At 34.8% G+C, this 141,728-nt stretch overlaps 17 protein-coding genes, 2 long non-coding RNA genes and 1 pseudogene across 32 annotated transcripts in view; 17 read left to right on the top strand and 3 right to left on the bottom strand.

Moving 5' to 3' along the window:
* LOC18593320 (cytochrome P450 71D10) overlaps positions 1 to 302 on the top strand; it is a 2,069-nt gene extending 1,767 nt beyond the window's left edge. The window contains exon 2 of the mRNA XM_007020490.2: positions 1 to 302. This exon is cut by the window's left edge and continues 570 nt beyond it. Coding sequence (XP_007020552.2) covers positions 1 to 69 — 69 coding nt within the window. The 3' untranslated portion in view covers positions 70 to 302.
* On the top strand, positions 3,141 to 5,105 carry LOC18593321 (cytochrome P450 71D10). Its single transcript, XM_007020491.2, has 2 exons — positions 3,141 to 4,087; positions 4,188 to 5,105. The coding sequence occupies exons 1-2, from the start codon at positions 3,158 to 3,160 to the stop codon at positions 4,812 to 4,814; spliced, it is 1,557 nt and encodes a 518-aa protein (XP_007020553.2). The 5' UTR covers positions 3,141 to 3,157; the 3' UTR covers positions 4,815 to 5,105.
* Positions 7,056 to 9,342, top strand: LOC18593322 (cytochrome P450 71D10). The gene is made up of 2 exons (XM_007020492.2): positions 7,056 to 8,277; positions 8,378 to 9,342. The coding sequence occupies exons 1-2, from the start codon at positions 7,366 to 7,368 to the stop codon at positions 9,089 to 9,091; spliced, it is 1,626 nt and encodes a 541-aa protein (XP_007020554.2). The 5' UTR covers positions 7,056 to 7,365; the 3' UTR covers positions 9,092 to 9,342.
* LOC18507181 (cytochrome P450 71D10) lies at positions 22,854 to 25,139 on the top strand. Its single transcript, XM_018124585.1, has 2 exons — positions 22,854 to 23,771; positions 24,377 to 25,139. Exons 1-2 carry the CDS (start codon positions 22,869 to 22,871, stop codon positions 24,998 to 25,000), a joined length of 1,527 nt encoding a protein of 508 aa, XP_017980074.1. The 5' UTR covers positions 22,854 to 22,868; the 3' UTR covers positions 25,001 to 25,139.
* On the top strand, positions 28,567 to 30,540 carry LOC18593325 (premnaspirodiene oxygenase). The gene is made up of 2 exons (XM_018124128.1): positions 28,567 to 29,531; positions 29,635 to 30,540. The coding sequence occupies exons 1-2, from the start codon at positions 28,581 to 28,583 to the stop codon at positions 30,250 to 30,252; spliced, it is 1,569 nt and encodes a 522-aa protein (XP_017979617.1). The 5' UTR covers positions 28,567 to 28,580; the 3' UTR covers positions 30,253 to 30,540.
* Positions 36,129 to 41,350, bottom strand: LOC18593326 (probable fatty acyl-CoA reductase 4). Of its 3 annotated transcripts, none has more exons than XM_018125260.1 (11): positions 40,002 to 40,111; positions 39,706 to 39,792; positions 39,493 to 39,596; positions 39,084 to 39,286; positions 38,879 to 38,979; positions 38,542 to 38,734; positions 38,263 to 38,424; positions 38,038 to 38,119; positions 37,673 to 37,942; positions 36,614 to 36,741; positions 36,129 to 36,499 (listed from the first exon to the last, which is right to left on the bottom strand). In XM_018125260.1, the coding sequence occupies exons 2-11, from the start codon at positions 39,788 to 39,790 to the stop codon at positions 36,349 to 36,351; spliced, it is 1,479 nt and encodes a 492-aa protein (XP_017980749.1). In that variant the 5' UTR covers positions 39,791 to 39,792; positions 40,002 to 40,111; the 3' UTR covers positions 36,129 to 36,348. The 3 variants fall into 3 exon arrangements, with proteins under 3 accessions (XP_017980749.1, XP_017980750.1, XP_017980751.1); XM_018125262.1 differs by having other exon boundaries at positions 36,408 to 36,499; positions 36,610 to 36,741; XM_018125261.1 differs by lacking the exons at positions 39,706 to 39,792; positions 40,002 to 40,111 and adding an exon at positions 41,299 to 41,350.
* On the bottom strand, positions 55,621 to 63,717 carry LOC18593327 (fatty acyl-CoA reductase 1). Of its 5 annotated transcripts, none has more exons than XM_018124741.1 (12): positions 63,532 to 63,717; positions 63,237 to 63,323; positions 58,852 to 58,938; positions 58,645 to 58,748; positions 58,239 to 58,441; positions 58,034 to 58,134; positions 57,701 to 57,893; positions 57,423 to 57,584; positions 57,165 to 57,246; positions 56,981 to 57,064; positions 56,110 to 56,237; positions 55,621 to 55,995 (listed from the first exon to the last, which is right to left on the bottom strand). In XM_018124741.1, the coding sequence occupies exons 1-12, from the start codon at positions 63,620 to 63,622 to the stop codon at positions 55,845 to 55,847; spliced, it is 1,473 nt and encodes a 490-aa protein (XP_017980230.1). In that variant the 5' UTR covers positions 63,623 to 63,717; the 3' UTR covers positions 55,621 to 55,844. The 5 variants fall into 5 exon arrangements, 4 of the variants coding, with proteins under 4 accessions (XP_017980230.1, XP_017980227.1, XP_017980229.1 ...); XM_018124738.1 differs by having other exon boundaries at positions 56,795 to 57,064; XR_001928796.1 differs by having other exon boundaries at positions 55,904 to 55,995; positions 56,110 to 56,211; positions 56,795 to 57,064.
* LOC18593330 (fatty acyl-CoA reductase 1) lies at positions 55,894 to 75,920 on the bottom strand. Of its 5 annotated transcripts, none has more exons than XM_018124747.1 (10): positions 75,834 to 75,920; positions 75,621 to 75,724; positions 75,202 to 75,404; positions 74,985 to 75,085; positions 74,647 to 74,839; positions 74,368 to 74,529; positions 74,143 to 74,224; positions 73,773 to 74,042; positions 73,131 to 73,254; positions 55,894 to 55,995 (listed from the first exon to the last, which is right to left on the bottom strand). In XM_018124747.1, the coding sequence occupies exons 1-10, from the start codon at positions 75,916 to 75,918 to the stop codon at positions 55,976 to 55,978; spliced, it is 1,344 nt and encodes a 447-aa protein (XP_017980236.1). In that variant the 5' UTR covers positions 75,919 to 75,920; the 3' UTR covers positions 55,894 to 55,975. The 5 variants fall into 5 exon arrangements, with proteins under 5 accessions (XP_017980236.1, XP_017980235.1, XP_017980231.1 ...); XM_018124746.1 differs by lacking the exons at positions 55,894 to 55,995; positions 73,131 to 73,254 and adding exons at positions 67,490 to 67,692; positions 67,807 to 67,901; XM_018124742.1 differs by lacking the exons at positions 55,894 to 55,995; positions 73,131 to 73,254 and adding exons at positions 67,490 to 67,692; positions 67,807 to 67,934.
* On the top strand, positions 67,134 to 72,748 carry LOC18593329. Its single transcript, XR_001928797.1, has 2 exons — positions 67,134 to 67,337; positions 71,890 to 72,748. It is a non-coding gene; the product is annotated as an uncharacterized LOC18593329 (long non-coding RNA).
* LOC18593332 (ABC transporter C family member 3) lies at positions 80,415 to 93,350 on the top strand. Of its 4 annotated transcripts, none has more exons than XM_018125123.1 (10): positions 80,415 to 83,110; positions 83,303 to 83,389; positions 83,483 to 84,127; positions 84,238 to 84,402; positions 84,571 to 84,865; positions 84,970 to 85,184; positions 85,262 to 85,567; positions 92,611 to 92,674; positions 92,790 to 93,029; positions 93,113 to 93,350. In XM_018125123.1, the coding sequence occupies exons 1-10, from the start codon at positions 80,741 to 80,743 to the stop codon at positions 93,229 to 93,231; spliced, it is 4,506 nt and encodes a 1,501-aa protein (XP_017980612.1). In that variant the 5' UTR covers positions 80,415 to 80,740; the 3' UTR covers positions 93,232 to 93,350. The 4 variants fall into 4 exon arrangements, with proteins under 4 accessions (XP_017980612.1, XP_017980611.1, XP_017980613.1 ...); XM_018125122.1 differs by lacking the exons at positions 92,611 to 92,674; positions 92,790 to 93,029; positions 93,113 to 93,350 and adding exons at positions 85,700 to 85,763; positions 85,879 to 86,118; positions 86,202 to 86,439 and having other exon boundaries at positions 80,422 to 83,110; XM_018125121.1 differs by lacking the exons at positions 80,415 to 83,110; positions 83,303 to 83,389; positions 83,483 to 84,127; ... (2 more) ...; positions 84,970 to 85,184; positions 85,262 to 85,567 and adding exons at positions 87,580 to 90,019; positions 90,212 to 90,298; positions 90,392 to 91,036; ... (2 more) ...; positions 91,881 to 92,095; positions 92,173 to 92,478.
* On the top strand, positions 94,317 to 100,467 carry LOC18593333 (ABC transporter C family member 3). Its single transcript, XM_018125182.1, has 10 exons — positions 94,317 to 96,998; positions 97,214 to 97,300; positions 97,395 to 98,039; positions 98,150 to 98,314; positions 98,492 to 98,786; positions 98,882 to 99,096; positions 99,171 to 99,476; positions 99,610 to 99,673; positions 99,806 to 100,045; positions 100,129 to 100,467. Exons 1-10 carry the CDS (start codon positions 94,623 to 94,625, stop codon positions 100,245 to 100,247), a joined length of 4,512 nt encoding a protein of 1,503 aa, XP_017980671.1. The 5' UTR covers positions 94,317 to 94,622; the 3' UTR covers positions 100,248 to 100,467.
* On the top strand, positions 102,184 to 103,019 carry LOC18593334 (annotated as a pseudogene).
* Positions 105,045 to 105,581, top strand: LOC108662689 (receptor like protein 30-like). Its single transcript, XM_018124148.1, has one exon. It carries the CDS (start codon positions 105,045 to 105,047, stop codon positions 105,579 to 105,581), a length of 537 nt encoding a protein of 178 aa, XP_017979637.1.
* LOC18593335 (receptor-like protein 12) lies at positions 111,338 to 114,703 on the top strand. Its single transcript, XM_007020507.2, has 2 exons — positions 111,338 to 114,113; positions 114,568 to 114,703. The coding sequence occupies exon 1, from the start codon at positions 111,338 to 111,340 to the stop codon at positions 114,071 to 114,073; it is 2,736 nt and encodes a 911-aa protein (XP_007020569.2). The 3' UTR covers positions 114,074 to 114,113; positions 114,568 to 114,703.
* LOC18593337 (receptor-like protein 12) lies at positions 117,493 to 120,597 on the top strand. Its single transcript, XM_007020509.2, has one exon. The coding sequence runs from the start codon at positions 117,493 to 117,495 to the stop codon at positions 120,595 to 120,597; it is 3,105 nt and encodes a 1,034-aa protein (XP_007020571.2).
* On the top strand, positions 123,855 to 125,552 carry LOC108662690 (probable leucine-rich repeat receptor-like protein kinase At1g35710). The gene has a single exon (XM_018124149.1). It carries the CDS (start codon positions 123,855 to 123,857, stop codon positions 125,550 to 125,552), a length of 1,698 nt encoding a protein of 565 aa, XP_017979638.1.
* On the top strand, positions 126,190 to 126,852 carry LOC18593338 (receptor-like protein 12). Its single transcript, XM_018124150.1, has one exon. The coding sequence runs from the start codon at positions 126,190 to 126,192 to the stop codon at positions 126,850 to 126,852; it is 663 nt and encodes a 220-aa protein (XP_017979639.1).
* Positions 128,726 to 129,163, top strand: LOC108662691 (tyrosine-sulfated glycopeptide receptor 1-like). Its single transcript, XM_018124151.1, has one exon. It carries the CDS (start codon positions 128,726 to 128,728, stop codon positions 129,161 to 129,163), a length of 438 nt encoding a protein of 145 aa, XP_017979640.1.
* LOC18587694 lies at positions 132,031 to 134,386 on the top strand. Its single transcript, XR_001928804.1, has 3 exons — positions 132,031 to 132,263; positions 133,385 to 133,438; positions 134,255 to 134,386. It is a non-coding gene; the product is annotated as an uncharacterized LOC18587694 (long non-coding RNA).
* Positions 137,641 to 141,281, top strand: LOC108662929 (receptor like protein 30-like). Its single transcript, XM_018124757.1, has one exon. The coding sequence runs from the start codon at positions 137,808 to 137,810 to the stop codon at positions 141,000 to 141,002; it is 3,195 nt and encodes a 1,064-aa protein (XP_017980246.1). The 5' UTR covers positions 137,641 to 137,807; the 3' UTR covers positions 141,003 to 141,281.

Raw genomic sequence — 141,728 nt, forward strand, 5'->3', positions numbered from 1 at the left:
AATGATTTGTTCTTAATCCCCATTTCTCATCATCATATTCCTTCTGAAGAGACTATGCTATACTATTAAGCTAAGGTTTGGCTGGTTTGCTGATGATTATTGTAATATGATACCATATGTTATAGACTACTTAGAAAACTTTCAAAGTCAAAGATGTAAAAGGCTAGAGCTGCCAAACCTATCCCTTAATAATGGGTATAGATTCTTCCACTCGACTCTAATGTCACATGTCCATAGCTCGACCCATTATCTATTCATTCGTTTACGTAATCACTTGCCTAATCATATGAATATATTTACTATATATACACACACGGTTTAAAATTTTAATAATAATACGTAGTTATTAGGCTCTTTCTTATCCGCCTAATATTTTTTACAGAATCACTTACCTAATTATATGAATATGTTTACTTTTATATTAAATTGAAGAATTTTTCTTGATTTTTTGGAATTTTGTTTGTTTATCATTAAAGACAATATCCTAATTTTAAATTGCAAATAAATTTTGTACTTGAATTTGAAAATCACATTTACTTTTTCTATAATAAATTCACAAACTCCCTTAATTATTGGCAGCCAAAAATTGAAAACAACACTGCTGCAAATTAAGAGCCTTTACTCACTTTTTTTTTTTTGAGAGGCAAGAACAATATTCATTAGAAGAATATGAAGTCATACAAAAACCCTGCACCAATAAAACAACCTGCAAGAGATGGCGTGCAAGCCCAAATGAACAAAGCAACCTATACAAGAAAAGCTAAAAGAAACCAACAGTGCATGGAAGCATCCTATACAAATTGAGATCCAAGCCCAATAGTCGGAAAAACTACCAAAAAACAGACCTCATAGTCATTGAGAAAGTAAAAAAACGATGGCCCCAAAAGAAGTCCAAGAAGAAGAAAGCGATCAGAAACCTTTACTTAATGTTAAGTGTTGTCAATTAAGTATATATGGCTTAGTCAATACTGTACGCTCAATTCATTAAAATTGCAGGTCGAGCCCCACCTTAATCTGTATAGGAAAGGTTAAGTCTATATTTAGCCCTTTAAATATTATTAAAAAAATCACCTAATTTGGCATATGAAATCTATTGTACATATAATATATATTAATATAGATAAATATTTTATAAAATAAATTTTTATTATCTTGCATAATTAACTTAGAATATAGTCATAGGAGGGTTATGTAAAAAGCCTTGGTACCGAGCAAAGAACAAGTATGATTCAATCGACCATAGTAACGATGTAGCTATTCATTTTTAACATAGTAATAAAATAAGTCCTTAAACTATAACGGGTATGAAGAAAATTAAAATTATGAAAAGATTTTCACATCGGTAATGTACTCAAGAAAATGATTTCGGAAAACATTATAATAAAATTAACCCAACATTTTACATTAAATTTGAATTTATACAATTCAATATCTTGAACATTACTCTCCAACTACCATCTATATATGGACCTTGAGAGCATCATTTATGTCTAGACAGCAACAAGTTGGGGATAGTTGGCATTTAATGCTATAAATTCGCATGCTTCCCATCTAATATATCCATCTTTTTTCTCATTTTTCTAAAGATTTTTGAGTCAAACTCTCAAGCAATAATTTACTTCAATTAGATAATGACAAGTTGTTAATATCGTGTGAAACTTATAATTTGCTGGAAATCAAGGCAGACTCATGGATAAAGCCACCCAAGCAAGAGCTTAAGGCCTCCAATTTGGAGAGGCCTTATAATTTTATAATATTTTATTATATTAAAAATATATAAAAATTAAAAAATATAAAAATAAAAAATAATTGATAAAATTACATGTTTTCTCACTTTGTTAATTATGTGTTTAGTAAATCTTAATTTTCTATCACTTTCTAATTTCTAAAATACTATATTATTTTCAATCAACTAATGATCATATGTATTTAATCATCTCTAACAACTATTTTATCTCTATATGGACTTTGGGAACATCATATATCTCTAGACAGCAACAAGTTGAGGATAGTTAGCATTTAGTGCCATAAATTCGCATGCTTCCCATTTAATATATCCATCTTTTTTTCCCATTTTTCTAAAGATTTTTGATGCAGGTCTCAAACTCTCAAGCAATAATTTATTTCAATTAAATAATGACAAGTTGATAATATCGTCTGAAACTTATAATTTGCTGGAAATGGACTCGCCAAGTTTCTTCTGCCAAGCCGCATTAAATATCCATTACTCTATATTGTTTAATTATTCTAAAATATTATATTATTTTCAATCAATTAATGGTCATATGTATTTAATCATTTTCAACAATTATTTTTTTCTCACTTATTTCTCCTATTTTCAATCAACATATTTAATGATTTTTAACAACTACTTTTTCTCCTATATATAAAACAAATTATTTTTTTTCAATGTATAATATCTACTTTTGAATTCTTCTTTTCTCATTTTCGCTTTCTTCCTTCTTCCTTTAACTTCAATTTTCTTTCAAAGAAAATACAAGAAGTCCGTTATATTATTATTTTTATAAAGCCGTAAACTTCATTTGTGGTTTGTAATAAGCATTCAACAATTAAGTACTATTGTTCTAATAATTACAGATTTTTTTACTTTAATTTTTAATTTATATTATATTGTTATATTACTTTTATTTTATGTGATAGGTGATTTATTTGAGTTAAAACTTTTGATTGTTGATTTTGTATTAGTCATTTAAAAAGTATAAAAATTTTGCATCTCAAAAAACTAGAAGAATAAAAATTTAATATTTTTTTTAATTTCAATAAAAGAAGATCTCATTGAATATTTCGTTTTAAACTTTTGAACTTATTGAACTGCCTTTATAAAAATGGATTCGTCAAGTTTCTTCTGCCAATTGCTGGCAGCCGCATTAAGTATTCATTACTCCATATTGTTTAATTATTCTAATTTTATCCCTAATTCTCTGAAAATCAAGTTGGATTTTTGTACTTATCATTTACTCCTGCTTGTAAAGAGTTCAGTCAGAAACATACCATGGAAACCCCACCCTACCCCCGCCCCCCCCCACCCCCCCAAGATTTAGAGGTTAGAAGTACTATAAAAAGTGCTTTGATTTTACCTCTGAGGAAACAAGTTTAACCCCTTTTTGAGCTTCCAACTAGAAGTGAAAAAAGTATCATGATCACCTTGAGCTTCATGGAGCTTGGATGTCCCTACTTCATCACCTTGTTGCTCACCTTCTTTCTGTTGTTCTTAGTAGTCCAACTTGTTCAAGCTCAAAAACCCAAGAAATCTTTCACAAAGCTTCCTCCAGGGCCATGGAAGCTACCTCTCATTGGTAACTTGCACCAGCTTGTCAGCACTCTACCCCATTACACCCTGAGAGATTTGGCCAAGAAGTATGGACCTTTGATGTGGTTAAAGCTCGGGGAAGTTCCAACACTTGTAGTTTCATCCCCGGAAATGGCGAAGGAGGTTATGAGAACCCATGATGTAACATTTTGCCAAAGGCCTTACCTGCTAGCTGCTAGCATAATGGGATACAATTTCCAAGACATCATCTTTTCACCATATGGAAATTATTGGAGACAGATGAAGAAAATTTGCATGACGGAGCTTTTGAGTACAAACCGTGTCCAATCATTCCAATCAATCAGGGAACAAGAGGTGTCAGCTCTCATGGAAATCATATCTTCGAACGCAAGATCCCCAGTTAATCTCAGTGAGAAAATTTACTCCATGACGTATGGCATAACAGCGAGAGCAGCCTTCGGGAAGAAGAGCGGAGACGAAGAAGAATTCATAAGCATTGCCATAGAGGTTTCGAAGTTAGCAGGTGGTTTCTGCTTAGCTGATATGTATCCTTCTAATGAGATGCTAAAATTGTTCAGTGGAATTAGGCTTAAACTCGAGAAGTTACATAAGGCTTCAGACAGGATACTTGAAAAGATAATCGATCAACACAAAGAGAGAAGAAACGGAATGGCAAATACAAAAACAGGAAATAAGAAAGACGAGGAAGATCTGGTTGATGTCCTTCTTAAGCTCCAACAACAAGGTGACCTTGACTTTGCTTTGTCAAAGGATAACATAAAAGCAGTCATCCAGGTTTGTGTGCTTAAATTTTGATGAATCACGGAGTCATGTAATTTCTAACCGATTCCACTTTATTTACTTGCAAACGACTGAAAATTCTTCCAATTTATAGGATATTTTTGGAGCCGGTAGCGAGGCATCATCAAACACAGTGGAATGGGCAATGTCCGAAATGGTAAGAAACCCGAAGCTAATGAAGGAGGCGCAAGCTGAGGTGAGAAGGGTCTTCCATGGAAAAGGAAAAGTGGATGAAGTAGGGCTTGAGGAATTGAAATTCCTGAAGCTCATTGTCAAAGAGACCTTGAGGTTATACCCTGCTGGACCTCTTTTAATACCAAGGGAATGTAGTGAGGATTGTGTTATTGGTGGATATGAGATACCTGCCAAGACGAAGGTCATCGTGAATGCATGGGCAATAGGAAGAGATCCAAGCTATTGGAAAGAAGCAGAAAAGTTTCAGCCCGAAAGGTTCATCGATAAACGGATTGATTTCAGGGGAACAAATTTTGAATATATCCCATTTGGTGCTGGAAGGAGAATGTGTCCCGGAATTTCCTTTGCACTACCCAATATCGAGCTACCCCTTGCCAAATTGCTTTATCATTTTGATTGGAAACTTCCAAACGAAATGAAGTGTGATGATCTGGACATGACTGAATCATTTGGATTAACTGTTAGAAGGAAGAATGATTTGTTTTTGATCCCTATTCCTTATCGTTCTTCAATCCAAGGAAGCTAAACTAAGTTCCAGACTGCTTTGAAGCATACTTGGTGTTATTACGCTCTCTCCTATGGTCTTGATTTTGGCAGTGAAAATGGTATTTAATCCAGTTATGTTTAGTCCTTCTGTACTGTGTTTTGTTAACTTCGTAGCAGTTTTGTGTCAATTTATTTTACAGTTCTGATTCCTATTATAATGTGTAATGTAATTAGCTTTCGTTAGTTAAATTCCTGTATTGTTGGCGTTAGGTTAATAATAATTTTTATAGTTCTCTTTTCGTACGTTATATGCAATGCCAGTTTTGGTAACATTATCCATGTATCAAAATAGGGTGTATATACAAACCAAACCAATAATTCCCTCAATTGTTGACCAGACCAGTTGATGAATTGTAATTCTCATAATGTTTTTTTTTTTTTGAAAGGCATAATGCTCGTATAGTTATTAAAATCCAATGAGACCACCAGATTGGGGTAAGATTTATTGAACTGATAACCCAATGATATGATCGGTTCATTTTTATGCTGAATTGGTTTATTTTTTGTTTTTGGATTGGATAATTAAATAATTTGATCAAATTCATAATTTTTTTTATTAACTTGATATTGACTTAAATGGTTAAATTAATTTTGACTTGATTTCTTTTTTATTTTGGAAAAGCAATATCATTTGTTCTTGGAGAACATGTGAGTAATCAGAATCCAGGCAGAACATGCTTTAGGTGGCAAGACTTTCTGTTCTGACTTATCTGTCAATGTTGTTTATATTTCTCTGGATGGAATTGATAGACTAGTAAGACGTTTTAGTTAACTGTACTACTGTTTTACAATTTACAATTTTTTTTCCTCAAATTTTTTGTCTCTTAGATTGTTAATTATTTTTATATTGAAAAAAAAATTTCAGCTCTAGTAGATAAGTAAAAGAAATGGAAATAATATATGTATATTTACACACATGTATTTATATGTTAAGAACATATACTATTTGCTACGTTGATCATCAGAATTTAAAACTGGGTTTTGAAAGATATAAGGTATGATCATAAAACTAATGAAAGATAGGTAAAGGTTTAAGATTTTACCTTTATAACAGAAATATAACTATAATTATTCATGGTGATGGAAATTTGCGTTTGGGACATCTTTTCCATGAGGTTGGGGGTTTTGGAGCCAGTTACATCTCATGAGGTGAGCAAGTACACGTACGGTGTCACAATCTAAGAGTTTGGACCAAGCTAGACAGCTCAGTAGACAGCAGCCAGGTTCGGCACATGACATACAGCACCAACCAATTGAATTGAATTGTTGAAAATATTTATGATGGAGATATATACATTTATTATCGAATAAATTGTTTGAATATTTTATAACAGAATATTAAACAACGAGTGGTGTGGGACTGAAAGTACAACCTGATCATGACAGCAATGTGTGGCATGTATATTTCAGTTTGATTTTCTTTGTAGTCTAACTCATGAATCTGGTGGCAATGTTACTATTTACAGTCTTCCATAAGGATCAAGAAATTTGTATTTCTTTATAGGAGAAATTGTCTAAGGAAGGAGAGAATTTGAATTTCTAAACCTCATCAATTTTTTTAGAGAAATTTATATAGTAACTCTTAGTTAGATCAAGTCTTAATTGTTTAAATCGATTGGTAATGAATGAACATTAATTTAATTATAGTACAATTTTGTGATAGTAAATTTAGGTAGGTAGCATGAAAATTGGTTTTCGACCACACGTACAAGATGGTACACATGGAAAATATCCAAGGTGGCTCCTCCCGTGAACATTTTTGGAACATTGTTTTATACTCACAGACGACATGTTAAATATTAATGTGGGTAGGCTCTTGCACTGAATTCACAGACAGGAACTTGATGTTTTCTTTTTTTAAATGTAGAAAATGATCTTGCTTTACTTTTACTGATGCGGGTTGTTTTACTCTGAGTTTTTTTTTGCCTTTTTTGTTCCATGTACATAGAAGGCTAGGAACATCTTCTTTCTTCTTCTCTCTGGAGCATCAGGCCATCAGGTCTCTCTTACCTGAAGCAATGCCTGTCCCCATCCTTGGGGACTCTTTTGGTACCTCCGCAAGTCTCCCTGGTGTAAGGAAACTATGGGAGAAGACAAATTTGTTGAATTATAACAGAGCAAAAAAAACGATAACAAATTCTGCTCTGGTAAGGAGAGGTAAAAGCTGATAAAACAGAGAGGAAAATAAGCTGAAAGTTCTGCATTTCTTTCATTCAACTATATGCAAAATATTTATACAAATTATATAAGCTTAACAGCTGTTAACACAAGAGACAAGTGTTAAGCTGCATCAAAGGATAAGCATGCAAGATGACACATCATAAACACCTGTGCAAAACACTCAACAACCAGTACAACGAAGCAAAGCCATAATAGACAAAATGATAAAGTCAATGCATGCTTCAGCTCTAACATCTGGGACCTCGCTTTTAGCTTCTCCTAGTGAGAATTTATCAGCAATAATATTCTAGCCTTTCAAAAAAAAAAAAACTAGAAGTGAAAAAAGTGTCATCGTGATCACCTTGAGTTTCATGGAGCTTGAATCTTCCTCCTCCAACTTGTTCCTCATCACCTTCTTTCTGTTTTTCACAGTAGTCCAACATCTTAAAGCTCAAAAAGCCAAGAAATCTTTCACCAGGCTTCCTCCAGGGCCATGGAAACTACCTCTCATTGGTAACTTGCACCAGCTTGTCAGCACTCTACCCCATCACACCCTGAGAGATTTGGCCAAGAAGTATGGACCTTTGATGTGGTTAAAGCTCGGGGAAGTTCCAACACTTGTAGTTTCATCCCCGGAAATGGCGAAAGAGGTTATGAGAACCCATGATGTAACATTTTGCCAAAGGCCTTATCTGCTGGCTGCTAGCATAATGGGATACAATTTCCAAGACATCATCTTTTCACCATATGGAAATTATTGGAGACAGATGAAGAAAATTTGCATGACGGAGCTTTTGAGTACAAACCGTGTCCAATCATTCCAATCAATCAGGGAACAAGAGGTGTCAGCTCTCATGGAAATCATATCTTCGAATGCAAGATCCCCAGTTAATCTCAGTGAGAAAATTTACTCCCTGACGTATGGCATAACAGCGAGAGCAGCCTTCGGGAAGAAGAGCGGAGACGAAGAAGAATTCATAAGGATTGCCATAGAGGTTTCGAAGTTAGCAGGTGGTTTCTGCTTAGCTGATATGTATCCTTCTAATGAGATGCTGAAATTGATCAGTGGGATTAGGCTTAAACTCGAGAAGTTACATAAGGCGTCAGACAGGATACTTGAAAAGATAATCGATCAACACAAAGAGAGGAGAAACGGAATGGCAAATACAAAAACAGGAAATAAGAAAGACGAGGAAGATCTGGTTGATATCCTTCTTAAGCTCCAACAACAAGGTGACCTTGACTTTCCTTTGTCAAAGGATAACATAAAAGCAGTCATCCAGGTTTGTGTGCTTGAATTTTGATGAATCACGGAGTCATGTAATTTCTAACCGATTCCACTTAATATACTTGCAAACGACTGAAAATTCTTCCAATTTATAGGATATTTTTGGAGCCGGTAGCGAGGCATCATCAAACACAGTGGAATGGGCAATGTCCGAAATGGTAAGAAACCCGAAGCTAATGAAGGAGGCGCAAGCTGAGGTGAGAAGGGTCTTCCATGGGAAAGGAAAAGTGGATGAAGTAGGGCTTGAGGAATTGAAATTCCTGAAGCTCATTGTCAAAGAGACCTTGAGATTATACCCTGCTGGACCTCTTTTAATACCAAGGGAATGTAGTGAGGATTGTGTTATTGGTGGATATGAGATACCTGCCAAGACGAAGGTCATCGTGAACGCATGGGCAATAGGAAGAGATCCGAGTTATTGGAAGGAAGCAGAAAAGTTTCAGCCCGAAAGGTTCATCGATAAACCGATTGATTTCAGGGGAACAAACTTTGAATATATCCCATTTGGTGCTGGAAGGAGAATGTGTCCTGGAATTTCCTTTGCACTACCCAATATCGAGCTACCCCTTGCCAACCTGCTGTATCATTTTGATTGGAAACTTCCAAACAAAATGAAGTGTGAAGATCTGGACATGACTGAATCATTTGGATTAACTATAAGAAGGAAGAATGATTTGTTTTTGATCCCTATTCCTTATCGTTCTTTGTTGAAGATGAAAGTCAGAATGCGTTCAGCTTCCTATGGCGTGAAAGGATTTAAATGTTTTGGTAAAGTGAAGGCGCATCCTCTTCATGTGTTGAGCTTTTAGTCACCAGATGTGTTTATGACGTGCTGGTCTTTATTACTTTATTTATTTCATGTTTTTCCATTCGGTTGTTATTTTGCTTTGGTTTTGTAAAAGGTCACGTGCCTATAAATGTTTTGTTTTGATGGATGTTAAGGACCACTCAACGGCATACAACTGTGTGGGTCCTCTTCTATTTTCCTAAGCAAGTTGTTATGCAAAACATTATCGTTTTGCTTCCACAGCCTTAATAGATGTGGTCTTCCTCAAATATTTTCTCTAGTTTTTCTTCTTGGTTCCTTTAAAAACCATTTTGCAGCTTCATTTTCCTAAAAAACATTAGAACTCTAACGTGGTATGTGACGTTATCACTGTTTTGGTTCTCATCTAACTGTTGATTGTTTCAGCTGTCTATCACTTCAATGGCATCGTTAAGTTTCAATATTTCTGCCCCTCCCATATTTGCAGGACAAAATTACCCTATTTGGATGATTAAAATGGAAGCTTACTTGAGAGCATATGACCTATGGGAGATTGTTGAATCTGGTGATGATCTCCTTGTGTTGAGGGTTCCTAATCCGACCATAGCTTAACTTAAACAACATAATGAGGATTATGTATACAAAAGCTTTCAACTTAAACCATAATGAAGATTATGTATACAAAAGCTTTCAACTTAAACCATAATCCTCATTATGAGCTTTGTATTCATTATGTTGTTTAGACATAATCCTCATTATGAAAGAGCTTGGTGCCTATAAACAAAGCTCCTTCATGTATTCATTCAGATATTTTAGACTTTATTTTTTCTAGAATCATGAACTGTAAAGCATCTACGGAAATTTGGGATAAGCTGAAAGTAGAATTTCATGGGATTGATAAGACTATATAGATTCAAGCTTTGAATCTTTGGAGAGAGTTTGAAATTTTGAGAATAGGAAATGATGAATTGGTTCAGGACTATTCTGAAAAGGTTCTTAAAATTGTGAATTGATTGAGGCTTTTGGGTGAAAGTGTTTCTGAAAAAAGAATAGTGAACAAGCTATTGGTTAGTTTACTAGAGAAATTTAAGGGTAAAATCTCATCTCTAGAGGATTCTAAAGATCTAGGGGCCATTTCTGTCACTGAGTTGTTAAATGCCCTTCAAGCTCGGGAAGAAAGAAGGGCTTTAAGGTAAAAAACTCATGTTGAGGGAGCTTTTATGTTTAGGAATGCAGACAAAGAACAAATAGTGGTAGTTAAAAGAAATCTGGGAATAAGAGAAAAGAAAAAAGGAAGAAAGATAGTGACAACAAGCAAGGAGATCAAAAAAGAAACTTTTCTCCCTGCTCATATTGTAAGAAGACAAATCACACAGAGGGATATTGTTGATACAGGCCAAATGTTAAGTGCAGGGCCTATATCCAACAAGGGCATGTTGAAAAGGTTTACAAGAATCGTGGTGCCAAGGTGGAAGAAAAAGCTATTGTTGTTGAATAGAAAGATCAAGTTGATGAAGAAGTTCTGTTTATGGCAAAAATGACAAAAAAAGAGAAGAGAAAAGACACCTGGCTGATTGATAGTGCTTGTTCAAACTATCTAACTAGATGCAAGCGGATTTTTATTAATTTGAATGACAAGTATAAAACCAAAATGGAGATCGGCAATGGAGAATTCTTGCAAGTCTTTGGAGTTGGAATAGTGAGAGTTGAAACAAGTAGTGGTTTGACAACTATTTCAAATGTGTTTTATACTCTAGAGGTTAGCCAAAATCTTGTTAGCGTTGGTCAACTTGTGAATGATAGCTATGAATTAATTTTCAAGGACAAAGCGTGCATAGTAAAGGATCCTGCTGGAATTGAATTGTTTATTGTTGGCATCTGAGACAAGTGCTTTCCCTTGGACTAGATGAAAGTAAATCATGCAGTTTATAATTAATGTACCTTGACTGATGCAGAATTGTGGCACAAAAGGTTTGGCCATGTGAACTATTTTTAATTTATGTGAATGGCCTCGAATGAGATGATTGTTGGTTTGCCAAGATCTCAAAGTTAGATTACAGTTTGTGATATATGTCAGTTTGGTAAGCAGAAACGCATACCATTTCCCAAAAACAGAAGATGGTATGTAACACAAAAGCTGTAGCTGCTCCATACTGATCTTGGAAGTCCTTTAAAAACTACATTAGTCAATGGAAGTAGGTACTATATACTCTTTATTGATGACCTTACTAGATTTAGTTGGGTATATTTTTTTAAGCAAAAATGTTTATAAAATTTAAATCACTGGTAGAAAATCAGATGAGTTTAAATATAAAAATGCTAATAAGTGATAATGGGATTGAGTACACAGCAAAGGAGTTTGAAAGTTATCTAAGTAAGTTTGGAATTGTGCATCAACTAACAGTCACATATGGCTCTCAGTCGAATGGTGTGTTAGAAAGAAAAAAAATAGGACCCCAATGGAGATGGCAATGTGTCTACTGTTCGAGAAAGGTTTACCAAAGACTTTGTGGGTAGAAGCAGTCAACACAACCAACTATTTACTTAATTTAGCATCACTAAAAGCCTTGACAAGTAAGACCCCCTATGAAGCATGGCTTAATGTCAAACCAACAGTGGATCACTTGAAAGTGTTTAGTTGTATTTGTTATGCAAAAGTACTAAATACAAGAAGAACAAAGTTGGATGAAAAATTAGTCACTATAATACATTTGGGGTACAGTGAAACTTCAAAAGGATATAGGTTGTTGAATGTTAAAACATTGAAGTTATTTATCTACAAGGATGTTATGTTTGATGAAAACATGAAATGGAACTGGGATACAAGCACCATAGAAAGCTCACAAAATCATAAAGTTATTGCAGACTATTTTCAAAAGTTTGATGATTTTTTTGACGCAGATGAGAATGTTCATGAAATACCTATAAAAGGAACAAGGTCACTCCAAGAGATTTATGCTAGGTGTTATATGATCTTGGCAGAACCTAGTTCATATGCTGAGGTTATTGTTGATTAAAAATGGAAACAAGCCATGGAAGCTAAGATGGCTATGATAAAAAAAGAATCAAACTTGGATTCTAGTTGATAAACTTGATAAGCAGAAGATTATTGGAGTTAAATGGGTGTATAGAACAAAACTTAACTCAGATGGCTTTATCAATAAACACAAAGCCAGGTTAGTTGTGAAAGGTTTTTCTTAGTTATATGGTGTGGACTTTTTTGAAACATTTGCACTAGTAGCCAGACATGACACAATTAGGCTATAGGTGGCACTTGCCTCTAGGGAGGGATGACAGATTTGGCATCTAGACATCAAATTTGCATTCTTGAATGGGACCATCAAAGAAGATATCTATGTGGAACAACCTAAAGGCTTTATTGAACCTAGATATGAAGGCAAGGTTTACAAGTTGATAAAAGCACTCTATGGGCTAAAATAGGCTTTGAGGGCATGGTACATGGTACGAGAGAATGGATAATTACTTGAAGGATCAAGACTTTATTAGAAATGACAGTGAGCATACGTTGTGTGTAAAAGTTCAGATAATCTTATTCTTTCAATAGTTTCACTCTATGTTGATGATCTATTCGTCACTGGTCGTGATGGAAGCTATGTAGATGATTTCAAGATTAAAATGCAACAGGAGTTTGATATGAGTGACCTAGGAAAAATGTCATACTTTCTTGGCTCACAAATTGATTAGAGAACATACTAATATTTATACATCAAAGGAAGTATGTCGTTGATTTACTAAAGAAGTTTTGAATGAAAAGTTGCAAAGCTACAACAACACCACTGGTTGCTGGTAGCAAGTTTAGCAAGGATGATGGAAGTGTAGAGGTTGATGAAACACACTATAAAAAACTTATAGGTTGTTTACTTTACATATTTGCATCTTAGCCAGATATCATATATGCCACTAGTTTATTGTCTAAATATAGGCAAAAGTCCTTAGAAGTACATCTGAATGCAACTAAAAAGATCCTTAGATACTATAAAAGAGGGTTCTTATGATAAGGAGAGGAAGCGTTGAAAACAAGTAAAAGGATGCATCGAAGGCAATGGAGAGTAAGATCGGAACAGTTCTTGAAATACTAAGTATAGTGGTAAGTGGAAGAGAACAAGAAGAGAATAGGTGTTCTAAGTGAGAATAGGCTAGGAAGAGAAGCTCTGAGTGAGAGTAAGGTAGTTTTGAAAGTGAAAAGTCTCCTCTTTGAATTGTGAAGGTCCTATATATAATGCCAAAAGTAACGATTACAAGAAAAGGTTTTAATGCATGTAATGAATGATATTATTAAGGAGAGTTTAATACTAGGTAACCGTTACTAAAAGTTAATGTCGAGTAACGGTTAGTAACCTCTTATGTGACTGTTGAAGTAATTAGATGCAATAAGACTTGTTCTCGAATAGAAGCTAACAAAGAAAAGCTGTATATGAATAGGTATAAGAGAAGAAATTGTATTGAATAGATATAAGAGAAGAAGCTGTATGTGAACAGGTACAAGAGAATAAGGTAAAGAGAGAAACACTTGTACTTAAGGAAAAAGGTTAAGAAAGAAACCTCTTAACTACCTCCACATCTGAGCCACTAAGCCAAACTCTCTAGAACATCTTAAGATGAAAACAACTCATGAACTCTGCCACTTATTCTGGATTACTTTCACTATCATCTAGATGAAGTGGTTATTCTATAAAAAGTAGTTGTTCTATTTATATTAGTTGCTCTACATTGAGTAGTGCTCCACTTATTCTAATTGTTTCATGTGAAGTAGTAATTCACTTATTGTAGTTGTTCTGCTTGAAGTAATGCTTTACTTGTAATGTTTGTTCTCATTATTCTTGTACAATATTATGCTATAAAGTAATTCTTTAGAGAATAAGTATTAACCAAAGTCGACTATCTACAGATACATTAAAGGAATCTTAAGCTATGGTTTAAAGTTTAGTAGACTTGTGAACCAAAAACTTCGAGGATTCTCAAATAGTGACTAGGTAGGAAGTTGAGAGGATCCCAACAGTACCAGTGGCTACTGTTTCTCTTTTGGAAGTCGTGTTGTTTGCTTGAAATTCTAAAAAGTAAGAAATTATTGCTCAATCCTCAGCAGAGGCTAAATATTTTGCTGCAGCCTCTACTACAAATCAAGCACTTTGGCTCAAGAAGACTTTGTTGGATTTGTAGGTCATTCAACAAGAACCAACAGTTCTTTGGGTGGATAACAAATCAACTATTGCAATAACTTCAAATCCAGTCAATCATGGAAGAACAAAACATATTCGAATCAAATTTCATGCTATAAGAGAAACAGTTAAAAATGGAGAAATTTTAGTCATGTAATGTAGCACTGAGAACCTATTAGTAGATATTTTCACAAAAGGCCTTAGCGAAGAGAAGTTTGAAACTCTAAGAGACAAGCTGGGAATTTGCAGTTCTGACTTTCAAGGGATGTGTTGAAAATGAAAGTCAGAATGTATTCAGCTTCATATGGCGCGAAAGGATTTAATTGTTTCGGTAAAATGAAGGCTGGTACTCTTCAAACGTTGAGCTTTTAGTCACTAAATGTGGTTATCACGTGCTGGCCTTTACTACTTTACTAGAGTGTAACCCGCGCGATACGCGTGGCAAGACAGGTAATTTTTTAAGTAAATTGAAATTGATATTGACAAGTCTTGTGTTCAATGGACATGTAAATAGTGCTATTTGATAATAATTATATACAAAGCTTTTTACTCCAATAGTGTATTAAGTGAGCGAATTAAACAAAGAAAATGATAAAAACTAACCAAAAGAAAACAAATCCAACACAAAAATGAAGAACCCAAGGAGAAGAAAGAACCAACAATAGAGAGCGGAAGACAAAACAACAGACGAAGTAAAAAGAAGAGAAAGCAGCACAATTAAGTGAGAGAAGAAAAATTTGAAAGAACAAATAAAAGGAGAAAATACCCAAAAAGCTCGACAAGAACTCAAAAACCCCAAAGCACCCCCAACATCTTATTTTAACCCAAAACTCAACATCTAAAACAATCAAAACAATTCGAATAATACCAACCATGTCCGAAAACTCCAAAACGACCAAAACAAATTGAATAATACCAGTCATGTCCTGGACGGGTGTCAACAAGGGACTTGCCTCGGGACAGTTTAACTATATGCTATAGATTTCTTTCTTTGTTTAGGCCATGTGCTTATAGACGTTTTGATTTGATGCATGTTAAGGACCACCCAACGACATACAGCTGCATCGGTCCCCCTCTTATTTTTCCTAAGCAAGTTGTTATGCAAAACGTTATCGTTTCACTTCCTCCTGTTTGCAGCCTTGTATAGATAGCCCCATTACCGTTAATAGATGTTGTCTTCCTCAAATATTTTCTCTGGTTTTTCTTCTTGATTCCTTTAAAAACCTTAGAACTCTAACATTCTTCAATCCAAGGATGCCAAACTAAGTTCCAGACTGCTTTGAAGCATACTTGGTGTTATTACGCTATCTCCTATGGTCTTCATTATGGCAGTGAAAGGGTTTTTAATCTAGTTATGTTTAGACCTTTTGTTAACTTCGTAGCAGTTTTGTGTCATTTATTTTACAGTTTTGATTCCTATTATAATCTGTAATGGAATTAGCTTTCATTAGTTAAATTTCTGTATTGTTGGCGTTACGTTTAAAGAGTAAATTAACTCTTCACTATATAACATTTATTTGTTAATACATGTATTTATACAAGAGTTGAATTGAGATACAAGAGTTGGTTGAGATCGGCTAAGCATTTCTAAAAGGATTGGCTAACCTATCGGCTAAAGAATTTGAGAAGATATGTACATATCAATTTGAGAAGATAAAAGGAGAGAATTAAGGAGATATGGGAAAAGATAAAGAAGGAGAGGATTAAGGATAAAGGAAATTGCAATTGTTATCTTCATTACTCCCCCTCAAGTTGGAGTGTGAAGAGTTGAAACACCCAACTTGCTAAGTAACTCATGAAAACGGTCACGCCCAAGTGCCTTAGTAAAAATATCTGCTAGCTGAAATTTTGAAGTGATAGGTCGAGGAATCAAAGTTTGAGACTGAATATGCTGGCGAACAAAATGACAATCAATTTCTATGTGTTTCGTACGTTCATGAAAAACTGGATTTGCAGCTATGTGGATGGCAGCTTGATTATCACAAAAAAGTGGTACTGGATTAGAACAAGGCACTTGTAGGTCTCGTAGTAATCGTATTAACCAAATGATTTCGCTAGAAATAGTGGCCATTGCTCTATACTTTGCTTCTGCAAATGAGCGTGAAACAACTGTCTGTTTCTTCGATCGCCATGAGATTGGTGATGACCCAAGAAATATAATGTAGCCAGTAGTAGATCGGCGGGTTGTAGGGCATCCTGCCCAATCTGCGTCACAATATGCCCGAAGAGACAATGAATTATTGGAAGGTAATAAGAGTCCTTGACCTGGAGCATTCTTGAGATATCGAAGCACACGAAAAACTGCATTTAAGTGTGGTTGCCGAGGATTGTGCATAAATTGACTCAATAAGTGCACAACATAACTAATAGCTGGCCTTGTGATAGTGAGATAAAACAGGCGTCCAACAAGTCGTCGATAAAGCTCAGGGTTAGAACAAAAAGGCCCAGTGTCAGATGCAAGCTTGTGTTGTTGGTCTATTGGAAAGGATGAAGGCTTGCTGCCCATTAAACCACATTCGGACAAAATATCCAATACGTACTTGTGTTGGCTTAAAACTATGCCAGAAGGAGAACGAGCAACTTCTATGCCAAGAAAATATTTCAATTTTCCAAGATCTTTGATGCAAAACTTCTTGTCCAAATAACGCTTTAGTTTGACAATATGGTCTGAATCATTCCCTGTGATTATCACATCATCTACATATATCAGAATAGCAATGAAAGCTGGTCCTCGATGAAACAAGAAAAGCAAATGATCTGCATCAGATTGATAAAAACCAATGGCTAACAAGGTTGTAGTGAATTTTTTATACCAATTTCTCGAGGCTTGTTTAAGTCCATATAAAGATTTCTGCAACTTACAAACACGTTGCTCCCCCTTTCGAGTGAATCCTTGTGGAATCTTCATATAAACTTCCTCGTTTAGGTCTCCATGGAGAAATGCATTGTTGACATCCAGTTGATGTAATTCCCAATTCTGTACTGAAGCTACCGCAAGCAAGCTTCTGACAGTCACCAATTTAGCCACCGATGCGAAAGTTTCATGAAAGTCTACCCTTTCTATTTGAGTATAACCTTTAGCAACCAGACGAGCCTTATATCGTTCCACACTTCCATCTGGGTTGTACTTAATTTTGTACACCCATTTAGAATCGATTGCTCGCTTCCCAGGTGGTAACTTACTCAAAACCCATGTTTTATTTTCTTCTAAGGCTGAGATTTCTTTTGCCATAGCATCCCGCCAATGAGCATGTTTTATTGCCTGATGAAAATTAGTTGGCTCATCGGTTGAAAGGATGGCCGCCAAAAAAGCATTGTGATCACGTGAAAATCGAGAATAAGAGATGAATTGTGAAAGAGGATATACCGTTGAGTTGGCCTTGGGTGTGGGAGTGTGCGTTGAAGAGGACGATGTGAGAGAGGGAGGCAAGACAAAATCATAATTTGCTAGTTTTCGAGGAATCTGACGAGCTCTTTTTCCTGTCATCACTGAAGTATCTGCTATAACAGTAGTACCAGTAGTAGTACTTGGTTGCTCTATTTGTTGCCCAAGTGACCCATTTGAATCAATGGTACACTCTTCATTGCTTAATGAATGACGTTGCCCAATCTCGTCCAACGTGCCTATATCATTTAATTCGCCAGATCTAGCCATATCATATGACTCGCATGGCTCAGTTTCAACATGGCTCCCACTGTCTCCGTGTGACTCGATCATTGCACTAATTTATCAGATGGGTTCAGATAGGAACACATGAATGATTCATCAGAAGTGTGAACTTGGATATTAGGATCTGTTGAAGTCCAAGATGCCGGTATGTGTGTTGTTGGAGACCCATCAATTCCATTGCTTCCTTTGGTCAATGCACTAGGGAAAATATTCTCAAAAAATTGCACATCACGTGAAGTATAGATTTTCTTATCTTCAATATCGAATATTCGATACCCTTTTTGTCCATGAGGATAGCCCAAGAAAATACCTGGTTTAGAGCGAGGTGCAAATTTGTCGCGTGACTTGTTGGTGATGAGTCCATAACACAAGCATCCAAAAGTTCTGAGATGTTGGTAGGTTGGTGATATTCCAAGCAAGATTTCGTATGGGGTTTTGTTTTTCAAAACTGAAAGTGGCATTCTGTTGATTAAGTATGAAGCTGTTAAGACACATTCACCCCAAAATTTTATGGGTAGATGTGCTTGGAAGCGTAGCGCTCGTGCAACTTCTAACAAGTGTCTGTGCTTTCTTTCTACTCTTCCATTTTGTTGTGGTGTGTTTGTGCAGCTTGTTTGGCGTTCAATTCCATTCTCATTGTAGTAGGTAAGTAAATCATTGTGTTTGAATTCCATCCCATTGTCGGAACGCACAATTTTCACCTGTGTATTAAATTGAGTTCGTACCCATTGGTAAAAATGCAGTAAGTAATCACGTGTTTCTGACTTATACTTCATCAAATATACCCAGGTGGCCCGACTGTAATCATCAACAATGGTTAGAAAGTAAAAAGCCCCAGATAATGACGGAGTTTTATAATCTCCCCAAATGTCACAATGAATAAGTTCAAAAATTCGACTAGATTCATAAGTACTGGCAAAAAATGGCAAACGATGTTGTCGTGCTCTGCAACAAGCATCACAAAATTTATTTTCCTTAACATTAATAGATAAATCCCCAATAAAAGATAAGCGATTCATTGGCAAATGCCCCAGTCTCTGATGCCACATATTTGCATGCCTCATATTGCTTGCCATTAGTGCCTTGCCCTCTCTTATTGGTTCCAAGTAGTAGAGTCCATCACGCACCCGACCCACTCCAATCGGCCTCCTCGAAGGTAAGTCCTGTATAACACAAAATGTAGGCCAGAACGTGAGCACACAATTCAAATCCTTGGTTAATTTGCTAACAGATAACAAATTAAAATTAAAATTTGGAATGCCAAGGACTTGGTCCAAGACCAATTGTTTATTCAAGTTAACATGGCCTAAAGCTTGTACGGGGACCATTTCTCCATTGGGTATTTGGATTGGAGGAAAATTGGGCTTGTGCTTGACATTAGTGAGAAGGCCCAAATCCTTTGTAATGTGGTCTGTGGCCCCACTGTCTATGACCCATGGATCATTGTGTCTCTCTTTCTTACCCACATTCTGATTGGTGATATTGGCTGCCTGTGATGCCGATTGAAGGTTTGGTGTATTGCCCACACCCAACGCAGCAAGCACTTGAAGAATTTGCTGTTGTTGTGCCTTTATTCCCGAAGTTGGGATTGAGGAATTGCTGTCTCCAATTGTGGCTGCAAGAGCCGAACTGCTGCTACTCTGATCCACGCGTCTTCCTCCTCGGCTTCGACTCCGATCTGATGGCCGACGATTCCAATTTTCTGGGTAACCAATAATTTCAAAACATTGCTCTTTTGTATGCTTGGGCTTTCCGCAATGAGTGCAACGCACTGGTTCTGTTTTCTCCTTAAGACGCCGATTCTGGCTTCTCTTGTTGTTTGCAACAGCATGCCTCGACGTCATTGCTTGATCTCCGATCACCTGTCCTGCCAGAAACGCAGCACCTTCAATAGTTGGGACTCGATTTGCTACTACTTGTCTTTGTTTTTCCTCCTGCGCTGCTATGGAGTATGCTTTCCCCAAACTAGGCAATGGGTCAACGCTAAGTATCTGAGACCTCACGGTGCTGAAGGTGTCATCTAATCCCATGAGAAAATCAAATACTTTCTCTTGTTCTCGCATATCCTCCATTTTCTGTGCTGCTCCACACGTGCAACCACATGTACATACAGGGATAGGATTAGAAGCTTGTAATTCACCCCAAACAGTTTTGAGCTTACCGTAATAAGATGAAATTGATGACTTTTCTTGTTGCAATAGTGCCATCGCACGCCTCAATTCGTATATACGTGGAGCTATTCCTTGTGTGAATCTTTCCTACAGATTTGCCCAAACCTCATGAGTTGTGTCTGCATGAGCTGTGCTACTTTGGATCTCCTTTGCAAGCGCATTTGTTAACCAGGAAAGCGCAATGGCATTGCATTGGAAGCGCAATGGCATTGCATTGGAAGCGCAATGGCATTGCATTGGACCCATAAGTCGTAATCTTGGGAATTGACATCCGGTTTGATTATGGTCCCATCTACGAATCCTGCTTTGTTTTTGGATCATAATGCATTTAGAAAGCTGCGCCTCTAGGTAAAATAATTTTCACCATTCTCGTTAAGAGGATGTGTGACAAAAGTTAAGCCAGGATGATATGATGAATGCAAAAAGTATGGGGACTTAGTATCAATTGCAATGTTGTGTGATGCGTTTGCAGATGATACTAAGGCCACATTAACTTGATTTGCTTCATTCTCTGCCATGACTTAAAAAAAATTATGTACCAGGCTTTGATACCATAAAGAGTAAATTAACTCTTCACTATATAACATTTATTTGTTAATACATGTATTTATACAAGAGTTGAATTGAGATACAAGAGTTGGTTGAGATCGGCTAAGCATTTCTAAAGGGATTGGCTAACCTATCGGCTAAAGAATTTGAGAAGATATGTACATATCAATTTGAGAAGATAAAAGAGAGAATTAAGGAGATATGGGAAAAGATAAAGAAGGAGAGGATTAAGGATAAAGGAAATTGCAATTGTTATCTTCATTAACGTTAATAGTAATTTTTATACTTCTCTTTTCGTAAGTTACAGGCAATGCCAGTTTTGGTAACATCAGTGAGTAGGCAGTTAATGCCAAGAAGCCACAGTCATCATCCATGAGTCAAGAAAGCATGCATACACAAACCGAACCAATCATTCCCTTAATTGTTGACTAGACCAGTTGATGAGTTGTAATGTTCATATAGTTTTTGTTTTTGAAAGGCATAATGCTCATATAGTTATTAAAATCCAATAGGACCACCGGATTGGACCTGGTAGGATTTATTGAACTGATAACCGGATGATAGGATCGGTTCATTTTTATGTCGGATTGGTTCGGGTTTTGTTTTTTGGAATGGATAAATAAATGATTCGATCAAATTCAATCAAATTCGTGAGTTTTTTTTTATTAACTTGATATTGGATTAAATGGTTAAATTAATTTGGACCTGAGTTCTTTTGTTTTGGAAAGCAATGTCATTTGTCATTAAAAGCTAGAAAAAATACAGAAAATTTCGACTTGAATTTGCTGTCTTGAAACATATCCACTGCAGTTCGATATGGCATTATAAAAACCCCAGCATACAAAGGCGGAGAGAGAAGGGCTACTAGGGGCTTTTGTCAGAGATTTCACATCAATAAGAGATAAGGTGGGTTTTTGGTATATAAATATGAGCTTTCCACTATCTATTAGACATGTTTTTTGGATTAGAAATGTGGGTTCGTAATTTATATGCTTGATTAAACTCCATTTTTAGAGTTTAAGGCCACATGAAATTGGGTTTAAGTTCTGACTCATGAAAAATGGTATTAGAGTACTTGAACCTTCACTGATGTGGGTCCCATGGAGATACAAGGGTCGAGGTAGACTCAAACTAGTGTAAGAGTCCCTATCCTCTATGTGCAATGAAGGCGTTGCACAATTAGGTTGGGTAGTATGTGACAGATCTCACATAAGTAAGATATGGGGTAAGTTTTTGATATATGAACAATGGCGCAGATCCCACATCAATAAGAGATGAGGTGGGTCTTGGGTGTATAAATATAGGCGTTCCATCACCTATTAACATGTTTTTTGAGTTGGGAAGTTGAGGTTGTGATTTATGGATTTATTTAGGCTCTATTTTTAAAGTTTAAGGCCACACGAGATTAAGCTTAAATTTTGACCTGTCACACCCTCACCCTTCAAAGTTTCAAAAGTTTATAATTTTTTCCTTATTTTGTTTCAAATATTTATAATTTTACCCTTATTTTTAAAAAGATTTTATAGTTTCACCTGCCAAATGTTGAATTTTTTTTTTTTAACCCCTCAAACTTAAAATTCTAGCTCCGCCACTGCTAGCATAGCACATAGGATAAGCTTACTTCTTCCCAAAGAGAATTTTGACTTGATTTGATTCATATTTCTAAATTATATATTTTTATCAAATATTAAAAAATATCGGATATTTTTTTCAAATCAATCTTATAAACTATACTCGTTTACAACAGTCAATTATGGACAGTGTAACCTCAATAAACAAGTGAACTTGTTGCATGTTTAATTTGTGAAACTACAGTCTTAATTCTTAAGAATAAACATTCATTTGTCTACTATAAAATCACAAACTCTAACATCCAAATTAAAACAATAATTTTGGAATTATGATGCAAATCAAGAGCCTTTACTCAATGTTAAATATGACAAGCAACTGTGGAGCTTAATTTTGAGTCCTTGGTTTGAAGAACGATAAGGAAAATTGATTAGTTACAAATCGTTCTCCTCCTACCTAGTGCCGACATATTGTTCATGATAATTACTTCAGAAGTTTGGTTGGTAGGAAGAGAAATTTTTCCACAAGCTGCCTGTTTCCTTTTCTTCTTTTTATTTACCTTTTGAGATAAAACAAAAGCATGATGGGAAGTAATTATTGGAATTACTCGACAACTTGAAACTTTACCTACAAGAACTTTTCAATAAAAAGAATCAGTTGCTGCTTAGTTCTTGATCAATAATGGACCTGCTATTCCCCTCCTTGTCAATCTTGCTTTCTTCCTTTCTCTTCTTGTCAATAGTTGTTAAAGTTGTGAAGAGACTGATAACCTCAGATGGAAACATCAAGCTGCCACCAGGACCATGGAAATTACCCTTCGTAGGCAACATGCACCAGCTACTAGGCTCACTACCTCATCACATCCTGAAAGACCTGGCCAATCAACATGGACCCCTGATGCAACTACAGCTTGGTGAAATTTCGACCATCGTTGTTTCTTCACCAGAAATTGCCAAAGATGTCTTGAGAGCGCATGGTATTGTCTTTGCTCAGAGGCCTCAACTGCTTTCCATGAGTATCATTACTTACGGTTTTAGGGACATTGCCATGGCACCATATGGCGATCACTGGAGACAAGTAAGAAAAATTTGCACGGTAGAACTTTTGACAGCAAAACAAGTCCAGTCATTTCATTCAATCAGACAGGAGGAGGTCTCAGCTCTTGTTAAATCCGTATCTTCAAATGAAGGATCGCAAATCAATCTTAGCGACAAAATTTTTTCCTTGACATATGGAATCACATCAAGAGCAGCATTCGGTAACAAATGCAAAGACCAGGAAACATTTTCATCAACTATCAGAGAAGTAGTGAAGCTGATTTCCGGATTTAGTATAGCAGATATGTACCCATCATTTCGAGTGCTTCAACTGATTAGTGGAATGAGACAGAAACTTGGGACTCTGCATCAGAAGAGCGATAAGATACTTCAAGGCATCGTTGATGAACACAGAGAGAGAATGGAGAGTGGAAAAATAAGTGAAGGAGAAGCAAAGGAAGACCTAGTTACTGTTCTTTTAAAGATTCAGCAGCTTGATTATCTTGAATTTCCTCTGACTGACAACAACATCAAAGCAGTCATCTGGGTTAGTATGTCAGCTTTTGCTTTTAGATCACAATCTTACACAAATTAATTGCTTAGGGTCTCAAACAGCGTGTAGTTCATACTGAACTTAGAAGTTGGAACTTATTTTATTTTCCTGTCTCAAAGCCAAGTTACATCAGAACTCAGATTTTGCAAGTTTCTATACTGAGATTGTCTATGTTATTATTATTAAAAAAATTAATTGTGTGGCAAAAACAATTAGCCTTTTTGTTCAAAGGTATTAAATATGTTCCCATGGCATCTGCAAGTGAATCAGATTAATGATTTGTACCAGACAATTTCAATTCTAGTTTTGTTCGGTTTCATCCGGATGATTGTTAAGCATGTTTTACTGAAAATTTTTATTTATAATGGGATTTTGAATTGGAATTGTTCAGGGAATACTTTCTAATGCGAGTATATTTTGATTTTGCACAAGGGGAGTGAGCAAGACCCTCCCGATAGGGATATTTATTGTCTTGCTCTGAGAGGGTTATGAAATTTAGTAACCTTCTTTTTAATGAAATTCACAATTTCATGACTTATAAAAAAAAAAAACCTAATCTATCATTAACTTGAACTGATGTTGGGTTCACAATCTGTCAGGATATCTTCAGTGGGGGAAGTGAGACATCGTCAACAATTGTGGACTGGGCAATGTCTGAAATGCTGAAAAATCCAAGGGTGCTAAGAAAGGCACAAGACGAGGTAAGGCAGGCCTTTCATGGAAAAGGGGATGTGGATGAAGCAAGCATACATGAATTAAAATACTTAGCATCAGTAATCAAGGAAACCCTGAGGTTACACCCTTCTTTGCCTCTGTTACTTCCAAGAGAAAGCCGAGAGAATTGTGAAATTATGGGATACCAGGTTCCTGTCGAGACCAAAGTCATAATCAACGCATGGGCAATAGGAAGAGATCCAAAGTATTGGAATGAACCCGAAACATTTTACCCTGAAAGGTTCCTGAATACTTCCACTGATTTTAAAGGAAAAAATTTTGAGTATATCCCATTTGGCGCAGGAAGAAGGATGTGTCCAGGCATAATGTTTGCACTCCCTAACATTGAGCTGCCTCTGGCAAAACTGCTCTACCATTTTGATTGGAAGCTTCCTAGCGGAATGAGGCATGAAAATCTAGACATGACTGAGACCTTTGGTGTGACTGCCAGAAGGAAAGATGATTTAATCCTAATTCCCACCACTCATAGCCATTCATCTGCTGAATGATAATTTTCTCTGGACTGCATATTAGTTATAGAAGTAGAGATGTTTTCATGATCTCAATAAAGCTCGGAGAACATGTGAGGTAGATTCCAGGCAGAACATGTTTTAGGTTGCAATATATTCTGTTGTGACTTATCTGTCAATGTTGTATATATTTCTCTTGATGGAATATCATCACTCTTGGCAAGGACTTGCTGGACCATTATTGCCCCATTGGCTGTTTATTTTGTCCTACTAAAATTGTTTATATCAGAATTCAGATTTTGCAAGTTTCTATAGTGAGATTGTCTATGTTATTATCATTAAAAGTAATTTTGTGGCAAAAACAATTACCTATTTGTTCAAAGGTATCAAATATGTTTCCATTGCATCTGCCCAGTAAATCAGATTAATGATTTGTACCAGGCAATTTCAAATCTAGGTTTGCTCGGTTTGATATATATCCAATGTATCATCAACCTGAACTGATGTTGGGTTCACAATCTATCAGGATATCTTCAGTGGGGGAAGTGAGACATCGTCAACAATTGTGGACTGGGCAATGTCAGAAATGCTGAAAAATCCAAGGGTGCTAAGGAAGGCACAAGATGAGGTAAGACAGGTCTTTCATGGAAAAGGGGATGTGAATGAAGCAAGCATACATGCATTACAATACTTAGCATCAGTAATCAAGGAAACCCTGAGGTTACACCCTTCTTTCCCTCTGTTACTTCCAAGAGAAAGCCGAGAGAATTGTGAAATTATGGGATACCAGGTACCTGTCAAGACCAGTGTCATAATCAACGCATGGGCGATAGGGAGAGATCCAAAGTATTGGAATGAACCTGAAACATTTTACCCTGAAAGGTTCCTGAATGCTTCCACTGATTTTAAAGGAACAGATTTTTAGTATATCCCGTTTGGCGCAGGAAGAAGGACGTGTCCAGGCATCTTGTTTGCACTCCCTAACATAGAGCTGCCTCTGGCAAAATTGCTCTACCATTTTAACTGGAAGCTTCCTAGTGGAATAAGGCATGAAAATCTAGACATGACTGAGACATTTGGTGTGACTTCGAGAAGGAAAGATGATGTAATCTTAATTCCTACCACTCATAGCCATTCATCTGCTGCATGAGAATTTTGTTTGGACTGCATATTAGTTATTGTTTTAGAGATGTTTTTATTGTCTCAATAAAGCTTTGAGAACATGTGAATCAGATTCCAGGCAGACATGTTTTAGGTGGCAAAATTATCTGTTGTGGCTTATCTGAAAATGTTGGCAACCCTCTTGGGATTGTGAAGGTTTTAACGTTTGATAATATCAGTTATATGTTATTTGTTGAAAAATTGTGACAAAATTAGGTTTTTAGGCCTAACATTCCCACTAGGCTAAAAGTCCATACTTTTTTCAAGCCTATCTATAACTATTTTAAAGGAAGCCTTCCTTACTTGACACTTGAAAATGTTGCCTAAAAGAGAAAAACCCCAAATTAAAAGGCTTCCTTCTTTTTATTACTTTTTTTTTTAGTTTTTCAACAATTATTATTAAATATCAATTCATATTTAATAAATATTAATATAGTAATTGAAATGTAATTATCTTTTCTTTACGTTAAACGTTGAATCCAACAATTTACTTAAAAAATATATACATGTCAATTATTGAATCAAATTATATAATATAATTTTTTTTATCAAATTAAAATATACAGCTGTTTGTTATATTTAAAGGAAGTCCCAAAGGGGTTTCTTACTTGACATTTGACAATATTACTCGGAGGAAAACTCCAAAGGCTTCCTTCCTTTCATAAGATTATTACTTTTTTTTATCTTTTTTTTTCAACGTTTGGGATTGTCAAAGTTTCCATATCTTCAAATGAAGGATCGCAAATCAATCAGACAGGAGGATACCTGGTAATCAACGCATAATCAACGCATAGAGCTGCCTCTGGCAAAATTGCTCTACCATTTTGACTGGAAGCTTCCTAGTGGAATGAGGCATGAAATCCTAGACATGACTGAGAGCTTTGGTTCGACTGTCAGAAGGAAAGATGATTTAATCCTAATTCCCACCACTCATAGCCATTCATCTGCTGAATGGTAATTCTCTTTGGACTGCATCTTAGTTATAGAAGTAGAGATGTTATTGTCTCAATAAAGCTTGGAGAACATGTGAACAAGATTGCAGGCAGAACATGTTGTAGGTGGCAAACCTTTCTGTTCTGACATATCTGTGAATATTGCTGTATGTATTTCTTTGGATGGAATTGATAGACAAGTAACATGTTTTAGTTATTTGTGTACATGCACACACATGTATTTGTATATCAAGAACATACACCGTTTGACACTTCGATCACGAGAATTTAAGAGTGATTTTGAAAGATGTAAGGCATGATCAGAAAACTCATGAAAGATGAGTAAATGTCTAAGATTTTGCTTTTATAACAGAAAAAATGAATTGAATTGTTGAAAATATTTATAATGGGAAATTTCCTTTTTATGATTTGAGATAGAAAAAAAAAAGTTACCAATTTGGCTCTTTTTGAACAGAGGTTATATACATTTATTATGGAATAAAATGTTTGAATATCTTATAATAGAATATTAAATAATGTGTGGTGTGAGATTGAAAGTCTGACCTAATATTTCATTGCAATAATGTGTAACACGTATATTTCAATTTGATTTTCTTCATAATTGAATTCATGAATCTCGTGGTAATGCTACTGTTTACGGTCATGCGTAAGGATCAAGAAATTTTTGTTTTTTTATAGGAGAAATTGTCAAAGAAAGGAGAGAATTTGAATTTCCAAACCTCATCAATTTTCTTAGAGAAATTTAATAGTAACTCTTAACTAGACCATGTGTTAATTGTTTAAATCGAGAAATCAATTGGTAATAAATGAATATTAATTTAATTATAATATAATTTCGTGATAGTAAATTTGAAATTAATGAAATAAGAAAGTACACGTAGGTTGCGTGGAAATTGGTTTTCGACCATACGTACAACATGCTGTCCCCTGTTGTGTACTCAGACAAGACATGTTGGGACACTTAATCTTGGTTTTTTTCTTTTATTTTGTCCTTTTTTTTTTTATAATGTAGAAAGAAAATGACACAACAACTTCCAATCTCTTGCACAATTCTATCAATAATAATGAATGCTCTCTACAATTTCTTCCTCGCAATATTCTTCTTCTTAGTACTTTTCAACTTTGAAATCTATCTGGTTAATTAAAAATTGCAAGCAATAGATCTAATTAGAGTTTTGTGGTGCAGAATAAATATAAATACATGTGAGATATATCAGGAAGAGGAGATAAAGGTCGACATCAAATCCTTGGTTTTAATTATGATTGAACATATATCATAACTCTATATCACCCCAACAAAGAGAGCCAATTTAATTTGGATTTGACCCTTAATTTCCATTATTGATTTGCTTGTCAAATTCGAGAGTTAGAAAATCCTACTCGCATGCTTTGATGATTGGTTCTACATCTGTACACATGTTGGTGTGAAACTATTGACTAAGACCAGTAGTTTTTCCATGGAAGATTAACAAAATGACAACCATATATATACTTGCATAATTCTTATGTATTTTTGCTTATCACAAAGCTGTATCTTCACCATTTCAATACAAAAAATGGAGCTTGAGTTTCCTCCATTCTCCATCCTCCTCACCACCCTCCTCTTCCTATCCATGATTGCTAGAGTGGGCAAGGCTTTGAAAGATAAGAAACCATCCCAAAGGCTGCCTCCAGGGCCATGGAAACTACCCTTCATAGGAAACATTCACCAGCTTGGTGGCTCACTACCCCATTGCACGTTAAGAAACTTGGCACTCAAGCATGGCCCCTTAATGCACCTACAGCTTGGAGCAGTCTCCACGGTTGTTTTATCTTCACCTGAATTTGCTGAGGAAGCAATGAGGAAAAACGATGTTACCTTTGCTTCCAGGCCGTATCAGCTTGCTCCCGGAATCATATCTTATGATTGTACAAACATTGTCTTCTCCCCTTATGGCAGTTACTGGAAGCAGCTTCGAAAGATTTGTGTGATGGAACTCTTGAGTTCACAGCGGGTGAAATCATTCAAAAGAGTTAGAGAAGAAATGGTTTCCAGTCTCATCAAGACAATGTCTTCAAGCCAAAGTTCACCAATCAATCTTAGTCAAAAGATTTTCTCGTTGACATATAGCACAACAGCAAAAGTGGCCTTTGGTTCAAAATGCAAAGGACAGGAAACATTCGTATCTGTCATCACTGAAGTTAATAAGCTGGCAACAGGCCTCACCCTTGCAGATTTGTACCCTTCAGTTAAAGCACTTCAGATGATCAGTGGAATCAGGACAAAGCTCGAGAAGCTACACCGAGAAGCTGATGGAATACTTGAAAATGTCATTGCTGAGCATAAAGAGAGGCCTAGAAAAGAAAATGGCAGCGGTGGAGACGAGAAAGACATAGTTGATATGCTTTTAGACCTTCAAGAGCACGGCAACCTTGACTTCCCCCTATCTGCCAACAACATCAAATCAGTCATACTGGTATATAACTATTTCTTGTCATTTTTGTTATTTCAAGCTTCAGCAATTAATGCAATAACTATTCATTTGGCACCATAACTAAAAATTCATTATCCACTTTCAGGACATATTTGCTGCAGGAAGTGAAACATCATCAACAATTGTTGAATGGGCGATGTCAGAACTGCTGAAGAATCCAGGATCAATGGAAAAGGCTAAAGCTGAGGTGAGAGATGTCTTTAAAGGCAAAGGATATGTGGATGAAGAGAGCTTTCATGAACTAAAGTTCCTTAAATCAGTTATTAAGGAAACATTAAGGCTGCACAATCCTGTGCCTTTGATACCAAGGGAATGCCGTGAGAACTGTAAGCTTGGTGGATATGAGATACCTGCGAAGACTAAAGTCCTGATCAATTCATGGGCAATTACAAGGGATCCTAGACACTGGAGTGAACCTGATAAATTTAATCCAGAAAGGTTCCTCAATAGCTCACTTGACTTTAAAGGAACAGATTTCCAAAATATTCCATTTGGTGCAGGAAGGAGGATATGTCCAGGCATATCATTTGCTCATGCTAATATTGAAATGCAACTTGCCCAATTCTTGTACCATTTCGATTGGAAGCTCCCCAATGGAATGAAGCATGAAGAACTGGACATGACAGATGCGCCTGGTTTAACAATAAGGAGGAAACACGACCTGTTCGCGATTCCAATTCCTTATCATCCTTGTCCCTCTTGAATAAAACAAAGTATCAGATGTTCATTTGGCTAATATTGGTTTAAGCCATTGTGATATATAGTGTTAGTACTACTAAGGTCTTTATTCTGTTAAATTATGGCATAGTCTGTAAGGGTTAAAGCTTGGTTGTTGTATGGTAAACCGTAATGAATTAAGGTTGATGTCTTGCAAAAGTAAAGAGCTCTTCTATTGTTTGGAATGCAAGAATATATCTGGAACGACCCAACTTCGATCGCTACCAGCGTCCGAGACCTCCTGGAGATCCTGCCAAGTCTAGAATAAGTCTTTATGAAATTCTCGAGACATTTATTAAATATGCTCTCACGTATGTAAGCGATTAATAATAAAAATAATTGTACTACAAATTTTCCCATTTCAAATAATGACAAATAAGTGTCAACCACAAGGTTTTTAACAATACATATTCATGAATTAACAATAATTCACAACATCTAAAAATCTTATGTAACTCGACCCTAGACAGCGGAGCTACTCGGATAGAATGCTATGAGATGCCTTTACCTATCCATGGTGGACCGTGCGCGTCGATGATTTCACGCTAGGCTGATCTCTATCTGTAAAAAGGGAAAAATGAGGGGTGTGAGTCTCATAGACTCAATGATCATCAGCTCTGTGAGTAGAGCGTAGATGAGAAACAGGCAATAAGATAGAGATTTTGAATAATAAAAATTGCAAGAGTAGATAAAAATATTTAATTCAAACGAAGAAATTATGCCTTATATATATAAGAAAATATCGAGAATCTCTTGTAAGTCGTAATCAACCATAATGTATATCAAATCAAGTAAGTAAACTTTTGTGCAGCAAGAAGGTTAATAACCATTTTCAAACTAAATCAGTAAAATATCATTTTAAACCTCATGTTTGTAAAAGATCTCTACAGTTGAAATTATCTCATGTAATACTCAAATCAAATCAATAAAGTTGGGCAAGCTCCCGCAAAACCAAACAGTAACTAGGTTTATACACAGTTCGTAAATCGCCTCGCACGCGAGGGTAAAATTCATATAACAATAAATCCAGGGGGAGTTGCAGGAAATCGTATAATTTCATTTTCACCATGCATGAAATAAGAGTTTGAAAACCCAAAGAGATTTTTTGTCTCGAGTAGGAAATCAAATAAGATCTGTGGTCCCGCTACCACGTAATAACATCCGGGAGCCTTGCTCCACTGGATCCTACATGCCATGGCAGTCTCAACGATGTTGGTCGACATCGGAGAATCAAGTGGTTGCAACCGTGTAATCATCTGGTGGCCTAGCCACGCATACATATATCACAGGTCGTGGTCCCCGCCACGCCTAACAGCCTGTCGACGACCCAAAGGTTCTCTAGCTAGAGCTCACTCGTGCACGAGGGTCACACTTAACCAAAGTGACAGCCAACCTATTCTCGAATCTCTCGGTTTATTAAACCATTTTAGAAATCACTTTATGTCCTTGAAATCTCGTTTCAAAATTATTTCCAAAGCATTGAACATAGGGTATGATAAAATCTATCATCATTTCCATAAAATAGAATTTATGCATGAATTTCGAAATAACATGTAACGACCCAAGTCCAACCACTGGCCTAGTAGCTTTTTGGGCCTAAGCCACGTTGCCCTCAAAAGTTCAAGCTCAAGTTGCTTATAGTGGTGGGCTTGGATTATTGTATAGGTCTTAACAATCACATTCACATCAGATGTGGGATGTTGGGTATCACACAACAATTCGCATGGCAAAAAAGTATCATAATCATGTATGCACACTGCACAATGATAAGGCACAGATTTTGATGTAAAACAGTGTGAAGGGCTTGTTTTCCGATTTTCAAAACACTTTACATATAATTTATACATATATATTCAAAACAATTTTTGAAAATAATTTGCATTCACAATTCCCTAAAATGTCTACCAGCACATGTTATCCATAATTTTCGAGTTTATAATAAATCATACGTATAGGTATATATTTAAGAAAATTTTAAAATTGACACCCCCACTCACCTAATGATAGCGGGACACTACATCGCTATTTCTACTTGCCGGTCACTCGTCACTTGCTTCGGCACGTCGCTATAGTACACTATCTTACTTTGGACTTCCAATTTGGGCTGGGTCGCCTAAGTCTCCACTTTCTTTTTCTCTTTTGGACTTTTCTTTTTCTTATATCCATTGGGCCCTTCTCATGGGCTCTTCCCATTTCTTCTTATTGGGTTATGCCCATTTTTTTCATTTCTTTTTCTTTTCTCTTTTTTCTTCTTCTTTTTTTTCTTTTTTTTTCTGTGTTTTTCTTCTTCCTCCTTCCCATTGGCGTCACACCTTTCTTTCTCCTTCTTTCTTCTCCTCCAATCGACCCTCTTTCTCTCTTTTTCTTTCTTTTCTTCTTTTTCCTTCTCTCATTCTCCTTCCTTTCCTTTCTCCTTTCTTCTTTCTTTTTCTTTCTTTTCTCCTCGGCTTGACAGATTTTCTTTCCCTCTTTTCCAGCAGATAGTACCAGCTTTTTCTTCTTTCTCTTTCTTTAAGCTCTTTTTCTTTTCTCTCTCTTTCTCTTTTTCCTTTCTTTTCCTTCCTGGTTTTTGGCCGACCCCTACCAAAAGTTTTCTATCCATTTGGCTTGCCCCACCACCATCATTTCTTCTTCCTTTATTCATTTCTTTTCTTTTTTTTTCTTTTGTTCAGCCGGCCCCCTTACATTTCTTCACACTGGGTGTTACAATCTCCCCCACTTAAATAGAATTCGTCCTCGAATTCAGGTCAATGTTGATTAATTAATTCCACTCTAGGCTCCTATTTCATTCCTTCCTTTATAAGGAATTTTGGTTTATCCACCTTGTTTACCTTTAATTCAATTAGTATACTTCATCTATGGCTATTATTATCTTTTAGAATCAAATTAGTGGTACCTTCCACAATCATTTTGCTTATTATTAAAATGTCGAGCATGCCTTTATCTCCATCATTAACTTTGAACCATAACTTTATCTCAATCATCCCAATTTTGATCACATATTACATTTATGTATACCTAATCACCCTCTTATTACTTCGTTCCTTGTCAAACATCTCGACATCCATTCATTCATTTCATCCCTATACCATATTAGATAGCTTACAGCATCATAAACATGCCATATTCATCCTTGTACGCATTCTCAACGTTGGGAGAAAATTAACGTCTTCAATTATCCCCACATACCTCATGTTTATCTTACACTTATGCACTCCAATCATCTCCATCTTTTTGTTAATTACACGTTCGAAGATTCACACTTCTACATCATTCTTAATTTAATACAGTTCAAATTGTGTGGGAAGGTAGTTCACTCGTCAATCTTTATCCTTAAGTATAATTCTTTCGTTCACCATTAAATTCTTTTCAATAGTTCTAGTCCTTCATGCTTTAAAATATATTATCCTTATTATGCTCTAAAACTTTTTGACCATCCTTGACAAAATTAGATCTCATCTTTCTTACCCAATTCGCCAATATTCACCTTATAATACTATCACCATTTGTTCTTCATCTATCACCTTGTTGCCACATAAAGAATTTAACATAATTAGGAAATAACACTTCATTTATTCTTGCCTCTCGATTATATCATTTCATCTTGACTCTTATTCCGTGATTCTCTTCATTTCCACATAGTTCAATTTTTCTGATGGTATCTCTTATCATTGTACCATTTATGGAACTCTTCAAACATATCATTTTCAAAACTCAAATCACTAAAAATAATTCTTCACTTCTACTAGTTACATATGAAACTCCACATATACATATGTATATTCATTTAAACATCAACATCCATCACCGTGTGTAGGGACTCCTGACAACTATATTCAGATTAAATTCCCTTTTTACTTTTCTCATTTTCGACCTTTCTAGTTTATCCTTCTATTTCACTTCCAAAGATCATATTTAATCCGTAAATATTAGATTATAATCAATTTCCAAATTACTCTTTGAACCCTTAAGTTATTATTCAACTTACATCCTACCATACTTTATCCTTCATATGGTCCATATGAATTCACATTATGCCTATGCACAACTTTACGCACTTACGAACTTAAGCTTTTCTCTTATCATTTCTAACCATATACATAAGTTTCATTACATTGTGTATCCTTACATCACAATGTCATTACTCAATCTCAATCACTAAGTATCACTTTCAGCAAATTATAATCCGGTATCCGTGTATGCTTTACGATCTTATTGATCCTTCAAGTTTATCTTTATTGGATCTCTGCATTTTATGCAATAGCACAATTCCTAAAAGTCATCTTTGTTTCTCCTTTACCTTTTATACTTCCATCATATATGTCCTTATTCATTTCAATATTAGTTAGTCACTTAAGATTTAGATTCATTGGAGTCGTGTGCACCTCTTACATTTTGAATTACAATTTCCACATTAGGGGATTCTCATTAACCGGCTTCATTATCAAGATTACCTTCAATCATCTTATACTATTTCTTTACACCAATATGCCACTATTTTCCTTTTAGCAGCTACCCAATCAATGCTGGTAATTGCAAAACTTGAAATAGAATTCTACTTAAGTACCTCTTAATATCATTGCCAATATCCATTTTCAAACTTACATCACGTGACCGCATAACCCATGGTTTAGCCATTAGGCTCCTTGACAATTCCAAATACTACACTACCTCATCATGTAGGTAAAATATTCCGAAGTACTATTACCCATCTTTCTTGGCACTGGTGCTTTGATGTATTTTTTTTTTAATACACCACATAATTGACCTTGTCTTATTACTAATCTCTTTTCTTTCAACTATATCAAATAAGATTGCAACTCCTCCTAACGATACTATAAATTAGCTCAATTGTTATGCCAACCTTATAATTCTTCATTCCCAATTTCCTCACTTGATATTGGCAGCCCTTTATTTCTTAAAATTCATCTTTAATTAACTTAATATTCCTCTCAATTCTTTACATCGTAGTTTATCCCCATAACTTTCCAACTTCCCTTTTTCTGACATGCCACGATATCTAAGTCCATGAAGAAACCTTTCGGTTCACGTAATATTCTCCAACTCTACGTCATGTCTCATTACCAAATCTTTACTCGTATATGAGTATTTGAATTCTCAAATCATCATCTCGTTTCTAAATAGATCTCTACAATTCCTATACTATATTTTTATTCCCTCACCAAGAGTAGTATCATTTAATCAAACCATATCACCCTCGTTCTCTAAATATTTATAACACAATTCAACCTTTGCCTACCCTTATCAGGCACTTTACTTTGATAATTACTCAAAATAAATTGAAACTGGTGGGGGCAGCTCGTTTCACAATTTATGCCTTGCATCTACAAGTATATCGAGACCACAACCTCATCGGGTCTACATAATGGCAAGATAATCATTGCCTTAAACTAGTATTCCCAAGCATCCTTATAATTGCAACACATCTTTATACTTATGTGACATATTAGTCACGAGCCCCAACTTGACTATATAGCCATTTGCTCTTTAAGCTTTAATGTTACCACATTGTGAGAACTCTTTCGAATCATCTTACCAAAGTGTTCACAAAATGGATACAAACCCATAACTTATGGTTTAATGCCTAAAATAGTGAACACTATCCCATCATTAGAGTTCTACCCTTATTTACCAATCATAACTCCCTAGCACATTTACCTATACATTGCTTGGTTATTCACGAGCCTCTCATGGTCATCCCATTTCAACCTCTAACACTCCCTATCCAGTACTTAGACCGAATCCCCACAAAAAACAATTTTGTCTTTAATTACTTGGTGTAAGAAAACAAACAAAAATTCAAGCTATGAATTCTTTATTTTATTTGAAGCAAAGATAAAATGAAGAAGGATCAAGAAAACAAATAAATAAAGAACTATCAAGGCAATAACATCTGTTATTCGTCACAATGAAAAGTACTGCAAGTACTCTCCTTCTTTCCTCATCTGTTAAGCTATTCAAAGCTTGATACCCACTACTTAAATCTTATCCAAAGGGTCCAGCATACAAATTTATAAAGATGTAGGTAATAGATTAATATTATTCTTGACAATAATTAAGATTAAATCGCATGTCTTAAGAGGCCAGGAATGTGAATGTTCATCATGTAATCCTCCCAATCAATACTCTTGGAATCAAAGTCAAATACACCCATATCAATGCCTCTCCCTTGAGCCACCATTCGCAACTTGTCTAAATTTGTGTCACTAAAGCTGTATAGGGAGAAAAGAACATTTAAAACAATTTGATTAGTGATTAAAAAAATTAAATTGTTAAGCCAAATGCAAGAATTTTGAAGTAATTAATAAACACATGTACATACTTACTTGCCCTTAAAGAAGGCATAAGGTTTGTAAAATTCTGCCAACCGCATTGCAAACTTGATTTTGCGATTAAGGTCCATGTAAACTTGCCTAAAATACTGGCAACTAAGGATGTTCACCAAATACAATACCTTTACAAATTAGAAACATAAAAAATAAATTATAATAAGATATGGGAATTTATTAATAAATTATTCTAAAAAATTTAAATAAATATTTATTTTTCTATTACATATAATCAAGTCGTTATACTATTAATTTGAGTCAAATAGATCCTTATAGTTAGAGAGTAACTAACTGCCATTAATCAAAGCGTCACACGTTGTTTTAAGCCACATGATGCTGACATGAAAAATAACATATAATCATGCCATCATAGTATATCAATATGTTACGTCAGTATTTGTTATGATGCATGTCTGTGATGTCAACATAATGTAACATAAAATTACATCTAACGTTTAACTAATGATAGTTAGTTAACCATTAGTTCTAAAATCTTATTTGGTCCAAAATAAAAATTTAAGTGTTTGATTGAATACAAAGTATAATAAGTTATTTGAATTTATCTAAATAGTTCAAAGACTCTTTAGATAATATGCCAAAATAAAAATTAAGACTGTGACAAACCTTTAATAGGAACACATATTTAATCCACATGTATAGAAAAATTCCATTGACCGTGCTCAAGAGTGTTACTTTACGAACTTTAACTCTTTGTCTGTTTCTATTAATCCATGGATTTCAGTGAAATAACAATATAAAAATTTTTAGTGAAAAAATTTTTAGTGAACTTCAACACGTTATTTTAGTATGTCATGTCATTAACTGTTATGACATGTCAGCATATTGTGTCAATACTATGTGATATAAAAAAACATGTAATGTTTTAAATAATGACAGTTAATTAACCATTAGTTCTATGGACTTATTTGACCCGAAACAAAAGCATAACAGTTTGAATGAATGCAATTAGAAAAAAAATAATTGATTTGAATTTTTTAAATAGTTCAGAGTCCTTTTAAATATTATGTCAAAATAAAAATTAGGAATGTAACAAACCTTCAATGGAAACACATATTTAGTCCACATGTAGAGAAAATATCCATTGATTGTGCTCAACACTGTGAGTTTACGAACTTTAACTCGTTGTCCGTTTCTATTAGACCATGGGTTTTCAGTGAAATAACAGTGTATAAATTTGCAAAAATCCCCGAGTTTTAAAGGATTTTTCAATGAGGAGCTAACATGGTAAATGGTCTGACAAGATTGATTACTTGTGTGAACTGACATGGCCACGACCATTGCATTTACCACCATGTCTGCAGGTATCTGCATAAATTTTGAAATTCACGTTTTTCACTTGCAATTAGACCCAGCTATAGGAAGAAAATGGTATATGTTATCCAGAGATTAAAAATTCTCACCACATCGAGGGCAGAGTTAGGATAGCCAGGAAAACATGTTAATTTCCCCTTGCCATAACTCACAATGACGCTATCTATAGTTCTGTAGTAACACAAATATTAATGAGTCATTATTCCAAATATACAATGTTAATGAAAGCAATAAATTGCATTAATGAAATATAATAATAATCCTAAATCAAATACCATAAAAATTTGAAGTTACAATTTGGTCATGATAATTACCTCACACCTTCAATCCAGCCAGGGAAGGGTTCTTTATAAGTGCTTGCAATCATGGTAGGGCGGATAATGACAAAAGGCAAATCTCCTTTGAAGTTCCCTAAAAGCATCTCTCCCATTGCCTTTGTAAACACGTATGTGTTAGGCCACCCATACAATTTTGCCCTGTATTCATAAGAAACAAGGTTTACCACTGTTTTCTTTTTACTTTTTTTTTTTAAATTTAAGATATCGTCCATACAATTCAAGGTGAAGTGAAAATGATGACGGTGAGAGAGAAACCTTTTGAGGCCGAATTCCTTCATTTCTGATTTTATTACTTCGTTTGGGGCATGTTGGAATCGCAATTCATCTAATTTTTCCTCTACAATTCTCTTCTCTTCAATAATGTCTAATTTACATGTTTTCAACAATGTATCATCCACGGAAAATGGTTTTTCTAATATAATTCCTGCTTCTTCACCGCACACGTAGGCTAAAAGAAAATTATGATAAAAAGCATGATTGTCAATCTTAATTTATCTCCGATATATGTTCTGAATGCACTAAAATTTAACTATGTATATAACAAATATCAACCACTAATTAATCAAGAACGATCAATTAATTTCATATTTACCAGTTGATGTGTGGAGAAACAGCTTTATCTTATCACATTTCTTCGCAAAGCTCAAAACGTTAAGAGCTCCAAACGTATTGATGGCCAATGCAACATCATAGCTTGAAAAATAAGAGGAAAGAAGAAAAGAAAAGCGGCGAATTATAGGCAAAATTATGTTCTTAAGACATACTCCTACAATTCAAATATGAGGATTCTAAATTACCTTTCATTGAATCCTGTCGTGGCAGCAACATGTACTACAATTTCTATTTCTTTCAACATTTGTTCCCTTAATTTTGATTCATTCACCCCCAAGTTTTCGGAAGAAATATCGCCAGGCACTGCTATCACCTTGGTTAATATAAAGGAATCAAATTCCGAACCCCAATTGTCTCGAAGAATCGTAAACAATTCTGTATCTATAATCTACATAAAAATTAAGATGTGTAAGTTTTTTTTTTTTGTGAATTTGAAATTGAATTTTATATCACGTGTAACAAATTGGATTGAAATAAAAATTTTAATTTCAAATTTAGTATGAATCATATGATAGAACAGTAGTAATTACGAATATGACTTTCATGATTATCGTAAAATTGTCTGAATTATGGAACTTAAAATTCATTATATACCTCACTATGCAGGCGTTTTGTGGCAGATTTAGCATCTGCAGCCTTCAAAAGAAGATAGAGCTTATTCACATTTGGTTGAATCCTTAATATCTTCTCGACAAAGACTGAAACCGGAGTTCAGAATTAAATGATTAAGTAAAACTAAAATGATTAATTATATTGTGTTTTAAATGAAATCATCATCCTTGGCTTCGTAAGAGAGAGAGAGAGTACTCTTTGCCAAAAATCCAGTTGCACCAGTGACTAAAATAGTTTTGCCTTGAAGAAACTTGACAACATGATCCAACTCCATATTCATGTCTGAGAACCCAAAAAGAAATCAAATAAAAGAAGTAACTTTTTTATAATATTTATTGGAATAAAATTGGGTAAAATTCAATATTTGATAGAAGAAAAGATAAGATAAATGTATGCTTCCCAACATCTAAATTGCAATGTTTAATGATAATTTGGAAGTATTGAAAATAATAGTAATTAAAGTTGAAAAATAATATAACATGTGGCATCACCTTGATTTTGGAATTTCTTTTCCCCTGTTTTTTTTTTCTCTTGTTCTTTTGCCTGTTCTTCCTCTTCGTCTTTATGTGAGTTCTAAAAGGTATTTATAGGGGAGAACCAGAGCTGTCGATGGAAGGGGAAAACCCCCATTTTGGTGCCCTTAGGCCACAGCTTTTGTGCAGTGAATGAGTTATGGCATTGATAGAGGAGAACCAGAGCTGTTGATGGTAGTGGAAAACCCCCATTTTGGTGCCCTTAGGCCAAAGCTATTGGTGGTCCTATTTCGTGTATCATATCCCATCTTAATTGAATGTGAATATGATTGTTAACACCTTTATAAGACTTTAGGTTAATCACTATTAGTAAATTATGTTTAAACTTTTAAAAATTATGTAATTTAGATCCGAAAAATTACTAGACTGGTGATGTTTGCATCAGGATCATTACACTATGTGGTTCGGAGTATGCATGTTAGATTACAGCTAACTGAGGGCAGAAGCTGGAAGCAGGATTAACGACCTAAATGAGGAAGGCAAAGGAGAGACGTGTCAAGGTCAAGGATGGATTAGTAGGAGGGATACCTTCCATCTCTGCTCTCCTCAAACACTTATATTTGCTTTAAAATGATATGGAATGTGGACAAATAAATATTTTTTTAGTACAAAAAAAAAAGAATAGAAGGTATGTTTGAGATTTCACTTAATGACAATTAAGTGATTTGGTGTAGCATTGCTGTAATGATCTACAATAAGGGATTGATAATTTCACACCTATTGAGGAGAAATTTATATGCTGGTGGAGAAATTATCAGTTTGATTGCTGTTGATGTTGGGAGGGTTGGAGAGTTTAACTGGTGTTTACATGGTCTACGGATGGCCCTTTTGCAAGTTGTACGGAAATCTTGGTTTTTCCTAACTTGTGGCTTTTGCTGCAACAGTCTTGCTAATTAATGCTTGCAAAGCTTCCATTAGGCAAATTGCAATGGAAGCTTCAGGACAAATTGATGGATTCAAAAGGTAAAAAGAATGAAGGCAACATCTAAGGTTTTAAAGAATATGAGAATTCTGAAGCTTCAGGGATGGGAAACGATGTTCAATTTGAATTCAAAAGAAGAATTTTAATTTCATATTACAAATTAACATGATTTTCATGATTATCATCAAATTGTCTGAATCATGTTAACGAAGTGCGGAACTTAAAATTCATTATATATCTCAGTATGCAAGCATTTTGTGAGAGATTTAATATCTGCAGCCCCTACAGAAGACAACTTATTCACCATTTGGTTGAATCCTTAATTAATATTACTCTTTGCCAAAAATCCAGTTGCACCAGTGATTAACATAGTCTTGCCTGGAAGAAACTTGACAACGTTATCCAACTCTATATGCATGTATGAGAATCCAGAAAGAAATCAAATTAAAAAAAGTAATTTATTTATTGTATATATTGGAATAAAATTGGGTAAATTTGAATAATTTAATAGAGAAAAGATCAGATATATATCCTTCCCAACACTTCACCAAGAAATTGCAATGTTTAATGATAATTTGGAAGTATTGAAAATAATATTAATTAGTGACTTGAAAAATAAGATAACATGTGGACACCAACTTGATTTTGGAATTTCTTTTCCCTTGTTTTTTATTTTCTTGTTCTTTAACCTGTTTTCCTCATTTTGCGAATTTGAGTTTAAGAGGTATTTATAGGGGAGAACCTGAGCTGTTGATGGTTCTTGTCAAAAATACCTCTCATACATAATGTGCTTTTTTAAAATAGCTCTCTCTATAATTTTAACTATTTTTAGTCAAGAGAAATTACTTTTGGACTAAATTACCTTTAATGAAACAAACCCATATGTTTAGGTCTGCGCCTCAAACTGACTCATATCCTTTGATCTTTCCTCATCAGACCATTTATCTCTGGAGTATTTCTTACCAGAAAGAAAAACTTTTAAGCATTTTGAGTATTTTAGAGTGATTTTTGATATACGTAGAAAACTTTTGAGCGTTTTGAGTATTTTTAAGCATTTGGAGTCGTTTTTGATACATAAAGAAAAACCTTTGAGCATTTTAAGCATTCTTCGACAAGTACGCATATTCGTTGATTATATTGTTAAATAGAATATGGTATATTATTTGAAGTTGTTGATTTTGTTAAATGAAATTCAGTAATTTTGGTGATTTTTAGGCCTTGGGTAACCGATATTTGTGCATTGCGTGACTAGTTTTTAGGCATTGCATTACTAATTTTTAGGCATTGCAGGATTGATTTTTAAGTATTATGTGACTAGTTGATATGACATTACCTAACAGATTGATAGACATTGCGTGACTGGTTAGTAAGGCGTTGCATAACTAGTTAGGAAGACCTTGTGTGACTTAGGCATTGCCTAAAAATCAGTCGCATAATACCTAAAAATCAATCACACAATGCCAAAAACCAATCACGTAATGCCTGAATATTAGAGACGTAATGATTAAGGCATGCAATGCCTAAAAACTAGTCTTACAATACCTAAAAGCTAGTAAAGCAATACCTAATAACTAATTGATTTACTTGCTCGCAGTCAGGTTTAAGTTGCCAAAGTCATACAGTATTCTAATTTTTTTTTTTTATAATTGGGGGAGAGGGGATTCGAACCCTGCTCTTTAAGCAAGGCGATAATGCACCAACCAATGAGCCAAATGCTCTTGAGTCATACAATGTTCTAATTTATAGATATATCTAATCAATTTCAACCCCCTCAACTATGGGGTTCTATGAATAAATCAATAAACCCAATAACTTAAAACACATACCTTGATATCATCTCTGCACTTTGGGGTGGCAAGAAAGAGCTGGACGACGAGATAGACAGTATTTGCCAAGAGAGAGAAATCGGGATTTGATTTTGAAATTTTTGTCTGGATGGTGACATAAAGAAAACTGAAACCATTTTAATTTGTCTGAAATTATTTAAAGGGCATTGTTATCAAGTCATGTCAAAAATTGACTAAAAATAGTTAAAATTATAATGAAGGATATTTTTGAATTACGTTTATGAGAAGGATTATTTCTCATAATTTTCTCTAGTAGAAAACACCCCATTTTGGTGCCCTTAGGCCACTACTTTTGAGCAATGAATGAAGTTATGGCAACCGATGGTCCTATTTCATGTAATGGCCTTTCCTTTCTGAAATTGGGTACTTCAATCCGAACATAAAGTTAGGTTTAGTTTCTACCAAATTTAGGGGCATGCTAGAGGGAAGCCCCAGCCGAAAGAATGTGGAGGTGGATTCCAATGGGTTTGTTAAGCAGGTGCAGACATTGCTATCAGTTTGTCCAGTTTGGCTCTCAGAGTCAAAAAAGGTTGCTCTCTAACAATCCCTATCAAGGTCTTAGACTGAACCCCACAAGAAATATTTGGTCTTTAATTACTTGGGGTAAGAAAACAAACAAAAATTCAGACTATGAATTCTTTATTTTACTTTGAAGCAAAGATAAAATGATGAAGTATCAACTACACAAATAAATGAAGAACTATCAAAGCAATAACATCTGTTATTGGTCACAACGAAAGTAATGCAAGTATTCTCCTTCTTTCCTCATCCGTTAAGTTGTTCAAAGCTTGATGCCCACTACTTCGTTTTTTTTTTAAGATTTGAAGAAGGAGATTCAAACTTTACTCTTCAAATAGGAAGATTATACATCAGCTAATGAATCAAATATTCGTGTGTGCCTTCTATGTAAATTTTATTCAATTAATTTTATTTTTTAATAATAATTAAGATTTAATCCATGTCTTAAGACGCCAGGAATGTGAATGTTCATCATGTAATCCTTCCAATCAATACTCTTGGAATCGAAGTCAAATACACCCATATCAATGCCTCTCCCTTGAGCCACCATTCGCAACTTGTCTAAATTTGTGTCACTAAAGCTGTATAGGGAGAAAAGAACATTTAAAACAATTTAATCAGAGATTAAAAAAATTAAATTGCTAAGCCAAATGCAAGAATTTTGAAATAATTAATAAACACATATACATTCTTACTTGCCCTTAAGGAACACATAAGGTTTGTAAAATTCTGAGAACCACATTGCAAACTTGATTTTGCAATTAAGGTCCATGTAAACTTGCCTGAAATACTGGCAACTAAGGATGTTCACCAAATGCAATACCTTTACAAATTAGAAACATAAAAATATATATATTATAATAAGAAATGAGAATTAATTAAATAAGAGAAGTTCTTATAAAAAATACAAGACATAATGTTTTAAGAAACCCTTAATTATTCAATACCCTTAACTTGGCTTCGTAAGAAACGTGACCAAAATAGTTTTGGCCATAATTTCAGGCAGGTTTATTAATATTCAAAATGATTAGTTCGCCCCAAAAGAATATTTTTCGCTAGACGCTTAAGTCCTATCATTAGTCAATTGCTAATGTTTCCAGTATTTGATGACATGGCAATATTTTAAGGATAATTTTACCCTTCATTATGTCGTAGCGTGCAAGAATCGGAACTCGACTGCTACGCTTGCAAAATTTAGGGAGTCGCCATCAAATTATTTTTTTATTTAGGTGCGATTGGCTACATATTAAGTTTGTTCTTCTCAACGAAATCTTAAATTAATTTTAGGATTGCTTAAAGAACAAGACTCGGTCTACGTATTTCAGAGTTAGATTCGGAAGCACAATTATACACGGGGAAAGATTAGTAGCCGCATGACGCCCGTTCTACGAATAGTACCACTTAATCATATGCTACCCTATTAACCTTAACTTTTTATTTTTATTTTTATGTTTCCCTAATCTTTATTTATTTATTTTATCTTTTATTTTATTTACAAATTAAAACATTTTTTTCAACCTTACGAGTGAGACATGCATATGATGCAATTGTGAAATACATGACATAAAATCTGGATAATGTCAACAAAAACCATTTATTGAGTGTACTTTTCAAATCTGTCCATCACACTAGTGAGATTCGGGAGCATTCTCTCACCTAGAGAAATATCCGAAAAACTAGCATTCGCAAGTTTAACGAGAAAATCCCATCATCGGGTAGTTGTTTGCACGTAAAAACTATATTTTAATAAATGCAAATCTTAATATGAGCAGAAACTTTTTATTAAAAATATTTTTCGAGCCCTCTCATCGTACTGGTGGGACTCGAAGGTATCCTTTCACCTAGAGAATAGTTGGTTAAAAATATTTGTTTACACTATGTCCATGAGCACTTTTATCTTCTAGTTGCCCCAAATTTGTTTCTGTTTCTAGGTGCGTGTATGCTTATATGGGAATCCCGTTGCAATCAAGTAATATCTCATCTGCACTTGCAACATTCAGGATGCTTGAGGAGCCCATTTATAATCTTTCCGATACAATCTCAATGACTGTGATTAGACTAAAAGATCCCTGAATAGAATATCCTCATCATTTCTCAACATGATGACCTGCCAGCTGATGTCATTCAGAAGCTTCCTAAAGGAAGTACTGACATAGCAGTTGATCAGAAGTCCTTCCACCAGTTCCTTGGTTCTTTTGCTCTATCTTGGCACATTCGATACTCTTTTTGTTCTTCATTCTGGACTTTTCACCTAACCAAATTCTCTTGTATTTCAGGAACTTTTCTTGAAGCTTTTGAGTAAAAACATTTATATATGCTACTCATCAAATAGAACTTTAATTTTACCAAATGCGAATCTTATATATCCTAGTGAGTGATACATATAGTTTGAAACAGTAACTCATCTTTTCTAGGAAAATAAGATATCCCCTACCTCTACATTCCTTTTAATGGTAACGAGTTTGTCGTAACATACGGGTCCGGGAACCCAACCGTCAGACGCGAATGTGAAAACTCACTAAAAAATTAAACTAAGAGTCGCCACCAATCTTTTTTACTAGGTGCGATTGGCCACCTATTGACTTGATTCTAATCGATGAAAACATAAATTAATTTTAAGCCCACCGAAAAGAACCTTAAACTGGTCTACGATTTTCTAGATCAAGGCTCGGGAGTACGGTTACGCCCGGGAAAAGATTAGCACCCACGGGACGCCCGTTCCATGAACGGTTATCATTCTTAGATTATCCTATTAGGCTTTAATTTTTAAATTAGCTATATTTCCTTAGTTATTGTTCACTTATTTTTATCTCCTATTTGACTTAAAATGGAATGCAAATATGAGGCAAGATGCATGGTGTGAAAAAAAAGCCGAATGAATAACTTTTTATCGAGGATATTTTCTCAAATCCGCCCATCATACTGGTGGGACTCGAGGTATTCTCTCACCTAGGGAATTATCTGAGAAATTCACCTTCGCAAATTTGACGAATAATTCCTATCATCGGAGTTATCGTACGTTTTCTTTAAAAATAATGTTTTCGTGCATAATGAACCTAATTCGAGCAAAAGCCTTTTATTAAAGATGTCTCTCGAGCCCTCCCATCATACTGGTGGGACCCGAGGATAACTTTTCACTTAGGAAACTTTTCGAGAAATACTCGCCTTCGCAAGATCCTCGAAAGATCCCATCATCGGGGCTTAAACTCGAAAATAGAAATATTTATATGCAATGATATGTATGATGCAATATATATATGCTATGCTAATGCAATTATCTATATTTTTTAGTTATTATTAATTAATTATTATTTTTATTTTATTATATTTTTTGTTATCATATTTTCTATTCTTATTTCTTATTATTATTTTTTTATACTTTACATTTTTTGTTCTAAGTTCTTATGTTTTTCATTTATAATTAGACAAATTGTTTATAATTCTATGTTATTTTAGTGAACAAAAATTTTATATATTTTTTTTATTATACTATTTTTATTTTATATATTTTTATATTTTTATTATTATATTTTTTCATAAGCAATCTTTTATTCAAACCTAATACCTAAGATCTTATTTTTTATATATATATATATATATATATTTACATTTTTTATAGTTTATGCCACTTAATATTCAATGCTTAATTTTACATTAGTTGTTTTTTATTATTTTTTTATTTTTTTATTTATTTAATGTCATGTATATTGTATTTTCACAAATTAATTATTTATTATATGTTTGAATTATTATTATTTTTTATCATTTATTATTTATTTATTATTTTTATCAAGTAATTTTTTTGGTATAGTCAAACTCTTTATTTATTACGAATTTCGAAATCTTGAAATCGATGCTCTTCCATCGTACTGGTGGAGCCTTGATTCGGATTCCGAACCTAGGGAATATCGGCCTAGGATTACGACTTCTCGTATCCCGACCGATTATCCCATCATCGGCAATGTTTACTTATCGAATAACTCATCACTTTGTCCCATTCTCATTCTTTTTCATTTATGAAACTATCTTTTTAAATACTTTGACAATTACATATTTCATTCTACTATATTTTCTATTTCTATTATTTTATTATTTTTTCTTATCCTTTTCCATGTACAATATCCCTCTAAGACTATTTACCATGTTATTATTTTTTACTTAAATGTTCATTTATTTTCCTACTCATTTTTATTTTTGGATCTATTTTTAAAACTAACCCTTCTCTTCCCTTTTTTTTTTACCTAAATTTTGCTATTATCTATTATATAATTAAATGTATAGATTCTTATATTTTTACCTTATCCCATTTCTTGTATATAAAATTTTAATTTCATTTTTTTAAAAATAACTAAAATAAATAAATATATAAAACAAAAATAAAGAAAAGACAAAGCATTCACAATAGGCATCAAGGATTCAAGCCCAATAATTGTAGAGCCCAGAACATACCAAGGTCGGGCTTGGACTAGCCCAAAACTGAACCCACAGATGCCCACAATAGCTCCAGAAGCCCACTCCTCCTTCAGCCAAAATGCACCGTTTAGTGCCTTGCTTCAGCTGCCTCCTACTAGCCAAAACGACGTCGTTTAATGCTTCAGCCCTAGCTATTTAAACTTCTTTTCTTTCCTCCCTTTTCATTTTCCCCTCTCACTTTCTCTCTCTACCACCAGATCTCTCTCTTTTCTCTCTCTAAAAATCAAACCTAACTTTAAAAAGAACCCTACTACCGGCGTCAACTTCTCTCTCCAAAACCCTTCGCCGACCGGTCGCCTAGATCTATTCTTTCTTTGCCCAACCGATTCTCTCTCTCTTTGTTCCTATGCCCACCGTTTGAATCTCTCTCTCTCTCTCGATGATCGAATCTCAGATCGATTACCCTGAAATGACCGATCGGTGACAAACGAAAGTCAGCTCTCACTTCCTTCCTCGCCGGTGATTCAGATCTAAGAAACCCGAATCCCTCTCTTTTCTTCACTGCCGTCGTCAGTTTCCTTTCACCGATGGCACAACAAACCAAGCCTCCTATCCAGTGACAGCAAAACCCAGACTTAAACGCCCCACAAACATTACAAAGACCCCAAACTCTCTCTCTCTGACCAGCGACACAACCTAAACCTCAAAATCCTTTTTTTTTGTATCTTTTTTTTTTTGTTTTGGATTCCCCGGTTGCTAGTGAATATAGGGTATTTGTTGTGGCTAGGTATTTGGGTTGCTAGAAAGTTAGGATTTTTGATTTTTTTTGTTGTCTCCCCCCTTTTCGATTGCTACAGTGCCCCCTCCCCTTTATACCCGGTTCCTGGGCACTGGGGAGGGGGCACATTCCACTACCTTGCCAGACGCGAATTTTTTGCATCTGGCAGGGTGAGGGAGGTGCCTGGCAGGGTGCGTCCGCACCCTGCCAGTCGTACCTTTCTCCCCCCTTTTTTCATTTCTTCTTTATTTTTTAATTTTTATTATTTTTATTATATTTTTTTAATTCATTTTTTCGTTTATGATTTTAGTGTCTACAACTGCCCCTCTTTGCGCATTTCGGAAATTCGAAATAGTGCAAAGACGTAGACACTGTATTTGACTAAATTCTTTAATTCTCTTACCAAGTTTTTTTTTCTTAAATGAATTCCTCAAAATTGAGGCAATGCGACTTTTAAAAATGAACTCTTCAAAACTGAGGCCACGAGACTTTTAAAATAAACTCCTCAAAACTGAGGCAATGGGACTTTTAAAATGAACTCCTCAAAATTGAGGCAACGAGACTTTGAAAATGAACTCCTCAAAACTGAGGCAACGCAACCTTTTAAAATGAACTCCTCAAAATTGAGGCAACGAGACTTTAAAATGAAACTTAAAATTGAGGCAACGAGACTTTAAAATGAACTCCTCAAAATTGAGGTAACGAGACTTTAAAAATGAACTCCTCAAAACTGAGGCAACGAGACTTTAAAAATGAACTCCTCAAAACTGAGGTAACGCAACCTTTTTTCCTTTTTTGGAATGGTGAAAAATAATCAACTCCTCATCTGAAGTTCTATGATTTTAAAGATGAATTTTCCTCTTTTTCAATTGTTTTAAAATTGTGGACATGGCAATTCATCTTCATCAGTTTCCTTTTTTTTTTTGGTGTTTTAAAGCCTTCTCTTTAATCAATGGGGGATGAATCGATCACGCTTCTGATCTCTCATCTTCCCCAATTCATTGCTCATAACTGTTTTCTTCCTCTATCATATGCATGGTCCAATCATTCTTCACATTTTTACTATGCTCCATTCTATTGCTATTTCCATTTCTTTCTTTCTTTTCTTAGTCTTTTCTCTTTTCTTTTTTTACATTACCAGACTCCATTTCATTCCTTGTCAATTACGATCCTTTTTCAAAATATTGCAAACATTTCTTACTTTATCATGCTCTTTATTAAGTATCATTCCAATTTTATGACAAATGCAATGCAATGTACTCATATCTCCTCTCTTGGCAGAATGGAAATGATGGCATTGTTGGGAGCAGAAAGGCTACTTTTCATTAGAAAAAATGGGAGTTTCTACAATCAAGCATAATGACAAGGAACAGGGGAAAATTGATTAATACGAAAGGGATACAGTTCTTTTTTATTGACTGTTTCGATAGATATTAACAGTAGTCTTGAAATTTTATCCCGAAACAGGCACATTTGTCAGCTCCCTTATCTTTTGTATAAACATCTCGGATCATGATCTTCACCCTTTCTGTGTTAAGCTTTTGTAGTACTTGGACCTCCTTCGTGTCTAGACCGCCCTTTCGGGTTTTCGCCCTAAACATATCTCCCAAATTCAAGCCGCATTTTCAGGTTTTCAACTTGAAAAATTTTTTTTTTATGCAAAATATTTCTTGAGAGCATCGGCATTCACCGGGTTGGAAAACTCCCTTCCGTCCATCTCCGCCAAAATTAGTGCTCCTCTTGAAAAAGCTTTCTTCACCACAAATGGTCCTTCCCAATTCGATGTCCATTTCCCGCGAGGATCATGCTGGTTCGGGAGAATTCTTTTCAATACTAATTCTCCTTCTCGGAACTGTCGAGGATGTGCCTTCTTGCCATATGCCCTCATCATTCTCTTTTAATATAACTGCCCATGGCAAAGTGCCGTCAACCTTTTTTCTTCTATGAGATTCAATTGCTCATATCGAGCATTAACCCATTCGGCTTCTTTCAATTGTACTTCTTTAAGGACCCGAAGGGAAGGGATTTCCACTTCAATTGGCAAAACTGCTTCTATCCCATACACCAAAGAGAACGGTGTAGCTCCCGTGGAAGTTCGGACTGTTGTGCGATAAGCATGCAAAGCAAAAGGTAACTTCTCATGCCAATCTTTGTATACATCTGTCATCTTTTCAATTATCCTTTTGATGTTCTTGTTGGCTGCTTCTACCGCTTCATTCATCTTTGGGCGATAAGGCGTTGAATTGTGATGCTTGATCTTGAACTTAGCACAAACCTCTTTCATCATCGAACCATTGAGGTTACTAGCGTTATCCGTGATGATCCTTTTCGAGAGACCATAGTAGCATATTATTTCTTTTTGGATGAACTTACATACCACTTTCTGGGTCACACTAGCATAAGATGCTACTTCTACCCACTTAGTGAAGTAGTCAATTGCCACCAGAATAAACCGATGCCCATTTGATGCCTTCGGGGTTATCAACCCAATCACATCCATGCCCCACATTGAGAATGGCCATGGTGATGTCAATACATGTAGTGAATTAGCATGAGTGTGGATTCCGTCTGCGTATATCTGACACTTGTGACACTTTCGAGCGAAATCCATACAATCCGTTTCCAACATGAGCTAGTAATACCCTACTCTCATGACTTGTCTTGCCAACATATGCTCACTTGCATGTGCCCCACAAATTCTTTTGTGGACTTCTTCAACTATTCTCCGAGCTTCGATTGAATCCACACATCTCAAAAGCACTTGATCTCTACTTCTCTTATATAAGATGTCCCCATCCAAAACGAAATTCATTGCCAACCTTCTAATGGTTTTCTTGTCATTTTCTGAGCTTTGTTCCGGATACTGCTGAAACTTTAGATAATGCACAATATCATGGTACCACAGTTTCCCGTCTACTTCTTTCTCTACACTGGAACAGTGTGCAGGGCACTCTCAAAGATTAATCATGATGGGTTGAATCTTGACATCGGTACCAACTTTGAACATTGCTACTAGCGTAGCTAATGCATCAGCCATTTGGTTCTCCTCTCGAGGCAAATGGGTGAAGCGAATCTTATCAAAATTTTCAATCAGCTTTGAAACATACTTATGGTACCGGACTAACTTCAAGTCGCGTGTCTCCCATTCTCCTCGCAACTGATAAATGACCAAAGCAGAATCCCCGTACACTTCCAAAACGTGAATTTTCCTCTCGATTCCTGCTTGAAGACCCATGACACAAGCTTCATATTCGACCACATTATTGGTACAATAGAAGTTGAGTTTAGCTATGACGGGATAATGATCTCCTTCTGGTGACACCAACACGACCCCTATGCCATGCCTCAAGGCATTTGAAGCTCTGTCGAAAAACATCTTCCAACTCTCTTTCTCTTCTGATTCTTCCTCATTTGTTTGACAAATCGACATCAGGTCCTCATCTGGAAACTTAAACTCCATTGATTCATAATCCTCATCTACCCTTTCAGCCAGAAAATCAGCGATTGCACTTCCTTTGATAACTTTTTGGGACACATATACAATATCATATTCAGACAACAACACTTGCCATCTTGCCACTCTTCCTTATAAGGATGGTTTCTCGAAGATGTATTTAATAGGATCCAACTTCGCAATGAGACAAGTGGTATGATATAGCATGTACTGCCTGAGTCGATGCGTCATCCACGCTAAAGCACTACACATTTTTTTCAACGAGGAATACTTGGACTCGTACTTAGTGAACTTTTTACTTAAGTAGTAAATTGCCCTTTCTTTCTTACCAGTTTCATCATGCTGTCCCAACACACATCCCACGGATCATTCATTTACTGTCAGGTATAAGAGGAGGGGTCTCCCAGCCACAAGTGGTACCAATACTAGCGAACTCAACAGATATTTTTTAACCTTGTCAAAAGCAACTTGGCACTCCTCATTCCATGCCCCAGGATTATGTTTGCGAAGGAGTTTGAAGATCGGGTCACATTTGAGTGTGAGTTGTGATAAGAACCGGGCTATATAATTTAATCTTCTCAAAAATCCTCTAACTTCTTTTTGAGTTTTGGGATGAGGCAAATCACGGATTGCTTGAACCTTATCCGGGTCAACTTCTATTCCTCTTTCACTGACGATGAAACCTAGTAGCTTTCCTGAAGTGACTCCAAAAGTACACTTTGCTGGATTTAATCTAAGCTGAAATTTTCGTAATCTCTTGAATAATGTTTCAAGATTGGTCGCATGGTCCTCTGTTTTGCGAGCTTTTACAATCATATCATCCATATACACCTCAACCTCTTTGTGCATCATATCATGGAAGAGAGTCACCATAGCTCGCTGATAAGTTACCTCGGCATTTTTCAAACCAAATGGCATTACCTTTTAACAAAAGGTCCCCCACATAGTTATGAAGGTAGTTTTCTCTCTATCCTCTGGTGCCATCTTAATTTGGTTATACCCTGAAAAGCCATCCATAAAGGAAAACATGGAATGGCGAGCAGTATTGTCAACAAGGGTGTCAATGTGGGGAAGAGAAAAATTATCTTTTGGGCTAGCTCTATTCAAGTCTCGATAATCCACACACATTCTCACTTTCCCGTCTTTCTTAGGTACTAGGACAATATTTGCAACCCATTCAGGGTACTTAGCTACTTCCAAGAATCCTGCATCGAACTGCTTTTTCACCTCTTCTTTAATTTTCAACAACATTTCAGGTTTCATTCTTCTCAACTTTTGCTTAATCGGTTTGCATTCGAGTTTCAAAGGCAGTTTATGGGCTACAATGTCTGTATTGAGTCTTGGCATATCTTGATAAGACCATGCAAACACATCTACATATTCATGAAGTAGCTTTATTAGTTTTTCTTTTTCCATTGACACCAACGTCACACCAATTCTAACTTCTTTCTTATTTTCGTCATTTCTCAAATTTATCGTTTCAAGTGTCTCTTTATGTGGGACAATTTGTCTCCCCTCCTGTTCTACTAGTCTTAACAAGTCCAGAGTTAAATCATAATCCTCCACGTTTTCTGTATCGTCAAGTTCACTAACACTTGTACCTTTTTCGAAATTAACTTCAAAACCAATGTCATTATCATCTTTGCATTCATTATTTGGAATCCTGGAAGGTAAAGGGGATTGAAATATGTAGAGCTATTGTATAGATAAACAGTTAAAATAAAAGGATGAAATGACACGAATGGAAATGGTTAATCATGAGAAGAGATATGAGAAATGTACTACGCATGTCCATTTATTAGAATGATAAATGATAAAAAAGCCTGATACATAAAATTCCAATGCTTTTGGGCATAAGCATGGATGTTTAGTTTGCATTACTTTGAAATTGAATCACAAGTGACTAGTAAACTCATGGTGGTCCAGCTGCTCAACTTTAGATTCGATGGCCCGAAGTATGTAGTAGGAATCCCATCCACATTTCCTGACTGTTCTTCAGCTTCCTCTGTTGCACATATTGATAAATCAGAAAAGGCTTCCCCTAAAGCTGACACTGATTCTCGGCTCCCAACGGTGGGTGATTCAAGAAAGATGCAACCTCCAAATCGGAATGTCTCGTAGAGATGAGGATATATGTCATTCCTTGGATTTCCAACTCATGCCTCTTAAAGCGAGCCAACCTTTCTTTTCTTCTTTCGGCTATCATTTCTTCTCTTTCCTTCTTAGTTGGCTTATACCTCAGGCCAAACCTTTCTTCATTTTTGGTAGCACGTATGGGCCTTCTAATACCTTGTAGTTCTTTTCCCAATCCTGCCCCCGCTCGGTATCCTGTTCCTACTATCTGACTGACAGCCATCTTAGTGGTTTTGGAAAGCCTCGAAATAGGCGGTGTGGTTCCTTCTCCAACATATGTGGTGTTAACAAACTCGAAGGATCGAAAGGAACATTCAGGCACTTCTTCCGCCGTTTCCACGTAAGGAGTATCTGTTGGCTTGCTTATGAGTAAGTCCTCTTCCCCGTTAACACAGACAATCTTCCCATCTACGATGAACTTGACCTTCTGATGAAGAGATGAAGGTATGGCCCTAGCCATATGGATCCAAGGTCTTCCCAACAAATAATTGTATGAAGGAGCGATATCCATAACCTGGAATTCAATGGTAAAGGTACACGAGCCAATTTCTACCGGTATCTCAATGTCCCCTACTACTTCTCTCTTTGTTCCGTCGAAGGCTCTCACGATCATTTGACTCTTTCGCATGTAGGACATGTTGATGGGTAAACGGGCCAAGGTCCTCATGGGCATCACATTTAAGGACGATCCGTTGTCAAACAGTACCTTTGCGACGGTACAGCCTTTACACTTGGTAGTGATATGCAAGGCTTTGGAATTTCTTCTACCTCCAGAAGGGATTTCTTCATCGCTAAAGGATATTATGTTACCCACCGAAATGTTTCCAACGATGTAGTCCAAATTTTCAACTTAGATATCGTGATCCACATATGCTTAGTTCAGAATCCTCATCAAAGAGTTCCTATGTGGTTTCGAGCTGAGAAGCAAAGATAGTAGTGAAATACGAGCGGGCAACCTGTTCAATTGCTCGACCACATTGTACTCACTATGTTTGATAAACTTGAGGAACTCGGCAGCTTCTTTTTCCGTCACCAGTCCTTTTGAGCCATCTGTCGATTCCGGAGGTTGCACCTTTTCTTCTCTCGATCTTTGCTCTTTTTCCTTTCCTTTCTCATTCTTGAGATTCTCCAATGCTTCCGGTGAATAGCAACGTCCGTTGTGTCCGCACCCTGCCAGTCGTACCTCTCTCCCCCCTTTTTTCATTTCTTTTTTATTTTTTAATTTTTATTATTTTTATTATATATTTTTTTAATTTATTTTTTTGTTTATGATTTTAGTGTCTACAGAGTTAGCATTTGAAAAATGGCATTCTTGCTATTAGATGAATCGATCCTGGCAATCGCTTTCTTAATATTTGCTGTCAGAGAAGATGGAGAGAATTGGATCGTGGGGCAGAAGCAACCACTAGTCTGTACAAATGGATAGCCAGCTAAAAAGACAAGGTTCACCATTCAGTTGGGGGTAAAAAATTCCCCTCCACTTTTTTGATGAACCATTCATTTCTCGAAGGTGTTTAACAATGAATAATTCTTTATTTTATTTGAAAGCACAGATGCTATCAAGTACACAAATAGTCACATATTGAAAGTAATGCAAGTATTCTCCACCTTTCCCTTATCTGTTAAGCTGTTCAAAGCTTGATACCCTCTACTTAAATCTTATTCAAAGGGTCCTGCATACAAATTTATAAAGATGTCGGTAATAGAATAATATTATTCTTGACAATAATTAAGATTACATCGCATGTCTTAAGAGGCCAGGAATGTGAATGTTCATCATGTAATCCTCCCAATCAATACTCTTGGAATCGAAGTCAAATACACCCATATCAATGCCTCTCCCTTGAGCCACCATTCGCAACTTGTCTAAATTTGTGTCACTAAAGCTGTATAGGGAGAAAAGAGCATTTAAAACAATTTAATTAGTGATTAAAAATATTAAATTGTTAAACCAAATGCAAGAATTTTTAAATAAATAATAAACTCATATGCATACTCACATGCCCTTAAAGAAGGTATAAGGCTTGTAAAATTCTGCCAACCGCATTGCCAACTTGACTTTGCGATTAAGGTCCATGTAAACTTGCCTGAAATACTGGCCACTAAGGGCATTCACCAAATACAATACCTTTACAAATTCGAAACATAAAAATATATATTATGATAAGAAATGAGAATTAATTAAATAAGAGAAGTTCTGATAATAAATACAACACCTAATGTTTAAAGAAACCTTTAAATTATTTAAAAAAATTTTAAATAAACTTTTATTCTTTTATTACGTTCAATTAAATCTTTGTGCTTTTATTTTAAGTCAAATAGATTTTTATAACTAATGGTTAATTAACTGTCATTAATCAAAACGTCACATGTCATTTGATGTCAAGCGATGCTAACGTGGCATTAAGGTGGAGGGTGAAAAATATCACATGGCCATTTCATCATGTCACTATCTATCATAACATGTCAGCATACCATCTCAACACCACATGACATAAAATGAAATGAAATGTTTTGACTAATTATAGTTAGTTAACCGTTAGTTTTATAGACTTATTTGGCCCAAAACAAAAATATAACGGTTTAAATGAATGCAATAAAAAAATAACATATTTGAATTTGTCTGAGTTGTTCAAACACATTTTTAGATAATATGTCAAAATAAAAATTAAGATTGTGACAAACCTTCAATGGGAAGACATATTTAATCCACATGTACAGAAAAAATCCATTGACTGTGCTCAACACTGTTCCTTTACGAACTTTAACTCTTTGTCCATCTCTATTAATCCATGGCTTTTTAGTGAAATAATGATATACAAATTTATGAAGATCCCCGAATTTTATAGGATTTTTAAATGAGGAGCTAACATGGTAAATGGCCGGACAAGATTGATAATTCGTGTGAACAACCATGGCCACAGCCATTGCATTTACCACCATGTCCGCTGGTATCTGCATAAATTTTGAAATTCACGTGTTTAATTTCACTTGCAATTATACCCAGCTATAGGAAGAAAAGGGTATATGTTACCTAGAGACTAAAAATACTCACCACATCGAGGGCATAGCTAGGATAGCCAGGAAAACATGTTAATTTCCCCTTGCCATAACTCACAATGACGCTATCTATGGTTCTGTAGTAACGCAAAAATTAATGAGTCATTATTCCAAATACACAACGTTAATGAAAGCAATAATTTTTTTAAAAAAAAAATTAATGAATGCGATAAATTGCATTAATGAAATATAATAATAATCCTAAATCAAATACCATAAAAATTTGAAGTTACAATTTGGTCGTGATAATTACCTCACACCTTCAATCCAGCCAGGGAAGGGTTCTTTATAAGTGCTTGCAATCATGGTAGGGCGGATAATGACAAGAGGCAAATCTCCTTTGAAGTTCCCTAAAAGCATCTCTCCCATTGCCTTTGTAAACACATATGTGTTAGGCCACCCATACAATTTTGCCCTGTATTCATAAGAAACAAGGTTTGTCATTGTTTTCTTTCTACTTTTTTTTTTTAATTTAAGAAATCGTCCATACTATTCAAGGTGAAGTGGAAATAACGACGGTGAGAGAGAAACCTTTTGAGACCGAATTCCATCATTTCTGATTTTATTACTTCGTTTGGGGCATGTTGGAATCGCAATTCATCTAATTTTTCCTCCACAATTCTCTTCTCTTCAGTAATGTCTAATTTAAATGTTTTCAACAGTGTGTCATCCATGGAAAATGGTTTCTCTAATATGATTCCTACTTGTTCACCGCACACGTAGGCTAAAAGAAAATTATGATAAAAAGCATGATTGTCAATCTTAATTCATCTCCGATATAAGTACTGAATGTACTAAAATTTAACTATGTATATAGCTAATTTCAATTACTAATCAATCAAGAACTATCAATGTCATATTCACCAGTTGATGTGTGGAGAAACAACTTTATCGCATCACATTTCTTTGCAAAGTTCAAAGCGTTGAAAGCTCCAAACGTATTGATGGCCAATGCAACATCATACCTTGAAAAATAAGAGGAAAGAAGTAAAGAAAAGCGGCAAATTATAGGCAAAATTATGTTCTTAAGACATACTCCTACAATTCAAATATGAGGATTCTAAATTACCTTTCATTGAATCCTGTCATGGCAGCAACATGTACTACAATTTCTATTTCTTTCAACATTTGTTCCCTTAATTTTGATTCATTCACCCCCAAGTTTTCGGAAGAGATATCGCCAGGCACTGCTATTACCTTGGTTGATATAAAGGAATCAAATTCCGAACCCCAATTGTCTCGAAGAATCGTAAACAATTCTGTATCTATAATCTACATAAAAATTAAGACGTGTAAGTTTTTTTTTGTGAATTTGAAATTGAATTTTATATCATGTGTAACAAATTGGATCAAAATAAAAATTTTAATTTTAAATTTAGTATGAATCATATGATCGAATAGTAGTAATTACGAATATGACTTTCATGATTATCGTAAAATTGTCTGAATTATGGAACTTAAAATTCATTATATACCTCACTATGCAGGCGTTTTGTGGCAGATTTAGCATCTGCAGCCCTCAAAAGAAGATACAGCTTATTCACATTTGGTTGAATCCTTAATATCTTCTCGACAAAGACTGAAACCGTAGTTGAGAATTAAATCATTCAGTAAAACTAAAATGATTAATTATATTGTCTTAAATGAAATCATCATCCTTGGCTTTGTAAGAGAGAGATTACTCTTTGCCAAAAATCCAGTTGCACCAGTGACTAAAATAGTTTTGCCTTGAAGAAACTTGACAACATGATCCAACTCCATATTCATGTCTGAGAAGCCAAAAAGAAATCAAATTAAAGAAGTAATTTATTTATAATATTTATTGGAATAAAATTGGCTAAAATTCAATATTTGATAGAGAAAAGATAAGATAAATATATCCTTCCCAACATGTAAATTGCAATGTTTAATGACAATTTGGAAGTATTGAAAATAATATTAATTAAAGTTGAAAAATAATACAACATGTGACATCACCTTGATTTGGGAATTTCTTTTCCCCTGCTTTTTTTTTCTTGTTCTTTTGCCTGTTCTCCCTCTTCTTCTTTATGTGAGTTGTAAGAGGCATTTATAGGGGAGAACCAGAGCTGTCGATGGAAGTGGAAAACCCCCATTTTGGTGCCCTTAGGCCAGAGCTTTTGTGCAATGAATGAGTTGTCGCATTGATAGGGGAGAACCAGAGCTGTTGATGGTACTTTCATTATTACTATGAGAATGATATTGCCATCACATTGCTGCACACAGTTTCGTAAATTTGATTGTGACGTCGAATATTAATTTTTGGCACTGGGACGAAAGTGACTGGAGGAAAGAGGGAGGGGGACCTGCCATTCGCTGACCATTTGGCACTGATTGGAAGAGATAATTAAGGCCAACTAGGTTTTTTTTTTTAGTTTATGAAATAAAAGTAAATTCATTTATGTGGAAATAAATGCATAAACACGTTTCAGTGGGTGAATTCAAGCCAATAAACACATAAAGCTATGAATCTATATTGATCAAACCGTAGTCATTTTCCAATTAGAACTCGTTAAACATAAAACATTTACCTCTAAATACCATTGGCTGATCAATTAGGTGAAAAACAAGACTAGTTGAACTGTGTACTAGCTAGTTTTCTTTCAGAGGAAACTGTCCATATATAGTCACATTTTACCGTTTCAGGCGTTGTTCCATCAAGTAAAATCACCAGCTACTAGACGTACCCGGGCAGAGTTAATCAATTTTTGTTAGATAAATCAAAAACAAAGTGAAATAAAAGTTTAAAATTTTTTAAATTAATACATTGCATTTAAACAACAATCAAAAGTTTCATCATAGAAAATAATTTTATATGACATAAATTGAAAAAGATAAGAAAGAAAAACTAACAAAAAAGTTGTGCTCGATGATACTTTCTAGATTCATAAAATATAATGCATAAAATATATATAGTTAACTATGATATATAAAATTTCACACAATAATTAAATAATATAAATAGAAAGAAATGTGTTAGTTTACAGTATTCAAGTTCACAAGATCATAACTACGATATACACAGTAAAGAAAACTTTACTGTATCCAAGTTCACAAGATCATAAATCTCTCTTTTAAATAATGAAATGTGTTTCAGTAGTTAATTACATAAGAGAGAGTAAAGTAAAATAAAAGAACAAAAAGAGAAGAGAAAGAGAGGGAAAAAGAGGTGTGAATAAACTTAAATTAGGGTAACGTTAATTAGGATTTGTAGAGTCATTTTTTTTTTAATTGGGAGAGGGGGATTAGAACCCTGCTCTTTAGGCAGGGGGATTATGCACCAATCAATGAGCCAGGTGCTAGGATTTGTAGAGTTATTTTATTATTTATTATTTATATTAATTATTAAATAAAAAATTATTTTGAGGAATATTAAAAATATATAATAAAAAAATATTTCAAAATTTTTGAAGGGGTCACAACTTCCTTAAATATACTACTCTCTAAGATTATTAAAAAAATATATAATCATTACAAATTTTCAAAAATTTTCTCATAACAATATCACTCTCTGCCCCTGAACACACCGATTAACAACAAATGATATTTTGTGAACTATGATGTTTACATATATAACTATGCATAGCATTTCTTTAGGGTTAAGAAAAAATATTTTAGTAATTCTACTTTTAATTCAAACTTACATATATGATGTTTATCACTATTAGCAAATTACGTTTAAACTTTTAAAAATTATGTAATTTAGATTCGAAAAATTACTAGACTAGTGATGTTTAAATCAGGATCGTTGGTTCGGTGTATGCTTGTTAGATTACAGCTAACTGAGGGCAGAAGCTGGAAGCAGGATTAACTACCGCAAATGAGGAAGGCAAAGGAGAGACATGTCAAGGTAAAAGATGGATTAGTAGGGGGGATACCTTCCCTCTCTGCTCTCCTCAAACACCTATATTTGCTTTAAAATGATATGGAATGAGGACAAATAAATATTTTTTTTATACAAAAAAATAATAGAAGGTATGTTTGAGATTTCGCTTAATGACAAATAAGTGATTTGGTGTAGCAATGCTGCTATGATCTACAATAAAGGATTGATAATTTCACACATATTGAGGAGAAATTTATATGCTGATGGACAAATTATCAGTTTGATTGCTGTTCATGTTGGTAGGGTTGGAGAGTTTAACTGGTATTTACATGGTCTATGGATGGCCCTTTTGCAAGTTGTACGGAAATCTTGGTTTTTCCTAACTTGTGCCTTTTGTTGCAACAGTCTTGCTAATTAATGCTTGCAAAGCTTCCATTAGGCAAATTGCAATGGAAGCTTCAGGACAAATTGATGGATTCAAAAGATCAAAAGAATGAAGGCAACATCTAAGGTTTTAAAGAATATGAGAATTCCGAAGCTTCAGGGATGGGAAATGATGTTCAATTTGAAATCGAAAGAAGAATTTTAATTTCATATTACAAATTAACATGATTTTCATGATTATCATCAAATTGTCTGAATCATGTTAACGAAAAATGGAACTTAAAATTCATTATATATTTCAGTGTGCAAGCATTTAAATTGTGACAGATTTCATATCTGCAGCCCCAACAGCAGACAGAGCTTATTCACCATTTGGTTGAATCCTTAATATTAATCTTTGCCAAAAATCCAGTTGCACCAGTGACTAACATAGTCTTGCCTGGAAGAAACTTGACAACGTTATCCAACTCTATATTCATGTGTGAGAATCCAAAAAGAAATCAAATTAAAAAAAGTAATTTATTTATTGTATATATTGGAATAAAATTGGGTTAATTTGAATAATTTAATAGAGAAAAGATCAGATATATATCCTTCCCAACACTTCACCAAGAAATTGCAGTGTTTAATGATTTTGGAAGTATTGAAAATAATATTAATTAATGACTTGAAAAATAATATAACATGTGGACACCAAGTTGATTTTGGAATTTCTTTTCCCATGGTTTTTTATTTTCTTGTTCTTTTACGTGTTTTTCCTCATCTTGTGAATGTGAGCTTTAAAAGACTTGAAAAGTAATATAACATGTGGACACCAACTTGATTTTGGAATTACTTTTCCCTTGTTTTTATTCTCCTGTTCTTTTACCTGTATTTCCTCATCTTGTGAATTTGAGTTTAAGAGGTATTTATAGGGGAGAACCTGAGTTGTTGATGGTTATTTTCAAAAATACCCCTCATACATAATGTGTTTTTGAAAATAACTTTATCTATAATTTTAACTATTTCTAGTCAAGAGAAATTATTTTTGGATTAAATTACTTTTAATGAAACAAACTCATATATTTAGTCTGCAGTTCAAACTGATTCATATCTTTTGAGCTTTTCTCGTCAGACCATTCATTTTTGGAGTATTTTTTACCAGAAAGAAAAACTTTTAAGCATTTTAAGCATTTTAAAGTGATTTTTGATATACATAGAAAACCTTTGAGCGTTTTGAGCATTTTTAAGCATTTGGAGTCATTTTTGATACATAAAGAAAAACCTTTAAGTATTTTGAGCATTCTTCGATAAGTAGGCATATTCGTTGATTATATTGTTAAATAGAATATAGTATATTATTTGATGTTGTTGATTTTGTTAAATGGAATTCAGTAATTTTGGTGGTTTTTAGGCCTTGGGTAACTGATTTTTACGCATTGCGTGACTAGTTTAGAGGCATTGCATTACTAATTTTTAAGCATTGCGTGATTGATTTTTAAGTATTATGTGACTAGTTGATATGACATTACGTGACAGGTTGATAAGCATTACGTGACTGGTTAGTAAGGTATTGTATGACTAGTTAGGAAGGCATTGTGTGACTTAGGTATTGCCTAAAAATCAGTTACGCAATACCTAAAAACCAATCACATAATTCCAAAAATCCAATGACACAATACCTAAAAACCAGTAAAACAATACCTAATATCTTCTCGACATTTGGTTGAATCTTTAATATCTTCTCGAAAAAGACTGAAACCTGAGTTGAGAATTAAATCATTAAGTAAAACTAAAATGATTAATTATATTGTGTCTTAAATGAAATCATCATCCTTGGCTTTGTAAGAGAGAGATTACTCTTTGCCAAAAATCCAGTTGCACCAGTGACTAAAATAGTTTTGCCTTGAAGAAACTTGACAACATGATCCAACTCCATATTCATGTCTGAGAACCCAAAAAGATATCAAATTAAAGAAGTAATTTATTTATAATATTTATTGGAATAAAATTGGCTAAAATTCAATATTTGATAGAGAAAAGATAAGATAAATATATCCTTCCCAACATGTAAATTGCAATGTTTAATGATAATTTGGAAGTATTGAAAATAATATTAATTAAAGTCGAAAAATAATATAACATGCGACATCACCTTGATTTTGGAATTTCTTTTCCCCTGTTTTTTTTTTCTTGTTCTTTTGCCTGTTCTTCCTTTTCGTCTTTATGTGAGTTCTAAGAGGCATTTATAGGGGAGAACCAGAGCTGTCGATGGAAGTGGAAAACCCCCATTTTGGTGCCCTTAGGCCACAGCTTTTGTGCAATGAATGAGTTATGGCATTGATAGGGGAGAACCAGAGCTGTTGATGGTAGTGTCGATGGAAGTGGAAAACCCCCATTTTGGTGCCCTTAGGCCACAGCTTTTGTGCAATGAATGAGTTATGGCATTGATAGGGGAGAACCAGAGCTGTTGATGGTAGTGGAAAACCCCCATTTTGGTGCCCTTAGGCCATAGCTACCGATGGTCCTATTTCATGTGTGATATCCCATCTTAATTCAATGTGAATATGATTGTTAACACCTTTATAAGAGTTTACGTTAAACACTATTAGTAAATTGCGTTTAAACTTTTTAAAAATTATGTAAATTAGATTTGAAAAATTACTAGACTAGTGATGTTTAAATCAGGATCATTACACTATGTGGTTCGGTGTATGCATGTTGGATTACAGCTAACTGAGGGCAGAAGCTGGAAGCAGGATTAACTACCGCAAATGAGGAAGGCAAAGGAGAGACATGTCAAGGTAAAGGATGGATTAGTAGGAGGGATACCTTCCCTCTCTGCTCTCCTCAAACACCTATATTTGCTTTAAAATGATATGGAATGAGGACAAATAAATATTATTTTTTTGTACAAAAAAATAATAGAAGGTATGTTTGAGATTTCACTTAATGACAATTAAGTGATTTGGTGTGGCATTGCTGCAATGATCTACAATAAGGGACTGATAATTTCACACATAGTGAGGAGAAATTTATATGCTGATGGAGAAATTATCAGTTTGATTGCCGTTGATGTTGGGAGGGTTGGAGAGTTTAACTGATATTTACATGGTCTATGGATGGCCCTTTTGCAAGTTGTACGGAAATCTTGGTTTTTCCTAACTTGTGGCTTTTGTTGCAACAGTCTTGCTAATTAATGCTTGCAAAGCTTCCATTAGGCAAATTGCAATGGAAGTTTCAGGACAAATTGATGGATTCAAAAGATAAAAAGAATGAAGGCAACATCTATGATTTTAAAGAATATGAGAATTCTGAAGCTTCAGGGGTGGGAAATGATGCTCAATTTGAATTCGAAAGAAGAATTTTAATTTCATATTACAAATTAACATGATTTTCATGATTCTCATCAAATTGTCTCAATCATGTTAACAAAAAATGGAACTTAAAATTCATTTTATATCTCAGTATGCAAGCATTTGGTGACAGATTTAATAGCTGCAGCCCCAACAGAAGACACAGCTTATCCACCATTTGGTTGAATGCTTAATATTACTCTTTGCCGAAAATCCAGTTGCACCAGTGACTAACATAGTCTAGCCTAGAAGAAACCCTTTTTTTTTTTTATAATTGAGGTAGAGGGAATTCGAACCCTGCGTTTTAGTCAAGAGAATTATACATCAACCAATGAGTCAAATGCTCCGATGCTCTTACCTGAAAGAAACTTGACAATGTTATCCAACTCTATATTCATGTATGAGAATCTAGAAAGAAATCAAATTAAAAAAAGTAATATATCCATTGTATATATTGGACTAAATTTGGGTAAAATTGAATAATTTAATATAGAAAAGATAAGATATATATCCTTCCCAACATTACACCAAGAAATTGCAATGTTTAATGATAATTTGGAAGTATTGAAAATAATATTAATTAATGACTTTAAAAATAATATAACACATGTGGACACCAACTTGATTTTGGAATTTCTTTTCCCTGGTTTTTTATTTTCTTGTTCTTTTACCTATTTTTCCTCATCTTGTGAATATGAGTTTTAAAAGACTTGAAAAGTAATATAACATGTCGACACCAACTTGATTTTGGAATTTCTTTTCCCTTGTTTTTATTTTGTTGTTCTTTTAACTGTATTTCTTCATCTTGTGAATCTGAGTTTAAGAGGTATATATAGGAGAGAACCTAAGCTGTTGATGGTTCTTTTCAAAAATACCCCTCATACATAATGTGTTTTTAAAAATAACCCTCTTTATAATTTTAATTATTTTTAGTCAAAAGAAATTACTTTGGGATTAAATTACTTTTAATAAAACAAACTCAGATGTTTAGATCCGCATCTCAAACTGCTCATATCCTTTGAGCTTTCCTCACCAAACCATTTATCTTTGGAGTATTTCTTTCTAGAAAGAAAATCTTTTAGGCATTTTAAGCATTTTAGAGTGATTTTTTATGCTCGTAGAAAACTTTTGAGCGTTTTGAGTATTTTTAAACATTTAGAGTCATTTTTGATACATAAAAAAAAAACCTTTGAGTAATTTGAGAATTCTTCGACGAGTAGGCATATTCGTTGATCATATTGATAAATAGAATATAATGTATTATTTGAAGTTGTTAATTTTGTTAAATGAAATTTAGTAATTTTGGTGGTTTTTAAGCCTTGGGTAACCGATTTTTGCGCATTGTGTGACTAGTTTTTAGGTATTGCATTACTAATTTTTAGACATTACGTGATTGATTTTTAAGTATTATGTGACTAGTTGATATGACATTACGTGACAGGTTGATAGGTATTGCGTGACCGGTTAATAAGACATTGCATGACTAGTTAGGAAGGTATTGTGTGACTTAGGCATCGCCTAAAAATCAGTCACGTAATGCCTAAAAACTAATCATAAAATATCAAAAACCAATCACGTAATGCCAAAAAACCAGAGACGTAATGATTAAGGCACGCAATGCCTAAAAATCAATCTCGCAATACCTAAAATCCAATGACACAATACCTAAAAACTAATAAAGCAATACCTAATAAGTAATCGATTTACCTGCTCGTAGTCAGGTTTAAGTTGCCAAAGTTATACAGCGTTCTAATTTACAGATATATCTAATTAATTCCAACCCCCTCAACTATGGGGTTCGATGAATAAATCAATAAACCCAAGAACCTAAAACATATACCTCGATGTCATCTTTGCACTTTGGGGTGGCAAGAAAGAGCTGGACGACAAGATAGATAGTATTTGCCAAGAGAGAGAAATCGAGATTTGATTTTGAAATTTTTGTCTGGATTGTGGAATAGAGAAAATCGAAACCATTTTATTTTGTCTAAAATTTTTTAAAGTGCATTATTATCAAGTCATGTCAAAAATTAACTAAAAATAGTTAAAATTATAATGAAAGATATTTTTAAATTGGATTTATGAAAAGGATTATTTCTCAGAATTTTCTCTAGTAGAAAACACCCCATTTTGGTGCCCTTAGGCCATTGCTTTTGAGCAATGAATGAAGTTATGGCAACCGATGGTCCTATTTCATGTAATGGCCTTTCCTTTCTGAAATTGGGTATTTTAATCCGAACATAAAGTTAGGTTTAATTTCTACCAAATTTAGGGGCACGCTAGAGGGAAGCCCCAGCCAACAGAATGTGGAGGTGGATTCCAATGGGTTTGTTAAGCAAGTGCCGACATTGCTATCAGTTTGTCTAGTTTGGCTCTCAGAGTCAAAAAAGGTTACTCTCTAACAATCCCTATCACGGTCATAGACTGAACCCCACAAGAAAATATTTGGTCTTTAATTATTGGTGTAAGAAAACAAACAAAAATTCAGACTATGAATTCTTCATTTTACTTTGAAGCAAAGATAAAATGACGAAGCATCATGTACACAAATAAATAAAGAACTATCAAGGCAATAACATCTGTCATTGGTCACAATGAAAGTAATGTAAGTATTCTGCATCTTTCCTCACCTGTTAAGCTGTTCAAAGCTTGATACCCACTAATTTTTTTTTTTTTTAGATTTAGGGAAGGAGATTCGAACTTTACTCTTTAAGTGAGGAGATCATACACTAACTAACGAATCAAATGCTCGTATGCGTCCTCTACTTAAATTTTATTCAATTACTTTTATTTTTTAAAAATAATTAGACTTAATCGCATGTCTTAAGAGGCCAGGAATGTGAATGTTCATCATGTAATCTTCCCAATCAATACTCTTAGAATCGAAGTCAAATACACCCATATCAACGCCTCTCCCTTGAGCCACCATTTGCAACTTGTCTAAATTTGAGTCACTAAAGCTGCATAGGTAGATAAGAACATTTAAAGCAACGTAATTGGTGATTAGAAAAATTAAATTGTTATGCCAAATGCAAGAATTTTGAAATAAATAATAAACACATATGCATACTCACATGCCCTTAAAGAAGGCATAAGGTTTGTAAACTTCTGCAAACCGCATTACCAATTTGATTTTGCGATTAAGGTCCATGTAAACTTGCCTGAAATATTGGCAATTGAGGATGTTCACCAAATACAATACCTTTACAAATTCGAAACATAAAAAATATATACTATGATAAGAAATGAGAATTAATTAAATAAGAAATGCTTTGACACATCTATATATATATATTCAACTTTCTTAATTATTAGCCCTAAATATTATTTTCCTTTTTATTCTATTTTCTTCTATACCTATTTTTTTTATCATTAAATATTTACCTTTTATATTTTAATTCATTATTGTTATGATTTTATAACTAAATATTTATTTACTTTATATGAATATTTTTTCATCTACCTAAATAAATTTTCCTTACAACTAGATATTTATCTATTTTTTTATTTACAGCTTTCTATTTATTATTATTTTACCCCTATTTCTCTACTCTAAAACCTCTTATAATTTTTTTATAATATTTTTCCATCCTATTTAAATTAATCACATGTTTATAACAACAAATTTCAAGCTAAATAAAATAAGCCAGCCCAACAAACTTAACCCAAGCAGATTTATAAATGGGTCAAAGAAAAGGTTATACCTTTCTTGGGCTAGAATTGGCCCAAGATAGTCGGCGAAGGAGAAAACAAGTCTGCTGCACCAGCTAACTAGATCCCTTTCAAAACGCACCGTTTGGTGCTTTAAAGGCCCCTTCAAACAACGCCGTTTAGGCTCAAACTCACTCTCCCTTCCCTTCCCCAAAACAACGCCGTTTAATAATAACCAAACCTAAGTATAAAAAACCTCTTTTCTCCTTTTCTCTCATTTGCCCTTTTCACTTTCTCTCTCTAGTCATCGACACGTTCTACCTTCTCTCTAAAACAAAACCCCTTCCCCTTTTCTTTCAAATCCGAAATCCAAACCTACCTCTCTCTTCACTTTCCTAGCCGGCTGCTCTTCCTTCTCTCTCCCTTACAACCACCAATCGAAAGCCCCAAACCCCGTGACTATCTCGAAAGAGAAGAAAGAAAAGCAAACCAGTCCCTCTTAGTTTCGAAATTTTTTAAGGCTTTTTCTTTGGATTTCTTGGTTGTGGTTTTTTTATTTTTTCTTTCTTTTTGTGGTAGTGTATATGGCTAAGTATTTTGGTTGGTAACATAAAGTTAGCGCTTTTTCATTCTAGGGATTTTTCTTTTTTTTGCATCTCTTGATTGTGGCTGTTGGTTGTTGGTAGAAACCTAGGATTTTTTGTTTTGATTTTAGGGTTTTCAATCTCTCAATAAAATCTGCCCCTTTTTAGCTTTTTTTCAATCCGGCTTTCCTCCCTTAACCAAAATTTTGAAGATGATGGCCTCGAAAAGGTGAGCATGATTTCACAGATAATGGCTTATGGAGGTGACCCAAATCTGACTCCCAATGGGCATTGAATGCTCTGTGCAAGCGTGTTTTCTGAAATGTTGACTATGGAGGTCATGTATTTCAGTTTTTTTTATTATAATTTATTTTATTTTATTTATTATTTATTATTATCTTTTGTTTGAAAGAAAAAAAAAAGTCTAACATTAATGAAGTACGAAACTTAAAATATTAGATACCTCACTACAAAAATATTTTTATCTTGAAGAAACTTGACAACATTATCTAATGCAAGAGTGTCTAATATTGTATTTTATTTAATTTAATTTTTATTAATTTTAGTTGATTTAAGAGTATATTATTAGATTATTATTATTTAAGAATTATAGATATAATAAAAAAAAAAATTTTACTTGTACGAGGACTTTAAGTTAATGATGTTTTATTTAAAAATAGAATACTTATTTTGTTCAAATTTCTTGTTAACTATTTTAATTGTATTAGATAATTAAGAGTAGAGTTTTATTAAGATGTGGGCTTATAATACTATAAATAACATTTTTAAGTTTAGTTATGAGACATTTAAATTGAGAGTTAATAAATAATATTTTTTGAAATAGGAGTGTTTATTTTTTTGGGTTTTTTTTAAAGAGTAAAAGGTTTTAGTATCTTTAGTTTAACCAACCAAAGTGAGATTTTGGTTATTTTTTCACTTTAGTATGGTTTTTAATCTTGTCAAAATTGGTGATTCACTTTAGCGAGGTTTTTAACCTCATCACGATTGGTGTCTTTCATAACATCCAGATGTTTTTACAACGCATAAGTAATTTATCTATAGTATATATTGAAATAAAATTGGGTACAATCCAACAATTTAATAGAGAAAGATAAGAAAGCAATGTTTAATCATAATTTGGAAGTATTGAAATAAAATTATTAAAGTTGAATAATAATCTAACATGTGGTCATCACCTACCTTGATTTTGGAATTTCTTTTCCCTTTTTCCCATTGATTTTTCCGTGTTCCTTTAGTTGTTCATTCTCCTATTCTCTATGTGAGTTTTAAGAGGTATAAATAGGGATAAGAAAAGTTGTGTGTTGTAGTGGAAAACCCCTTAATTTTGGTACCCCTAAGCCACTGCTTTTGAGCAATGAATGAAGTAATTATGGCAACCATGGTCCTAATTTCAAGTGTGAAATCACATCTTATGTTGAATGTGAATATAATTATTAACATTTTAATAAAAATTTAAGTTAATCACTACTTAATGGAGTTTAAACTTTTGAAAATTACATGATTTAGATTTGAAAAATTGTTCGACCAATAATATTTAAATCAAGATCGTTACTCCATGTGATTTGGTTCATACACATTGATAGTAGCCAATTGACGCGAGAAGCTGAAAGTAGGTTAATTACCACAAATGACGAAAGTAAAAGAGAGTTTTTTTTTTTTTTGTTTGAAAAGCATGTAAAGGTAAAGGATGGATTAATAGTAGGGATGCCTTCCCTCATAAACCTACCTTTTCTTTTCTTTTTATGTAAAAAAAAAAATAGAAGGTGCGTATGAGATTTCCACCCTTTAACCAGACAAAAAAGTGAAAATTCCTTAAATTCTTTTCCTTTCTCTTCGTAAGTTAACTAAATAAGGTAATTTTATTATTATGTCAAAAATGAATCTTTTCATAGTTCGAATTTTATTCACAACTGTTATAGTTTGAGGACTTGTTTTAAGGTAAAATATACATACTGCTATGAGTTTTGGCCATAATTTCTTGCAAGTTTATTAATATTCGAAATGAATAGTCCGTTCCAAAAGAATATCTTGCGCTGGACGCATAAGTCCTATCATTAGTTAATCGTTAATGTTTTTGGTATTTGATCACGTGGTAATATTTTTAGGATAATTTTACCTTTCATTATGTCGTAATGTGCGGGAATGAGAACCTGACGCTTGGCCTGAAAAATTTAGAGAGTCGCGCGAAATTTTTTTTTTTTATCTAGGTGCGATTCGCCACCTATTAAAATTGTTCTTCTCAACAAAGTCTTAAATTAATTTTAGGATTGCTTAAAGAACAAGACTTAGTCTATGTATTTCAGAGTTGGATTCGGAAGTACAGTTACACATGGGGAAAGATTAGCAATCTCATGATGCCCGTTCTACAAATAGTACCACTTTATCATATATTATCCTATTAACCTTAACTTTTTACTTTTATTTTTATATTTCCCTAATCCTTATTTATTTATTTTATTTACAAATTAAAAATTTTTTTTTTCAACCTTACGGGGTGAGACGTGCATATGATGCAATTGTAAAATGCATGGCATAAAATCTAGATAATGTCAACGAAAACCATTTATTGAGTGTACTTCTTGAATCCACCCATCACACTAGTGAGATCTAAAGGTATTCTCTCACCTAGAGAAATACATGAAAAACTCGCATTCGCAAGTTTAATGAGTAAATCTCATCATCAAAGTAGTCGTTTGTATGTAAAAACTATATTTTAATAAATGCAAATCTTAATACAAGTAGAAACTTTTTATTAAGGATATTCTTCGAGTCTTTTCATTGTACTAGTGGGACTCAAAGGTATCCTTTCACCTAAAAAATAATTGGTTAAAAATGTTTGTTTACACTATGTCCATGAGCACTTTTATCTTCTGGTTCCCCCAAATTTGTTTCTGTTTCCAGGCGCGTGTATGCTTATATGGGAATCCCATTGCAATCAAGTAATATCTCATCTGCACTTGCAACATTCAGGATGCTTGAGGAGCCCATTTACAATCTTCCCGATACAATCTCAACGACTGTGATTAGACTAAAGGATCCCTGAATAGAATATCCTAATCATTTCTCAACATGATGACCTGCCAGCTGATGTCATTCAGAAGCTTCCTAAAGGAAGTACTGTCATAGCAGTTGATCAGAAGTCCTTCCACCAGTTCCTTGGTTCTCTTGCTCTATCTTGGCACATTCGGTACTCTTTTTGTTCTTCATTCCGGACTTTTCACCTAATCAAATTCCCTTGTATTCCAGGAATTTTTCTTGAAGCTTTTGAGTGAAAACATTTATATATGCTACTCATCAAATAGAACTTTAATTTTACCAAATGCGAATCTTATATATCCTGGTGAGTGATTCATATAGTTTGAAACAGTAACTCATCTTTCCTAGGAAAATAAGGTATCCCCTATCTCTACATTCCTTTTAATGGTAACGAGTTAGCAGTTGAAAAATGGCATTCATGCTATCAGATGAATCGATCCTGGCAATTGCTTTCTTAATATTTGCTGTCAGAGAAGATGGAGAGAATCGGATTGTGGGGCAGAAGCAACTACTAGTCTGTGCAAACGGATAGCCAGCAAAAAAGACAATGTTCACCATTCAGCGGGAGGTAAAAAATTCCCCTCCACCTTTTTGATGAACCATTAATTTCTCGAAGGTGTTTAACAATGAATGATTCTTTATTTTATTTGAAAGCAAAGATGCTATCAAGTACACAAATAGTCACATATTGAAAGTAATGCAAGTATTCTCCATCTTTCCCTCATCTTTTAAGCTGTTCAAAGCTTGATACCCTCTACTTAAATCTTATTCAAAGGGTCGTGCATACAAATTCATTCAAAGGGTAATAGATAAGTTTTTTTTTTACAATAATTAAGATTTAACCGCATGTCTTAAGAGGCCAGGAATGTGAATGTTGATCATGTAATCCTCCCAATCAATACTCTTGGAATCGAAGTCAAATACACCCATATCAATGCCTCTCTCTTGAGCCACCATTCGCAACTTGTCTAAATTTTTGTCACTAAAGCTGTATAAGGAGACAAGAGCATTTAAAACAATTTAATTAGTGATTAAAAATATTAAATTGTTAAGCCAAAAGCAAAAATTTTGAAATAAATAATAAACACATATGCATACTCACATGCCCTTAAAGAAGGCATAAGGTTTGTAAAATTCTGCCAACCGCATTGCAAACTTGATTTTGCGATTAAGGTCCATGTACACTTGCCTGAAATCCTGGCAACAAAGGATGTTCACCAAGTGCAATACCTTTACAAATTACAAACATAAAAAATATATATTATAATAAGAAATGAGAATTAATTAAATAAGAGGAGTACTTATAAAAAAATACAAGACATAATGTTTTAAGAAACCCTTAAACTATTGAAAAAAATTTAAATAAATTTTTATTTTTCTATTGCGTACAATTAAGTCTCTATACTTTTATTTTGAATCAAATAGATCTTTATAACTAATGGTTAATTGAGGTGGAGAGTAAAAAATACCACGTGACTATGCCATCATGTCATATTAGTATGTCATGTTATTATCTGTTATGACATGTTAGCATTCTATATCAACATTACGTGATATAAAATGACATGTAATGTTTTAACTAATGACAATTAATTAATTATTAATTTTATGAACTTATTTAACCCGAAACAAAAGCATAACAGTTTGAATGAATGCAATAAAAACATAAAAATTGATTTAATTTTTTCTAAATAGTTCAGAGTCCTTTTAGATATTATGTCAAAATAAAAATTAAGACTGTAACAAACCTTCAATGGGAAGACATATTTAATCCACATGTACAGAAAAAATCCATTGACTGTGCTCAACACTGTTCCTTTACGAACTTTAACTCTTTGTCCATCTCTATTAATCCATGGCTTTTTAGTGAAATAATGATATACAAATTTATGAAGATCCCCGAATTTTATAGGATTTTTAAATGAGGAGCTAACATGGTAAATGGCCTGACAAGATTGATAATTCGTGTGAACAACCATGGCCACAGCCATTGCATTTACCACCATGTCTGCCGGTATCTGCATAAATTTTGAAATTCACGTTTTTAATTTCACTTGCAATCATACCCAGCTATAGGAAGAAAAGGCTATATGTTACCTAGAGACTAAAAATACTCACCACATCGAGGGCAGAGCTAGGATAGCCAGGAAAACATGTTAATTTCCCCTTGCCATAACTCACAATGACGCTATCTATAGTTCTGCAGTAACACAAACATTAATGAGTCATTATTCCCAATATACAGCGTTAATGAAAGCAATAAATTGCATTAATGAAATATAATAATAATCCTAAATCAAATACCATAAAAATTTGAAGTTACAATTTGGTCATGATAATTACCTCACACCTTCAATCCAGCCAGGGAAGGGTTCTTTATAAGTGCTTGCAATCATGGTAGGGCGGATAATGACAAGAGGCAAATCTCCTTTAAAGTTCCCTAAAAGCATCTCTCCCATTGCCTTTGTAAACACGTATGTGTTAGGCCACCCATACAATTTTGCCCTGTATTCATAAGAAACAAGGTTTACCATTGTTTTCTTTTTACTTTTTTTTTTTAAATTTAAGATATCGTCTATACAATTCGAGGTGAAGTGAAAATGATGACGGTGAGAGAGAAACCTTTTGAGGCCGAATTCCTTCATTTCTGATTTTATTACTTCGTTTGGGGTATGTTGGAATCGCAATTCATCTAATTTTTCCTCTACAATTCTCTTCTCTTCAATAATGTCTAATTTACATGTTTTCAACAATGTATCATCCACGGAGAATGGTTTTTCTAATATAATTCCTGCTTGTTCACCGCACACGTAGGCTAAAAGAAAATTATAATAAAAAAGCATGATTGTCAATCTTAATTTATCTCCGATATATGTTCTGAATGCACTAAAATTTAACTATGTATATAACAAATATCAACCACTAATTAATCAAGAACGATCAATTAATTTCATATTTACCAGTTGATGTGTGGAGAAACAGCTTTATCTTATCACATTTCTTCGCAAAGCTCAAAACGTTAAGAGCTCCAAACGTATTGATGGCCAATGCAACATCATAGCTTGAAAAATAAGAGGAAAGAAGAAAAGCATAGGGGGCAGCAGTTGATAAAATTATAGGCAAAATTATGTTCTTATGGCCTACTCCTATAATTCGAATATGAGGATTCTAAATTACCTTTCATTGAATCCTGTTGTGGCTGCAACATGTACTACAATTTCTATTTCTCTCAACATATGTTCTCTTAATTTCGATTCATTTAGCCCCAAGTTTTCAGATGAGATATCACCTGGCACTGCTATCACCTTAGTTGATAAAAAGAGATCAAATTCTGATCCCCAACGGTCTCGAAGAATCCTAAATAATTCTGTGCTTATGATCTACATAAAAATTAATCCATGTAAGACTTTTTTTGTGAATTTGAAATTGAATTTTATATAGAGTGTAATAAACTAGATTTGAAAGAAGAATTTTAATTTCAAATTTAGTATAAATCATATGATAGAATGGTAGTAATTACGAACATAACGTTGATGATTATTGTCCAATTGCCTGAATTTGTTAATGAAGTACCTAAATTAAAATTCATTAGATACCTCACCATTCAACCGTTTTGTGGCAGAATTAGTATCTGCAGCCCTAAGAAGAAGATAGAGCTTATTCACATTCGGTTGAAGCCTTAATATCTTCTCCACAAAGACTGAAACCAGAGTTGAGAATTAAAACATTAAATAAAATTAATATGATTAATTATATTTTATTTTAAATTAAATCATCATCCTTGGCTTCGTAAGAGAAAGAGAGAGTACCCTTTGCTAAAAATCCAGTAGCACCAGTGACTAAAATAGTTTTGCCTTGAAGAAACTTGACAACATTATCCAACTCCATATTCATGTCTGAGAACCCAAAAAGAAATCAAATTAAAGAAATAATTTATCTATAGTATATATTGGAATAAAATTGGGTAAAATCCAATAATTTAATAGAGAAAAGATAAGAAACCAATGTTTAATGATAATTTGAAAATATTGAAAATAAAATTATTAAAGTCGAAAAATTATCTAACATGTGGACATTACCTACCTTGATTTTGGAATTTCTTTTCCCTTTTTCCCACTGATTTTTCCTTGTTCTTTTAGTTGTTCTTTCTCATCTTCTCTATGTGACTTTTAAGAGGTTTTTATAAGGGATAAGAAAAGCTATGTATGGTAGTGGAAAACCCCCCCAATTATGGAACCCTTAGGGCACTGCTTCTGAGCAATGAATGAAGTAATTATGGCAACCTTGGTCTTTATTTCAAGTGTGACATCACATCCCATGTTTGAATGTGAATGCAATTATTAACACTTTCATGAAAATTTAAGTTAATCAATATTAGTTACTACTGGAGTTTAAATTTTAAAAAATCACATAATTTAGATTTGAGAAATTATTCAACCAATAATATTTAGATCAAGATCGTTACACTATGTGATTTGGTTTATACACATTGACTATAACCAATTGAGGCGAGAAGCTGAAAGTAAGTTAATTACCTCAAATGAGGAAGATAAACGAGAGATTTTTTACCCCATAAGCTCCTCAACATCTTGCGAATAACAATAATTTAAAGGGCAACAATCAATCCATCTGTTTGAAACATGTTTATTTCATGTATTTGTTCTTAGTTAAACATCAATCACATGATAAAGAGATATATTATTGGATTGCTATCCTCCACCAATTCCACAAGCTGAGGTGTCTTCTTAAGGTTGAGATATGCTAATAGTTAGATGTGCAGTTGTCACAATAGTAAAGATGAGAAAAAGAGTACCTAAAAACAATTTGTATTAAGTTACCATCCTACTTTTCTTAGGCTATAAAGATAGTTTAATGCCTATACAAGTAATTACACATAAATAGTAGAGATGAATTTTAGATGCCTACCTTTATAATTTGAAAGATCAACCCAAATAAGAGATGATGCTACAATAAAAATAATCAAGATGAAAACCATCAGATTATTAGAATATTTAATGCTAACTCACATAAGTAACTGTTTACCTATACTAACCCTTCCTTCAACCAAGTCCTGCGTTCCAATCTTTGCAAAACACTGAACCCAAGATAAGATACTGCAATAAAAATAATCAAGATGAAAATCATCATATTATCAAAATATTTCATCCTAACTCACATAGAAAACTATTTAGTTGTACTAACCCTTCCTTCAGCCAAGTCCTGTGTGCCAATATTTACCAAACACTTTTGAAGCAGAACAGGATGCAACAGATTCCTTACCTATATGGATGATGTAGATTTGCAATTAAGTTATGAGAATAATTGAATCATTTATTTAGATTATCTTCAAAAGTAGGTTTTTAAGCACCCATGAAATAATGTCACCTTGTATTTTTTGAAAGATGTGTAATTAGTTTATCCCATACTGACTAACTTAATTAACTTACCTTAACGAAGATTAAAATGAATAATTAACTTATATGATCAATAATTGCTTCACTGCTCCAACCTTACTTTGGCTTTCACCCCCACTTTTCATTGTCACTCCCATGCACATCAAATTGCTTGGCTTAGAGCTGAGTCAATTTTAGGGGCTTTGTGTTCTTGATAAACCCTCTGGTGAGGATGAATATATGATACTACTTACATGTCTTAAAAAATATTAAGTGGCATGATTTTAATGGGTACCTAAAAATCCACTTTATATGATCCTAATATAATTTAGGCATTGTAGGGAGAACAGGCAGTGCTAAATCAACTCTTGTACAAACACTTTTCCGGATTGTTGAACCTGCTGAAGGCCAGATTATAATTGATGTTGTCAATATCTCATCAATTGGACTGCATGATTTGCAGTCAAGACTCAGCATCATTCCTCAGGATCCTACTTCGTTTGAAGGGACTGTATGGAGCAACTTGGATTCTCTTGAAGAGTACACAGAGGAACAAGTTTGGGAGGTGGGTTCATTTCATTTTGATTAGGAGAGAAACAAATATCCAGTCTATACTATTTCTTTTCTAATAAGATGTATCTTTTATGATTGGAATTTGAAGTCTGACATGTATTAAGTGTCCACTTGGGGATGAAGTTAGAAAGAAGGATAGAAGGCTAGATTTCACAGATCTTGTTTTCTGTGATATAAAATAAAACTTGTTTAAAGTTTCCTAAGTTCCAATATTGAACGAATTCTTTATTTCATTACGACACTGATGCTTGATGAAGCTACGGTATCCTTTGATACAGCTACTGATAATCTGATTCACAGTACCGTTAGGGAGCACTTCTCTGACTGTACTGTCATAACAATCGCCCACCGGATAACTTCTGTTCTTGACAGTGATATGGTTCTGCTTCTGAGTCATGGCTAGTATAATTTGTGTAATTCAATAGTTTGCTTGTAGGATTTGTTGGGAGTTCAACTCATTTAAAACCTTTTAACAGTTGCAGGACTTATCAGAGAATATGATTCTCCAGCTAGATTGCTAGAAAACAAGTCTTCCTCTTTTGCACAGCTTGTAGCAGACTACACTGGGAGATCAGATTTGAGTTTGAAGAAGCTTGACTGAATCAGATTATGGAAAAATAAGTATTACATTTGATTTTCACTCTATTTTAACAAAAGATCAACAGGATGAGGCAAACTTAGTTGCTCATATAGCAATCGGATGAATCTATCCTGGCAATTGCTTTCTTAATATTTGCAGTCAGAGAAGATGGAGAGAGAATATTGGACCATGGGGCAGAAGCAACTGCTAGTCTGTCTTGTCTGAGCAAGGAAACAGATCTCCAAGGCAACAGTCTCATCAGATAACACTGTTCTTGATAGTTAAGTTTGTTTTTGACTTCCATTGGTAAAAACAAAAACTTGGTTTCAGGGTGTACGAAGGAATATGATTTCCTGCAAGGTTGATGATGATCTGACACCAAATATTGGTTCCAGTAACTGAGGACCAGATAACCAGAAACAACAGTGTTCTTGATACTATTATTCCTGAAGCATGTTAGTGTCACATGGTTTCCAGTACTTTCCATTTAGATTTTGACAGGTCATTTGGTTGCATTTCCAAGAACTTTCACTTTCAAAAAGCTGTTGTTGGAAATAGGGAATGGAAGAAAAAGAATACTATATTCCTCCATAGCTGCCAAGCAAAGATGCCTTTTTCAACTCTTCCAAGTTTCTTGTCAAAGGAGAGTATAATAATTTATTCACATTATGCTCTTGACTCTTTGAACCTGATGCATGGCTTTTTTTCTTTCTTTATTTTGTTTGTTTGTTTGCTTAGAAAGTTACACCCCCACATTCCACAAGAGATTGCAAATCTCATACTTTGGGAAGAAAAACAATAATTTATTTTGCATACCATCCATGGGTTTTGTTTGGTAACCTGGAAAAGTTACAAAGAGATATTTTGTAATGGGATCAAGCAGGACAAATCATCTTATAGATCATAGTCATCTTAGAAGCTTGAGGAGTTGCCATGTCATCAAAATTAATGTAAAAAAATTGAAGTGGATTAATGGGAACCATTTCCAAATGAGTGAACTGTGAACCCAAACTAGTTGCTGATTTGAACCTATTTTTATATTTCCTGTTTTGCCCCTAGGAAGACAGATTCTGACAAACAGAATCCCCACATTTTCGTAGTGAGCACACAAGTCGAAGCAAAATCTGTGTGTGCTTTAGTTCGACGTCGTTTCCATTGTCTTTTCCCCTTTTTGGGTCGGCCCGTCGGCACGTGAGTCTCCGGTTTGGTCCAGCGCCACGTGTCAAGACAGTGACGGTTGAAAATTCCAACGGTTTCTATTGGTGTTTCCCGGGTTTTTTTTTCCTGGTTTGCAATAATTTTGCTATTGGTTGTTTGGGAAATTTTTTGAAATTATTTTAAATAATAAAAAAGCTTTAATACCCAAAATTATTTTTTAATTTAGGAGGAATATATATTTTTTATTTCGCTATTTATTTTTATAATTTGAATTAATATCAAATAACCAATGAAATTAATGTTTTGCTAAAAAGGGTCTTTAACTTTTTTTATGAGAAAAAAGGGTTATTTACTTTAAAATAATAATAAAAGAAGATTTTTTATTTATTTCTAGAAATTATTAAAATAACAAAAAGTCAGCAACTTTGAGCCAGGTTCATAGAATCAGATTATTATAATCTTATAAAGATTGATAAATGAAAGAAAAATTAATTCTTGAATTAAAACAAGGGTTTCTTTCCATTTTTTTCTTTGTTCAGAAAGCAAAAAGTTGTAGTAAAAGTCTTCATCAGACAATTTTCCATTACTAAAGAAGTGTTATTTATTATTATTATTTTTGGGCTCTTCTTTTTGGTTTAATTTCTAGTTTCCCTCTCTACAGAACAGAGGCATCTCTTATGTTCTGTCTTTCTCTCTCTCACTCTCTCAAGTATCACTCCTATCCGGGAAAGCCTCCAAACTTTTGTGTTTTTTAACTGTCTTTTGAGGCTTCAGCCTCCCTTCCTCTTTGCTCTCTCTGTCTCTCAAGTCTTGCTCTCCACGCATATCCCTTCCCCAAGTAATCTTCCTAATTTGACTCTCTCCTTTTATTGCCCACTTTTGACTGTGATACTCCTTTTAAGTCTTGTTTATATATAAACTCAAAAATAGAAACTTTCAGACACTTACACAAGCAAGTATCTTCTCCAACACTGAAAACCCAAGTTTTTTCTTCAGTAAAAAGTCCAAAAGAATGAAACTTTTTGCTTCAGAATCACCTTTGCTAATGAGTTCAGCTTCTAGTTTTGATTTTCTCCTAAAACCCATGTTTCTTCGTTGGTTTTCTGCTTCATTGCACCTAGTTTTATTGCTTCTCTTGCTGGTCTTATGGGTAGTGAACAGAGTTAAAGAAGCTGGTGGGGAAGGATCAAAGAAGAGGTTAAGGCAAAGGAAGGTTTTATGGTATAAGCAAACTTTAGCTTGTTGTTTTATTGTATCAGCTTTCAATATTGTCTTGTGTTTGTTAAGTTATTTTTATTGGTATAGAAATGGTTGGTCTGAGGATAAGTTAGTGTCTCTTTCTGATTATGTGGTAAAAACACTTGCTTGGGGTGCAACGTGTGTTTATTTGCATTTCTCCAATTCTGGTGAACAAAAGAAGTTCCCATTGTTGTTGAGAATTTGGTGGGGTTTGTATTTTTCAATTTCTTGTTATTGTCTTGTTGTAGACGTTGTTCTTTACAACAAACATGTTTCTTTCCCGAGTCAGTACTTAGTATACGATGTTTTTTCTGTTATTACTGGTTTGTTCCTATGTATTGTGGGGTTTTTTGGAAGAAATGAGGGTGAAGATACCCTCCTTGGGGAGCCCCTTTTACATGGAGATTCTAGTGTTGGTAATGGTGTAGAGTTGAGTAAGAGAAAAGGAGGTGATACTGTAACCCCATATTCAAATGCTGGTATTTTCAGCATTCTTACATTTTCTTGGATGGGCCCTCTTATTGCTGCTGGCAATAAAAAACCTTTAGACCTTGAGGATGTTCCTCAGCTAGATAGCAGTGATAGTGTTGTTGGGGCTTTTCCAAATTTTAGAAACAGGCTTGAGTCAGCTGACAGTGATGGGAGTGGAGTTACCGCGCTTAAGCTTGTGAAGGCACTGTTCTTCTCAGCTTGGAAAGATATTCTTTGGACAGCTTTTTTCACGGTCACGTACACTGTGGCTTCATATGTTGGCCCATATCTCATTGACACTTTTGTTCAGTACCTGAATGGGCAGCGGGAGTTTAAAAATGAGGGGTATCTTCTGGTTATTGCTTTCTTTGTTGCAAAGCTAGTAGAGTGCTTAACGCAGAGGCTCTGGTTTTTCAAGTTGCAGCAAGTAGGAATTAGGCTGAGAGCAGTACTGGTAGCAATGATTTATAACAAGGGTTTAACCCTTTCGTGCCATTCAAAGCAGAGCCACACCAGTGGGGAGATCATCAATTTCATGACTGTCGATGCGGAGAGGGTGGGTGAGTTTAGTTGGTACATGCATGATCCATGGATGGTAGCTTTGCAAGTTGCTTTGGCCTTGGTGATCTTGTATAAAAACCTTGGATTAGCATCCATTGCAGCTTTTGTTGCAACAGTGTTTGTTATGTTGGCAAATATTCCTCTGGGAAAAATGCTAGAGAAGTTTCAGGACAAGTTGATGGAATCTAAAGATAAAAGGATGAAGGCAACATCAGAAATTTTAAGAAATATGAGAATTCTCAAACTTCAAGGGTGGGAAATGAAGTTTTTGTCAAAAATTATTGAACTCAGGAATGTTGAGGAAGGATGGTTAAAAAGATTTGTTTATACAAATGCAATGACTAGTTTTCTTTTCTGGGTTGCACCATCGTTTGTGTCAGTAGCCACTTTTGGTGCTTGTATTTTTTTAGGAGTTCCACTTGAGTCAGGGAAGATCCTATCTGCACTAGCAACATTCAGGGTTCTTCAAGAGCCAATCTACAATCTTCCTGACACAATTTCAATGATAGCTCAGACAAAGGTGTCTCTTGATAGAATTGCTTCCTTCCTCCGCCTTGATGACTTGCAGCCTGATGTTATAGAGAAGCTTCCAAGAGGTAGTTCTGATACTGCAATTGAGATCATTGATGGGAATTTCGCTTGGGATTTCTCTTCTTCTACTGCAACGTTAGAAGATATAAATTTGAAAGTTTGCCATGGTATGAGGGTCGCTGTTTGTGGTACAGTTGGTTCTGGTAAGTCGAGTTTGCTTTCCTGTATTTTAGGGGAATTACCCAAGATATCTGGAACTCTTAAATTGTGTGGTACAAAGGCCTATGTTGCTCAGTCGCCTTGGATACAAAGTGGCAAGATTGAAGAAAACATATTGTTTGGCAAGGAGATGGATAGGGAGAGGTATGACAGAGTGCTTGAAGCTTGTACCCTCAAGAAAGATCTTGAAATCCTCTCATTTGGTGATCAGACCGTTATAGGTGAGAGGGGAATCAATTTGAGCGGTGGGCAGAAGCAAAGAGTACAGATTGCACGTGCTTTATATCAAGATGCTGATATCTATCTCTTTGATGATCCATTCAGCGCTGTGGATGCTCACACAGGATCTCATTTATTTAAGGTAACATCTTTTCTTCTCTCATACTATTGCATGTAGTTTAAAAGTTACTTTTAATCTATGCAGAAAGCTATGCTGCTCTATGTACAGTAATTAATTGAACTACTAACATTTGCAATTTTGTCAGCTGCTTATTTGAGCTTTCTTCTTCAGTTGGTGCTTTGCCTGAGTAATTGTTTAATCTTTGAATGATAGGAAGTTTTACTAGGCAGTTTGAGTTCAAAAACAGTGATTTATGTCACTCATCAAGTTGAGTTTTTACCAGCTGCTGATCTGATCTTGGTAAGCTATTTACGTTTTCAGTGATTTTCCTCCTATGCCTTGGAGGGTAGGCAATAATATAATTTCTGGGTTAAAATTTTGCATTTTTGTTAGGTCATGAAAGATGGCAGGATTACACAAGCTGGAAAGTTTAACGACATTCTCAATTCAGGAACTGATTTTATGGAACTTGTGGGTGCACATAAGAAAGCTTTGTCAGCCCTTGATACTGTTGATGCAGGATCTGTTTCTGAAAAAAATATCAGTGAAGGAGATGGTACCATGGGATGTGCTAATGGGGAAGTGCAGAAAGAAGAAAACCAAAATAATGAGAGTGGTAAAGTAGATGATGTAGGGCCAAAAGGTCAGCTTGTTCAAGAAGAAGAGCGAGAAAAAGGAAAAGTTGGGTTTTCAGTCTACTGGAAGTATATCACAACAGCATATGGAGGAGCTCTTGTGCCTTTAATATTGCTGGCGCAGATTCTCTTTCAGCTTTTTCAAATTGGTAGCAATTATTGGATGGCTTGGGCATCTCCTGTGTCTGCAGATGTCAAACCTCCTGTTCGGAGCTTTACACTAATAATTGTCTATTTAGCTTTGGCCGTTGCTAGTGCCTTTTCTGTCCTTGCCAGAGCCATGCTTCTTAATACAGCTGGATACAAAACAGCCACTCTTTTCTTCAAAAAGATGCATTCATGCATTTTCCGTGCTCCTATGTCATTCTTTGATTCCACACCAAGCGGAAGAATCCTAAACAGAGTTAGTATCTAATGTTTTCTTGTGTGAATGTCAAACATTCCATTTATCTTATTTTTTTGGCATTCCTCCCTTGTTTCTGAAGGATTCTATTATTTTCCTGCCTCTTTTAGGCTTCTACAGATCAAAGTGCAGTGGATATGAGCATTCCGTATCAAGTTGGTGCATTCGCCTTTTCAGTTATCCAGCTCCTTGGTATCATTGCAGTCATGTCTCAAGTTGCTTGGCAGATCTTTATCATTTTTATCCCTGTGGTTGCTACCTGTATTTGGTACCAGGTAATTCTTGTCCCCTCATATAATATGTTGTCTGTCAATTTGTGGTTATAGAATGTATGACCTCATAGACTTGCAATATATATTGTAAATCTCAAAGTCGTTCGAGAAAACATAAAACCTTGCATAATACTTGGACATAGGAATTCTCATAAACTTGTAATTTTTCAGCAATATTACATATCTTCTGCACGAGAACTTGCACGATTGGTTGGAGTATGCAAAGCTCCAGTGATACAGCATTTTGCTGAAACAATTTTAGGAGCAACAACTATCAGGAGCTTTGATCAAGAATCAAGATTCCAAGAGGCAAACATGATACTAATGGATGCATTTTCTCGTCCAAAATTTCATGTTGCTGGTGCAATGGAATGGCTGTGCTTCCGCCTGGACATGTTGTCTTCCATTACTTTTGCCTTCTCTTTGTTCTTTTTGATTTCTATACCAGAGGGAATTATTGATCCTGGTAAGTGATTGTAGATTGGAATCTTTATTGACTACCATGTCATTGTAGATAACAGATGTTAAAGGAGAATGACTGAAAGTGTTTTCGTGTTTTCTTTTGCTTAGCCATTGCGGGTTTAGCTGTGACGTATGGACTCAATCTAAATATATTGCAAGCTTGGGTAGTATGGAATATTTGCAATATGGAGAATAAAATTATATCTGTTGAGAGACTGCTTCAGTACAGTAGTATTCCTAGTGAGCCTGCCCTTGTGATAGAAACTAACCGTCCGGACCGTTCTTGGCCATCTCATGGAGAAGTTAATATTCATGATCTGCAGGTAATGCAGTTATGCAGTGTTTATGACTCTAAGTTGTTATGTGTTGTTTTTGAAATAAATGATGATGTTCGATGTAGGTGCGGTATGCTCCACACATGCCACTCGTCTTGCGAGGTATGACATGCACATTACCAGGAGGGTTGAAAACTGGCATTGTAGGGAGAACAGGGAGTGGTAAAACAACTCTCATACAAACACTTTTCCGCATAGTTGAACCTGCAGCAGGTCAGATTATAATTGATGGCGTTAATATCTCATCAATTGGACTGCATGATTTGCGGTCAAGACTCAGCATCATCCCTCAGGATCCTACCATGTTTGAAGGGACTATACGGAGTAATTTGGATCCTCTTGAAGAGCACTCAGACGAACAGATTTGGGAGGTGGGTTCATTTCATTTTGATTACGAGAGAAAAGCTTTTCTGGTCTGTACCATTTATTTTCGAATAAAATGCTGTGTTTATGATTGGTATTTGAAGTGTGATATGTATTGATGTATGTTTTGATTTTTTAAGGCAGTGGATAAGTGCCAACTTGGGGATGGAGTTAGAAAGAAGGAAGGCGGGCTAGATTCTTCAGGTCTGATCTTCTATCATATAACATACAAGTCGGATGTCATGCAAGTTGTTTAAAATCTACTACTAAATTCAACTGTTTAAAGAAATGTTGAAGTATTATAACATTGCTTCCGCAGTTACCGAGAATGGAGAGAATTGGAGCATGGGACAGAGGCAGCTGGTCTGTCTCGGGCGTGTGCTGCTCAAGAAAAGTAAGATCCTAGTGCTTGATGAAGCTACGGCATCAGTTGATACAGCTACCGATAATCTGATTCAGACAACCTTAAGGGAGCACTTTTCTGACTGTACAGTCATAACAATTGCACACCGGATCACTTCTGTTCTTGACAGTGATCTGGTTCTGCTTCTAAGCCACGGTTAGCACGGTTGTGTTATCTATCATTTGCTTGTAGGATCCTTTGAACTTCATTTCGTTTAAAACTATGTTTAACTGTCGCAGGACTTGTCGAAGAATACGATTCTCCCGCTAGATTGCTGGAAAACAAGTCTTCAGCTTTCGCACAGCTTGTAGCCGAGTATACTGTGAGATCAAATTCAAGCCTGGAGAAGTTCGACTGAATTAGATGATCACGAAAAATATATGTTTGGTACTCATTGGGAATGTTTTGTACAAGACAAGCCTAGTAGTGTTCTTGGCTTCAATAAACACTAGTTGTATATTTTCCTTTTCTCTCTTCTATCAGTCTGCCATTATTAAGTTACAAAGAATTTTTAAGACATATGTTCGGGCAATTAGACGTTAACAAAATTAATGTAAAAAAATTGTCAAAAACACGTGCGAAGAAAAAAAGTTTATTAATATAAAGTCAACAATTGGGTGGTGGGCCTTCACACGTCCATTAATGGGGCCCATTTCAAAAAGAGAGTGTCCAGATGAGTATCCCCCAAGTTTTCGTTGTGAGCAATGAGCATACAAGTCGAAGCAAAACTGTGGGGTTTCAGTACGGCGCCGTTTTAATTGTCTCTTTCCGGTTTTTGGGCAGACGGGCTGGATTTGAGTCTTCGGTTTGGTTCACCGCCAGGTGTCAATACAATGACGGTTGGAAATTCCAACGGTTTTTTGTTAGAGTTTCCCGGGTTTTTTTTTGTTCCTACTAATTTACTATTTTGTGGTTTGAGAAATATTTTAAAATTGTTTTAAATTTATTTATAATAAATAAAAAAGACCTTTGATACCCACAATTATTATTGTTTTGAGTTATTTTCAAATTAACCAACGAAAATAATTTTTGCTAAAAAGGGTCATTAATATTTTTTAATGAGTAAAAAGGGTCATTAGGTTTAAAATAATAATAAAAGAATATTTTTTTATTTATTTCTAAAAATTATTAAAATAATTAAAACTTAGCAACTTTTAACAGGTTCATAGGATCAGATTATGATAATCTTCATGGATAAATGAAAGAAAAATTAATTCTTGAATTAAAAAACAAAGGTTTGTTTTTTTCTTTGTTGATAATGCAAAAGTTCTGGTAAAAATTTCATTGCAAAAGAGGAGTTTTTTTGGGTTAATTTCTATTTCCCTCACTACAGAATCACTCTCACTCTCTATATCTCTTCAGCTGTGTGTCTCTTATGTTTTGTCTCTCTCTCTCTTTCAAAGATCAAAACTTTCTCGGAAAGCCTCCAAGTTTTTTGTTTTTGGTCTCTCTTTTGAGGCTTAAGCCTCCCTTCCCTTTGCTCTCATGCCGTCTCTCAAGTCTTGGTCTCCACGCATATCCCTTCCCCAAGTAATCTTCCTTTGACTCTCTTCTTTTGTGTCCCTGTCTTGACTGTAACACTCCTTTAAGTCTCGTTTATATATAAACTCAAAAACAAGCAAAAGTATCTTCCAACAACACTGTAGTCCAAAATTTTTCTTGAGTAAAAAGTCCATAAAGAATGAAACTTTTTGCTTCAGAATCATCTTTGCTAATGAGTTCAGCTTCTAGTTTTCATTTTCTCCTAAAACCCATGTTTCTTCATGGGCTTTCTGCTTCATTGCACCTACTTTTATTGCTTTTCTTGCTAGTCTTATGGTTTGTGGACAGAGTTAAAGAAGCTGGCAGGGAAGGATCGAAGGAAAGGATAAGGCAAAGGAAGGTTTTATGGTATAAGCAAACTTTAGCTTGTTGTTTTATTGTTTCAGCTTTCAACACTGTCTTGTGTTTGTTAAGTTATTTTTATTGGTATAGAAATGGTTGGTCTGAGGATAAGTTAGTGACTCTTTCTGATTATGTGGTAAAAACACTTGCTTGGGGTGCAACGTGTGTTTATTTGCATTATCAGTTCTCCCATTCTGGTGAACAAAAGAAGTTCCCATTTTTATTGAGAATTTGGTGGGGTTTTTATTTTTCCATTTCTTGTTATTGTCTTGTTATAGACGTTGTTCGTTACAAAGAACATGTTTCTTTCCCAAGTCAGTATTTAGTATCCGATGTTTTTTCTGTTATTACTGGTTTGTTCCTATGTATTGTGGGGTTTTTTGGAGGAACTGAAGGTGAAGATACCCTCCTTGAGGAGCCCCTTTTGAATGGAGATTCTAGTGTAGGTAATGGTGTAGAGTTGAGTAAGAAAAAAAGAGGTGATACTGTAACCCCATATTCAAATGCTGGTATTTTCAGCATTCTTACATTTTCTTGGATGGGGCCTCTTATTGCTGCTGGCAGTAAAAAACCTTTAGACCTTGAGGATGTTCCTCAGCTAGATAGCAGTGATAGTGTTGTTGGCGCTTTTCCAAATTTTAGAAACAGGCTCGAGTCAGCTGACAGTGAGGGGAGTGGAGTTACCGCGTTTAAGCTGGTGAAGGCACTGTTCTTCTCAGCTTGGAAAGATATTCTTTGGACAGCTTTGTTAGCGTTTATGTACACTGTGGCTTCATATGTTGGCCCATATCTCATTGACACTTTTGTTCAGTACCTGAATGGGCAGCGGGAGTTTAAAAATGAGGGGTATCTTCTGGTTATGGCTTTCTTTGTTGCAAAGCTAGTAGAGTGCTTATCTCAGAGGCGCTGGTATTTTAAGTTGCAGCAAGTAGGAATTAGGCTGAGAGCAGTACTGGTAGCAATGATTTATAACAAGGGTCTAACCCTTTCGTGCCAGTCAAAGCAGAGCCACACCAGTGGGGAGATCATCAATTTCATGACTGTCGATGCAGAGAGGGTGGGTGAGTTTATTTGGTACATGCATGATCCATGGAAGGTAGTTTTGCAAGTTGCTTTGGCGTTGTTGATCTTGTATAAAAATCTTGGACTAGCATTCATTGCAACTTTTGTTGCAACAGTGCTTGTTATGTTGGCAAATATTCCTTTGGGGAAAATGCTAGAAAAGTTTCAGGATAAGTTGATGGAAGCTAAAGATAAAAGGATGAAGGCAACATCAGAAAATTTGAGGAACATGAGAATTCTCAAACTTCAAGGGTGGGAAATGAAGTTTCTGTCAAAGATTATTGGGCTCAGGAATGTTGAGGAAGAATGGTTAAAAAGATTTGTTTATACAAGTGGCATCACTGGTTTTGTTTTCTATGTTGCACCCACATTTGTGTCTGTAGCCACTTTTGGTGCTTGTATTCTTTTAGGAGTCCCACTTGAATCAGGGAAGATCCTATCTGCACTTGCAACATTCAGGATTCTTCAAGAGCCAATCTACAGTCTTCCTGACACAATTTCAATGATAGCTCAGACAAAGGTGTCTCTTGATAGAATTGCTTCCTTCCTTCGCCTTGATGACTTGCAGCCTGATGTTATATGGAGGCTTCCAAAAGGTAGTTCTGATACTGCAATTGAGATTGTTGATGCGAATTTCTCTTGGGATTTCTCTTCTGCTACTGGAACGCTAAAAGACATAAATTTGAAAGTTTTCCATGGTATGAGGGTTGCTGTTTGTGGTACAGTTGGCTCTGGCAAGTCGAGTTTGCTTTCCTGTATTTTGGGGGAATTACCCAAGATATCTGGAACTCTTAAATTGTGTGGTACAAAGGCCTATGTTGCTCAGTCGCCTTGGATACAAAGTGGCAAGATTGAAGAGAACATATTGTTTGGCAAGGAGATGGATAGGGAGAGGTATGACAGAGTGCTTGAAGCTTGTAGCCTCAATAAAGATCTTGAAATCCTCTCATTTGGTGATCAGACCATTATAGGTGAGAGGGGAATCAATTTGAGCGGTGGGCAGAAGCAAAGAGTACAGATTGCACGTGCTTTATACCAAGATGCTGATATCTATCTCTTTGACGATCCATTCAGCGCTGTGGATGCGCACACAGGATCTCATTTATTTAAGGTAACATCTTTTCTTCTCTGATACGATGGCATGTAGTTTAAAAGTTACTTTGAATCTATGCAGAAAGCTATACTGCTCTATCTACGGTAATTAATTGAACTACTAACATTTGCACTTTTGTCAGCTGCTTATTTGAGCTTTCTTCTTCAGTTGGTGCTTTGCCTGAGTAATTGTTTAATCTTTGAATGATAGGAAGTTTTACTAGGCATTTTGAGTTCAAAAACAGTGATTTATGTCACTCATCAAGTTGAGTTTTTACCAGCTGCTGATCTAATCTTGGTAAGCTATTTACATTTTCAGTGTTTTTAATCCTACTCCTTGGAGGGTAGGCAATAATATAACTACTGGATTCAACTTGTACATTTTTGTTAGGTCATGAAAGATGGCAGGATTACACAAGCTGGAAAGTATAATGACATTTTCAATTCAGGAACTGACTTTATGGAACTTGTGGGTGCACATAAGAAAGCTTTGTCAGCCCTTGATACTGTTGATGCAGGATCTGTTTCTGAAAAAAAAATCAGTGAGGGAGATGGTACTACGGGATGTGCTAATAGGAAAGTGCAGAAAGAAGAAAAGCAAGGTAATGGGAGTGGTAAAGTAGATGATGTCGGGCCAAAAGGACAGCTTGTTCAAGAAGAAGAGCGAGAAAAAGGAAAAGTTGGGTTTTCAGTCTACTGGAAGTATATCACAACAGCATATGGGGGAGCTCTTGTGCCATTAATATTGCTTGCGCAGATTGTCTTTCAGATTTTTCAAATTGGTAGCAATTATTGGATGGCTTGGGCATCTTCCGTGTCTGCAGATGTCAAACCTCCAGTTGGGAGCTTTACACTAATAATTGTCTATTTAGCTTTGGCCATTGCTAGTGCCTTTTCTGTCCTTGCCAGAGCCATGCTTCTTCGTACAGCTGGATACAAAACAGCCACTCTTCTCTTCAAAAAGATGCATTTTTGCATTTTCCGTGCCCCTATGTCTTTCTTTGATTCCACACCAAGTGGAAGAATTCTAAATAGAGTTAGTATCGAATGTTTTCCTGTATGGATTTTAAACATTCTATTTATCTTTTTTTGGGGGGCATTCCTTTCTTGGTTTTGAAGGATTCTATTAACGTCCTGCCTCTTTTAGGCTTCTACAGATCAAAGTGCAGTGGATTTGAACATTCCAAATCAAGTTGGTGGATCCGCCTTTTCAGTTATCGGGCTCCTGGGAATCATTGCAGTCATGTCTCAAGTTGCTTGGCAGATCTTTATCATTTTTATCCCTGTGATTGCAACCTGCATTTGGTATCAGGTAACTCTTATAACCTCATGTGATATGCTGTCTGTCAAATTGTGGCTATGGAATGCTTAACCTCATAAACTTGTAACCATGCAGCTATATATTGTAAATCTCGAAGTCGTTTGAAAAAGCATTCAACCTTGCATAATACTTGGACATAGGAATTCTCATAAACTTGTAATCTTGCAGCAATATTACATATCTTCTGCACGAGAACTTGCACGATTGGTTGGAGTATGCAAAGCTCCAGTGATACAGCATTTTGCTGAAACAATTTTAGGAGCAACAACTATCAGGAGCTTTGATCAAGAATCAAGATTCCAAGAGACAAACATGATACTAACTGATGCATATTCTCGTCCAAAATTTCATGCTGCTGCTGCAATGGAATGGCTGTGCTTCCGCATGGACATGTTGTCTTCTATTACTTTTGCCTTCTCTTTGTTCTTTTTGATCTCTATACCAGAGGGAGTTATTGATCCAGGTAAGTGATTGCAGATTGGCATCTTTATTGACTGACATGTCATTGTAGATAACAGATGTTAAAGGAGAATGACTGATAGTATTTTCTTTTGTTTAGCCATTGCTGGTTTAACTGTGACGTATGGACTCAATCTAAATATGTTGCAAGCTTGGGTAGTATGGAATATTTGCAATATGGAGAATAAAATTATATCTGTTGAGAGACTGCTTCAGTACAGTAGTATTCCTAGTGAGCCTGCCCTTGTGATAGAAACTAATCGCCCGGACTGTTCTTGGCCATCTCATGGAGAAGTTAATATTCATGATCTGCAGGTAATGCAGTTATGCGGTGTTTATGACTCAAAGTTGTTATGTGTTGTTTTTGAAATAAATGATGATGTTCGATGTAGGTGCGGTATGCTCCACACATGCCACTCGTCTTGCGAGGTATGACATGCACATTTCCTGGAGGGTTGAAAACTGGCATTGTAGGGAGAACAGGGAGTGGTAAAACAACTCTCATACAAACACTTTTCCGCATAGTTGAACCTGCAGCGGGTCAGATTGTAATTGATGGTGTCAATATCTCATCAATTGGACTGCATGATTTGAGGTCAAGACTCAGCATTATCCCTCAGGATCCTACCATGTTTGAGGGGAATATACGGAGTAATTTGGATCCTCTTGAAGAGTACACAGACGAACAGATTTGGGTGGTGGGTTCATTTCATTTTGATTACGAGAGAAAAGCTTTTCTAGTCTGTACCATTTATTTTCTAATAAAATGCTGTGTATATGGTTGGTATTTGAAGTCTGATATGTGTTGATCTACGTTTCGATTTTTTAAGGCATTGGATAAGTGCCAACTTGGGGATGGAGTTAGAAAGAAGGAAGGCGGGCTAGATTCTTCAGGTCTGATCTTCTATCATATAACATACAAGTCGGATGTCATGCAAGTTGTTTAAAATCTACTACTAAATTCAACTGTTTAAAGAAATGTTGAAGTATTATAACATTGCTTCTGCAGTTACCGAGAATGGAGAGAATTGGAGCATGGGACAGAGGCAGCTGGTCTGTCTCGGGCGTGTGCTGCTCAAGAAGAGTAAGATCCTAGTGCTAGATGAAGCTACGGCATCAGTTGATACAGCTACCGATAATCTGATTCAGACAACCTTAAGGGAGCACTTTTCTGACTGTACAGTCATAACAATTGCACACCGGATCACTTCTGTTCTTGACAGTGATCTGGTTCTGCTTCTAAGCCACGGTTAGCACGGTTGTGTTATCTATCACTTGCTTGTAGGATCCTTTGAACTTCATTTCGTTTAAAACTTTTTCTAACTGTCCCAGGACTTGTCGAAGAATATGATTCTCCCGCTAGATTGCTGGAAAACAAGTCTTCAGCTTTCGCACAGCTTGTAGCCGAGTATACTGTGAGATCAAATTCAAGCCTGGAGAAGTTCGACTGAATTAGATGATCACGAAAAATATATGGTCGGTACTCATTGGGAATGTTTTGTACAAGACAAGCCTAGTAGTTTCCTGGGCTTCAATAAACACTAGTTGTATATTTTCCTTTTCTCTCTTCTATCAGTCTGCCATTATTAAGTTACAAAGAATTTTTAAGACATATGTTACGTCAAGAAAATTAATGTGAAAAATTGTCAAAAACACGTGCGAAGAAAAAAATATTATTAATATAAAGTCAACAATTGGGTGGTGGGCCACACGTCCGTTAGTGGGGCCCATTTCAAAAAGAAAGTGTCCAGATTAGTATCCCCCAAGTTTTCGTGGTGTGCAATGAGGATACAAGTCGAAGCAAAACTGTGAGGCTTCAGTACGGCGCCGTTTTTATTGTCGCTTTCCGGTTTTTGGTCAGACTGGCGGGATTTGAGTCTCCGGTTTGGTTCACCGCCAGGTGTCTGAACAATGGCGGTTGATAAGTTCCAACGGTTTTTTGTTAGAGTTTCCCGGGTTTTTGTGGTTCCTACTAACTTACTATTTCATGGTTTGAGAAATATTTTAAAATTGTTTTAAATTTATTTATAATAAATAAAAAAGACTTTTGATACCCACAATTATTATTATTTGAGTTATCATCAAATTAACCAATGAACATTAATTTTTTTTTTAATGAGAAAAGAGGGACATTAAGTTTAAAATAATAATAAAATAAATTTTTTATTTATTTTTAAAAATTATTTTTATTTTAAATTTTAAAAAAATCAAATCTCATTATCATACATCAATCAATAAATTAAATACTTATATATTAATTTTAAAAATTATTAAAATAATAAAAAAATATCTTTTTAAGTAACCGTAAAATTAGATTTTGATAATCTTTTTTATAAATAAAAAAAATTAATTCTTGAATTAAAAAAAGGTTTTTTTTCTTTATTGGTAATGCGAGAGTTGTAAAAATTTCATTAGATAATTTTGCCTAACGAAAAGGTGTTTCTTTTGGCTTTTTTCTTATTTCCCTCGCTACAGAGTCACTCTCACTCTATATTTCTATTTCATTGTATATCTCTTATGTTTTGTCTCTCTCTCTCTCAAAGCTCACACCTTTCCCGGAAAGCCTCCAATTTTTTAATGTTCTTGGGCTATCTTTTGAGGCTTAAGCCTCCCTTCTCCTTTGCTCTCTCCGTCTCTCAGGTCTTGGTCTCCACGCATACCCCTTCCCCAAGTAATCTTTTTTTGGCTTTCTCCTTTTGAGTCCCGATATTGACTTTAACGCTCCTTTTAAGGCTCGTTGAGATATAAACTCAAAAACAGGAACTCTCAGACACTTACGCAAGCAAAATCTTCTCCAACACTGAAAACCCAAGTTTTTTCTTCAGTAAAAAGTCCAAAAAGAATGAAATTTTTTGCTTCAGAATCATTTTTGCTAATGAGTTCAGCTTCTAGTTTTGATTTTCTCCTAAAACCCATGTTTCTTCATGGGTGTTCTGCTTCATTGCACCTAGTTTTATTGCTTTTCTTGCTGGTCTTATGGGTAGTGAACAGAGTTAAAGAAGCTGGTGGGGAAGGATCAAAGGAGAGGTTAAGGCCAACGAAGGTTTTATGGTATAAGCAAACTTTAGCTTGTTGTTTTATTGTTTCGGCTTTCAATACTGTCTTGTGTTTGTTAAGTTATTTTTATTGGTATAGAAATGGTTGGTCTGAGGATAAGTTAGTGACTCTTTCTGATTATGTGGTAAAAACACTTGCTTGGGGTACAACGTGTGTTTATTTGCATTATCAGTTCTCCGATTCTTGTGAACAAAAGAAGTTCCCATTATTGTTGAGAATTTGGTGGGGTTTTTATTTTTCAATTTCTTGTTATTGTCTTGTTATAGACGTTGTTCTTTACAAAGAACATGTTTCTTTCCCAAGTCAGTATTTAGTATCCGATGTTTTTTCTGTTGTTACTGGTTTCTTCCTATGTATTGTGGGGTTTTTCGGAAGAAATGAGGGTGAAGATACCCTCCTTGAGGAGCCCCTTTTGAATGGAGATTCTAGTGTAGGTAATGGTGTAGAGTTGAGTAAGAAAAAAGGAGGTGATACTGTAACCCCATATTCAAATGCTGGTATTTTCAGCATTCTTACATTTTCTTGGATGGGGCCTCTCATTGCTGCTGGCAATAAAAAACCTTTAGACCTCGAGGATGTTCCTCAGCTAGATAGCAGTGATAGTGTTGTTGGGGCTGTTCAAAATTTTATAAACAGGCTTGCCTCAGCTGACAGTGAGGGGAGTGGAGTTACCGTGCTTAAGCTGGTGAAGGCACTACTCTTCTCAGCTTGGAAAGATATTCTTTGGACAGCTTTGTTAGCGTTTATGTACACTGTGGCTTCATATGTTGGCCCATATCTCATTGACACTTTTGTTCAGTACCTGAATGGGCAGCGGGAGTTTAAAAATGAGGGGTATCTTCTGGTTATGGCTTTCTTTGTTGCAAAGCTAGTAGAGTGCTTATCGCAGAGGCGCTGGTATTTTAAGTTGCAGCAAATAGGAATTAGGCTGAGGGCAGTACTGGTAGCAATGATTTATAACAAGGGTTTAACCCTTTCGTGCCATTCAAAGCAGAGCCACACCAGTGGGGAGATCATCAATTTCATGACTGTTGATGCAGAGAGGGTGGGTGAGTTTTGTTGGTACATACATGATCTATGGATAGTAGCTTTGCAAGTTGCTTTGGCCTTGGTGATCTTGTATAAAAACCTTGGATTAGCATCCATTGCAGCTTTTGTTGCAACAGTGCTTGTTATGTTGGCAAATATTCCTCTCGGGAAAATGCAAGAGAAGTGTCAGGACAAGTTGATGGAATCTAAAGATAAAAGGATGAAGGCAACATCTGAAATTTTGAGGAACATGAGAATTCTCAAACTTCAAGGGTGGGAAATGAAGTTTCTGTCAAAGATTATTGGGCTCAGGAATATTGAGGAAGGATGGTTAAAAAGATTTGTTTATACAAATGGCATCACTAGTTTTGTTTTCTATGTTGCACCCTCAGTTGTGTCTGTAGCCACTTTTGGTGCTTCTATTCTTTTAGGAGTCCGACTTGAGTCTGGGAAGATCCTATCTGCGCTTGCAACGTTCAGGATTCTTCAAGAGCCAATCTACAGTCTTCCTGACACAATTTCAATGATAGCTCAGACAAAGGTGTCTCTTGATAGAATTGCTTCCTTCCTCCGCCTTGATGACTTGCAGCCTGATGTTATAGAGAAGCTTCCAAAAGGTAGTTCTGATACTGCAATTGAGATTGTTGATGGGAATTTTTCTTGGGATTTCACTTCTGCTACTGCAACGTTAAAAGATATAAATTTGAAAGTTTTCCATGGTATGAGGGTTGCTGTTTGTGGTACAGTTGGCTCTGGCAAGTCGAGTTTGCTTTCCTGTATTTTGGGGGAATTACCCAAGATATCTGGAACTCTTAAATTGTGTGGTACAAAGGCCTATGTTGCTCAGTCACCCTGGATACAAAGTGGCAAGATTGAAGAGAACATATTGTTTGGCAAGGAGATGGACAGGGAGAGGTATGACAGAGTGCTTGAAGCTTGTACCCTCAAGAAGGATCTTGAAATCCTCTCATTTGGTGATCAGACCATTATTGGTGAGAGGGGAATCAATTTGAGTGGTGGACAGAAACAGAGAATACAGATTGCACGTGCTTTATACCAAGATGCTGATATCTATCTCTTTGATGATCCATTCAGTGCTGTGGATGCTCACACAGGATCTCATTTATTTAAGGTAACATTTTTCTACTCTAATACTGTGGCATGTGTTTTTAAAGTTACTTTTAGTCTATGCAGAAAGGTATACTGCTCTATGTGAGGTTAATTAATTGAAACGCTAATATTTGCATTTTTGTCAGCTTGTTATTTGTGCTTTGCCCTTTTATTTTTGAGCTTTCTTCTTCAGTTATTGCTTTGCCTGAGTATCTCTGTTTGATCTTTGAATGACAGGAAGTTTTACTTGGCATTTTGAGTTCAAAAACAGTGATTTATGTCACTCATCAAGTTGAGTTTTTACCAGCTGCTGATCTAATCTTGGTAAAGCTATTTACATTTTCAGTGATTTTAATCCTATACCTTGGAGGGTAAGCAATAATATAATTACTGGATTCAACTTGTACATTTTTGTTAGGTCATGAAAGATGGCAGGATTACACAAGCTGGAAAGTATAATGACATTCTCAATTCAGGAACTGACTTTATGGAACTTGTGGGTGCACATAAGAAAGCTTTGTCAGCCCTTGATACTGTTGATGCAGGATCTGTTTCTGAAAAAAATATCAGTGAGGGAGATCCTACTACGGGATGTGCCAATGGGAACGTGCAGAAAGAAGATAACCAAGGTAATGAGAGTGGTAAAGTAGATGATGTCAGGCCAAAAGGACAGCTTGTTCAAGAAGAGGAGAGAGAAAAAGGAAAAGTTGGGTTTTCAGTCTACTGGAAGTATATCACAACAGCATACGGAGGAGCTCTTGTGCCTTTAATATTGCTTGCACAGATTGTCTTTCAGATTTTTCAAATTGGCAGCAATTATTGGATGGCCTGGGCGTCTCCCGTGTCTGCAGATGTCAAACCTCCAGTTGGGAGCTTTACACTAATAATTGTCTATTTAGCTTTGGCCATTGCTAGTGCCTTTTCTGTCCTTGCCAGAGCCATGCTTCTTCGTACAGCTGGATACAAAACAGCCACTCTTCTCTTCAAAAAGATGCATTTATGCATTTTCCGTGCCCCTATGTCTTTCTTTGATTCCACACCAAGTGGAAGAATACTAAACAGAGTTAGTATCTAATGTTTTCCTCTATGGATTTTAAATATTCCATTTTAATTTTTTGGGCGGCATTCCTTCCTTGTTTTTTAAGGATTCTGTTATTGTCCTGCCTCTTTTAGGCTTCTACAGATCAAAGTGCTGTGGATTTGAACATTCCGTATCAAGTTGGTTCATTCGCCTTTTCAGTTATCCAGCTCCTTGGAATCATCGCAGTCATGTCTCAGGTTGCTTGGCAGATCTTTATCATTTTTATCCCTGTGATTGCTACCTGCATTTGGTACCAGGTAACCCTTGTCACCTCATATAGTATGCTGTCTGTCGAATTGTGGCTATAGAATGCATAACCTTATAAACTTGCAACCATGAAGCTATTTATTGTAAATCTCAAAGTCATTTGAAAAAACATTCCACCTTGCATAATACTTGGACATAGTAATTCTCATAAACTTGTAATCTTGCAGCAATATTATATATCTTCTGCACGAGAACTTGCACGATTGGTTGGAGTATGCAAAGCTCCAGTGATACAGCATTTTGCTGAAACAATTTTAGGAGCAACAACTATCAGGAGCTTTGATCAAGAGTCAAGATTCCAAGAGACAAGCATGAAACTAACTGATGGGTATTCTCGTCCAAAATTTCATGCTGCTGCTGCAATGGAATGGCTGTGCTTCCGCATGGACATGTTGTCTTCTATTACTTTTGCTTTCTCTTTGTTCTTTTTGATCTCTATACCAGAGGGAGTTATTGACCCAGGTAATTGATTTCAGATTGGCATCTTTATTGACTACAATGTCATTGTAGATAACAGATGTTAGAGGAGAATGACTGAAGTTTTTTCTTTTGTTTAGCCATTGCTGGTTTAGCTGTGACGTATGGACTCAATCTAAATATGTTGCAAGCTTGGGTAGTTTGGAATATTTGCAATATGGAGAATAAAATTATATCTGTTGAGAGACTGCTTCAGTACAGTAGTGTTCCTAGTGAGCCTGCCCTTGTGATAGAAACTAATCGCCCGGACCATTCTTGGCCATCTCATGGAGAAGTTAATATTCATGATCTGCAGGTAATGCAGTTATGTGGTGTTTATGACTCTAAGTTGTTATGTGTTTTTGAAATAAATGATGATGTTCGATGTAGGTGCGGTATGCTCCACACATGCCACTCGTCTTGCGAGGTATGACCTGCACATTTCCAGGAGGGTTGAAAACTGGCATTGTAGGTAGAACAGGGAGTGGTAAAACAACTCTCATACAAACACTTTTCCGCATAGTTGAACCTGCAGCGGGTCAGATTGTAATCGATGGTGTCAATATCTCAACAATTGGACTGCATGATTTGCGGTTAAGACTCAGCATCATCCCTCAGGACCCTACTATGTTTGAAGGGACTATACGGAGTAATTTGGATCCTCTTGAAGAGTACACAGATGAACAGATTTGGGAGGTGGGTTCATTTCATTTTGTTATGAGAGAAAAGCATTTCTAGTCTGTACCATTTCTTTTCTAATAAAATGCATAGTCTTTATGATTGATATTTGAAGTCTGATATGTGTTGATGTATGTTTTGATTTTCAAAGGCACTGGATAAGTGCCAACTTGGGGATGGAGTTAGAAAGAAGGAAGGCAGGCTAGATTCTTCAGGTATGATCTTCTATCATATAACATAAAAATTGGTTATCTTTTTCTTTTGAACGTCATCCAAGTTGTTTCAAATCTACTGCTAAATTCAACTATTTAAAGAAATTTTAAAGGAATATAACACTGCTTCTGCAGTGACTGAGAACGGAGAGAATTGGAGCATGGGTCAAAGGCAGCTGGTCTGTCTCGGGCGTGTGCTGCTCAAGAAAAGTAAGATCCTAGTGCTTGATGAAGCTACGGCATCAGTTGATACAGCTACCGATAATCTGATTCAGACAACCTTAAGGGAGCACTTTTCTGACTGTACGGTCTTAACAATTGCACACCGGATAACTTCTGTTCTTGACAGTGATATGGTTCTGCTTCTAAGTCACGGTTAGTACAGTTGTGTAATTTACAGTTTGCTTGTAGGATTCTTTTAAGTTCATTTCATTTAAACCTTTTTCTAACTGTTGCAGGACTTGTTGAAGAATATGATTCTCCCGCTAGATTGTTAGAAAACAAGTCTTCATCTTTCGCACAGCTTGTAGCAGAGTATACTGTAAGATCAAATTCAAGTATGGAGAAGTTCGACTGAATAAGATGATGACGAAAATCATGTCTTAAATTTTTTATCAAGAAAAAAATGTGTTACTCATTGGGAATGTTTTGTACAAGACAAGCCTAGTAGTTATTCTGGCTTCAATAAACAGTAGTAATATATTTTCTTTTTCTCTTCTTTCAGTCTGCTATTATTAAGTTATTCAGAGTCTGTCATCAAATATATCAAACCTTTCTGAATAGTTTTCAATATTTCAGTCTGGTATGACCTGATAGCAACTTGTAAGAATCAAAGAGTTCTTTCAATTAGTTTAGAATAACCTGCAATCTTGCAGCATCAGGTGCTATGCTTATCTGTTATCAAATTATTACCAGCACTATTTATTCACTATAATTAAGCAGGATGGTGAGATTAAGTATAGCTATTCATTGTATTAAGTAAGATAGCAATTTTTAGTTTGAACTCTTGTTTTGGAACAGGAAAACAGCCAGATTAAAGAAATTAGAGGGTCAAGTTCTCCATTTCACAGTAACCAGTAACTTGGTTTAGCTATCAGTTGTGCATATCCTACTTAGAAGCAGATGATGACAATTTGGGATCAATCTCTTTTGAGTAGCTCATCACTTACATGTTAAAAGAAGCTATCAGTTACAGTAACTGCACGTTGTGGAGTCAATTCCAACGCGGCAAAAGACTAAATTCCAGCCTGGTGTAGACCATATGAGCATTAATGAGACAAATTATATAATAGAATGATTGGATCATTCATCCATATTTTCCTCTTACACGTACCACCTCACCTTTTTCTTTAAGATTAGTTTGATTTTTCCTTTAAACTTGTCCTCTTTCTCTCTTTGATCATCCCATATTTTCCCTAAAAAACAAATCAATGACCTTAATGAGCTAGATAATCTAATTAATTAATCAGAAGAAAAGTCTCGATATGATGATTTCGACTGTTACTTCATATTATTTACAAATGATAGTATCAATCTGATTCATCATGCAAAGACTCTTGTTCATTTTGTTACCCTATTTGCTTTAAGATAACTTAATTGACGGTTCAAAGAAGCTAGCTCCAACGTTAAGGTTCTTCCAGCTTATCTCAATTTTTCTACTAGCCTAGTCGATAGTACAAAATTTCCAGGCTGGTGTAGTCCATATTAACATTGACGAGGCAAAGTCTATAATGGAATGATTGGATCTAGTGCACATATATTTTCCACTTACTGAATACGACTTTCTCTTACTTTCATATTAGCTTGATTTTTCCTTTTTAATCGAGACCCATAAAATTAAAATTGACAAATGTTCTTATTTGTTCTCTTTTTAATTGTATTAAAGATTTAAACAATTACATCCAAGAATATATTCTCTTGTGATGAATTTCAAGAACTGGTAGTCATTTCATCAATTTGATAATTGGTTGGGTCCTTATTGTTGCAATAAGATGGATAATCCAATTCTTATTTGCTATATGGATAAACCAATTTAGAAAGACTGTTCCAATCAACCATCCATGTATACAAATAACCCAGCAATTTGTTTTATCCGTTTGATTAATCAATTAGAGACTCTAATTCATTTTGCCATTCAATCATTTATCAACTGGCCTCTCATTGTTGTGGAAATTTTAGCCCAAATAGAATATCTATATTTATAGAATCCAATGACCCAAGATTTTAAGCCCTAAGCCCAAATAGGAAGTTCAAAATTAAAATCTTGCCAATTTTCATGGATAAAAAGTAAATATCTATATATATATATATATATATATATATATATATATAAATATCAAAGTAAAATAATAAATATGACAAGAGAGGAATTAAAAATTTAGGTGGTTACCAAAGTTTACTGAAGAAATTAGTTTACTTCAACCACAAGGTTATATATGAATACAAAATTATTTCATTGTAATTATAAGAAAATGAAATACTGTGTACCTCTTGGCAGCTTATGAATACTCATCTATGCCTTCTTACCATTCATATCGTCTCATTATTATTCCATTTCTCTTCTTGCTGCTTACTCAGAGCCTTTCAACTCCTCTACCTTCTTTTTTTTCCTCAACTTGCAACCTAATCTTTCATCTTCTTCTTCTTCTTCAGTAACACACTCGTGCTTTCCTGAAGAAGCTGCTGCATTGCTCCAATTCAAGACTTCTTTTTCCATCCGTGATACTTCTTCGTATTATGATTATTTTGGCGTTAAATTCTATCCCAAGACAAATTCATGGCAGGAGGGTTCAGATTGCTGCTCATGGGATGGGGTCACTTGTGATAACATCAAGTGTCAAGTCATTGGCCTTGACTTGAGTTGCAGTCAGCTATATGGCGGCTTCCCTTCCGATAGTAGTCTCTTCCATCTTCCACACCTGCAGAAACTCAAACTAGCCTTCAACCGTTTTAACTCTTCCAAGATGTCATCTAAGTTTGGCCAGTTTGCAAGTCTAGTGTATCTTAACTTCTCTCAAACAGTCTTTGCAGGACAAGTCCCATCCGAAGTCTCCCACTTGTCAAAATTGGTTTCTCTTGATCTCTCTTTGAATGATTTTCTAAAGTTTGACAAATATACTCTAGAAAGACTTGTTGAGAACTTGACAGAGGTGAGACAACTCTTTCTTGATGGAATCATTATGTCTTCATGAATCTATCCTCATCTTTAAGGACACTTAGTCTCAATGGTTGTGAATTGCTAGGAAAAATCCCAGAAAATATTTTTCAACTCTTGCACCTCCATAATTTATACTTGTCATTCAACTTTTTTGGTGGAAAAATTCCATCATCACTTACAAATTTAAGATAACTTGAATTCTTAGATATTTCTCACGATCAACTTGAGGGTTCTATTCCTAACGAGGTATCTATCTTTCCTAATTTAATCTTTCTAGACTTATCTTTTAATTTACTCAAAGGAAAACTTCCATCATGGTTATATACAATTTCCACATTGAAGCACATAAATCTCAATCACAACCAGCTTAGTGGTTATATCAATAAATTCCAATACAAATCACTGGAAGAGATTTTTTTTGGAATAATAAACTCACGGGTCCACTTCCATCTTCAACATCCCAACTTGTGAACCTTACTATTCTTGACTTATCATCAAATAATCTAAGTGGTATTGTAGAGCTTGACATGTTCTCAAAACTCCAAAATATCTAATACCTTGATCTTTCATATAATAGTCTATCCTTAAGCTTTAATGGTACCAGTGCTAATTATACATTGCCCAATCCTCAATATTTACACTTGTCTTCTTGCAATGTTAGTGAATTTCCCCAATTGTTAAGAGGCTCAAAGAGGTTGCAATCTTTGGACCTTTCCAACAATAAAATTTATGGCAAGATTCCCGAATGGGTGCAAGATGTAGGGAAGGACTCTTTGTTGCTATTGAATCTATCTCACAACTCTTTGACAAATTTTGAGCAAATTCCATGGGACGTAATTGAATATCTTGACCTTAGCTCCAATTTGATTTAGAGAGATCTTCCAATTCCACCTTCAGCAACAACTTTCTTTTTATCTCAAATAATAGTTCGGGTGGACACATATCTTCTCTTTTATGCCAAGCAAATTCTCTTCAATTTCTTGACTTGTCTCACAATAAATTGAGTGGAATTATTCCATAATGTTTTGGAAATTTGAGCCAAAGCCTCTTAATGTTGAAATTAGAGATGAACAAGTTTCATGGAATCATTCTTCCAACTTTTACAAAGGGATGTCAGCTGAAACATCTAAACTTACATGGCAATTGACGAGAAGGACCTTTAACACAATCCATCATTAATTTTAGAGGTCAGGAAGTGCTAGATCTTGGTAATAACTAGACCTGTCAATATGGGCTAGTCTGGCCCAGCCCGGCCCTGGCCCTTGTAGGCTGAAAAAATATGAGATGGTTGGGCCAACTTATTTTTTATATGGATTGTGAAATCCCCAAACCAGCCCACTCCTTGCTAGCCCATGGGCTGAGTTGGGTCAGCTCATTTTTTTTTTTAAAAAAAAGATTTATTTTATAATTTAAGTTAATAAATTTNCTCATTTTTTTTTTTTAAAAAAAAAAATTTATTTTTATAATTATTTTTATAATTTAAGTTAATAAATTTTCTATTAATTAAATTATTTTATGATTTAATTCATAAATTAAAATTATTAATTTGAAAAGTAAAGATTAAACACATTAAAATATATAAAATAAGTAATATTATTGGTAATTAAATTATTACTTTTATATAATTAAATATATAAAATTATTAATTTTTTTTAGCCCATAAGACTGGCCCGTCCCAACCCACTGATTTGGTGGGTTGACCCATCTAGGCTTGGTTTAAATATGAACCTAAATTTTTATGGCCCAGCTCATCTCATATTAAATGAAAAAAGGGATGACCCAATGGGCCAGACCCATTTTGACAGGTATAGTAATAACAAGATCAATGATAAATTTTCTCATTGGTTGAGAAGTCTTCCACAACTACAAGTTCTTGTACTGGGTCGAATAAATTCCATGGTTCCATTTGTGGCCTTAGGTCTAGTCGTTCTTTCTCTAAAATCCAAATTTTTGATCTCTCAAATAATTATTTTACTGATCCACTACCTGTTCAATATATAAAAAATTTTTGAAGTTATGATAAATATCAGAAAAGATGAACGTGGAATGTCATACAGGGCGGTGCATGGATATGGTGGCCATAGCTATTTTATTGGATTTACAATAAAAGCATTAGAGATTGAACTGATGAAACTTTTCATCATTGACTATAGCTATTCTATTTGAATTGCAATAAAACGAAAAGAGATTGAATTGGAGTAAATTTTCATCATGTTAATGAGCATTGACCTCTCAAATAATGAGTTTCAAGGTGAGATTCCAGAGGTTATTGGAAAGCTTAACTCACTCAAAGAGCTTAACCTTTCCCATAATAACCTTAGTGGTTGTATGCCCACATCAATGGGCAATTTGACATCACTTGAGTCACTGAATCTCTCTTGGAACAAGCTTGTTGGGAAGATTCCTACACAATTGGCTAGTTTGGGTTTTCTTGAAGTGTTAAACCTTTCACAAAATCAGCTTGTTGGACCTATACCTCAGGGCAAACAATTCAATACCTTCGGCAATGATTCCTATGTTGGTAACTTGGGACTGTGTGCGTTTCCATTGTCAAACAGATGTGACAACATTGAGGGACCCTTTTTTCATGAGGAAGCAGATTCTGAATCTGAATTTGAGTGGAAAGTGGCATTGATGGGTTATGGAAGTAGACTAGTGTTTGGAATATCTGCAGCATACATCATATTCACACTTGGAAAACCCAAATGGCTTGTATGGAAGGTTGAAAAAGCAGGCTACAAATTGAAGAGATAACTGAGAGAAACGAAGGAAGTTGTGAATTAGTAAGGATGGTTGTTGAAGTCCTTTTTTTCTTTTTCTTCCTAGAATAAATTTTCTTTTCATGGTAATGTAATCGTAAGCATGTTATTGATGTTTTATGGAATTTAAATTTGAATTTTGTATCCCTTTTTACAGATTTTGACATGGAATTCTAGTTGAATTCACTGCCCTTCTATATCTTTCGTCTGTAAGCTATATGAACATATTAATATTTATACATAGCAGAGCCTAGTAAGGTATGAGGAAAACTAAAAATTTATCAATTTGATTTTAGACGAGAGATAAGAGAGAAAAGAAGGCAGAGGAAAGTTCATCTGTACATATCTCAAGAAAAGAATGGGAAAAACACAAAGTTGGTAATCTTCCAACTTGGTGATTTCCTTCAGTGTTTCTGTTTATTCTCAAAGTTGCTTTCCTTCAGATTTGCCTTAGAAGACTTAGAAAGTCTTTTGCTTTTCATCAAGAGAAATGGTCTAAATATTAGGTATTGGACATCCTTATCAACCATCATTCCTTTAATTGGTACAACATATACATAATTAGTAATTGCTTTTGGGTAGTTTCATTGATGATGCGAAGACGCTAGCTCCAGCATTCAGGTCTTCTTGCTTATCTCTTCCTTTTTATTATCGTAGTCAACACTGCAGACTTCACTTTTATGGATACTTCTGTAATGTTTCGGTTACTGCACTTCTGAGGCATAAACGTTTTTTCTTTCGTTCAGCAATAAAGTCAGCAGAAAATCATACTTTGTATCACAGAATTTACAGAATGATTTGAGAAAACTAATTTACAGCTAAGACTGACACAATAATATGTACCATTGAGGTATTTTCCATTAATGTAGATCCAAAGGGATCAATCATTTGGTCAAGAACTAGCCAGGGAAAGGAAATTTCTTGCTTTGATTCAAAGTTTCTTTCTTCCAAATTTTCATTAGAAGACTTAGAAAGTCTTTTGCTTTTCATCAAGATATGGTTTAATTATTAGGTATTGGACATCCTTATCAACCATCATTCTTTTAATTGATACAACATATAATTAGTATTTGCTTTTGGACCAAATTGGTCTACAAATTGTTAAAAATACTTGAAAGTTGAAATGGATGTACTATTGAGAATCAAACTTTAGATAGTAAGATATAGCATAAATAATAAACAAATGAAAATAAGTGTGAACATGAAGACAGACCTCCGAAGGTGATTATCTATTTCTCACTCTACAGCTATGTAAATGCCATTGACAATTCAAAATTAACTCTGTTGAAGGAAATTCTAACTAATGCAAGATGGGTTTCACGTTTATAGACCTGTTGAAATCAGAAAAAACATGAGCAAGCTTCCTTGGAGGAGTTTTAACCTCAGGCCGAAGCCCATAGGACATTACTTGCCTAGAACATCTATTACTTTTTGTATACGAAAATGAATTCTTTTATATAATGAATAAATTAATTAATAATTAAAACCAATTGATTGTTTGATTCAGAGTGTTAAACTAGAGAAAATTTCACTTGTATATATGCACTGCACATGCATCTTCATCAATTAATTTCACACTTTGTTTAAGAAATAGTAGCCTAATCTCACCCAATATACATGTATAAGTGAAGTAAAACAAATTAGGCATTTTCTTGGTTAATTGATTGTTACCCAAATATTGAGAAACTCTGCTTCAAATCCAATTGATGAAACTGCAGAGAAAAGTTTCAGCAAAGTCTTCTTTTTCTTTGGAATCTCTGTTTTTTTGTATTTTTGTTCAGTGGAAGACAAGGGCCCAAACATCTTTTGCCTTATGGAACTTTTGGCCTCACTTTTTCTTCTCTTATTTCTTTCTTTCTTTCTATATTTAACAAGTAATTAGCATCAAGAAGTGGAATCAGCACATAAAAAATTGTAATGGTAACAAAACTTTCAAAAGGAAAAAGTTAGAGAGACTCAGTAAACTAATTTATGTTGAAAACACTGATGTGAAGTTGGGGTTCATGTAATGTAGGCCACATAGTACTTTTTCATGCACGTATTTCACGTAAAAATGGTAAAGCGTGATACACGACCGTCCATTACTTATGTGAAAGCAAATCATACCAAGAATAAATTGAAACATGGAAAGATCAACATGTTAATCAGCATAGAGTTTTCCAAACGATTGGTATCTCCAAAAGCAAAAATGGTAGCTCCAACAGCATGAAGTGACAAAGAAAATTTCACTCGCATTCACTGCACGTGAACCTTCATCAATTAAGTTCACACTTTGTTTAAGAAATAGTAACTTAATCTCACCCCATACACATATATAGGTGAAGTAAAACAAAGACATTTACTTGGTTAATTGATTGTTAGCCAAATATTGATTGCTATGTGAAAGCAATTATGCCACTAATAAATTAATACATGGAAAGATCGACATGTGAATCAGCATAAAGTGGTATCTCCAAAAGCATAATGGGGTAAAAAGCAAAAATGATAGCTTCAAAAGCATAGAGTGGCAATATTGAGTCTTTATTTATGTATATTTGTCTCCATCCTCTTTAATCTGCAGCTGTAATCATGTGAGATTATCATCTTTTTTATATTCTTTCATTATATTTCGTTAGAAATTGAACAAAGTGGAGTTAAAAGTTACTCTCTATTTTAGTTCAACATGTTCTTGAGAAAATGAATATTGTCTAATATGAACTCTAACAACCCTGTTTCTGTTTCATCAGCTAAATAGATTATATGGTTTGCCACAATTTTTGAGAATGATATAACCAAATTAATTTACAGCTGTGGGGTTGTTAATAGTCAGGAGTCCTTTAGTCTTTTTGCATCTGCTCCCTCTCTTTGGGCTGCAGTTCTTTCTGTAACTATCTCCTTTTCAATGAAATTTATTGAACTGCTGAGCAAAAATAATAATAATAATTTACAGCTAAGTAGCAGACAGTAGAAGACTAAAATAGTAATAAGGAGCATTGAGGTGAGGTTTGTCACATTAATTTTATATAATTTTCTCTCCTTGATATACATCTCTCAATAATTTAGTCTTAGATATTCTTTGTTATGTCTTGGGTCATTGAGACAATTTGAATAAGAAATAAATTATCTTTCAAGTGTTGTTTACTCTGAAACTTTGAACTAGCAGCAGACTACTTGTCTCATGCCTTGTTGATGATTGCCTTTAACTTTGTTAGTCATCAATTATCCATCAAACCATGTCCCTAGACTCCATTCGCTTTTGGTAGCTTCATTGATGATGCAAAGAAGCTAGTTCCAGCATTCAGGTCCTCTTCCTTATCTCTTATTTTTTACTAGCGTAGTCAATACTGCAGATTTCAATTTTGCGGATACTTCTGTAATGTTTCAGTTACTGCACTTTTGAGGTATAAACTTTTTTTCTTTCATTAATACTTCAGCAACAAAGTCAGCAGAAAATCATACATCATATCACTTAATTTACAGAATGATATGAAAAAACTAATTTACAGTTAAGTAGCAGATAATAAAAGACTAACACAATAATAAGTATCATCGAGGTGTTTTCCATTAATGTAAGATCCAAAGGGATCAATCATTTTCTCAATTACTAGTAAGGGATCCAAAGGGAAGCAAATTTCTTGCTTTCTTTCAAATTTGCATTAGAAGACTTAGAAAGTCTTTGGCTTTTCATCAAGATATGGTTTATATATTAGGTATGGGACGTACATCCTTATCAACCATCATTCCTTCAATTGGTACAACATATATAATTAGCATTTGCTTTTGGACCAAATTGGTCCACAAATTGTTAAAAAAACTTGAAAGTTGAAGCGCATGTACTGTTGAGAATCAAACTTTAGACATTAAGAAATAGCATCAATAATAAACAAATGAAAATAGGTGTGAATATGCAGACAGACCTTTGAAGGTGATAGTCTATTTCTCACTCTATTGCTATGTAAATGCCATTGATAATGCAAAATTGGCTCTGTTGAAGGTAATTCTAACTAATGCAAGATTGTTTTCATGTTTATAGACCGGTTGAAACCAGAAAAAACATCAGCAAGCTTCCTTTGAGGAGTTTTAACCTCAGGCCGATGCCCATAGGACATACTTGCCTAGAACATCTATTGCTTTTTGTATACGAAAATGAATTCTTTTTTATAATGAATAAATTAATTAATAAAACCAATTGATTGTTTGATTCAAAGTGTTAAACTAGAGAAAATTTCAGATGTATGCACTGCACATGCATCATCATCAATTAAGTTAACACTTTGTTTAAGAAATATTACCCTAATCTCACCCCATATACATATACAAGTGAAGTAAAAACAAAGGGCATTTACTTGGTTAATTGATTGTTAGCCAAATATTGTGAAACTCTGCTACAAATCCCTATGAATAATTGACGAAACTGCAGATAAAAGTTCCAGAAAAGACTTCTTTTCTTTGGAAATCTCTCTGTCTCTCTTTATCTTGAATGCAGAGACTTGATAAACTAATTTGTGTTGAATGCAGTGGAAGGTGGGGTTCGTGCAATATATAGGCCACATAGACTTTTCCATGCAAGAATGGCAAAGAGTGATACACAACCCTTCTTTACTTATGTGAAAGCAAATAATGCCAATAATAAATTGATACATGGAAAGATCGATATTTGGATACAAACAAAGGTTTCCAAACGATTTGGTATTATTCAAAAGCAAAATGGGGTAGAAAGCAAAAATTGAGTCTTTATTTATATATATTTGTCTCTATCCTCTTTAATATGCAAATGTAATCATGTGAGATTATCCTATTTTCATATTCTTTTATGCTATAACCATGGTTAAAATTGCTACTCTTAGAATTTTTTTTTTTTATATATTTGGAGAAGTGAGATTTAAATTCTATTTTTTTTTTTTGAGAGGGAGATTATTCTCTAACCAATGAACTAAATGCTCAACTGTACTCTTAAAATCTTCCTCATTCATTTTTTATTAAATTAATTTTTTTGAATAAAATTTAATTTAATTTAATTCTAGGTTAACTCTGCTTTTGTTAATATTGTGCAATATGAACTCTAACAACCCTGTTTCATCAGCTAAATAGATTATACAGTTTGCCACAATTTTAGAGAACGTTATGACAAGTCTAATTTACAGCTAAGTAGCAGACAGTAAAAGACTAAAATAGTAATAAGTGATAGGTGAGGTGTTTCTCATTAATTTGTTTAATTTTCTCTCCTTGATATACATATGTCAATAATTTAGTCTTAGATATTCTTAGTTTGGGACTTTCAATTTATTAATAATTGCATTTGTGAAAAAAAAAAAAAGAAAGACAGAAAAGGGCTTTTAAAGTTTAGGGCTTCCTGTTTGTTACACCATTATTTGCCAGGGAAGAAAATTCCTTCAGCCATCACTCTATTAATTGGTACTTAAAAAGGCTCCATGGCCAACATACTTTAGTCTTTGCTTTTGGACCCCAATACCAAATTCACTCTTTTGGTCTACAAATTGTTAAAACTTTTGAAAGTTGAAATGCATAAATAATAAACAAATGAAAATGAGTGTGCACATGAAGACTTGCTCGATCTGACATGCCATCAATTATGAACTTCGAAGAAACAGTACGAAAGTTTGAATAAAATTATGAACTTGGAACATACAGATGCTGCCATTTGTTTGACATTGCTTTGACTGGGCTGCTTATAAATACTCATCTATGTCTTCTCACCGTTCATATCAATCATACCATACCCTTATTATTCAATTTCTCTTCTTAATAAAGATGTGCTGCTTACTGAGACCCTTTCAGCTCCTCTACCTTCTTTTGTTCCTCCTCAATTTTCAACCTAATCTTTCATCTTCTTCTTCTTCTTCTTCAATAACACAGTTGTGCTCTCCTGAAGAAGCTGCTGCATTGATCCAATTCAAGACCTCTTTTTCCATTGATGAATCTTCTTCTTGGTGGTGCGATTATTATAGCAAAATATCTTATCCCAAGACAAATTCATGGAAGGAGGGTTTAGATTGCTGCTCATGGGATGGGATCACTTGTGATAACGTCAACGGTCAAGTGATTGGCCTTGACTTGAGTTGCAGCTGGCTATATGGCAGCATTGCTTCCAACAGTAGTCTTTTTCATCTTCGACACCTGCAGAAACTCAACCTCGCCTTCAACTATTTTAATTTATCCAAGATGTCATCTAAGTTTGGTCAGTTTGCAAGTCTAGAGTATCTCAACCTCTCTGAAGCATACTTCAGAGGACAAGTCCCATCCCAAGTCTCCCATTTGTCGAAATTGGTTTCACTTGATCTCTCTGGGAATTATATTCAAACACTTGACAAACATACTCTGAAAGGACTTATTGAGAACCTAACAAAGGTGAGACAACTTGTTCTTGATGATATCAATATGTCTTCCATTAGTTCTAATGCCTTGATGAATCTATCCTCATCTTTAAGGATTCTTAGTCTCGTTGGTTGTGGATTGATAGGAAAAATCCCAGAAAATATTTTTCACTTCTCACAACTCCGTTTTTTAGGCTTGTCATATAACTATTTTAGTGGACAAATTCCATCCTCACTTACAAACCTAAGACATCTTGAATTCTTATACATTTCTAATAACCAACTAGAGGGTTCCATTCCTAATGAGGTAACTGCCTTTCCTAATCTAATCTCTCTAGACTTATCTTTTAATTTACTCAATGGAACACTTCCATCATGGTTGTATACAGTTTCCACATTGAAGCACATAGCTCTTGAGAATAACAAACTCAGTGGTGATATCAAGGAATTCCAATACAACTCATTAGAAGAGATCTCTTTAGGGAATAATAAACTCAAAGGTCCTATTCCATCTTCAATATCCCATCTTGTGAACCTTACATTTGTCGACTTATCAAATCTAATTGGTATTGTAGAGGTTGACATGTTCTCAAAACTCCAAAATCTCCAAGTCCTAGACCTTTCATATAATAGTCTATCCTTAAGCTCTAATGGTGTTAGTGCTAATTATACATTGCCAAATCTTCAAGGTTTATATTTGTCTTCTTGCAATGTCAGTGAATTTCCTCAATTTTTAAGAGGTTCAGAATCTTTAAAACGTTTAGACCTTTCCAACAATAGAATTTCTGGGAAGATACCCAAGTGGATGTGGGATGTGGGAAAGGACTCTTTGTGGAACTTGAATCTATCTCACAACTCTTTGACAGATTTTGAGCAAATTCCATGGAAGGAAATTGAATATCTTGACCTTAGCTCCAATTTCATTCATGGAGATCTTCCGATTCCACCTTCAACAACAATGGTGTTTTTAATCTCAAATAATAGTTTGAGTGGAGAGATCCCTTCTCTGCTATGCAATGCAAATAACCTTGAATATCTTGACTTGTCTCACAACAACTTGAGTGGAATTATTCCACAATGTTTTGGAAACTTAAGCCGAGGCCTTTTTGTGTTGAATCTACAAATGAACAAGTTTCATGGACCCATTCCTTCGGTTTTTACAAAGGGATGTCCTTTGTATTATCTCAACTTAAATGGCAATCAATTAGAAGGACCTTTACCACAAGCCATCGTTAATTGTAGACGGTTGGAAGTGCTAGATCTTGGTAACAACAAGATCAATGATACATTTCCTTATTGGTTGGAAAGTCTTACACAACTACGAGTTCTTGTGCTGTATTCGAATCAACTGCATGGTTCTATTCATGGCCCGTGGTCCAGTCATTCTTTCTCTGAAATTCAAAATTTTGACCTGTCAAGTAATTATTTTACTGGACCACTTCCAGTTAAATATATAAAAAATTTCAAGGTTATGATAAATCTCACTGTAGATGAAAGTGAAATGTCATACATGGGGACGGGGGGTCGTGCTCCTGGTGACTTCTATGGTTATTCTACTAGAATTGCAATAAAAGGACAAGAGATGGAATTGGAGAAAATTTTCTCCGGGTTCACGAGCATTGACCTCTCAAATAATGAGTTTCAAGGTGAGATTCCAAAGGTTATTGGAAAGCTTGACTCACTCAGAGAGCTTAACCTTTCTCATAATAACCTTAGTAGTTGTATCCCCACAACAATGGGGAATTTGACAGCACTTGAGTCGCTGGATCTCTCTTCGAACAAGCTTGTTGGGAAGATTCCGGAGCAGTTGACTAGTTTGGGTTCTCTTGAAGTGTTAAACCTTTCACAAAATCAGCTCGTTGGACCTATACCTAAGGGAAAGCAATTCAATACCTTTGGTAATGACTCGTATGCTGGTAACTTGGGATTGTGTGGGTTTCCATTGTCAAAGAGCTGTGACAACACTGAGGCACCCATTTTTCCTGAGGAAGCAGATTCTGAATTTGGATTTGAGTGGAAAGCGGCATTGATGGGTTATGGAAGTGGACTAGTGTTCGGAATATCTGCAGCATATATCATGTTCACACTTGGAAAACCAAGATGGCTTGTAAGGATGGTTGAAGAAGTAGGCTACAAATTGAAGAGATATCTCAAAGGACGAAAGAATTTGTAAATTAGTAAGGAGACCTCATCTGTTGCTGGTGGATGGAATGGTTTGTGTTCCTTTTTGTTGTTCCTTTTATGTTCAGTCTGATTTTCTTTTCTTGGTTGTGTTTTGTTTTGTCTTGCACCTTGTCTTCTCTTCCAGGGGTTGTATCATGTTTTTAGGTTGTTTGCTATAGGGGATGTCCTGTTTTTGGTCTAGTATGTTGCTTGGCTGTTGCTTATAGCCATCCAAATGCTTGTTCTCTTCTCTTTTGTTCACTAGTGCTTGTTCCTGGTTGATAATGAATTCTACTTTTCAGAAAAAGTAAGGATGGTTGTTGCAGATTTTGTTTTTTTTCTTTCTAGAATAAATTTTCTTTCACGCTAATGAAATTGTAAGCCTGTTATTGATGTTATATGGAATTTAAAATTGAATTTTCTATCCCTTTTACAGATATTGACATCAAATTTTAGTTGAATTCACCGTGTTTAAATAATTTTTTTTTTAATGTTTGGAAGCAGCAAATATCATGATCACACTTGGAAAACCAAGATGGCTTGTAGGGATGGTTGAAGAAACAGGTTACAAATTGAAGAGATATCTCAAAGGACGAAGGAATTTGTAAATTAGTAATTAAGATGGTTGTTGCAGACTATGTTTTTTTCTTCCTTGAGTACATTTTCTTTCATTGTAATGAAATTGTAAGCATGTTATTGATGTTTAATGGAATTTAAAGTTGAATTTTCTTTTGACATGGAATTTTAGTTGAATTCACTGCCCTTCTATATCTTTAGTCTGTAAGCTATATTAACATATAGTACTAATACATATTATCAGTATGCAACCTACCTTTGATATTTGTTTTTTCATTAAACCACATGAGTTAAAAAGAGCAATGAATTAGCTTTTCTGCTATCTTATAGTCCTAGATCAGGGCACTAGCAGGATAGAAACAGGGAAGGAGAAGACTTGATTTGATTCGGAAGTTTAATCGAAAGTTTAATTGATTTGATTCGAGACTTGATGGCATATAATTCGAGACAGGGACCAACAGAGGAGAACAGCAGCAAGGCAACGCTGATGTTATTAATTCATTCATCAATTCATCATAAACTTTGTACAGCCTAGGGATATATTAATACACATTATCACACCAAACACTTAGTATCATGTCAAGCATGCACAACACCACGTAATGGCTAAAAATTAGGTATTGGATATCCTTATCAACCATTATTCTTTTAATTGGTACAACATATATAATTAGTATTTGCTTTTGGACCAAATTGGTCTACAAATTGTTAAAAATACTTGAAAGTTTAAATGGAATGTACTAAGGAGAATCAAACTTTAGACTGTAAAAACTAGAAGAAATAATAAACAAATGAAAGTAGGTGTGAATATGAGGACTGACCTCAAAAGATGAGTGTCTATTTCTCACTCTATTATGAGAGGGTACTATAAATTTAAACTAAATTTAATTCTCATATTCATAATTGTTATATTTATCACTACAAAATAAAAAAAAAATCCCAAATTGAATTACCCAACTAAAATGTTTTATATATGAAAACAAAAAATAAATAAACATTATAATATTTATTCGTCAATTGTTTTGCTCCTTGCAATGGGGAAATTTTATTTAACCACTAATGAAAAAAAAAGTGGAAAAATTGAGTCTTTATTTATATATATTTGTCTCTATCCTCTTTAATCTGGAGCTGTAATCATGTGAGATTATCCTATTCTTATATTCATTCATTAGATTTCGTTAGGAATTGAACAAAATGGAGTTTAAAGTCACCCTGTTTCATCATGAGCAAAATAGATTTTATGGTATGCAACAATTTTAGGGAATGATATGACAAAATTAATTTACAGCTAAGTAGCAGACAGTAAAAGACTAAAATAGGAATAAGTAGCATTGAGGTGCTTTCCATTAATGTGGATCCAAAGGGATCAATCATTTGCTCAGGTACTACCCAAGGAAGGAAATTTCTTGCTTTGATTCAAAGTTACTGTTTTTTCAAATTTTGATTAGAAGACTTAGAAAGTCTTCTGCTTTTCATCAGGAGAAATGGTCTAACTATTAGGCATTGGACATCCTTATCAACCATCATTCTTTTAATTGCCACAGCATAATTAGTATTTGCTTTCGGACCAAATTGGTCTACAAATTGTTAAAAAACTTGAAAGTTGAAATGGATGTATTATGGGTAAGAAATAGCCAAAACATTATACAAATGAAAGTCTATTTCTCACTTTATTGCTATGTAAATGCTATTGATAATGCAAAATGGGCTCTGTTGAAGGAAATTTTAACTAATGCAAAATTGGTTTCATGTTTATAGACTGGTTGAAACCAGGAAAAACATCAGGAAGCTTCCTTTGAGGAGTTTTAACCTCAGGCCAAAGACCATAGGACTTTACTTGCCTAGAACATCTATTACTTTTTGTATACAAAAATGAATTCTTTTATAAAGTAAATAAATTAATTAATAAAACCAATTGATTATTTAATTTAAACCAGAAAATTTCAGATGTATGCACTACACATGCATCTTCGTCAATTAATTTCACACTTTGTTTAAGAAATTTTACCCTAATCTCATCCCATATACATAAATGAAATAAAACGAAGGCATTTACTTGGTTAATTGATTGTTACCCAAAAATTGTGAAACTCTGCTACAAGTCACTGCGCCCAATTGAAGAAACTGCAGAGAAAAGTTTCAGCAAAGACTTCTTTTCTTCGGAATCTCTTTGTTCTTTTTTTATTGTTATTATTTTTCTTATTTAAATCCTTGGTGGAGGACAAGGGCCCAAACATAATTTGTCTCAAGTGCAGAGACCTGGTAAACTGATTTGTCTTGACTGCAACGGTGTGAAGTGGGGTTCATGCAATATATAGGCCACATAGAGTTTTTCGTACAACTATTTTACGTAAGAATGGCCAAGCGTGAAACACGACCGTCCTTTAGTTATGTGAAAGCAAATCATGCCAATAATAAATTGATACATGGAATGATTGATATCTGAATCAGCATAAAGTTTTTCAAACGATTTGGTATCTCCAAAAGCAATATGGGGTTAAAAGCAAAAGAGAGTCTTTGCCCTAATTCTTATCAACCATGGCGAAACATAATTAGTATATGCTTTTGGACCAGGTCGGTCTACAAATTGTTAAAAAACTTTAAAGTTGAGAGGGCACTCTGATTGAAACTTACAAAGATGACTTCCAACTCAAAAAGCTAAGTTAATACTCTCAATTTTAGAGGATTGTCACTAACAAATTGAATCCAAATTGAATTTACCTTTTGGCACCAATGCTGCCATTAGTTTGCCTTTGGTTTGACTGGGCAGCTTATAAATAGTCATCTATGCCTTCTCACCATTCATAACTATCATATCATACCATTAATTTTCAATTTCTCTTGCTAAGAAAGATGTGGTGCTTACTGAGAAGCTTTCAACTCCTCTTGTTTCTTTTGTTCCTCTTAAATTTTCAAGCTAATCTTTCATCTTGTTCTTCTTCAACAACACATTTGTGCTCTCCTGAAGATGCTGCTGCGTTGCTCCAATTCAAGAGCTCTTTTTCCATCAGTGAAGTTTTATCTTGGTCTTGCGATGATGCTGGCACTAAATCTTCTCCCAAGACAAATTCATGGAAGGAGGGTTCAAATTGCTGCTCATGGGATGGGATCACTTGTGATAACATCAACGGTGAAGTGATTGACCTTGACTTGAGTTGCAGTCAGCTATATCGCAGCATCCCTTCCAATAGTAGTCTCTTCAATCTTTCGCACCTACAGAAACTCAACCTAGCCTTTAACTACTTTGACTCTTCCAAAGTGTCATCTAAGTTTGGCGGGTTTGCAAGTCTAGTGTATCTCAACCTCTCTGGATCATGTTTTGCAGGACAAGTCCCATCCCAAGTCTCTCACTTGTCGAAATTGATTTCACTTGATCTCTCTCAGAATTATGATCTAACATTTGACAAACATACTTTGGGAAGACTTGTTGAGAACTTAACAGAGGTGAGACAACTTTTTCTTGATGATATCAATATGTCTTCTATTAATCCTAATGCCTTGATGAATCTATCCTCATCTTTAATGACACTTAGTCTCCGGAGATGTTATTTGCGAGGAAAATTCTCAAAAAACATTTTAAGATTCCCAAAAAACATTTTTCTCCTGCCAAACCTCAAGTCAATCTATTTAAGAGGCAATCAAAACCTTGCTCTCGATTTTCCAAAGTTGAACAAGAGCAGCAATCTCGAACTTTTAGATTTATCAAACACTTCTTTCTCTAGAGGATTGCCTGACTCAATTGGGAATCTTGTTTCTTTGAAGCATTTGCTTCTTGACCATTCCAAGGTTCTAGGGTCAATTCCAAGATCATTGGGGAACCTAGTTTTGTTGGAGTATTTAGATCTTCGAGGATCCACCTTTTCAGGATCAATTCCAAGATCATTGGGAAACCTCTCGCAACTCAGTTATTTAGACTTGGCATTTAACAATTTCAGAGGTCAAATTCCATCCTCACTTACAAATCTAAAACATCTTGAAATTTTAGACATTTCTTATAATCAACTAGAGGGTTCCATTCCTGATGAGGTATCTGCCTTTCCTAATCTAATCTCTCTAGACTTAGGTTCTAATTTACTCAATGGAACACTTCCATCATGTTTGTATACAATTCCCACATTGAAGGACATATTTCTCTATGAAAACCAGCTTAGTGGCGATATCAGGGAATTCCAATACAAATCACTAAAAGGGATAAATTTTGGGAATAATAAACTCACAGGTCCACTTCCATCTTCAATATCCCAACTTGTGAACCTTACTATTCTCGTTTTATCATCAAATAATCTATCATCAAATAATCTAAGTGGTATTGTAGAGCTTGACATGTTCTCAAAACTCCAAAACATCCAATCCCTTGATCTTTCATATAATAGTCTATCCTTAAGCTCTAATGGCACTGGTGCTAATTATACATTGCCCAATCTTCAATATTTACAATTGTCTTCTTGCAATGTCAATGAATTTCCCCAATTTTTAAGAGGTTCAGAAGGTTTGAAATATTTAGACCTTTCCAACAATAGAATTTATGGCAAGATTCCTAAATGGATGTGTGATTTGGGGGGTTACTATTTGTGGTACTTGAACATATCTCGCAACTCTTTGACAGATCTTAACCAATTTCCAATGGAAGGAATTCTAGCCCTTGACTTAAGCTCCAATTTGATTCACGGAGATCTTCCCATTCCACGTTCTTCGAGTGCTAGTATCTTTTTGATCTCAAATAATAGTTTGAGTGGAGAGATCTCTTCTCTGATCTGCGAAGCAAGTTCTCTTGAATACCTTGACTTGTCTCACAACAACTTGAGTGGAACTATTCCAGAGTGTCTTGGGAATTTCAGCAAAAGCCTTTCAATGTTGAAACTACAGATGAACCGATTTCATGGAATTATTCCTCCAACTTTCATAAAGGGTTGTCAATTGAAGAATCTCAACTTAAATGGCAATCAATTAGAAGGGGCATTAACACAATCCATCTTTAATTGTAGAGATCTGGAAGTGCTAGATCTTGGTAACAACAAGATCAATGATACATTTCCTCATTGGTTGGGAAGTCTTCCACGGCTAAAAGTTCTTGTACTACAATCGAATCAATTCCATGGTTCCATTCATGGCACTAGATCCAGTCGTTCTTTCTCTAAAATCCAAATTTTTGACCTTTCAAATAATTATTTTACTGGTCCTCTACCTATTCAATATATAAAAAATTTCAAAGTTATGATAAATATCGGAAAAGATGAAGATGGAGTGTCATACTTGGGGCTGCTGGATTTTTCTGGTCACTTCTATAGCTATTCCATTGGAATTGCGATTAAAGGTCGAGAGATTGAATTGGAGGAAATATTTGTCATGTTCACAAGCATTGACCTCTCAAAAAATGAGTTTCAAGGTGAGATTCCAAAGGTTATTGGAGAGCTTAACTCACTCAAAGGGCTTAACCTTTCTCATAATAACCTTAGTGGTTATATCCCAACGTCAATGGGGAATTTGATTAATCTTGAATGGTTGGACCTCTCTTCAAACAAGCTGGTTGGAAAGATTCCAGAGCAATTGCTGGATCTGACATCTCTTTCCTTCTTAAACCTCTCCATGAATGAACTAGTTGGGCCAATTCCTCGAGGCAAGCAATTCAACACGTTTGAAAACAGCTCTTATGAAGGGAATGATGGATTATGTGGTTTTCCACTCACAAGAAGTTGCAGCAACAACAAGTCGCCTCAACCACTAGCACCTTCAAACTTACTGGAAAAAGATGATGGCTCAGAATCTAACATTGCTTTTGGGTGGAAAGTAGTGTTGATAGGTTATGGATGTGGACTATTGTTTGGATTAGCTGTGGGATACGTTGTTTTTCGAACTGGTATGCCAGAATGGATTGTAACTTTGGTTGAAGACCTGTATCCTAAGAGGCGAAGAAAGTCAAAGATTGGCAACCGCAGTGGTGGAAGAAGAAGAATCTAGTCAGTGCAAATGATGTTCAAGGATTTGTGTTGCAGTTGTCTCTTTTCTGGTAGTGCAGTCTGTCAAGTGTGTTTGGCCATGGTGAAGGTATGTCTTTGTCTTTATTATTGCGTCAATTGTCTGTCTTTTATTGAATTTAATAATGTATTGAAGGATCTCTTCTAAGTGTTGAAATGTTTGTATGGTTTCAGCTATTTATGTCTCCATCTATCACTTTAGTTTCAATTCTTCCTACCTCCTATATAAAATCTCTGTTACTGCTCTTCAACAAAAAAAGAAAAAGAAAAAGAGAAAATCTCCTCTTTGGCAATCTCTTTAACCTATTATAGAAAATAATTTGTTGTTCAAGAGTTATACGGCTGAAATTGAATATTTCCCCTTTACTCTACCAGAACTTTTCTTGGTTGATTTTAGCTGCCTAAATTATGAAGCAATTAAATGAATCAGTTGATATTTAAGTTGAATGCCTCAGGCAACAGGACTGTACAAAAAATTAATAAATTTGTATATCTTAATCATGGATTTACATGTATATTAGTAAATTTTACTAATCTTATTCCAGCAAGTGACAAAAAGTACAAGTTGCAGTCAAGCATTCTTAATTCTGATCGACAGCAAACAACCAGTCATGCTATAAAAAATATACCCTGCTTTCCATATCCTGATTACTTGTAAAGCACATTGAAGAAATGAAGAAACTAGCAACATTCTTACCTCGAGCAGCTTAATGAAAATCAGACAAAAGGTTGAAGCTCGATTTGTTGTTCAAAAGTTGCTTTAACAAAGAGTGGCATGTCTGTGAAACAGAGATTCTACCATAGTGTTATTGGCTAAGGCATTGATTCCAAAAAGCACTGTCAACATGAAAGCTGCGTACTGCACAAGGCGATGAAGTATATTTAGTAGGTTCAGAAGAGAAGTAAAACAAGAGGAATTTATAGTTCCATCCCAAACATCTCATTTTTTTTACTTGAAAGTTCATAACATGATTGTGGGGATGATGTGACAATGCAGATAAGCATTTGTAAGCTAACATGCATGTCCTTTTTTTTTCTTTTTTTGATGAAACATGCCAGCAAAAATCTGTTTCAGTATTTCTACCAGAAAATTCAGAATTCTTAGCATTGTTCTCCTCTTTTGTGTAGATCATCTTGATAGTACAGAACCCAACTTTCTGGTTTCAAATCACTAGGCAATCTGATTAGACAATCCGGGTATGGACATGCTCTGTTAAAGGAAATTCTAACTAACGCAAGATTGGCTTCATGTTTATGTTTGTGATCCTAAACATAATAACCTCTTCTCCATAAGATTTCAAGAAATTGAATCTTTATACACAAATTGAAAGCAGAAAATAGATCAGCCACTAGTGGATTATGACAATTTGGAGATGTATGCATATACATTATCAGATCCCTTTGAGAAGCAGGTTATGACAATTTGGGATCATAACAGAGACACAATTTCAACAACTATAAAGCAACAATACCCGGGCAGTTCATCAGAATTGTTGACAACATTAATATTGTGAGACACCTAGCTATAATTCGACTCCTGGAATCACCACATAGAAAATTTTAATGGTGACAAAACCTTCAACAGCAAAGATACAGAGACTTGGTAAACGAATGCACTGACGTGAAGTTTGGGTTCTGCAAATATCTTATCTTTTCTATTAGCACTAATCAATACTGCAAATTGCACTTGTTGTGGAGAATTCTACAATGGTAAGGACAATAATTCTTTTGCATATTTTTCTTTCCTCAGTTTCCTATGACATTAATACTCTTTCCTTTTGTTTTATATTTATTTTAGTATTTATCATGGCACCTTCGTAGCAATAATTTGTGTAGACCAACATGAATAAATACAACATGATTTTAGTATGCATAAATCATTTTTCTCCAATCTCAATATTATGGATTAATTATTTAATTGTCATGAGCCTTCATTATCATACCTTTTAATTGGAGATCCCCACTTTGCAATTGGAAAATTTAGGGAAAAAATGCACAACTAAAATTTTCCACACAATTATTTCAACACGTTGAAGAACATTAATTTATAGAATTAATAAAACTTATCAATAGACATCAAATATATTAAAAAATATGGTAATGATAATTGAATAATATATAGGAGTCTTCAATTCTCTAAATGCCAATCTAGTTGACCAACTAGATGATAGGAAAGTATATCTGTAAACAAATCGAAAACGAAGGTTTTCATGTTGAATTCAAATCCAGCACTCTCTCAAACTCAATTATCAAGGAAAGAAAAAGTAGAAAGCTCCTTAGAGACCACTTGCATGTTCCTCCAAAAAGCTCTTCGTGGCTGCTATCAATAATTTATACTAGTAATTAATAAGGAAGATATTGTTGATGAAGTTTACAATAACACCTCAATGCTCGTGGTAGTCCACAAGATGGATTGGCTCTTCTTGTGCCCGTGTTATCAAAAAAACTAATTTTGCTTTTATTCTTCCATGGAGTTTTTTTGTTGGGGATCAACCCTCAATCTCTTTGTTGGGGAATAAAGAAGGCAGGATCGAACAGATTGCCAACAGGGGAAGGGAACGCTTGATGGCTTTAATATTTAGTTAAGCAGCAGAAAACTTTGCAGAGGAGACAAGAGATGATGGGACAGTTTGAATAAGAAAAACATTATTATTCAACTGTTGTGTACTTTGAAACTTTGAAGCAGCACAGGAAAAAGTCAGAGAGATTTGGTACGCGAATTTGTCTTGAATGCACCGATGCGAAGTTGGTGGTGTATCAATGGGCGGATCCCATGTCCCTACACCCTCTTTGCTTTGAGGCAGCACTCAGGCAGGTGTACTCCATATTATCATAAAGTTTGTGCATATATGGAATCATTTTGTATATTCTCTCTAATTGAAATTCTAAATGGTAGGATTCCAAAGATCAACCTGATTCATCACTCAAATACTCTCATAATGCCAACTTCAACTTCAACCACAAGTTTATATATGAATGCTAAATTATTTATACATTCTTTATATGTATATACAGAGTGAAAAATAAAATAAAAAGTTATATTTCTGAATGAATCCGTATATGAACTAAACCAGTAAATTATAAACTTTATGCTGTTACCACTTGGCACCAATGCTGCCATTCGTTTGACATTGGTTTGAGTGGGCAGTTTATAAATACTCATCTATGCCTTCTCATCACCACTCATATCAATCATATCATACCATTATTATATTCCATTTCTCTTCTTAAGAAATTAAGATGTGCTGCTTACTCATCAGATCCTTTCAACTCCTCTACCTTCTTTTATTCCTCCTCAATTTTCAAGCGTATCTTTCATCTTGTTCTTCTTCAATAACACAACTGTGTTCTCCTGAAGTAGCTGCTGCATTGATCCAATTCAAGACCTCTTTTTCCATCATTAAAGACTCATCTTGGAAATGCGATGAATCTTATCCTAAGACAAATTCATGGAAGGAGGGTTCAGATTGCTGCTCATGGGATGGGGTCGCTTGTGATAGCATCAAAGGTCAAGTGATTGGCCTTGACTTGAGTTGCAGTCAGCTATATGGCAGCATCCCTTCCAATAGCAGTCTCTTCCATCTTCCACACTTGCAGAAGGTCAACCTAGCCTTCAACGATTTTCAGTTTTCCAAGATGTCGTCTAAGTTTCGTCGGTTTGCAAGTCTAGTGTATCTCAACCTCTCAAATACATACTTAGCAGGTCAAGTCCCATCCCAAATCTCCCACTTGTCGAAATTGGTTTCACTTGATCTCTCTGGGAATTATTATCAACCACTTGACAGACATACTTTGGAAGGACTTGTTCAGAACCTAACAGAGGTGAGACACCTTTTTCTTAATGATATCAATATGTCTTCTGTTCATCCTAATGCCTTGATGAATCTATCCTCATCTTTAAGGACTTTTAATCTCAACTATTGTGATTTGCGAGGAAAATTCCCAAAAAACATTTTTCATCTGCCAAACCTCAAGTCACTCTATTTAGCAGACAACATAAACCTCACTCTCTATATTCCAAAGTTGAACCGGAGCAGCAATCTTGAAATTTTAGATCTATCATTTGTGTCCTCTTCTATGGAATTGATGGATTCGATTGGGAATCTAGTTTCCTTGAAGCATTTGGTTCTCTACGGGGCCAACTTAATGGGATCAATTCCGAGACCATTGTGGAATCTAGTTTCCTTGGAATATTTAAATCTTGGTAATTCTAACTTATCAGGATCTATTCCGAGATCATTGAGGAACTTCACCCAACTCTGTTATTTAGACTTGTCAGGGAATTATTTTAGTGGACAAATTCCATCCTCACTTACAAACCTAAGACAGCTAGAATTCTTATCCATTTCTCATAACCAATTAGAGGGTTCCATTCCTGATGCCCTTCCTAATCTAATCTCTCTGCATTTATCTTTTAATTTACTCAATGGAACACTTCCTTCATGGTTGTATACAGTTTGCACAATGAAGCAAATATATCTCAACGATAACAAGCTCAGTGGTGATATCAAGGAATTCCAATGCAAATCACTAGAAAAGATCTCTTTAGGGAATAATAAACTCAAAGGTCCTCTTCCATCTTCAATATTCCAACTTGTGAATCTTTCTACAGCTGACTTTTCACATCTAAGTGGTATTGTACATATTAACATGTTCTCAAAACTCCAAAATCTCCAATACCTTGATCTTTCATATAACAATCTATCGTTAAACTCTAATGGTACTAGTGTTGATTATGTATTTCCAAATCTTAGGTATTTGCTCTTGTCTTCTTGCAATGTCAATGAATTGTCCCGATTTTTAAAAGGTTCAAAAAGTTTGCAATATTTAGACCTTTCCAACAATAAAATTTATGGCAAGATTCCTAAGTGGATGTGGGATGTGGGGAAGGACTATGCTGCACTTGAATTTATCTCACAACTCTTTTACAGATTTTGAGCAAATTCCATGGAAGGGAATTGCAATTCTTGACCTTAGCTCAAATTTCATTCATGGAGATCTTCCGATTCCACCTTCAACAACATTTGTCTTTTTTATCTCAAATAATAGTTTGAGTGGAGAGATCCCTTCTCGACTATGCAATGCAAATTCCCTTGAATTTCTTGACTTGTCTCACAATAACTTGAATGGAATTATTCCACAATGTTTTGGAAATTTAAGCCAAAGCCTTTCAGTGTTGAATCTACAAATGAACAACTTTCGTGGACTCATTCCTCCAGCTTTTACAAAGGGATGTCAATTGAAATATCTCAACTTAAATGGCAATCAATTAGAAGGGCCTCTACCACAAGCCATCTTTAATTGTAGAGGTTTGGAAATTCTAAATCTTGGTAACAACAAGATCAATGATACATTTCCTCATTGGTTGGAAAGTCTTGCACAATTACGAGCTCTTGTGATGCATTCAAATCAATTGCATGGTTCCATTGAAGGCCCCCGGTCCAGTCGTTCTTTCTCCAAAATTCAAATTTTTAATCTGTCAAATAATTATTTTACTGGTCCACTTCCCGTTAAACATATAAAAAATTTCAAGGTTATGATAAATCTCACAAAAGATGAAAGTGTACTGTCGTACATGGGACTGTATGGTCATTCTTTGGTTGACTTCTATAGCTATTCTATTGAAATTGCAATAAAAGGAGTAGAGATTGAATTGGAGAAAATATTCATCGGGTTGACGAGCATTGACCTCTCAAGTAATGAGTTTCAAGGTGAGATTCCAAAGGTTATTGGAGAGCTTAACTCACTCAAAGAGCTAAACCTTTCTCATAATAACCTTAGTGGTTGTATCCCAACATCAATGGGGAATTTGGCAGCAATTGAGTCGCTGGATCTCTCTTCAAACAAGCTAGTTGGGAAGATTCCTTCAGAGTTGATTAGTTTGAATTTTCTTGAAGTGTTAAATCTTTCACAAAATCAACTCGTTGGACTTATACCTCAGGGAAACCAATTCAATACCTTCGGCAATGATTCCTATGCTGGTAACTCGGGATTGTGTGGGTTTCCATTGCCAAAGAGCTGTGACAACACTGAGGCATCCGTTTTCCATGAGGAAGTAGATCCTGAATCTGGATTTGAGTGGAAAGCAACATTGATGGGTTATGGAAGTGGACTAGTGTTGGGAATATCTGCAGCATATATCATGTTCACACTTGGAAGACCCAAATGGCTTGTGAGGATGGTTGAAGAAGCAGGCTACAAATTGAAGAGATATCTCAGAGGACAAAGGAATTTGTAAATCAGTAAGGAGCCCTCATTTGTTACTGGTGGATGGAATGGCTTGTGTGCCATTTTGTTGTTCGTTTTATGCTCAGTTTGGTTTTCTTTTCTTGGTAGTGTTTTGTTTTGTCTTGCGCCCTGTCTTCTCTTCTAGGGGTTTTATCATGTTTTCAGATTGTTTGTTATAAGGGATGCCCTGTTTTTGATCTAGTATGTTGCTTGGCTGTTGCTCATTGCCATCCAAATGCTTGTTCTCTTCTCTATTATTCACCAGTGCTTAGTCCTGGTTGGTAATGAATTCAATTTTTGGTTTAGTAAGGATGGTTGTTGTAAACTCTGTAGTTTTTATTCCTAGAATAATGTTTCCTTCATGCTAATAAAATTGTAAGCCTGTTATTGATGTTTATGGAATTTAAAGTTGAATTTTCTATCTTTTTTACAAATTTTGAGATTGAATTTTAGTTGAATTCACTGCAGTTAAATCGTGTTTTTCTGTTAATGTTTGAAGGCAGCAATCAGAAAGGATAGCATAGAAAATGGTCTTATGATTAAAACTGGAGCAAATGGAAGCTTTTAATTGCCCTCAACTTTTGCCCTTTCACGTAGTACAGTCGGCAAGCAGGAGAACTTAACAGCATCTAAAAGTCAATGTTTTGATACCTGACACTTGGTTACCTTCTTAATCAAGTTAAGCAAACCAAAGGAAGAAATCAGCATCACTTGCTAAAGTCATCTAGGCTGGCAATTCCTTCATCACAAGCAATTTTTGCTTTACTTTGCTTAATCAAAGATTTTGCTTATATTTTGAGGAACTGAGCTTTGCTTAGTAAACTCTAGGTGCTTTAAACTATCCAGCTGCCAACTTGGCTTAACCTCGGACCATTTTGAGAACAACACTACGCATAGTTACCAAATCTAGTCGCCATTGCTTAACACTTACAACTTTGACTGGCCATTACCAATGGAGCCAAAACTTTCCTATAACTTCAGTTGTTCATGATAAAACTCTCGTTCTTTTCAAATTCTATTCATGATTCATCCTTCTACTAGTTTATTCAGTTGGACTAGAGTTGTTCTAATGCCAAATTCAAGTCATATTTTCTGCATTTAGATTTTCTTTTTGCCCTCACCATCATGCTAATTATTTCTTCACCTTCCTTTTCAAAATGAATTGAGATCCTCCCCAACGCAAACTTATTTGTCCATAAATAGTATGAAAATGTACCAAAGGTTATAGCAGGCTGCGGCATCACAAAGCCATTAATACATATTATCGCACCAAACACGTAGTTTCATGTCAAGCATGCACAACACCACGTAATGGCTTTTGAATCCCAGCAAACACGCGCCTAATTGCATGCTGTACAGATAGGTTGCCCACTTGCCATTCCTTAGAAGACTTGTTTGGACGTGCTAAATCCTGGTAACAACAAGATCAATGATATATGTCCTCATTGGTTGGGAAGTCTTCCACAGCTACAAGTTCTTGTATTGCAGTCGAATCAATTCCATGGTTCCATTCATGGCATTAGATCCAATCGTTCTTTCTCTAAGATTCAAATTTTTGACCTCTCAAATAATTATTTTACCGGCCCACTTCCTGTTAAATATATAAAGAATTTTAAGGCTTTGACAAATCTCACAATAGATAAAAGTGCAATCTGATACATAGGAGTGCAGGCTTTTAATGTCAGTCACTTTATAGTTATTCTGTTGAAATTGCAATAAAAGGACAAGAGGTTGAATTGGAGAAAATTTTCATCAAGGTGACGAGCATTCACCTTTCAAATAATAAGTTTCAAGGTTAGAAACCAAAGGTTATTGGAGAGCTTAAATCACTCAAAGGGCTTAACCTTTCTCATAACAACCTTAGTGGTTATATCCCTACATGTATGGGGAATTTGATTAGTCTTGAATGGTTGGAGCTCTCTTCAAACGAGCTAGTTGGGAAGATTCCTACACAGTTGACTAGTTTGGGTTCTCTTGCAGTGTTAAACCTTTCACAAAATCAGCTCATTGGACTTATACCTCTGGGAAAACAATTCAATACTTTTGGTAATGATTCCTATGTTGGTAACTTGGGATCGTGTGGGTTTCCATTGTCAAAGAGATGTGACGACACTGAGGCATCCGTTTTTCATGAGGAAGCAGACTTTGAGTTTGGATCTGTGTGGAAAGCGACATTTATGGGTTATGGAAGTGGACTAGTGTTGGGAATATCTGCAACAAATATCATGTTCACCCTTGGAAGACCCAAATGGCTTGTGAGGATGGTTGAAGAAGCCAGCTACGAACTTAAGAGATATCTCAGAGGAGGAAGAAATTTGTAAATTAGTAAGGATGGTTGTTGCAAACTATGCTTTTTTTCTTCCTAGAATAAATTTTCTTTCATGCTAATGAAACTTTAAGCCTATTATTGATGTTATATGGAATTTAAATTTGAATTTTCTATCCCTTTTACAGATGTTGACATGAAAATTTAGTTGAATTCACAGCACTTACATCAATTTTTTTTTGTTAATGTTGGAAGGCAGCAATCAGGGAGGATAGCATTGAAAATGGTCCTTGCTAAATTGGAGCAATGGAAGCTTTCAACTTCTCTCAAATTTTGCCCTTTCACATAGTACAGCAAGCAAGCAGAAGAACTTAACAGCATCCAATAGTCAATGTTTTAATACCTGACACTTGGTAAACCTTCTTAATCAAGTTAAGCAAGCAAAAGAAGAAATCACTGTTAATTGCTAAAGTCATCTGGGCTGGCAATTCCATCGTCACATGCAATTTTAGCTTTACTTTGCTTAGTCAAAGATTTTGTTTATGTATATATTGAGGAGCTGAGCTTTGCTTAGTAAACTCCAGTTGCTTGAACAATCCAGTTGCCAACTTGGCTTAACCTCGGACCATGTTGAGAAGAACATCATGCATAGTTACCAAATCTAGTTGCCATTGCTTCACATTTACAACTTCGACTGGCCATTACCAGTGGAGCCAAAACTTTCCTGTAATCTCAGATGTTCATAATAAAAGTCTTGTTCTTTTCAAATTCAATTCATAATTCATCCTTCTGCTAGTATTCAGTCGGATTGGAGTTTTTCTAATGCCAAATTCAAGTAATTTCTTTTCTCAGTTCAGGGTAGAGATGGGTATATGGGAATTCTCTTGATCCCAATAAAACAAGAAACTCCCCTCTTTTTCTCTTTCTCCATTTCCATATTTTGTTTAAACAAGTTTCAATCTTTTTTCTCTCCATTTAATTTTGTAGTTTATTGAATTTTTCTTATTGATAGAAATTTGAATCGAAATTTGAAGAACCCATCAAAGTTGTCATCCAAAACTAATTCTCCTGTTATCTCCAGCAAATTTCTTGCTTTGTTTCAAAATTGTTTTCTTTCAAATTGTCATTAGCACTTTGAGACAACTGCATGACAAAATTAGAAGACTTAAAAAGGCTTTTGCATCGATCTGAAATCAGTAGCATCAAAAAATGGTTTAAATAGCAGGCTGAATTTATTCTGTTCATCCTTAGCATTTGCTTTTTGACAAGGTTGATCTACAAATTGTTCAAAAAACTTAGACAATGAATAATAAACATATGAAAGTAGGTGTAAACATTAGGAAAATGTAGGAAAGTGATTGTCTATTTCTCACTCTATTTCTACGTAAATGCAATTGAAAAATGTAGGAAAAAATTGAAACTAGAAGTACATGGTATAAACATTATGCAAAATTGACCTTGTTGAAGGAAATTCTGTCATTGCTTCACTTTTAAATTATTGATCTCTTTATTTTTATTTTTCTTGTTTCTTTTCCCTGTTGAATTAAAAGGAAATTTACGACTATTAAAAATGAATGAACAAATTCAAAATTAATACGTGTTTTGATTAAAAAAATAAAATAAAAGAGAACAAAAAACAAGAATTACGCAGAAGAAAAGGCCCAAACTAACATCTTTTGATAGATATATATATTTTTTATACTTCTTGGTTTAACGTGACAATTTGGGATCAATGCATTAATCTGTGACACCTTTTTATAAATCTAGAAGTGGAATCAACACAGAGAAAATTGTAATGGTAGCAAAACTTTGAATGAGAAAAAGTTACAGAGACTTGGTAAACTATATGTGATGAATACAGTGACGTGAGGTTGGGGTTCTGCAATGGGTGGATCCCATGTCCCTACACCCTATTTGCTTTGAGGTAGCTTAATTAACGGTGCAAAGGAGCCAGTTCCAGCATTCAGTCTTCTTACTTCTCTCATGTTTTCTACTATAGCCCAGTCAATTCTGTAAATTGCACTTGTTGGGGAGAATTCTGCAATGTGTCAGTGAGTGCACGTTGTGGGGACAATTCCAACACGTTAAAAGATTAAATTTCAGCCTGGTGTAGACCATATTAACATTAATAAGACAAAATATATAATGGAATGATTGGATTATAGGTCCATATTTTCCTTTTGTGAAAATAACCATCTCACCTTTTTCTTTAAGATTGGTTTAATTTTTCCTTTGGCGTGTGGTCTTGGTCTCTTTGATCATCTCATATTTTCTCTAATAGAAACTCTCTATGAAAAGATAAATCACTGACCTTAATGAGCTAGACAATTTAATTAATGAATCAGAAAAAAAGTCTTGATATGAAGATTTTGACTCTTACTACATATTATTTACAAATGATAGCATCAACCTGATTCATCACACATAGACTCTCATTTCATTTGTTACTAAATCAGTAATCAATTATTACTAAATCATGGAATTTAAGATTCAGGGACGAAGATTGTACTGAGAAGTAGCTGAATATACGTACTTTATTCTGGTCCAACCTTGTCCAACTAAATTAGCAATTCTGTTTTGTTGGGGAATAAAAAACGCTTAATGGTTTTGATTGTGAGCAGTAGAAAACTTTGTATAGGAGACAAGAGACCACGGGACAGTTTGAATAAGGAACGCAATGTCTTTAAAGTGTTGTTTACTCAGAAACTTTGAAGCGGCAGACGACTTTGAACAGGAAAAAGTTAGAGAGACTTTGTAATACCCCTCACAGAGTATTTATTATAAAAAAAAATTAAATTAAAATTATTAAGCTATAGTATTTTATAAAGATAATAAGTAGATATTATTTTAGTATTTTATTTATTTACAATTATGACCTTGAGTGTCTTAATAATTAAAAAAATAGAAGAATGGGTCTTTAAGTAAAAGAAGAAGTTTAATTAAGTCAGTTTTATTATCACGTTTAAGTTAGTGGGATTAAGGGTCAGTTTATTTATCCCATTTAAGTTAGTGGAGTTAGGTAGTTTATAAGTTTTAAAAGAACAGACAACAACTTACGTTAGTTCATTCATCATATTCAAACAACAGACAGTCAGAAAAGCTTAATATCAGGGAAGAAGAAAGACAGAGGAGAGGGAAAGAGATTGCTGATTAAGGTATGTTTGGGAATTATATTTTCATAATTTGGGTACAAAAAACCCTAAATTAGATATATTTTCTTATTTTTTATTTAAATTCGGCACTTTTCTGATGACTTTCCTGTAGCATGATGGGTACCAATGGAAAGGTCTTGAAAAGATCTTTCCCATGGTTTTTGTAGCATCTTGTTCGATTTTGTGGTTTGGAAGTTACAAATTTTTAAAGTTAATTAAGAACCTGGTTTTCAATAGTTTTGACAGCCCGACTTTGGGTCACCGGAACTCCATATTCCGGTGACGTTTTTGGCCGTTTCTTTGAGGGCTTTTGAAGTATGAAATTAGATGTTTAATTTGGCGTCAATGTCTTGGTTAGAGGCTTCCTGTGTTAAGAGAATTAAAGCCTCAAAGTAGGCTCATTGATACTGGAAACCCAGAAATCTGGGTATTTCTGTGATGAATTCTTGAATTTTGGCTTTCGAAACTTAGGAATCTTGTGGTCTTTTTAATCGAAACAAATTTTGGTCTTGTAGTATGATATGCATACTTTAAATTGGTGTTGATTTCATCACTGGATATAATTCAGGTTAAAAGATATGAGAGCTTGAAGTAAGCCAAATGGCCATCCAGATTCTGAAAATTCCAGAAAACAGAAAATTTCTTTTTTTTAAATTTGTTTTAAAAAATTTGATTTTAATTATTATGTGATAAATTCTATTGTAAATTTCATAAATATTGGATATGTGATTTCTACTGTATTTTTATGTCAAGAAGTATGTATCTTTATATTTTATAAATTTATTTCTTAAATTAGTAGATTTTATTAAAATATCAAAATTTATGAAATTAATTACAAATATGATTTTTTACAAGTGAAATTAGTATTATTTCTCTATCTGAAATTTAAAGTCCTTACTGATTTTATGATTTAAGTTTAATTCTCAACCTTATTGGAAATTTTGTTTAATTCAAAAATATAAATAATAATAATATATTACCTTATTAACAAAAAAAAAAAAAAGTTCATAAATTGTAATAGGAGTCGCTACACACCCTAAGTGCTTAGGATGGTCAACGAAAAGTCGCATTGTAGGATCTGTTTGCAAATTTAGTTCTGATTTTTGTGTTTCTCGAAATACTAGGCTACTAAGAGGATTTTCGGATTTGCTACTTGAAAGTAAAATTTACGAGATCAAGTAAGTGACTGATATCCCTTCGATGTTTTCACACCTTAAAAATTAGCTTCAATCTGAATTTGTACATGAGATATAATATTTTGTCCTATGATTTATTAAAATCGAGTTAAGCATGCAAAATGTATATGTATATGAGTTTATATGTTGGATTTAGAATGTTGCTTATGTAAAGCCTGATATCTGATTTCGAAATATATATGACTTTATATAATGTATGCATATATGATTTCGCAAATATAAATACAAATATTTAGTCTGAAACAAATATGCTTTTGTGGTGTATGAGATACGCTTGAGAAATTTGATATACTGTTTTATGAACTTTGGGTAATCTAAAAATATATATTTCTGTTTTGTCTCCTAGTATGGCTATGCTCTGACCCTGCCAATGGGGGTTAAATGTTGGCCATGTCGACATGTATTCTGTGATTAGAGATCGATCTCCCAACCGCACTACCGGTTACAGAATAGTAGTATTTGTGATATCTGTTCAGTGCAGCCAATGGTTGCTTCTTCTGACCCATGCCACTGGGGTTAATTGTGGTTCTATTTCTGACCTATGCCACAGGGGTTAAGTGTGGTCGTAGCATGTTACAGGAGACCATTAAAAGTTAAATATTGTGAATATATTTGTTCTGTTATTTGAATGCGCAAATTTTGAAGTATGTGATTCCAAATAAGATTACCCAATATTTTATCTTGGCATTTGTAAATGATATTTTGCCCTGAATGTTTTAAGCATGCTTAATCCGGCTGAAGGGATGTTAGTTACTTGCTGAGTAGTTGGACTCACCCTTTCCTTCAAATTTTTTTCAGGTTGTGATTTGGTCAACCACGCTGGAACTTTGGGGAGTGATGTTTAATTTAGTAGCACTTAAATTATTTAGGATTTATTTAAATATTATGAACATCGTACTATCTTAATTAGTATTCAGACTTTTATCTTGACACAGTAGCTTTATGGTTTTGGAGATTTAATTTTGAATATTGTCAAATTATGATATTTGGAAATTCTGTCAATAGATATAGTTTATAAATCACTAAATTCTTCAGGTATATTAGTCTCTTTTAGTAATGGTTTAAGATATATATTTTAGAGCCTTGCATGTCTGTGGGATTATACCTTACAGGTATGCGGCGTCTGTCATGTCTCGGGTCTGGGGCGTGACAGACTTGGTCAACGAATTTGTCTTGGATGCATTGACGTGAAGTTGGGGTTCTGCAATGGGTGGATCTCATTTCCCTACACCCTATTTGCTTTAAGGTAGCTTCATTGACGGTGCAAAGAAGCTAGTTCCAGCGTTAAGGTCTTCTTTCTCATCTCCTTTTTTCTACTAGCCTAGTTGATATTAGCATTAATGAGGCAAAATAAATAATGGAATGATTTCATCAAATGTCCATATTTTCCACTTATTGGGTACCACCACCTTTTGCTTTCAGATTAGTTGTTGTTGTTTTTTTTGCTGTGACTCGTAAAATTAACATTGACAGATCTTCTTTATTTTTGACCTTTTCTTGAGAAAAGGACATAATTGTATTAAAGGCTTCAACAATTGCATCAAAGAATACACTCTCTTGAGATAAATTTTAAGAAACGATAGTTATTTCATCAGTTTGATAATTGGTTCGATCTTTATTGATTACTTCACTGTCATGAACCCTCGGTTATCCTACTTTCTAATTCGAGATCCCCACTTGCAATTGGAAACTATAGAGAAAAAACGCATGAAACGAATTTCTAACAAATGATACTTAGAAAATAAAACCCAATGACCCAAGATTTGATTTCTTTATTATTATTTTTCTTCTTTCGTTTCCTTTCAGAGTTAAAAGCAAACTTACAAACATAAAGAATGAATGAACTAAGTCAAAATTAATACGTGTTTTGATTAAGAAAAGAAAAATGAAACAAAGAGTGATACACGATGGTTCTATTCTTCTTTAATCTGCATGTTGGATTATAGAGTCTTATCCACTCTCATTATATTTTATTAGAAATTTAACAAAATGGAGTTGAACTTACTATTTAATATGCATGATGATTGCCTTTAAATTTATAGGTCATCACTAGACCCCATTTGCTTTTAGGTAGCTTCGTTGATGTTGCAAATTGCACTTTCGTTTTTACTAGTGTAAAAAGCAGAAGACTTGAAAAGGGCTTTTGCATCCATCTGAAATCAGTTTCATCAAAACATGGTCTAAAATAGTAGGCTGAATTTATTCCTTTCATCCTTACTATTTGCTTTTTGACAACATATAATAAACAAATGAAAGTCGGTGTGAACATGAAGACAAACCTTGGAAGTGATTGTCTATTTCTTACTCTATTTCTATGTAAATGCAATTGGAAGATGCAGGGAAAGAATTGAAACTAGAAGTACATGGTATAAACAATAATGCAAAATTGGCTCTGTTGAAGGAAATTCTATCATTGCTATACTTTTAAATTATTGATCTTTTTATTATTTTTTTTCTTCCTTCTTCCCTTTGAGTTAAAAGGAAACTTATGAATATATAGAATGAATGAACAAAATCAAAATTAATGCGCGTTTTGATTAAAAAAATTAAAATAAAAGAGAGGAAAAAACAAGAATTAAGCGAAAGAAAGAGCCCAAATTAACATTTTGATATATATATATATATATATATATATATATATATATATATATACTTCTTGATTTAACGTGACAATTTGGGATCAATGCATTAATCTGAGACACCTTTCTATAGATCTAGAAGTGGAATTAGGACAAAGAAAATTGTAATGGTAACAAAACTTTGAATGAGAAAAAGGTACAGAGACTTGGTAAACTGATTTGTGATGAATCCAGTGATCGGGGTTCTGATTTGCTTAATTGACGGTGCAAAGAAGCTAGTTCCAGCATTCAGTCTTCTTGCTTCCCTCATGTTTTCTAGTATAGCCCAGTCAATACTGTAAATTGCTCTTGTTGGGAAGAATTCTGCAATGTTTCAGTGAGTGCACGTTGTGGGGACAATTCCAACACGGTAAAAGATTAAATTTCAGCCTGGTGTAGACTATATTAGCATTAATAAGACAAAGTATACAATGAAATGATTGGATCATATGTCCATATTTTTTTCTTACGGAAATTACCGCCTCACCTTTTTCTTTAAGATTAGTTTAAGGTTAGTTTAATTGATGAATCAGAAGAAAAGTCTTGATATGAAGATTTCGACTCTTACTACATATTATTCACAAATGATAGCACAAACCTAATTCATCACGCAGAGAATCTTGTTTCATTTTGTTACTAAATCAATAATCAATTATTACTAAATTATGAAATTTAAGATTTAGGGATGAAGATTGTACTGAGAAGTTGCTGAAATACGTACTTTATTCTGGTCCAACCTTGTCCAACTAAATTAGCAATTCTGCTTTGAAGTGTTGTCTTGAATGCATTGATGTGAAATTGGGGTTCTGCAATGGTATAAACATGATGCAAAATGGCTCTGTTGAAGGAAATTCTATCATCGATGCACTTTTGGATTATTAATCTCTTTATTTCTTTCTTTTCCCCTTTAAGTTAAAAGGAAACTTACAAATATAAAGAATAAATGAACAAATTCAAAATTTATACGCGTTTTGGTAACCAAAATCTTGAATATAAATTTCAAGTTGATTATTATTGTAGGGCTTAATTCCCATACCTTTTAAGATATTCTCTTTTTTGGCATAACATCACTTGATCAGTTTAATATGAAAAGAAATCTTCAAATTACATTTTTCCCTTAAATTTCCTTCATTAAGTCAGGAGAAAATCATACACTATATCGCAGAGAATTTAGAGGATGATATGAGAAAACTATTTTACAGCTAAGTAACAAACAATACAAGGCTAAACCAATAATGAGTGCCATTGAGGTGCTTCTCATTAATTTATTTGAAATTGTTAATATTGTTTATTTTTTAGATATCATATCAACAAGGGAGCAGATGAAGCTTAAGTTAAAAGACATCAAAGAAGTAATACTTCTTAATGAACCAAATTTGTTATTTCTTGGTGATTGAGGCTGACATAATTGCTTTTGTTGAAAAACACAAAAAGAGAAAAGGAAAGAATAACACAAAACATAGAGATTATGCAATTGGTACATGTTCCATGTCAAAAGCATAATGAGTATTGCTTTTGGACCAGGTTGAATGACATATTAGCTTTCCACCTGAGCACGGTAACATTTCCCTCAATTTGACACGTCATCAATTATGAACTTCCAAGAAACCTGAGAAAACAAAATTATGAACTTGGATTTGGTACCTCTTGACTAGGCAGCTTATAAATACTCATCTTTGCCTTCCCACCATTCATATCATGCCATTAATATTCAATTTCTCTTGTTAAGAAACATGTGGTGCTTACTCAAAGCCTTTCAACTCCTCCACCTTCTTTTGTTCCTCCTGACTTTTCAAGCCAATCTTTCATCTTCTTCTTCTTCAATTACACAGTTGTGCTCTCCTGAAGAAGCTGCTGCATTGATCCAATTCAAGACCTCTTTTTCCATCAGTGAATATGCATCTTGGAATTGTGATCATTATGCTGGCATTAAATCTTATCCCAAGACAAATTCATGGAAGGAGGGTTCAAATTGCTGCTCATGGGATGGGATCACTTGTGATAACGTCAACGGTCAAGTGATTGGCCTTGACTTGAGTTGCAGTCAGCTCTATGGCAGCATCCCCTCCAATAGTAGTCTCTTCCATCTTCCACACTTGCAGAAACTCAACCTAGCCTCCAACGATTTTAACTCTTCCAAGATGTCATCTAAGTTTGGTCGGTTTGCAAGTCTGGTGTATCTTAACCTGTCTTTCGCATCCTTTGCAGGAGAAGTCCCATCCCAAATCTCCCACTTGTCAAAATTGGTTTCACTTGATCTCTCTTGGAATTGTTATCAACCACTTGATAGGCATACTCTGGAAGGACTCGTTGAGAACCTAACAGAGGTGAGACAACTTTTTCTTGGTGATATCAATATGTCTTCTATTAATCCTAATGTCTTGACGAATCTATCCTCATCTCTAAGGGCCCTTAATCTTGAGGCTTGTGATTTGCGAGGAAAATTCCCAAAAAACATTTTTCACCTGCCTAACCTCAAGTCCCTCTATTTAAGGCGCAACGAAAACCTCGCTCTCTATTTTCCAAAGTTGAACCAGACCAGCAATCTTCAACTTTTAGATCTATCAAGCATGTTCTTCTCTACAGAATCGATAGATTCAATAGGCAATTTACAATCTTTGAAATATTTGGATTTATCATGGACTTCTTTTCCTGGAGGGTGGCCTAAGACTATCACGAATTTATCATCTTTGGAGCATTTGGATGCATCAGACTCATCTTTCTCAGGAGCATTGCCCAACTCAATCGGGAATCTAGTGTCCTTGGAGTATTTAAATCTTCAATCATCCAACTTGTCAGGATCAATTCCGATATCATTGGGAAACCTCTCACAACTCAATCATTTAGATTTGTCATGGAACTATTTTAGTGGACAAATTCCATCCTCACTTACAAACCTAAGACAACTCAATCATTTAGATTTGTCATGGAACTATTTTAGTGAACAAATTCCATCCTCACTTACAAACCTAAGACAACTTGAATTCTTTTCCCTTTTTTATAACCAACTAGAGGGTTCCATTCCTGATGAGGTGAATGCCTTTCCTAATCTAATCTCTCTAGACTTATCTTCTAATTTACTCAATGGAACACTTCCCTCATGGTTGTATACAGTTTCCACATTGAAGCACATATATCTCAACGATAACAAGCTCAGTGGTGATATCAAGGAATTCCAGTGCAAATCACTAGAACAGATCCGTTTTGGGAATAATAAACTCAAAGGTCCTATTCCATCTTCAATATTCCAACTTGTGAATCTTACTACAGTTGACTTTTCACATCTAAGTGGGTTTGTACAGATTAACATGTTCTCAAAACTCCAAAATCTCCAGTACCTTGATCTTTCATATAGCAGTCTATCCTTAAACTCTAATGGTACTAGTGCTGATTATGTGTTTCCTAATCTTCAGTATTTGTACTTGTCTTCTTGCAATGTCAATGAATTTCCCCAATTTTTAAAAGGTTCAAAAAGTTTGCAACATTTAGACCTTTCCAACAATAAAATTTATGGCAAGATTCCTAAGTGGATGTGGGATGTGGGGAAGGACTCTTTGACATTCTTGAACTTAACTCACAACAATTTGACGGATTTTGAACAAATTCCATGGAAGGGAATTGAAATTCTTGACCTTAGCTCCAATTTCATTCATGGAGATCTTCCGATTCCACCTTCAACAACATCTGTCTTTCTTATCTCAAATAATAATTTGAGCGGTGAGCTCCCTTCTCTGCTATGCAATGCAAATTCCTTTGAATTTCTTGACTTGTCTCGCAACAACTTGAGTGGAATTATTCCACAATGTTTTGGAAACTTAAGCCGAAGCCTTTCAGTGTTGAATCTACAAAGGAACAACTTCTGTGGACTCATTCCTTCGGTTTTTACAAAGGGATGTCACTTGAATTATCTCAACTTAAATGGCAATCAATTAGAAGGGCCTTTACCACAAGACATCATTAATTGTGGAGGTTTGGAAGTGCTAAATCTTGGTAACAACAAGATCAATGATACATTTCCTCATTGGTTGGAAAGTCTTACACAACTACAAGTTCTTGTGCTGCATTCGAATCAATTGCATGGTTCCTTTCAAGATCCGTGGTCCAATCATTCTTTCTCTAAAATTCAAATTTTTGATCTGTCGAATAATTATTTTACTGGTCCACTTCCCGTTAAATATATAAAAAATTTCAAGGCTATGATAAATCTCTCAAAAGATAAAAGTGCAAGGTCGTACATGGGAGAGTATGTTCCTTCTGCTTTGGCTAACTTCTATAGCTATTCTATTGAAATTGCAATAAAAGGAGTAGAGATTGAATTGGAGAAAATATTCATCGCGTTGACGAGCATTGACCTCTCAAACAATGAGTTTCAAGGTGAGATTCCAAAGGTTATTGGAGAGCTTGACTCACTCAAAGGGCTAAACCTTTCTCATAATAACCTTAGTGGTTGTATCCCCACATCAATGGGGAATTTGACAGCACTTGAGTCACTGGATCTCTCTTCGAATAAGCTTGTTGGGAAGATTCCTACACAGTTGAATAGTTTGGATTTTCTTGAAGTGTTAAACCTTTCACAAAATCAGCTCGTTGGACCTATACCTCAGGGAAAACAATTCGATACCTTTGGCAGGGATTCCTACGCTGGTAACTTGGGACTGTGTGGGTTTCTATTATCAAGGAGCTGTGACAACACTGAGGCACCCTTTTTTCATGACAGCACTGAGGCACTCATTTTTCATGTGGAAGCAGATTCTGAATCTGGATTTGTGTGGAAAGCGACATTCATGGGTTATGGAAGTGGACTAGTGTTGGGAATATCTGCAGCATATATCATGTTCACACTTGGAAGACCCAAATGGCTTGTGAGGATGGTTGAAGAAGTAGGCTACAAATTGAAGAGATACCTCAGAGGACGAAGGAATTTGTAAATTAGTAAGAAGCCCTCATCTGTCACTGGTGGATAGAATGGCTTGTGTTCCTTTTATGTTCAATATGATTTTCGTTTCTTGACTGTGTTTTGTTTTGTCTTGCGCCCTGACTTTTCTTCCAGGGGTTGTATCATGTTTTCAAGTTGTTTGTTACAGGGGATGCCCTGTTTTTGATCTGGTATGTTGCTTGGCTGTTGCTTATAGCCATCCAAATGCTTGTTCTCTTTTGTTTTATTCACCAATGATTATTCCTGGTTGATAATGAATTCTATTGAAGCAGACTTTGTTTTTTTTTTCTTCCTAGAATAAATTTTCTTTCATACTAATGAAATTGTAAGACTGTTATGGATGCTATATGGAATTTAAAGATGAATTTTCTATCCCTTTTACAAATGTTGACATGAAATTTTAGTTGAATTCACCATGCTTAAATAACTTTTTTTTTTTTTTTTAACGTTTGAAGGCAGCACTCAGGGAGGATAACATTGACACTCGGCTACCTTCTCAATCAAGTCAAGCAAGCAAAAAGAAATCTGTGTTACTAGCTAAAGGCATCTGGGCTGGCAATTCGTTCATCACAAACAAATTTTTCTTTACTTTGCTGAATCAAAGATTTTGCTTGTATATATATGTATATATATATAACTGAGCTTTACATATATGTATATATATATGTATATATGTATATTGAAGAACTGAGCTTTGCTTTTTAAGCTTCAGGTGCTT

The sequence above is a fragment of the Theobroma cacao genome, chromosome 7 (genome assembly GCF_000208745.1).
Source record: "Theobroma cacao cultivar B97-61/B2 chromosome 7, Criollo_cocoa_genome_V2, whole genome shotgun sequence".
Lineage (NCBI taxonomy): Eukaryota > Viridiplantae > Streptophyta > Magnoliopsida > Malvales > Malvaceae > Theobroma > Theobroma cacao.

Bases quoted from the DNA above. Each gene is read 5' to 3' on its own strand.
- LOC18593321 (XM_007020491.2), top strand. From the start codon at position 3,158: ATGATCACCTTGAGCTTCATGGAGCTTGGATGTCCCTACTTCATCACC. The intron at 4,088-4,187 runs GTTTGTGTGCTT...TCCAATTTATAG, and splicing joins ACATAAAAGCAGTCATCCAG to GATATTTTTGGAGCCGGTAG.
- LOC18593322 (XM_007020492.2), top strand. From the start codon at position 7,366: ATGGAGCTTGAATCTTCCTCCTCCAACTTGTTCCTCATCACCTTCTTT. The intron at 8,278-8,377 runs GTTTGTGTGCTT...TCCAATTTATAG, and splicing joins ACATAAAAGCAGTCATCCAG to GATATTTTTGGAGCCGGTAG.
- LOC18507181 (XM_018124585.1), top strand. From the start codon at position 22,869: ATGGACCTGCTATTCCCCTCCTTGTCAATCTTGCTTTCTTCCTTTCTC. The intron at 23,772-24,376 runs GTTAGTATGTCA...ACAATCTGTCAG, and splicing joins ACATCAAAGCAGTCATCTGG to GATATCTTCAGTGGGGGAAG.
- LOC18593325 (XM_018124128.1), top strand. From the start codon at position 28,581: ATGTATTTTTGCTTATCACAAAGCTGTATCTTCACCATTTCAATACAA. The intron at 29,532-29,634 runs GTATATAACTAT...ATCCACTTTCAG, and splicing joins ACATCAAATCAGTCATACTG to GACATATTTGCTGCAGGAAG.
- LOC18593326 (XM_018125260.1), bottom strand. From the start codon at position 39,790: ATGAATATGGAGTTGGATCATGTTGTCAAGTTTCTTCAAGGCAAAACT. The intron at 39,287-39,492 runs GTATATAATGAA...ATTTTTATGTAG, and splicing joins CAAAACGCCTGCATAGTGAG to ATTATAGATACAGAATTGTT. The intron at 38,980-39,083 runs GTAATTTAGAAT...TTATTTTTCAAG, and splicing joins ACGACAGGATTCAATGAAAG to CTATGATGTTGCATTGGCCA.
- LOC18593327 (XM_018124738.1), bottom strand. From the start codon at position 63,622: ATGCCTCTTAGAACTCACATAAAGACGAAAAGGAAGAACAGGCAAAAG. The intron at 58,939-63,236 runs GTAATCTCTCTC...TTGGCTTCTCAG, and splicing joins AACTGGATTTTTGGCAAAGA to ACATGAATATGGAGTTGGAT. The intron at 57,585-57,700 runs GTTTCTCTCTCA...TTATGAATACAG, and splicing joins ATGGAATTCGGTCTCAAAAG to GGCAAAATTGTATGGGTGGC.
- LOC18593330 (XM_018124742.1), bottom strand. From the start codon at position 75,918: ATGAATATGGAGTTGGATAATGTTGTCAAGTTTCTTCAAGGCAAAACT. The intron at 75,725-75,833 runs GTACTCTCTCTT...CTCTGGTTTCAG, and splicing joins TACTGGATTTTTAGCAAAGG to TCTTTGTGGAGAAGATATTA. The intron at 75,405-75,620 runs GTATCTAATGAA...ATTTTTATGTAG, and splicing joins CAAAACGGTTGAATGGTGAG to ATCATAAGCACAGAATTATT.
- LOC18593332 (XM_018125121.1), top strand. From the start codon at position 87,644: ATGAAACTTTTTGCTTCAGAATCATCTTTGCTAATGAGTTCAGCTTCT. The intron at 91,785-91,880 runs GTAAGTGATTGC...TCTTTTGTTTAG, and splicing joins AGAGGGAGTTATTGATCCAG to CCATTGCTGGTTTAACTGTG. The intron at 93,030-93,112 runs GTTAGCACGGTT...TAACTGTCCCAG, and splicing joins GGTTCTGCTTCTAAGCCACG to GACTTGTCGAAGAATATGAT.
- LOC18593333 (XM_018125182.1), top strand. From the start codon at position 94,623: ATGAAATTTTTTGCTTCAGAATCATTTTTGCTAATGAGTTCAGCTTCT. The intron at 99,097-99,170 runs GTAATGCAGTTA...TGTTCGATGTAG, and splicing joins TTAATATTCATGATCTGCAG to GTGCGGTATGCTCCACACAT. The intron at 99,477-99,609 runs GTGGGTTCATTT...TGATTTTCAAAG, and splicing joins CAGATGAACAGATTTGGGAG to GCACTGGATAAGTGCCAACT.
- LOC108662689 (XM_018124148.1), top strand. From the start codon at position 105,045: ATGAGCATTGACCTCTCAAATAATGAGTTTCAAGGTGAGATTCCAGAG.
- LOC18593335 (XM_007020507.2), top strand. From the start codon at position 111,338: ATGTGCTGCTTACTGAGACCCTTTCAGCTCCTCTACCTTCTTTTGTTC.
- LOC18593337 (XM_007020509.2), top strand. From the start codon at position 117,493: ATGTGGTGCTTACTGAGAAGCTTTCAACTCCTCTTGTTTCTTTTGTTC.
- LOC108662690 (XM_018124149.1), top strand. From the start codon at position 123,855: ATGTGCTGCTTACTCATCAGATCCTTTCAACTCCTCTACCTTCTTTTA.
- LOC18593338 (XM_018124150.1), top strand. From the start codon at position 126,190: ATGGGACTGTATGGTCATTCTTTGGTTGACTTCTATAGCTATTCTATT.
- LOC108662691 (XM_018124151.1), top strand. From the start codon at position 128,726: ATGGGGAATTTGATTAGTCTTGAATGGTTGGAGCTCTCTTCAAACGAG.
- LOC108662929 (XM_018124757.1), top strand. From the start codon at position 137,808: ATGTGGTGCTTACTCAAAGCCTTTCAACTCCTCCACCTTCTTTTGTTC.